General features: G+C 41.9%; 3 protein-coding genes, 1 long non-coding RNA gene and 1 pseudogene across 22 annotated transcripts; 4 read left to right on the top strand and 1 right to left on the bottom strand.

The window, feature by feature from the left end:
- Positions 1–11,247: 11,247 nt before the first annotated feature.
- Positions 11,248–16,137, bottom strand: LOC118355700 (uncharacterized). The gene is made up of 3 exons (XR_004818712.2): positions 15,838–16,137; positions 15,625–15,707; positions 11,248–12,850 (listed from the first exon to the last, which is right to left on the bottom strand). It is a non-coding gene; the product is annotated as an uncharacterized LOC118355700 (long non-coding RNA).
- ADAP2 (ArfGAP with dual PH domains 2) lies at positions 13,280–48,800 on the top strand. Of its 8 annotated transcripts, none has more exons than XM_025476492.3 (11): positions 13,280–13,484; positions 14,355–14,485; positions 16,132–16,223; positions 19,523–19,602; positions 20,548–20,660; positions 27,561–27,707; positions 32,579–32,662; positions 35,606–35,668; positions 37,171–37,248; positions 37,931–38,159; positions 39,102–45,262. In XM_025476492.3, the coding sequence occupies exons 1-11, from the start codon at positions 13,391–13,393 to the stop codon at positions 39,134–39,136; spliced, it is 1,146 nt and encodes a 381-aa protein (XP_025332277.1). In that variant the 5' UTR covers positions 13,280–13,390; the 3' UTR covers positions 39,137–45,262. The 8 variants fall into 8 exon arrangements, with proteins under 8 accessions (XP_025332277.1, XP_025332279.1, XP_035576642.1 ...); XM_035720749.2 differs by lacking the exon at positions 39,102–45,262 and adding an exon at positions 48,424–48,800 and having other exon boundaries at positions 13,282–13,484; XM_025476490.3 differs by having other exon boundaries at positions 13,282–13,484; positions 39,051–45,262.
- Positions 48,801–49,195: 395 nt separating this feature from the next.
- RNF135 (ring finger protein 135) lies at positions 49,196–63,582 on the top strand. Of its 2 annotated transcripts, none has more exons than XM_025476488.3 (5): positions 49,196–50,106; positions 57,314–57,463; positions 59,978–60,140; positions 61,894–61,983; positions 62,531–63,582. In XM_025476488.3, the coding sequence occupies exons 1-5, from the start codon at positions 49,831–49,833 to the stop codon at positions 63,058–63,060; spliced, it is 1,209 nt and encodes a 402-aa protein (XP_025332273.1). In that variant the 5' UTR covers positions 49,196–49,830; the 3' UTR covers positions 63,061–63,582. The 2 variants fall into 2 exon arrangements, with proteins under 2 accessions (XP_025332273.1, XP_048970757.1); XM_049114800.1 differs by lacking the exon at positions 49,196–50,106 and adding an exon at positions 52,869–52,975.
- Positions 63,583–68,295: 4,713 nt separating this feature from the next.
- Positions 68,296–73,314, top strand: LOC112677712 (probable mitochondrial glutathione transporter SLC25A39; annotated as a pseudogene).
- Positions 73,315–78,983: 5,669 nt separating this feature from the next.
- RHOT1 (ras homolog family member T1) lies at positions 78,984–142,762 on the top strand. 11 transcript variants are annotated; one of them, XM_025476498.3, is made up of 22 exons: positions 78,984–79,242; positions 97,321–97,379; positions 99,132–99,213; positions 101,875–101,918; positions 102,422–102,475; positions 102,633–102,685; positions 107,665–107,773; positions 108,069–108,170; positions 114,908–115,006; positions 115,523–115,631; positions 116,387–116,507; positions 118,901–118,985; positions 119,379–119,524; positions 120,475–120,575; positions 122,676–122,806; positions 123,704–123,787; positions 125,572–125,691; positions 127,718–127,920; positions 128,969–129,064; positions 130,725–130,847; positions 140,038–140,181; positions 141,653–142,762. In XM_025476498.3, exons 1-22 carry the CDS (start codon positions 79,167–79,169, stop codon positions 141,768–141,770), a joined length of 2,259 nt encoding a protein of 752 aa, XP_025332283.1. In that variant the 5' UTR covers positions 78,984–79,166; the 3' UTR covers positions 141,771–142,762. The 11 variants fall into 11 exon arrangements, 9 of the variants coding, with proteins under 9 accessions (XP_025332283.1, XP_025332284.1, XP_025332285.1 ...); XR_003147156.3 differs by lacking the exon at positions 140,038–140,181 and adding an exon at positions 132,274–132,387 and having other exon boundaries at positions 78,985–79,242; positions 141,653–141,863; XM_025476499.3 differs by lacking the exon at positions 128,969–129,064 and having other exon boundaries at positions 78,985–79,242.
- Positions 142,763–143,213: the final 451 nt, after the last annotated feature.

Raw genomic sequence — 143,213 nt, 5'->3', positions numbered from 1 at the left:
CCTGGGAGCTAATTATTAATGCCCTTCAGAGGAAACTCCCTCATTCCTCAGAGCATTCATTCAATATACGTTGACCTGAAGCTGGAAGTGGTAGGGAAAGAAGCAGCTCTGGTAGGTGCACGATTTACTGTAAACCAGACTCTGTTCAAAATGAAAGTTCTAACTTTCCGCAGAAACCAGCTCCTTCTCACTTCCCTGTCTGCATTGCAGAAATCCCTGGCTCCTCCCCCTCCCTTCATCATTATGTCTAGCTTGTTATCTGGTTTCTACGTGCGTTTTTTTTTTTTTTTCGATTTAATCTATTCATTTAAGAAAGAGGGAGAATAGGCAGAGAGGGGGAGGAAGAAGTAGACTCCCCAGTGAGCAGGGAGCCTGACATAGGGCTGATCCCAGGATCCTGAAATCATGACCCGGGCTGAAGGCAGATGCTTAACCAGTTGTGCCCCCATGTACCCCCTGGTTTCTGTTTTTAAAACTTTTTTGGCCATGACACAGGACACATAGATGTATGGTATGAAGCAAAAGCTTTATTAAAAAAATACTTGCATTATTCCGTATAATGCACCTTGATATTTTCTATTTTATTTCATTGAAAAAGAAACACTGATCCATTTTTAAGCCTGCAGGACATCAGGTGGAGATGTGTAGTAGACTGTTAGATATGTAAGTCTGCAGCTAAGGAAGAGGACTGTGTTGGGATATAGATTTAGAGGCTGTCAGCGTAGAGAGATGGCACTGTATCCACGAGAGTGCATGGGATGAGCCAGGGAGAGGGTAGTGTGAGAAACTGAGTCAAGGGAAAATGCTGGAAGCACCGGTACTGGGGGTGAGTATTCAGATTCCCACAAGGACTAAGAGGCAATGTTTAAAAAGATTTAAAAGGAAATAGGGACAAAGTCAAGTTAAAGAGGCTAAAAACATATAGGATTTTGAGGAGGTAATATTTTTTTTGAAAGCTGGGTTAGTTGGAACCACTAAGTCAATATTAATTGCATGACTCAGTACTGCATGGTAATGTGTAAATTTATAAAAACACAAATTCTATCAATGTGACCTGCAAAATGTCCTCTTTTACCTCTCCCTTGCTATGGCTACCCTAATGAGGGTCTCACTGTCTCTCATCTGGGCTCTTGCAATATCCTCCCCCCACCCCATCAATTTTCTGGCTGCCTATCAACCTAATCCCTTCCCTGTCCTTCAGACACACCCTACCTGTCCTGGCCAACAGCCCCAGGGCTGACCAAATCTCCCAATTCCTGCCCTGAGGCGGGGCCTCACCTAAATCTTCCAGCTCTTTCTCTGCTCGCCACCAGGCACATGCTGTGGCACCCAACACCCGCAGCATGGCCGCTCCTTTTGGAATCCCTGATTTTAGGTGGGAGGCAGTGTCTTCAGGGAAGGCGAACTGGTTATGGTAATCCCGTTTCCCTTTGCTAAAGATTAAGATTAAGAGTGGGTGTGGTTCAGTTTGGGAGCCTATCAGGGAAAGATTTTATATCCTGATAAAGAGTGGGAGGAGCAGTGGCCCCCTTCCCTTTCTTCCTGAAGATCCAATGGGAGGCTGAGCTGAGAAGAGCAGGACAGGCAGTGCTGACAAAAACCTTGATGACATTGATCAGCTGCTGGATCATCCCTAAAACCATCCATCTGCAGACTTTTGGTTCAGTAAGGGAAAAACTGCCCTAATTGTTTCCAGCCACTTGGAGATCAGTGCTTTGTTACTTGAAGCTGATAACTTTCTGCTTCACACACCCAGTCAGGAGACAAAAGGGATAACTCAAAGACACACATCTCATGTTGTCTCACCTTTGTGCCTGCCAGTCCCTTTTGCTGAGATTCCCACCCCCTCTACAAAAAATGGTCTGAATTCTCACCTCACAAGTGCCAAGAAGGGTGCCCCCTGCCCTGCGAAGCTTCCCTGTGTGCCAAGCCAGAGCATTGTCCCTTTTGCCAACCACTGGACTTTTCTCTATCAGAATTCAACCTGTGGGCTTTTTGTTTTGTTTCATTTCTGACCACACATCTTTGTCCCCTTCTTTGACTCTAGTCGGTTTCCCAAGGGGATCTGGACACTACCAACCAGAATATTTCAAAAATCCATTCCTCATGTCTCAGCATCCCTCCTGGAGACAGAGGAGCTCACTGGTTGTGCTCAGATTCTGGACTCAGTCAACCCCATGTTTTAATTCTGTGTTCCAATCCTAGCAGATCTAGCATGAACTAGGACAAGAGATGTCACCTCTCCAAGATCCTTCAAGAGTTCATGAGGAATAAAGGCCATAATTATATCTCCTGTAAAACCCAGTACATTGGCTGGCACGTATGAGGGTTCATTAATTCAGTGTTGGTTAAAAAAAAAATTAATGAATGTCACATACATAATATGTAAAAAGTTCATTTTGTTTTGGGGAAAAAAAACATAAAAAATTAATGCTCCATATAGCAATGGCCACAATTGCCAAACTATGGAAAGAGCCCAAATGTCCATCAACAGATAAATGGATAAAGATGTGATACACACACACACACACACACACACACACACACACAAATATTACTCAGCCAGGAAAAAGAATGAAATCTTGCCATTTGCAACAACATGGATGGAGCTAGAGGATATTATGTTAAGCAAAATAAGTCAGTCAGAGAAAGATAGTTATCATATGATTTCACTCATATGTGTAATCTAAGAAACAAAACAGATGAAAACAGGGGAAGTGGAGGAAAAATAAAATAAGAGGAAAACAGAAAGGGAGGCAAACCATAAGAGATTCTTAATTGTAGGAAACAAACTGAGGCTTGTTGGAGGGGAGGGAGGTTGTGGGGATGGGGTAACTGGGAAATGGGCAATAAGAAGGGCACATTAGGTGATGAGCACTGGGTATTATATGCAAGTGGTAAATCACTGAATTCTACTTCTGAAACTAATAATACAGTATATGTTAATTGAATTAAATTAAAGAATTTTTTTAAATTAGCACTTAATAATTTCATGAGCTCAGTATAGGCAAACATTTCTGGAATAGGACATAAAAAGCATTAACCAGGGGCACCTGGGTGCCTCAGTCAGTTAAGTGTCTGCTTTCAGCTCTGGTCATGATCTCAGGGTCCTGGGATGAAGCTTATGCCAAGTTTCCTGCTCAGTGAGGAGCCTGTCTTCTCCCTCTCCTCCCTGCTTGTGCTCTCTTGCTATCTCTGTCTCTCTCTCTCAAATAAATAAATAAAATCTTAAAAAACAAAACAAAACAAAAGTAAAAAATAAATTTAAAAACACAAAACATTAACCATAAAGGAAAAAAATAAATTGGACTTTGTTAAAGTTAAAAATATCTGTTCATTAAAAGATGCCAGGGAGAGGCTCCTGGGTAGCTCAGTAGGTTAAGCATCTGCCTTTGGCTCAAGTCGTGATCCCAGGGTCCTCGGGTTGAAGCCCCAAGTCCAGCTCCCTGCTCCACGGGGAGCCTGCTTCTGCAGCTCCATCTGCCGTTCCTCTGCTTGTGCTCTCTTTCTCTCTCTCTGTCAAATAAATAAATAAAATCTTAAAAAAAAAAAAAAAGACACCAGGGAAAAGGCAAGTCACAGAGTGAAAGCAGATATTTACAATACATATGACTAACAAAGAACTGGTATCCGGAATATATTTTAAAATCCCTACGGGGTGGCTGGGTGGCTCAGTTTGTTAAGTGGCCCACTCGATTTCATCTCAGGTCATGATCCCAGAGCCCTGAGATTGAGCCCCACATTGTGCTCTGTGCCCAGTGGGAAGTCTGCTTCTCCCTTTGTCTCTCCCCTTGCTTGCTCACTTTCTCTCTCTCTCAAATAAGTAAATTTTTAAATTCCTGCAAAATGAGAAAAAGGCAGGCAAACCACTGAAAAAATGGGCAGAAGACTTGAATAAGTACTTACCTAAAGAGGATGTTTAAATGACCAATTAGCAGAAAAAAGGTGTTCTTTTATTACTCATCAGGGAAATGAAAATTAAAACCCATGTTATGATACCACTACACATCCATGAGAATGGCTAAAGTGAAGAAGACAGATAATACTGATAGATCAGGGCAGCCCAGGTGGCTCAGCAGTTTAGCGCCGCCTTCAGCCCAGGGCATGATCCTGGAGACCTGGGATCAAGTCCCGCGTCAGGCTCCCTGTGTGGAGCCTGCCTCTCCCTCTACCTGTGTCTCTGCCTCTCTCTCTGTGTCTCTCATGAATAAATAAATAAAATCTTAAAAAAAATACTGATAGACCAGTAAGACCTGAGTGTTGGCAAGGGTGTGGACCTCTCAAACTTGCTGATGGAGCTGTGGATTGGTGGAATTACTTTGGAAAATCACTTGGCAGTATCTACAGAAGCTGAACATATGTATCTCTGATGAGCCAGTCATCCCACCCCTAGGTGTGTATTCAACAGAATACAGACATATGTGCACTAAAAGACATCGCATAGGTTGAGCTATAATATATTGCCAGTATCTGACAGTTGTTGATTTACAAAAATTGCAGTTTTCTATGGTTGAACCTAATACTGGAATGTGCTTTTTGTAGAAGCCCAAACCTGGGATACCTCAAGGGTCAAAAGATTATGTGTCTATTGAATACACTTCAACTATACCCAGCAACATGGAGGAATCTCACAAACATAATTTTTTTTTAGGATTTTATTTATTTATTCATGAGAGACACAAACATAATGTTGAGTGAAAGAAGCCACACGGTTTATATAAAGTGCAAAAACAGGCAAAAGAATATATGGTGATAAAAATCAGACTACCTTTAGGGGCTAGTCACTGAAGGGGAATGGGAGCCTTTTGAAATCCTGATTTCGATGTTTTTTGTTTTTGTTCTTGTTTTTGTTTGTTTGTTTTAGCCCTGAGTACTGGTTAAACATATGCATGCACTTACTAAAAACTCATCAAATAATGCATTTATTATTTGTGCTTTTCTGTATATTTGTTACACTTCAATGAAAGTTTACTTAAAAAGTGTAATTCTCGGGGATCCCTGGGTGGCTCAGCAGTTTAGCGTCTGCCTTCGGTCCAGGGTGTGATCCTGGAGTCCCGGGATCGAGCCCCACATCGGGCTCCCTGCATGGAGCCTGCTTCTCCCTCTGCCTGCGTCTCTGCCTCTCTCTCTCTCTCTCTCTCTCTCTCTCTGTGGTCTCTCATGAATAAATAAATAAAATATTAAAAAAAAAAAAGTGTAATTCTCTAGCAGCCCTGGTGGCTCAGCGGTATAGTGCCGCCTTCAGCCCAGGGCCTGACCCTGGAGACCTGGGATCGAGTTCCACGTCGGGCTCCCTGTGTGGAGCCTGCTTCTCCCTCTGCCTGTATCTCTGCCTCTCTTTGTATCTCTCATGAATAAATAAATAAAATCTTTTTAAAAAAATTTAATTCTCGGAGTGCCTGGGTGGCTCAGTCAATTAAGTGTCCAAGCCTTGATCTCAGCTCAGGTCTTGATCTCAGGGTGGTGAGTCCAAGCCCTGCATTGGGTTCTACTCTGGGTGTGGAGCCTACTTAAAAAACAAAAACAAAAATAGCAACAACAACAAAAAAAAAACCACAAAGTCTAATTCTCCAAGTCATTTGAAATAAGCATGCATCATATAAAGTTTATTTATTTAGTGATATGATCTACTTTATTTAGTCTTCAAAGTTGTTCCCCTCCTCAGACATAGCCAGGATTCCCATGAAAAGGCTGTTGATTCTTAGATAACTCTAGGCAAAGAGTACACAATATATCTCTTTGCTCCCCTTCCCCAGTGATATCTTATAGAGGAAAGATAATTGACCTTCCTAATCTTACTTTGGCAAAAGTTTTAGATTTCTTTTCTGCTTTTATGTTACACCGTCTTACTGTCTTTTATTTTTTTTAATTTTTATTTATTTATGATAGTCACAGAGAGAGAGAGAGAGAGAGGCAGAGGGAGAAGCAGGCTCCATGCACCGGGAGCCCGACGTGGGATTCGATCCTGGGTCTCCAGGATCACGCCCCGGGGCCAAAGGCAGGCGCTAAACCGCTGCGCCACCCAGGGATCCCCCCTTACTGTCTTTTAAAAAAGTATTACACACATGGGTGCCTGGGTCACTTAGTCAATTAACTGTCTGGTCAGGTCATGATCCCAGGGTCTTAGAATCTAGCAGGGAGCCTGCTTCTCCCTCTCATTCTCCCTCTGTGTTCTCCCTCCCTCTCTTTCAAAAAAGTAAATAAAATCTTTAAAAATTAAAAAAAATTAAAAGTATCACACACAATTAAAATAATAAGGCAAATGATCAAAATAAAAAAAAAACAGCATTCACAATTTGAAATCCAGAATCGGAATACTTGGGCTCATGTTCCAACACTGCCTCATATATATATGTGTATTTCAGTTTACTCCTGTAAGAACAGTTTCTCTTTTGCAAAATAAAGTTTATGTACCACTCTCACAAGGTTGTTATGAAAATGAAATTATATAAATCATTGGGAAAATATAAAATGTTATACATTGGAAGCTATTTTTTTCACAATAAAGATATTATTAATTGGACCATTGATTATATAGATTGAGATGAAAGATGTGATTGTCTAAGAAACCATCTCAAGAAGTACCTAGATGCTTTCCAAAGTAATCCTTGGGGACCCTGGCTGGCTCAGTCAGAAGAGCATGTGACTCCTGATCTTGGGATTGTGAGTTCAAACCCCATGTTTGGTGTAGAGATCTCTTAAAAAAATAAACTCTTTTTTAAAAAATTGTATTTATTTGTTCATGAGAGACACACAGAGAGAGGCGGAGACATAGGAGAGGGAGAAGCAGGTTCCTTGCGGGGAGACCGATGCAGGACTCGATCCCAGGACCCTGGGATCACTACCTGAACCAAAGGCAGATGCTCAACCACTGAGTCACCCAGGTACCCTAAAAAATAACCTTAAAAAATTGCCTATGTGATTAATTTAGGTATAACTAAAGGTAATTGAAGTTTTAGATTTTCGAGCCTAATTTTAAAACTCTAGTTCAACAGAGTAGCACCTCAACGTTCAAATCACATTTCCAACAGATGTCACCCTAATCCCTTCAATTATAGTTGTGAGTAAAGCTCTGTGACTAACTTCTCACTCAGTGCTCCAGGTCACATTATAAAATGTAAACAATTATTGTGTGTTAATTCAGGACTTATTTTCTGGCTCTTTAGAGTTCACAACTGAGGATGCCTGGGTAGCTCAGTTGGTTAAGTGTATGCCTTGGGCTCATGTCACGTTTCTGGAGTCCTGGGGATGAGGCCCCATCCCTAACCAATCGGGAGCCTGCTTCTCCCTCTCCCTCTGCTTCTCCCCATCCCCTGTCCTTCTCATGCTCTCTGTCTCAAATAAATAAATAAAATCTTAAAAAAAAAAAAAGCGGATTTCACAACTGGATGTTTCAACTTATTGTTGTATTTTATTCAGAATGCAAACCCACATGCTTGATTGCCTATAATAATAGGGCTCTCAACTTCACCCAATTCAACCAACATTTTTTAGGGTGTGTCTGGCAAAATTCACATAACATAAAATTCACCATTTTAACCATTTTTTTCCCTCGTAATCAAGACCTGAGCTGAGATTGAGTCAGACGCTTAACCCACTGAGCCACCCAGGCACCCCTCATTTTAACCATTTAAAGTGTACAATTCAGTGGTATTTAATACATTCACAGTGCTGTGCAGCCATCACCACTATCTAGCTCCAGAACATTTCCAACACCCTAAAAGGAAACCTTGTACATTTAGCAGTCACTCTCCTGCCTCCCTCCCCCAGTCCCTGGCAACCAGGAATCTGCTTCCTGTCTCTATGGATTCTCCTGTCCTGGACATTTCACATACATAGATCAACCAACATTTTTTGGGCCTGGTACTTGCTAGGCACCAAGAATATAAGATGAATAGGACAATCTGCTGTTAACAAGATCACTGACAACTGGGACAAGATAGATTTTAAAAAATCATAGTACAGTGTGATGATTATTATAACAGAAATATGAACATTGTGAGAAAATAGATGGAGACAGGGCAAACTGTAAGAGGTAAGATTTGAATTTGGGCAGAAGGGCAGGAGTTTGCTAGAACAGTGGGGGCTGGGTAAAAGAGGATGGGGTAGGGATCCCTGGGTGGCGCAGCAGTTTGGCGCCTGCCTTTGGCCCAGGGCGCGATCCTGGAGACCCAGGATCGAATCCCACATCGGGCTCCCGGTGCATGGAGCCTGCTTCTCCCTCTGCCTCTCTCTCTCTCTCTCTCTCTCTCTCTGTGGCTATCATAAATAAATAAAAATTAAAAAAAATTTAAAAAAAAGAGGATGGGGTAGAGGAGGAGGGGGCTGCAGTAATAGAGGGAAGCAGCTTGAGCAAGGCACAAGATCATAGAGTTGGGCAGCTGTGTGCTCAGAGGAGGTAGACAAAGCACATCGCAATCATGTTGTCACCCCAGGGCCTTTGTACTTGCTGGCCCCTTTTCCTGGGACACGCTTTTCTTAGGTGCTAACTTAGCTCAAACCCTTCCTTCAGATCTTTGCTCCAGTATCACTTACTCAGAGAGGGTTTCCTTGACCTTCCTATCAAAATAGGATCTTCCATCCTTCCCTATCCTCTTACTTATTGTTATTTTACAGCATTTATCACCCTGATAACATATTGTATATAGGTATATTTGTTTCTCTGTTCATGTTCTGTCTCTCCCACTTGAAGGTAAGCTGAACAAAGGCAGGAACTTTTGCTTGTTTATAGCTATATATTCCCAGTGCCCATAACAGTGCCTGGCACATAGTGTATGCCCCACAAATATTTAATGAGTGAAGGAGCAAACACTTTAGTAGCATTGCAGTGGGGAGTCCTTCTGGGCTCTTAGCTGCTTCCTATAGAAGATAAAGTAATATTGAATATACAAAGAAATAGGTTAACTTGGTCAGATTCTTTGGCTTGGTTGCTTGATTTTCTGCTGTTTCATATGCCTGCCTGTAATTTCTTTCAAAGGGAAAACATGTTCATGATCCCAAGACCTCTCACTTTACTGTTTATTATTTTTTACCCACATTCATTTCTTTATTTTGCAAATATTTTTCGAATCTCCACTACACAGCAGGCAGGTACTGGGATACAGCAGAGGATACAACTGACCTGACCCTGCCCTTATGAAGCTTAGGTGAGTAAGGGAGACCAGGAAATCAATGAGCAATTACAGGAGATTCGGGTGCTTGAAAATACTAGCGTTAAAGAGGGGAGAGGTTTTGGGCACAAAGATACTCATTACAGCTAAACAGCCAGATGAAAATTTAGGAAAAGTTTAATAAGGTCTTAAGGTCTGCTGGTAAAAAAAAAAAAAAAAAAAAAAGGGACTGCTGGTAGAGCCGCGCCTGGGTGGCTTAGTTGGTTAGGTGGTTGGTTCTTGATGTCTTGATTTTGGCTTAGGTCATGATCTCAGGATTCTAGGATCGAGCCCCATGTCAGGCTGCGCACTTTTGGTGGAGGATTCTTTCTCTCTCTTTCTCCTCTGCCCCTGCCTCTCCTTGCACATGTGCACTCTCTCTCTCAGAAATAAATAAAATAAATCTTTTTTAAAAAGACTGGTGGTAGAACAATTAAAAGATAATATTAGGTTGACCTGCATGACATTACTATTTTTGTAAGTCAGCTTCATACTATCAACCTAATATATTGATAAAAGGGGCCCAAAGCTCCAGATTATGTATCATCCAGTATACATCATATCAGTTGTGTAACCTGGGACAAATGTACTTAAATTCTCTTCCAGGGCCTCAGTTGCTTCATCTGTAAAATGGGCATAAAACTAGTTCTATGTAAGGATTGTATTTAAGATTAAATGGAATAATGCTTGACATACAACAATCCCTGAATATATGGTGGTCATAATTGTGGTATTTCTTCCTTCTTTATTGCATTTTCCAAATTTCTTGTAATTATAGTTTAAAAAAAAAATCTAGGGACGCCTGGATGGCTCAGCAGTTGAGCTCAGGGTGTGATCCTGGAGTTCCAGGATCGAGTCCCACATCAGGCTCCCTATGAGGACCCTGCTTCTCCCTCTGCCTATGTCTCTACCTCTCTCTGTGTGTCTCTCATGAATAAATAAATAAAATCTTTTTAAAAATCTAGTAAACATAATTATTTAAAATTTCAAAGGACTCGTGATCTATTCCCCAAGGATCTTGAGCCAAGTCCAGGGCTGGGAATGTGGTTGAAAGCTTTCTTCCAGCCCCATGGTGGCTGGGCTCGGTTCAACAGACAGTGACCCTGAGAGCAGGGCTGGATGTTTGTGCTCTGAGGGATCCTGGGAGCTTTATTTACAGAGGACTCTCTGTCTAGGGCCTGAATTGCCCCCTCACCCCTGCAGCTGTTGCACTGATGGAGCCCATGAGAAGCCTGTCTCGGCCCACCCTGCCCCTCATAGCCTGGACCCTGATCCTGGTCACCATAGCCTTTGACCCAGTGCTTCTGCATAGGAACAGCCTCTGGTTCCTGAACACAGATCTGAACTGAATGCTGATTGTGTCCATTACCTATAAGTGGGCTATAGAGTTTCTGTTAGCGGCAATGAAAAGTTGTGCAAACGGGGCAGCTGGGCAGCTCAGGGGGTTAGGCCTCTACCTTCAGATCAGGTCAGGATTCCAGAGTCCCAGGATTGAGCCCCACATTGGCCTCCGGGCTTGGGGGTGTCTGCTTCTCCCTCTGTCCCTCCCCCTGCTCTTGCTCTCTGTCTCTCTGTCTCTCTCTCATAAATAAATAAAATCTTTTAAAAAGAAAAGAAAAAGTTGTGGAAACAGGTAGTGGTGATAGTGGCACAACATCATGCATGTAATTAATGCCGCTGAATTGTACACTTAAAAATGGTTAAAAGTGCCAATTTCACATTACAGAGATTTTACCATAGTTTTTTTAAGAAGTGGGAAAAAAAAAAACCCAGGAATGGGAGAGGGTGAAAGAGAGGGCAGGCTTGTCCTATGGGATTTAGTGGCCACCAGGAGACCTGGATTTAGACCCTTGTTCTGCCCATTTGGCTCTTTGAACTTAGTGTAACTTAACTCCTCTGAGGATAACATGCTGCCCTCACAGAGCAGTCATGACACTCAAATGTGATCAAATGTTGTGAAACTCTCTGTAAAATAATCAATAATTGTTAATTAGCATTGTCACCCTCTCATTCCCCAGAGAAAGAAAGAAACTCATTACAAACAAAATACAATAGTATCTTTTATTTCTTAAATATTTATTTATTTAGTCTCTGAGAATGCCTGAAATTCCACCTTGAGGCTTGGAATTCAGTAAATGGAAACCTCCAGAAATAAAACAGGAGGAGGACAAACTAAAGGAATCTCTCCATCTCTGGCTCCTCACCATGAAGGAGATCTAGTTTTGCTGGGGTTGGCTTTTGTGGGATCTCACAAAATGGTGAGACTCCTTGTGTCAGAGGAGAGCGGGACAAAGGTACATGAACTAGGAAGGCTGAGGGTTTCGCCCAGGCATTGGGCAGCAGCGAAATGATGTCCTTGCCCTGTCCCCTCATTGCCCCCTACGTCCTCCCTTCTTGCCTTCCTATCTTAAGTTGCCTTTCCCATCTGTCTCCTGGGAGATTTATTTCTGTCTCCTTTTTCATCTAAAACAGCGGAAATGAATCATCTTTCAGCCTATTTGGTAAACAAGCCCCATGCCCTCTGACCCCTCTGGGGCTCTCTCTGGTTCCTCTAGAGCTGCCTCTGGGCTAGGTCTCACCCCCCACAGTTGAGACTCTCCTGACTGATTATTTTTGGGAATGTCCCCCTCCTCCCAGGCCCAGAGGCTTGACCTCCTCCACCCTGTGGAAGATGGGAAATGACACACAGCATTCCAAATGATGATCCCACGAGCTGACCAGACGGGCAGGGAAAGGAAGGCAGCCCTGTGTTCTGAGGACTTTGTGTGCCATGCACGTCCTGGCACATCTCAACAACCCCATTAAATGGATCGTCCCTAATTCTCATTTTACAGGCGAGGAATATAAGGCTCAGAGAAGTGAAAGAATTTGCCCAAGGCCACGTAGCTAGTAAGTGGTGGAGTCAAGATTCAAAATCTGTATTCTTGGACTCATTCCATTATATCATGCTGCCCTATGTATTCACATGTACCTATGCATGCATGTTGAGTTGGGATACTGGTAGGTCAGCTTGAACTTCAACTGTAATCATCGGGATGGAAATCTAACATCCTTGTGCATAAAGCTATATGCATATGACAGATGGGTGTTTACCTACAGAGGGGAAGGCAAGTGTGTGCCATCTGTGCCTTACCAGACACCCGGAGATCCCAGAGAAAGGGGTCAAGGAGAGACAAGGATGGTGGGGGGAGACCCTAGATTCAAGACTATCAAAGCCCTGGCCACACCTGACAGTGATGGAACTTAACAGATAAAAGTGCCTGGTGAAGTCCACATTGGTGAAACGACACTTCCCCGTGAACAGTCATGCAACTGTTTATTGGACTTCTAAAAATGGGCAGGTGCTGGGTTTCTAGGGTTGTGTGGGATACAGAAATAAAGCTACTGATGTGAACTATTCAGCGTGGCCCTGTGTGTGCTGGAGGTGGGAGAGGAGTTAACATAAATATATAAATAACTGTGATGCAATGTAGATAGAAAGTGCTCGGGGCCGAAGGGAGGGACGGATCCCATAACAGGGTTCCAGCAGGACCAGAAGCCGGAGAGATTGCTCGAGGCTGGGTATCAAGGAGCGTTTCCTCGGAGTTAGCACTGGAATCTCTCTAAGGAGATGCAAGCGATACATCAGTAGAACGCTTTCACGGGTTAGAGCGTGTCTAATCTTCCAAGGAGCCCAGAGACACAGACATGTCCTTCTTCGCCTGTTACAGAGGTGGAAACCGAGGCTAGAGAAGCTGACTGGGTGGCCCACAGTCCCGCAGCTGGCAGGTGCCTGGCAGGGGTCTGCTCCGGGCCCGGCGCTCGGCTCCCTCCCGGTGTGGCCGGCCTGGCCCGCCTGAGCCCGGGCGGAGAGGCTGGAGCCGCGGCACAGGGGCCGAGGGGGCGGGGCGGGAAGGCCGAGGGGGCGGGGCGGGAGGCCGAGGGGGCGGGGCGGGAGGCCGAGGGGGCGGGGCGGGAAGGCCGAGGGGGCGGGGCGGGAGGCCGAGGGGGCGGGGCGGGAAGGCCGAGGGGGCGGGGCGGGAGGCCGAGGGGCGGGGCGGGAAGGCCGAGGGGGCGGGGCGGGAGGCCGAGGGGGCGGGGCGGGAGGCCCGAGGCCCGAGGGGCGGGGCTGGCAGCGGCGCGGGCGCGCGGGAGGCCGCGGAGCTGCTTCCCTCTCCACCTGCCGAGCGAGCTCCGCGCCATGGGCCGCTGCAGGCTGGGGGGCGGCGGAGCCGAGCCCCGCTGAGCCCGCCGGGCCGGCCATGGGCGACCGCGAGCGCAACAAGAAGCGGCTGCTGGAACTGCTGCAGGCGGCGGGCACCGGCAACGCGCACTGCGCCGACTGCGGAGCGGCGGGTAAGGGTGCGGCGTCCGGGAGCAGGACCCTCTGCCGGCCAACCCCCTCTCCTTCTAGACTCGGTCCCGTCCCGGGTGGCCGCTGGCTCCGGGCATGACCCCTCTGACACCTTCGCACCCGGGCCCCAGCCCACCCAGTACCACGAATCTCCGCCCCGCGCGCTCGGCTGCCGCGCCCCCCGCACCCAGGCCCGCTGACCTCCGCACTCTGGACCCCGACAGGGGCCCCGGACCCGGGTGCCCTGGCCATCGCGTTCACCTTCCCCGCCGGACACCCCACGCACTCGGTCCTCGGTCTCTGACATCTTTGCTCCGGACCCAGCCACCTCTCACGCCCATGTACCCAAACATCCCGCACACCCAGGGGTCCCGGACCCCGGGCGTCTGAAGGTCCAGTGGCCCCTTTCCTGCCCCCGGCGCCCCGGGGTCCTCCCAGGTTCCCGCTCCGCAGCGCGCGGACCCTGCCGCCGCCGCCGCCGCCGCCCAGGGGCCCTACGGCCGACTTCTCCACCTGCCGCTCCCCGGCCCGGCCGCCCCAGTGTCGGCCCCTTCCTCCGCACTCTCCTCTCGGTTCCCCGGAGTCCTGTCACTTCGCTTCGCCCTCGCCGCAGCCTCTCGGCCCCATCCCTAGACTCCTTCCAGGATCATCCCGGTGGGCTGACCATGCTGGTATCTTAGTTCACCCAAGGTGGGGGCGCCGAGAGGAAAGGGTTCCTAGCGTGGGCAGCGCTGGGCATGGCCCAGGAATCCTAAGGCCAAGCCCTGCTTCTCCCAGCACCACCACCACCACCCCCGCCCCGCAGCCAGCCCAGCCCTGGTCCCGGTGCCTAGCTCTCCATCCAACTACCCTTGCGCCCTCTCGCCCCGCAGATCCCGACTGGGCCTCCTACAAGCTGGGTATTTTCATCTGTCTCAACTGCTCCGGCGTCCACCGCAACTTCCCAGACATCAGCAAAGTTAAATCCGTGAGACTTGACTTCTGGGACGACAGTACTGTGGAGGTAGGAAGGGAGCGGGGGGTGGCGGAGGGAGGCACTGGTAGCCTTGGAACAGCAGAGCGGGGGTGGGGGGTGGGGTGGGGTGGGGGTGGAGTTGGGGGGTGGGATGGAGGTGGGGGGTGGAGGCGGTGGGCAGGCCCTAGGGTACCGGCGTGGGGGGGATGGAGCATTCTCCAGGGGAAGAAACAGTGAAACGGTTCCAGAGAGAAGCAGTAACTAGCAAGAGAAAGCACTGCCTTTTAGACCCCCTGCTTAGCCAGAGACGGTGAGTGCAAGGCCCTGAGCCGGTTATTTCCCTGTTTAAATGTCTGTGTTCTAAGGATACCAGTACCCCTTGACAGGGCTGCTCTAAGGATTAAATGTAAGCTCCTGCTTCCGGGTCTATAGTCCCGGTTCCAGCCCACCCCCTAGCCAGGAAGGGCACAGTTTTTCTTTCCTGACCTATAGAGATGGAGGACACTTTCAGCTTGGATGGTAATACCATTTTGGCCACAAAACCTTCAGAGAGCAAGCTGTTCTAAATTGTGCTGGTTGGCTGAGGATTTCGAGGACTATTGGAGAAGTAGACCCGTGTTTACTGAGTGCCCACTCTGTGCCTGGCACTGTGCTAGATGCTTATTTGTTGGACGCATTACTGTAAGCCTACTGTGTGCTGGGTATTAGGAAAGCACAATGAATAAGATACAGTCTCTGCCCATGTGGAGCTTACATTCTAGTGCAGGAGAAAGACAAGAAACCAGTAAACCAGCACATAGACCTGAAGATTGTAACCTTCCTTGTAACCCTCCTGTTATTATACTTTTTTCATTTTTGCAGTTCTAATCCCTGAACCTCAGGGGGTTAAGTAGTGCCCAAGGGTCACTGAGTAAGTGGCACAGCTGGAATGTCAAACCTGCTCTGTTGGGATCCAGAGCCCATTCAAATCCTGTGTCACAGTCTGGAGTCCCTGGGGATTGGGGGAGAATGGGGTTCACTCTGCTCAAAGGATATATATTAAAAACCTGATGTTTCTTCCCACATGTGCCCTCACCCCAGATATGCCACCCGTTACTGAGTGCCAGCTGTTGGCCAAGGCCAACTTTGGCATATCTGCCTCTGGGTGTGTCAGGTGTCCCAGGGCCCCAGTGATCATCCTGACCTACCTACTCCATGGGGCCAGCTCCAACTTCTTCTGTCCTCCAGCTATGTCTATCTCCTGCACGTAGCTGCTGGTGGTCCTGGCCATCTGTGGAGAGAGAGGGTGGGAGAAAGAACATGAGCTTTGGAGTTAGGTCTGAGTTCAAGTCCCAGCTCCTCACTTGCTAGCTGTGTCACCTTGGGTAAGTCACCTAACCTCTCTGAGCCCATTTCCTTACCTCTAATATGGGGATGATAGTATTAAAATGGTCTAGGGAATCGAATGAATCCACTAGGGTAAAAACCATAGAGTGCTCTGCCCATGTGAGCCACGGTTGTAGTGCCTCATTGTTCCAGGCTGTGGCTTCCCAGCAGCATGTATGACCAAGCCCAATAGGATGCATCAAACTCCAGGAGCATTTCCTGACTCAGCCTAGGAGCCAATGGGAAGAGTGGCCTTCTGGGTAGACAGTGGTTTCATTTCACATTTTTTTCAAGTTCTAATATTACCCCAAGTTGCTCTTGTCTTACAGTTTATGAGCCACAATGGGAACCTCCGTGTGAAGGCCAAGTATGAAGCCAGAGTCCCTGCTTTCTACTATGTCCCCCAAGCCAACGACTGCCTGTGAGTGGGTGATTTCTTGGTCTCACTTCCCTGATCCCTGCTCCATCTCTAGTACCTTTGTGTGTGGTGGTCTTTTCCATGGACCTGGTGGATCCAGGAAAACATTTGGTACTATTGTGGAGAACACAGAGACCTGGCCTCATTCCCTCTCTACCTTTATTGGTTGGTTTATTACTTCCCCTCTCTGTGACTCAGTTTCCACAGCTGTGAAATGGGGCATTTTCTCTATGATGGGCCCTTTGTCTCTGATGTTCTCATAGCCTACTCATAGTGGCTAATTTGATAGAGAAGAGGAACACTGTTTTTTGGCGGGGAGGGGGTTTGGTAGAATGGGTGTGTTTCGGCTACTTCCTACAGGATGTCTTGAACTCAGCATAGCTCCAAAGCAGCTATCTGGCCTCAGATGCCTACATAATCACCATAAAAATAATAGTAACCAGGGATCCCTGGGTGGCGCAGCGGTTTGGCGCCTGCCTTTGGCCCAGGGCGCAATCCTGGAGACCCAGGATCGAATCCCACATCGGGCTCCCGGTCCATGGAGCCTGCTTCTCCCTCTGCCTGTGTCTCTGCCTCTCTCTCTCTCTCTGTGTGTGACTATCACAAATAAATAAAAATTAAAAAAAAATAATAGTAACCACTAATATTTATTGAACTTTACCTATACACCAGGCTCTGTGCTAAATGCTTGTGTGCGGTAATTTGTTTAATTCTCTCAACGATTCTGAGATAGCACTGCCATGGTCTCTATAGTATAGTGACATACCTGAGGTTCATAGAGACAGAACTGGGACTGACTAGCCCATCTGACACCAGGGCCTGGTGTTGGGTACCAGGGCACTGGGGAAATCTAATATAAGGAGGGAAGCTGGGAAGCAGCAGGAGGTTTCATGTCCCCTGGATATGAGGGGTCAGTGTGACCCTGGTACCTAGTGACCCCAACTTTCTTAGGACTGTCTGAGCCTTAACCTTCCTCCTGGGGACTCAGCCTCACGGCCAGGGCTGTTAGATAGCATTCTGCCTCCACCCATACAAATGGGAAGAAGGTACCCTCTGGGCAGACACAGCCTCATAGCGGGTATGGCTTGCAGGAAGCAGGCTGCATTTCAGCCACCATTGTCTGCTAGCCTCAGCAGGAAGCTTTTGGACAGTGCACGAAACTATACAACTCTACCTAGTACCCTGCCATTTCCCAGTAGTTAAACAACTGAGAGGCTACTGATACAGCATGGAGTAGCAGGGGAGCTGCAGCTTTCTACTCAGAAGACTCCAGTATTGTTTCCTGACTCTACCACTATTTACCTGTGAGAAGGTGGACAAGTTACCAAACTTCTCTGAATCGTGGCATCCTCATCTCTGGAAATGTAGGTAATGATGCCTATATCATGGCATGGTGGTAGAGATTAAATGAGATACTTTATGTAAAATGTCTTACAGGCCACCCAACAGGCTAGTTTTAAATCCATTTCTCAGTGTCACCTTCAGAATGCTGCCTGGTTCGTGGCCCAGGCGGAGGGATGTGCCAGGCTTAACTCGAGAGGGTCTGGCTCACCTTGCCTCACTGCTGCTACTCAGTGGTTGGCTGCAAGGAGAAAGGAATAGGAATTTGGTGAATATCTACTATGTGTTAGGCTTTCTGCCAGCACTACAGCCACTACTTGTCATGATTCCAACCACAGCCCTGCACCTTATCCCCTTTTAGTGGAACACCAATGGTCTTCTCCCTATAATTCTGGAAGTCCTCTAAATTCCCCACCTCCAGGACCAGGACTGGGGCCTCAGTCTCCACTCCTTCTCCCAGCTCTGATCCTGTGGCTCAGGGTTTCACAGAAGGCTTGGTGACTCTCCGCAGTGAGCTGGGAGTGAGGGCTGTGAGAGTGAGAATTGCCTTAGGTAGGACTCCTGATTGTAAGTAACAGAAAACCAGTTTAAACCAGCTTAGGCAGGAGTGGGATTTTATTGATTCTGGGGATCAAACCGTAGGAGGGACAGAGATAGAGCCACCCTCAGGAAGGACAAGCCAGGGACTCAAATGCTATTTGGCCTCTCTTACTCTCTGTCTGGTTCTCATTCCTGCCCCTTTCTGTCGGCCAGGCTTCTTTCATACAGCTGGGAGCAAGGCTACTTCCAGGTCCCTGGCTCCAGATCACCAGCTCCAGCTCCCAGCTTGATGGTGAGAGGGCTTCCAATCCTTTGCCCTCTCAGCTTTACTCCTTTTACTCCACACAGCCTGGGGCAGAGCTCTGATTAGCGAGTTCAGGCCCAGTGCCCACTTCTGGGTCTTTCCCTGTGGGTCTGAAGTAAGGTCACGGAAATTTTGGAGCATTTACCTGGAAAAGGCAAGAGGGAACCAAACAATTGAAATAAGTTTTCTGGGCAGCCCCAGTGGCCCAGCGGTTTAGCGCCACTTGCAGCCCGGTTGTGATCCTGGAGACCCGGGATCTAGTCCCACATCAGACTTCCTACATGGAGCCTGCTTCTCCCTCTGCCTGTGTCTCTCTCTCTCTCTCTCTGTGTGTGTGTGTGTGTGTGTGTGTGTCTATGAGTAAATAAATAAAATGTTTTAAAAAAAAGAAAAGTTTTCTACACGGGGTCACGGATGACAATATTTGCTTCGTCTAACATTAAACTCCTACTATATGCTGATCGTGGTACTAGGCCCTTTTGTATATATTTAAACTCCACAACAACCCTGAGGGGAAGGTAGGTATAGTATTATTGAACTATTCCCCCAAGGTCAGAGGAGTTAAGGAACTTGTGTTGGTCACACAGTGGATAAATAGTAGAAGAGGACCAGGTCTCAGGTGGTTGGACCCCAAGATCATGGCTCTGTCCAGTGTAGCATGCCCAGAATTTATGGGCAAGCCACAGGAAGAGGCTCATGGACTCCCTTAGCTTCAACTTATGATCATGCAGTGGGAGGGGGACTGTAGATAGTCCAGAGGAGCTGGTTGACTTAGAGGGCTGGGCTGGGGTTGGAGTAGCCCAGTGTTTTTTATATAGCCCCTTGGGGGGAATATTTTCCCCAAGGACACCCTGGCAATATCTGAAGACATTTTGGGGTGTCATAACTAGGGAGGGGGTACTACTGGCATCTAGAGGATAGAGGCCAGAGATGCTGCTAAACATTCTTCAGAACACAGGATTCTTCCCCTCACCACAACAAAGAATTAGCCCCAGATGTAAGGTACTGAGGCTGAGCAGCCCTGGGTGGTCTGAGCAGGCAGCTGCTGTGATGTGCCACTCTGTGTGAAGAGGATGCATCAGACAGCAGTTGACCAAAGGTTCTTTCTTTTTTTTAGAGTGTTAAAGGAACAGTGGATTCGAGCTAAGTATGAAAGACAGGAATTTATGGCCGATGGGAAAACCATGTCATCCCCAGGTAAAGTTATTTCCATCATCTTGTGAAGTCTGTGTTCTAATGAATTCTAGACAATGAAGTGCCTGGCTACTGGAACAGGGCCCAGTTCAGACAGTATCTGCCGACCTCGCTCTGGCCACAGAGGCCAAGATGTGGGTTCCTCTGTGTCTGAAACAGCAACACGTCAGCTGGTAGAGTTTTATGGTCTGAGTGGTCAAGAAGCATTTTTATCTCAGGTCCCTGCAGGGCCACACATGCATGTAGAGTCTTAGTATAGAATTGCAGAAAGACTCACCCGCCAGGCAGAACCTTTAGAAAAGAGGCACCCCTGCTCTTGTGAGTATGGCTCCTGGTGTGCATAAGACTTGGCAAGGTGCATGGGGAGGATTTCAGCCTCCCTTCACACCTTTGTGTGGGGCACAAGCTCATTGCTGGCCCTTGACCTGGGGTCGTTTCTGCCCAGCTGCTCTGAGTCCAAGCTGACATTGACCCAGAGAACAAAGCATACAAAACCACCATGAGGACCAGCGGCAGCCAGAGCTCAGCGTTCTGAGCTACCCGTAGCTCACAGTATTCTTCAGCTAGCAGGTACCTAGAGGTCACTCATTAGGTCCACCCTCTGGAGAGTTTCATTAGGCCAATGTTGACATGATGTTGGGCAGACCATATGGGCATCTTTCAGAATCATCCAGTTTCTCAGGACTTAGCCTCCTTAAGAGTTTACTCTATCTTATGAAACAGCCAAAGAAGGAAGTTAGGGAGGGCCCAACTGAAATCATGAGACATTGCAAATTTGGCCCCAGACAAAGTCCGAACGTGCTGCAGCTGACATGGCAAAGTTATATTTTAGATATTTTAGCCCTGGGCGGAGCGTGCATTCTACCCTCAAGACCCTATGAGGTTTGAGAACTGCTTGTTCATATTAAGGATGTGAGTGTTCCCTCTGTCTCGTTCTTGGTGGCTAAGGTAACCGAGAAGGGTTCCTGTGGAAGCGAGGGAGGGACAATGCTCAGTTCCTGAGGAGGAAGTTTGTCCTGCTGGCAAGAGAAGGCCTCCTGAAGTACTATACGAAAGAAGAGGTAAGAGCCCCAACCAGCAAGGGGTCCCTCCCTGAGCACTGGCTCTCACCCAACTCAGGTCACATTTGAATCAGTGGTGCTGTGTCTTCTGGATAATCTTGGCCACTGAGCGTTCAGCACTGCATTGTTACTTTTCCATGGCTATGTGATCAGTCCAGTCCACAGAAAACACACCTTCTCTTCACCTAGAATCAGCTTGGATGTGTCCACAATAAAGTCTTGGATGACTCCTTGGGTTTACCGCATTTATGAATGCACTCAAGAAATTTATTCAGCACCTGCTGTATACTAGATATTCCCATAGGCACTGGAGCTACAGCAATAAATAAAACGAAGCTCCCATTCTCATGGGGCTTTCATTCTAGAGGAAGGAGACAGATGGTAACCAAAATGTACATCAAAATATGATATATGAGGTAGTAGTAAGTTCTGTGAAGAGAAATAAAAGTGGGTGAAGAGTGAGAGGATGATGGGGCTGATATCATTCAGGGCTTAGGGAAGGCCCCTCTGATGACATTGGAGCAGAGAAATGAATAAAAGTGAGCAAGTCAGGGTCACCTGTGCAGCTCAGTCGGTTAAGTGCATCTGGCTCTAGGTTTCTGCTCAGGTCATGATCTCGGGGTCATGAGATTGAGCTCCGTGTCAGGGTCCGTGCTCAGGGTGGGAGTCTGCTTGGGTTTTTCTCTCTCTCTCCCTCTGCCCCTCTCCACTTTCTCTCTTTTTTTATTATTTTTAAAATATTTTATTTATTTATTCATGAGAGACACAGAGAGAGGAAGATATATATAGAGAAGCATCTCCCTGTGGGGAGTCCGATGTGGGACTCAATCTCAGGACCTCAGGATCACGACCTGAGCCAAAGGCAGCCACTCAACCATTGAGCCACCCAGGTGCCCTCTCTCTGTTTCTCAAATAAATAAATAAAATCTTAAAAAAAAAAAAAGTGAGCAAGTTATGTGCGTATGTGAGGGCAGAGTAGAAGCAGTAGAGGGAACATGATGTGCATAAACCCTGAACATGGTCTTGGCACACCTGTGTGCCAGTTAGAAAATGACCCCTCTGAGATGGTGTAGCCCCCTGGGGCCCAGGTCAGATAAGCGGAAGCCTAGATTGCAGTTCTTGTCTCAGCCAGGGACTTTTTGTTAGTGCACAAACTATTTGCCCATAAGCCACAGCCCTGGCCTGAACTGGTTGGTGGGTCAAGGAAGCCAAAGTGACCTGTACAGAGGGAGCAAAGAAAAGGATGGAAGGAGATGAACTCACATGGGTAAGGACTTTGTAGGGCCTAAGAAGACTCAAGATTGTTGTTTTTTTTTTTTAACAGTTTTATCAAGATATAAATTCACAGAGGTGCCTGGGTGGCTTAAGTGTGGGACTTGTGACCTCAGCTCAGGTCTTGATCTCAGGGTCATGGGACCAAGCCCTGTGTCCAGCCCATATTGCATCACATCAGGCTCCTCACACAATGGAAAGCCTGCTCCAGATTCTCTCCCCCTCTCTCCCTCTGTTCCTCTCCCACGTTTGCACTTTCTCTCTTTCTCTAAAATAAATAAATAAAAATTTTAAAAAAGATATAAATTCACATACCATACAATTCACCCATTTAAAGCATACAACTAATGGCTTTTAATATATTCACAGAATTGTGCAACTGTCAACACAATTTTAGAACATTTTCATAACCCCCAAAAGAAATCTCACACCCATTAGCCCTATCTTGGTGTACCCTATGGTGGGTACACCATAACCCCCAGCCCCAGGAGACCAATGATCTACTTTCTGTCTCTGTATTTATAGACACCTCAAGTATATATATGGACTATGTGGTGTTTAGTAACAGAACTCTTTCATTTCGCATGTGTGTTCAAGGTTCATTTATGTAGCATGTATTGTACTTATTTTTATTGCCAAGTATTGGTCCATTGTGTGGATATTTCATCTTTTCACTAGCTGATAGACATTTGAGTTATTTCCACTTTCTGGTAAGTATGAATAATGCTCCTATGAACATTGGTGCACAAGTTTTCATGTGGACATGTTTCCATTCTTCTTGGGGATATAGCTAGGAGTGGAATTGCTGGGTCGGGTGGTAACTGTCTTTACTCTGTCACACTTTTCCAAAGTCCCTGCACCATTTTATGTCTCCATCAGCAATGAGTGAAGGTTCCAATTGCTTCACATCTTCACCAACACTTGCTGTCATCTGTCTTTTTTTTTTAAGATTTTTATTTACTTTATTTGAGAGAGAGAGAGCGAGCATGAATGAGGAGAGGGGCAGAGGGAGAAGCAGACTTCCCACTGACCCCCCCCCCCCCCCCGCCCCGCCAACACAGGGGTCAATCCTAGGATCCCGGGATCATGACCTGAGCTGAAGGCAGATGCTCAACCGCTGAGCCACTCAGGCACCTCGTCATCTATCTTTTTGATTATAACCATTTTGGGGGATATGAGTTAATATCTGGTTGTGATTCTGGTTTGCATTTCCTTGATGGGTATTGATATTGAGCATTTTTTCATGTGCTTATTGGCCATTTATTTATCTTCTTTAGAAAAATGTCTGTTCAGATCCATTTCTAATATTTTAATTAGTTTAGTTGGCTTTTTATTACTGAGTTTTTATAGTTCTTTATGTATTGTAGGTATAAGGCCATATTGGATACATGATTTACAAAAAAATGTAGGCTTTTTGGATTTTACTCTGAGGTGAGAAGCCACAGGACAGTATTGAGCAGAAAAATAATACAATTTGATTTAAGCTCTTTACATTTTGGGAATATAAGTCTTGTGATGGATGAACATTTCATGGGGACAGTTTCTTCTGTACTCTTATTCCTACTTGCATCAGGGACCATTATGATATGGCTCTTTTATTTATTTTAAAAAGATTTTACTTTTAAGTAATCTGTACACCCAACATGGGGCTCAAACCCACAAATCCAAGATCATGAGTCATGCTTTAGCAAAGCCCCGGTGGCTCAGCGGTTTAGTGCCGCCTTTGGCCCAGGGTGTGATCCTGGAGACCCAGGATCGGGTCCTGCGTCGGGCTCCCTGCATGGAGCCTGCTTCTCCCTCTGCCTGTGTGTGTCTCTCATTCTCTCTCTCTCACATGAATAAATAAATAAAATATTTTAAAAAAGAGTCATTCTTTACTGACTGAACTGGCCAAGTGTCCAATTTAAATTTTTTTTAATTTTTTTATTTTATTATTTATGATAGTCACAGAGAGAGAGAGAGAGAGAGAGAGAGAGAGGCAGAGACATAGGCAGAGGGAGAAGCAGGCTCCATGCACCAGGAACCCGATGTGGGATTCGATCCTGGGTCTCCAGGATCGCGCCCTGGGCCAAAGGCAGGCGCCAAACCGCTGCGCCACCCAGGGATCCCTAAATTTTTTTTAAAGACGCACTCTGGCTGCTTCTGGGGTCAGGGTGGGGCAGAGAGGGAACAAGAGTGGAAGGAGAGAAAGCAGTTAGGAAGCCATTGCAATAATGTGAGGAATCAGGGTGCCTGAGTGGCTCAGTCAGTAGATCATATGACTCTTGATCTCAGTGTTGTGAGTTTGAACCCCACATTGGGCATAGAGTTACTTCAAAGAAATAAAAATAGTTAATTAAAAAAATAATCAATTGAGGAATAATGGTGGATTAGATGAAATGGTGGTGAAAGAGATAGTTAGAGGTGATCAGATTTTGGAAGTGGAACCCACAAGATTTACTGACAGATTGGCCATGGGATATGAGAGTAAGAAGCATCAAGGCTAGTTCCCAGCTTTTTGCCCTATGTAACTAGAAGGACAGATTTGCCATTTACTGAAAAGGCAAAAACTTAGCCCTCTGAAGGGATGATCAAGAGCCCTTTTTGGTTTGAGATGCTTATTAGTCATCTAGGTGGAGACACTGAGAAGGAAGTTGGATATATGAGCTTGGAGGTCTGGAGAGAGTTTGGAGGTGGAGTCCTCAGCATTGCAATGGGTTTAACGATGGGACTGGCTGGAATCGCCTGGGCAGGGAATGTGGGTAAATGAGAAAAGATTTTTTTGTTTTGTTTTGTTTGTATCCCACATGTGTTTATTGGTATAGTTTCCCACTCCTCTTTTTTCAGGGTGCTTTTAGTGATGCTTCTGTCAGAGGGAGCATCCTTCTATAAGCCTTGCCCTTCCTCCTGTAGACTGGCAAAGGACTGTGGTGCAGCCAACACACAAAACTACCTTTCGTGCATGGTTAAGGATGGTGGTGATTTTTTTGTAGCATCCTGGGCACTTCTCGGCCACGAAGTAGGGGTTGGGACTCTGCACCAGGTGCTGCTTCTTGTGCTTCCTCTTCTGAGGATGGTTGGATGAGGTCCTTCACAAGGAGCATGTTCTTGTGGGGAGGTGGTCACCCAAAAAGGAGCGAAAGCAGAAATCCTAGGACTGTGTACTTTAGTTGCTTCTTGCTGAATGAGAAACCATCATAAAGCTTAGTGGCTTAAAACATCAGTTTATTATTTCTCTCAATCTTGAGGGTCAGGAATTTGGGCAGGCCTTGGCTGTTGCAATGTACTCCATGGGGCATCAGTCAGGTCATTCACCCTGCTGCATTGAGCTGGTGGTTGGGCTGGGCGAGAAGGCCCAGGAAGCTTTCATGTATATGTCTGGTGCCTTGGTTACTCCAGGTAGTCGCTGTTTGTCCACGTGGTTGTTCCTTATTCAGGAGTCTGCGTTGAGCTTCTTTGCAGTGTGGCAGTTGGCCTCCCCTAAGTAAAGGGGTAGGCTACTCAGCCTCTTAAACCTGAGGCCAGGAACTAACTTCTGTTGATCAAAGCAACTCAAGCAGCCAGCGCTGATTCAAGAGGAGGGCATATAGATGACCCTCTCCTCCCTTTGTGGGGTACAATGGTGTGTGTATACCGGGAGGGCCAGAATCAGTGAGGGCCAGTCTTTGGAGATTATTTACCACACTGAGCTCCAAGACATTGCAGTATTTAGAAGGCAGAAAAATGAGAAGTCTCCAGCAGTGAATGTGAAGGAGTAGCCAAAAAATCAGAAAAGGACAAGCTTTGAGCACATCAGCTATCACCTGACTCCATTTCCTATATGTAGACCTTTTTTTTTTTTTTTTTTTTTTTTTTTTAATTTCCCCTGTTGGGCAATCTCCCTGACAGTCAGGAAAATGCAAATTAAAGCCATGTGAGATATACTACATACTCACCAGAATAACTGAAATGAAAAAGACTGACAATTCCACGTAAAGGGTGTGGAGAAACTGAAACTCTCATACGTTGCTGGTGGAATTGTAAAATGACACAACTACTTGGGAAAACCATTTTGCAGTTTTTAATAATGGTAGATATACACTTAACCATATAACCCAGCCATTCCACGCCTAGGTATTTACTGAAGAGGAACAAAGACAAATGTCCACAAAAATATTTGTATGCAAGTGTTCATATATGCTTTTTTAAAATTATTTATTTATTTATGATAGTCACACACAGAGAGAGAGAGGCAGAGACACAGGCAGAGGGAGAAGCAGGCTCCATGCACCGGGAGCCCGATGTGGGATTCGATCCCGGGTCTCCAGGATCAGCGCCCTGGGCCAAAGGCAGGCGCCAAACCGCTGAGCCACCCAGGGATCCCCCAAGCTGTACTTTTAAAATGAGTTTCATTTATTATTTATAAATTATACCTCAACAGGGATGCCTGGGTGGCTCAGCGGTTTGGCGCCTGCCTTTGGCCCAGGGCGCAATCCTGGAATCCCGGGATCCAGTCCCACGTTGGGCTCCCGGCATGGAGCCTGCTTCTCCCTCTGCCTGTATCTCTGCCTCTCTCTCTCTCTCTCTCTCTCTCATGAATAAATAAAATCTTTAAAAAAAATTATACCTCAACAAAGTTGATTGAATGAAAATTAATAATGATATCCAATTTCATACCCATCATATTGGCAAAAAATTTAAATCTGCCAGTCAGATGTTGGTGAGGACATAGGGGAAGCGGAACTCCTCTATGATTGTGTTATTCACTTATGTTGTTTAGTAGTTAGAATTGAAGTAAATATTGGTACAACCGATGTGGAGAGCCATAGAGCAGAATAATTTGCTGGCCCTCTATAGTTCTTTTTTAACCTAGGCCCCATGCCCACTGTGGGGCTTGAACTCATGACCCTAAGATTAAGAATCGCATGTTCTACCAACTGAGCCAGCCAGGCGTGCCCCAAGGAACTGAAGTTTTATTTTTATTTAATTTTAGTTTTAATTTAAAGAGCCACATGTGGTTAATGGCTGCCACAGGTCTAGAAGGTTTGTGCCATTTTTCTCTGTTATCAATTACAAAGAAAACACTCTTTTCCCTTCCTTGCTGAGTATTGGTTAGTGCTTAACCTGTGTTCCAGACCCCTGCCAACAGAAAAGAGTGCGGGAGGGAGCTCCCCAAGGGCCCCATACCTGCTTTTATCTGTTTTATTTTATTTGTTTGGCTTCCATAGATAATATACTTCAGAAAAAGTCCTGTGGCTTAAAGTTGGTTTTTTTTTTTTTTTTGAAGATTTTTCTATTTTCATTCACTCATGAGAGGCACAAAGAGAGAGGCAGAGACATAGGCAGAGGGAGAAGCAGGCTCTCTGTGGGGAGCCTGATGCAGGACTTCATCCCAGGACCTCAGGATCTCACCCTGAGCCGAAGGCAGATGCTCAACCACTGAGCTACCCAGGTGCCCCTGTGGCTTAAAGTTTTGAAAAGTTCTCAGTTAAGGCCTTTCTAGGCCCCATCCCAGCTCCAAGAAGCCAATCCGCAAGAGAGCAGAATATCTGTGCATCTCGATATTACAACAGGGACGTATAAAAGCCCTGAAGAGTTAGCAGTTGGTTATTGGTTTGTATTAAGGCCTTGGTGAAGGTGGCGAGAAGTCACCTGCCTCCTCTCTTTCAGGGTAAAGGCCCCAAAGCTGTCATCAGCATCAAGGACTTGAATGCTACCTTCGAAACAGAGAAGATAGGGAACCCCCATGGTCTGCAGATCACCTACAGGAGAGAGGGCCACATCAGAAACCTCTTCGTGTACCATGAGAGTGGGAAGGTGAGATGACCAGCATGGCCACCCTGGCCCCCAGCCTGCACTCCGAGATTCTGCAGGCCTGGCTTGCTAGCTCCCTGGTTCAGCTGCTGCTTGGGATTTGCTGCTGCTGTTTGCCTCATCTCTCATCATTTTCCAATCTGAGAGAGCCATACAACATAGCAGCAGGGAGTGAGAGCAGGGAGAGAAACCTGGCAGGCACCATGGATGTGTCTGGATAGTGAGCAGCCACTAAGGGGACTCCAGTTAGCAGGAAGGGCCGTGCCCAGGGGTGACAAACCCAGGTAGGGCAGAGATTCTGAACATGGGAGCAGGGGAGAAGGGAAGATCCTGCAGCCCTGAACTCCAGGGCCTTGCTTCTCACATGTGGTCTTGTACCCACAGTATTAGGATCACCTGGGAGCTTGCTAGGAACAGTCTCAGTCAGACCCACCTGAACCTACTGAATTAGAGACTCCATTTTCACAGGATCTCCAGGTGACCATTAAGCACATTAAAGTTTAAGAAATTGGCTCTGCCAGAGAAGAGCAAGCCAATAGTATATGTCCAGGAGAATAAGCTTGGTCAGAATGTGTGGAATCTCATGACTGGACAAGGGGCATGGATGCCATGTGGAGGTGCAGAGAGGTAGAGGTGAGGGCAGACATTTAGTGAGTGCCTATTGATTCTGTGCCAGGCATTGTTCTTGGCAATCACCACACATCTTTTTTTTTTTTTTTTTTTTTTTAAGATTTTATTTATTTGGGGGAGAGAGAGAGAACAAGTTGGGAAGAGGCAGAGGGAGAGGGACAAGCAGACTCCATGCTGAATGCAGAGCCCGATGTGGAGCTCAAACCCACAACCCTGGGATTATGACCTGAGCTGAAATCAGTAGTTAGATGCTTCATGGATTGAGCCACCCAGGAGCCCCATTCTATATAATTTCTTATTCCTCAAAACAGTCCAGGAGATGTTTTAACCCTATGTTACTGAGCCTTGGGCACATTACATAACTTGTTCAGGGTCACCCAGACTACAGTTCCTGAGTCCTACACCTATTTACCACCCCATGTGCCTCTGCTGGAGGGACAATCCTTGGCAGCAGGAGCCAGGAACCTGAGGCAGGGACTAGATCTTCCCAAGGGGTGCTAGCCCTGGGATGCTTTCCTCATAGTCTGGGCAGAGTTCCTGGTGGTGGAGTCTGAAGAATAGGGGTTTGGAGTCAGAAACTGGAGCCCTGGTTCTTCCACTCTGGGCTGAGTTACTTGACCAAGTCCCTTCCCCTCCTCCATCTGCTTGGTTATGGATTTGAACACCTACCCCCCAGAGGGGTTTTGAGGGTTGAATGACCATGAACCATGAATGTCAAAGAATTTCATTACTGTGAAGTACATTTCTTTTTTTTTTTTCTTTAAGATTTTATTTATTTGAGAGAAAGATGGTGAGAAAGAGCACCACTAGGGGGGCAGAGAAGGGAGAAGCAGTATCGCCACTGAGCAGGGAGCTCGAGGCTTGGCTTGATCCCAGCACCATGGGATCATGACCTGAACTGAAGGCAGATGCTTAACCGAATGAGCCACCCACATGCCCCTACAGTGAAGTGCATTTCAAACATTAACCTCTGCTAATTATTTGCTCATGATTGTAGCAGTTGTAAAGGGTAAAATCTTATGGGCAATTTCACATCTGTATCACTTACTCATTCACTCTATTTTTTTTTTTAAGATTTTATTTACTGGGGGGTGGGTGAGGGGCAGAGGGACAAACAGACCCACCTGTGGAATGCAGAGCCCGCCAGGGGCTGGATCACAGGACCCTGAGTTCGTGACCTGAGCTGAAATCAGACACTTAATCAACTGAGCCACGCAGGCACCCCATTCAGTGACTCTTTTGATTAATCCTTATTGTGCTTCTGCAATGTTCGAAGTACTGCCCTGAGTTCTAGAGAGTGTGATAATGAATAGTTAGAGCCATGGATGGGCCTCAAGCATCCCAGAGTCTGGGGAGGGAGTCAGAAATTGGGAAATGGGCATTGTTGATACTGTGTGATGGGGTGTCAGTCATGCTGGGGACACATAGGAGACATGTCAGTGGCCTAGTCTGGGCTGGCGTGGGTAGAGGGCAATCAGAGGAAAGACTTTCTATTTAAAAATTATGTGAATATGTTGAAAAAGTGGACACTCAAACCAGCTTAAAGGGGGTATGAATGGAAAATATACAAGTGTTTTTTTTTTTTTTTTTTTTTTTAAGAGCAACAGATATGACTGGGTCTCCTGAGAGATTAGTCAGGAACTCTGTGTGTCTGTGTGTGTGTGTATGTGAGAGAGAGAGAGAGAGAAGAGAGAGAGAGAGAGAGAGCAGGAAAGGACTCTCACAGGAATACATTATCCTATAGCACCAGAAGTACAAGTAAATGTCATATTTATTTCTCTAAATTCAAGGACCCCCATTCCCCAAAGTGGCAAGAAATCTAATATCCATCATCTTTCTTGACTTCCTCACTTAGTTCCACCATAATCTTGGGACTGGGAGACACAGAGGAGATTCCCGGTTCTTTGTCCATGGTCCTTGGTCTTCGAACCATGGTCCATGGGTTCTCTGCTGTTGCCCTATGTCCACGTTGGATGCCAGTGGCCCCCCCCCCTCCATGCCAGTCGCTATATGAAGGCTTTTACTGAAGTGCCCTAGGTCTCTGATACTTAGGGTAACTGCCCCCACTTCCAGGTACCCCCCCCCCCAGCTGTGGAGCATCTGACCACCTGGGTATGGCCATTCTCTTTCCCTCAATGCCCCAGCTTCTCTGTTAGATAGGCATAAACAGGGGCTGCAGACTCATGACTGCAGGGGCCAGGTAGGTCATTTGAACATGGAATGGGCAACTATAAGGCTATAAAGCAGGAAGACCTGTATGGAGGACTGAAACAAACAAAACTTTGGAACCAAACAAATGTGTATGCAGGTTGGATTTGGCCCTAGGGTTACCAGTTAGTGACCGAAGTCTGGGTGGGTATTTTCTGGGACCTGCATAGGTTATTAATGCCCAGGACAAGAGAGCTCACAATTCTGGAATACTGGGCCAGCCTGCTTGGCTGCTGAGAAAGGGTCATTATGTTGCATTCCTGGGAAACTGTATTTGAATGAATTTCTCAATCACTGTATTACATCGAGGTGGAGCAGACCAGCTATTTGAACAAATCTTTCAGCATCCCAATTCCAAATTATTTGGGAGAAAGGCCCTGATAAGCCCAGGCTAGCCTCTTTATTGGTCCAGGCCTGACCTAGTTCCTGTGGCCAAGAAGGGGAAGATCCTAGCAGCAAATGTGGCTGCAGTTGTGGGTGAGTGGTGTGTGAGAATGGGTGGGGCGTTTCTTACTAGAAGCAGGGCTTGGGATGAGCAAAAATCCACTCAAACAACTAAACTAAACTTCAGGATAAGAAGAATGTGGAGTGCCTGGGTGGCTCAGTCCGTTAAATGTCTGTCTGCATTTGGCTCAGGTCATGGTCCCAGGGTAGTGGGATCGAGCCCTGCATCAGCTCTCTGCTCAACGGGGAGCCTGCTTCTTCTGCCTGCTGCTCCCCCTGATTGCGTTCTCCCATTTTCTCACTAATAAATCAATAAAATCTTTCTTTTTATTTAAAAAAATTTTTTTAAAGATTTATTTTTATTTATTTATGATAGACATAGAGAGAGAGAGAGAGAGAGAGAGAGAGAGAGGCAGAGATACAGGCAGAGGGAGAAGCAGGCTCCATGTAGGGAGCCCGACGCAGGACTCAATCCCGGGACTCCAGGATCGCGTCCTGGGCCAAAGGCAGGCGCGAAACCGCTGAGCCACCCAGGGATCCTCTCCCTTTTTTTTTTTTTTTAAAGGATACGTAGAATATTCTAGGTAAAAGCTATGTGTGGGGTGAGGGAAGAGAGGTGGATTAAGTAGAGTGTACAACATGAAAGGATTGCAAATGCTTTTGTGTGGAGGGAGCTCAGAGGGCGAAGTGGTCATACTAGAGACTTAGACTTTTCACCTGAGGGTAGCAAAGAGGACTCTGGGGGGGCCCTGGGTGGCTCAGTGGTTGAGCATCTGCCTTTGGCTCAGGTCATGATCCCAGGATCCTGGGATTGAGTCCCTCATCAGGCTCCTTGCAAGGAGTCTGCTTCTCCCTCTGCCTGTGTCTCTGCCTCTCTCTCTGTCTCTCATGAATAAATAAATGCAATCTTAAAAAAAAAAAAATCACTCTGGCTGCTGTGGGGAGGATCTATTGCAGAGCAGCAGAGCCAAGGCAGAGCCAGCTAGACAAGTGGTTCACCAGGTCCTTATAAGGTAACTCACACTGCTAAGGGCACACTCCCCCAGAGTGACACTAGCAAGTCCAAGCCAGCTTTGGCCCAAGTTGCACCCCAGGTGATGAGCATCCCCATTGAAGGGAATCCCCAGGTGTACTTGCCCCCACATGAGATCCAGTCTTTGACATCTGAGGGCCCTTCCTCCTCCAATTATATCCCACTGACCAGCATTGCATCACCAGAGAGCCGGTTAGGGATTCAGGATCTGAGGCCTCACCTACCTCAAACCCACTAGACCCAAATCTGCATTTTAAAGAGATCCTCAGGTGATTCTTACACACTTTGGAAAGGGCCAAGCATGGCTCAAGACCATTACCTAACTCTAGCATAGTTCTCCTTGGTCTTTCTTCATGGCTCTGGACCTCTCTGTCAGTGGCTTCCCATCTGCTCAGGTGAGCTCCCCAGGCTCTGGCATCATTCTCCCACATGCCTGTGATCAGGTCTCTAAGCAGAATTGGGGGTGTTGACACTGAAGACCCAGCTAACTTCCTGCCACCAGACTCAGCTCCCCACTACTCCATCTCACAGGATATCTATCCTCATTTTTTCTCCACAGGAGATAGTGGACTGGTTCAATGCCCTCCGTGCAGCCCGTCTGCAATACCTAAAAACGGCCTTTCCTGAGCTCCCAGAGTCTGAGGTGAGCTAAATGTGGACCCCAACTTCCTTTTTTTTAAAAAAAGATTTATTTTGAGGGAGGGAGGGAGAGAGAGAGAGAGAGAGAGAGAGAGAGAGAAAGCAGACTCCCTGCTGAGTGTAGAGCCTGATGCGGGGCTTGATCTCATGACCTAGGCTGAAACCAAGAATCAGATGCTTAACTGACTGAGCCACCTAGGTGCCCCATGAACCCCAGCTTCTGAGTCTCCTCTCTGCCACCTCCACTCCTTGCCTGCTGACCTCAAAAATACTCAGAGGCCCAACTAGCTTTGTTTGTGAACAAGACTTTGAGAGAAATGAAAGGCTTTCTTTAGGGGATTATGGCCTCACACATGGCATGGCAGCCTCCAAAATGTAGGTTGCCTTTTGGATGCAGAGCCACCATCCCCAGTGTCAAGGGGCTTGGGATTTGGGCATCTCTTTCTGATGCCTTCTCCCATTGAAATGTGCAAATGATCCCTCATGGGCCTTCATGCGCTTTTGAGCCCATTTTATCTTGTATTGTCTTTTATCTAGTAATCCCTTATAGCAGACAGCTAGGTGGGGTGATTGTTCCTATTTTACTGATGAAAACTGAGTCCCAGGAAGGTCAAGTGAATACCAGAGAGTGCTCTTCCCACTCTAATGTCCTCCCTTTGCCCTTTTGTGTTCTGGCCTCGGGAAGGCAATGGGATCTTCTCCATTACAGTTCTAATAGGGGCAGTCTGCCTTCTGTAGCCAAGATCACGGTGCTCCTGAGAACTTCATTTTGGTTGTCCTCAGACATGTGGGGCATCCATCTACATCTCTCAAGTGTGTGGGGCAGAGGATGCTGCCTTGAACCAGGAGGCTTGAGCTCTCATGGATGCTCTGTTGCTAACTCACTGTTTGTCACTAACATCACTTCTCGGAACATCTGCTTCGATGTCTGAAAGATGGCTGTTGGTCTGGATCATCCTCAGGGTCCCTTCCACCTCAGAGGTGCTATGGTCTGGGGTCTGCTTTAGGCTCTACTCTAGGAGGATTTTGTAAATGATGGGGGTGGAGACACTGTATTAATCCCAGGACTTTCTTGTTCCAAACTGTTACACCTTCCTTGAAAGCCTAAATGCTCCTTAATTCCAGAGTTTGCAGGGAGCTAAGTTTTGGAAACAGGCTACCCCTCCAGGCCTAGCAATGCACTGAGATGGCAGTTCTCTGCAAGTGACTCCAGCCAGGCCTGCGTCAGGACCCTCTGGTTCTGTGGAGTCAGCACCCAGTATGAGCGAGTGCACAATCCGTGGGCAGGGCTTGTGCATGCTGAGTGCTGACTGGAGACTTCGGAGGACAAAGTGCAGACTCTCAGCTTTAGTCATCTAGGCTGGCTCTTCAACTTTGTTGACCCCTGCAGAGGATATTGGTTTTTGGCCAACCCCTCAATGTCCTCTTGCCTCCCCTCATCACCATGAGTCTTCTCCCCCCATCCCCCATCTCTCTGCTGCCTTTCCTCCCCCTGTCACTAGGTATGGCCTGAGATTCTGGACTACCGCCTGGACCTCAGTTCAGGCTGAGGGATCCGGGGGCCAGACACCTGGGAGTTCCAGTGTGGGGGGTGGTCCCATACTAAGAAATGTGTGGCCTCTGAGGTCAGAGAAGCTGATGTGTTACCTGAGGCATGTCACCTCACCATTCTGAGCTTCAGTTTGCTCATCTGTCACCATGGGGACAATGCCCAGTCTCCAGGGCTATTGTGAGAATCGAATGGGCCACAGCTTCTAGGGTCCTAAAAGCAGCACTCCATCCATGTGCTCTTCCTTCTTCTGGTATCTCCTCAGGGCTAGACTAGCATTGCCCAGGCTCAGGTTCAGACTCTTGAGCAGTTTAGGACTCTTCTTTCCAAATGAAGAAATTAAGGCCTCCAGAAGGTATTTTAGGGAAAGGGGAGTGCTATACTTTCATTTTTGGCTCACAATTTTCTTCCTTTCGACTTCCCAGACTTCACTTCCCCTTTGCCCCAGGTCCGGGGCTCTGGAGCTCCAGAGGACGCCCTCTGCTCTCAGAGGCCTGAGCTGTCATTGGAAGCTCTAGACTTGTCAGTTTGACTCCCTAGAGCATAGGAGGCCACCATTAATTCCTGGAAGCTTCTCTGAGTAAGGGATGGCAAGCTGGAAGGGATCCGAGAGATCACATAATCCAGTCTCCATATTACTCGGAGGGAAGTGGGCCCAGAGAGGGACAGGGTCTTAGCAAGGTAAAACAGCTAGGTGGAGGTCAGAACAGCACCTGGAATCCAGGTCTCCTGACTCCTAGTCCAGAGCTTTCTCTATTTGCCCACCCTGCCACCATCTCCTGTGGGCCTATGTCAGAAACCCCAGCAAAGACCAGGTCTTGGCCAGGTGCCTGATCAGAGGGCTCTGGAATGTTTACACTGTAGTGTCATGGTGATAGGAATACCACTAGTGTCTGTCAGCCATAGGTGTGAATCCCACCCAGCTTTATAGCCTCCCAGCAACACGGCATAGAGAAAATTGCCAGCCACTTCTCTGAGGCCTGGTTTCTTCAGAAGTCCAATGAAGATGATAATGTCCACCTCACAGGGTGATTGAGAATTGCATCCAGAGCCTGACACATGTAGATCCTCAAAACATGCCCTCCTGGCACCAGGAGGGTTTCCTCAGAGCCCTGCCTGTCTGCCTCCTAGGGCTACTGAAGGAATTCGTAGACTAAGTCCTTAAATCACGATTCGGCTCTGCTGGTGAGCTCTGCAAGGATCTGAGATGCTGTCGTCTGACTGTTGAAATGGTAATATTGCATCCCTGCCACATTCCAAATATAACCCTGTGAACTGTGAACACACATCCTTCCCCATTCCAGACTTCCCCTTTGCTGGGGAGCCAAGTTCAGGAAGGAAACTTGAACCCTTGGCGTGTGAGTTGGTGTATGTCAGTGTATGTCTCTCTTTCCCCAGCTCGTGCCCCTCATCACCAGGAACTACCTCAAACAAGGCTTCATGGAAAAGACTGGTCCAAAGGTACATTTGGCCGCTCTCTGGGGGGACTTACACGTGCCCCTGGTTCTAGTGGGCAGTAGGGCAGAATTTGGAAAGTGAGGAACCAGGGGTGAGAAGAGTGGGGGGAAGGGAAGTAACCCAATGTTTGTGCATTCCTGGGGCCAAAGACCAAGAGGAGACTGGTGAGCTGGTGTGTGGTCCAGCTGTGGGTGCTTCTCCTGATTCTCCTCCTCCTTTATCAACATCACCAGCAGCTTCTTTCCTCTTTTTTTTTTTTAAGATTATATTTGTTTATTAGAGAGAGAGAGAGAATGCATGTGCATGCCAGTGCTGGAGAGGGCGAGGGGCAGAGAGAGAGCAGGGAACATACACAGCTGATCCCAGGACCCTAGGATCATGACTTGAGCCAAGGCAGACGCTTCCCTGACTGAGTCGTCCAGTTGCCCCAGCTTCCTTCCTCTTAACTCCAATCTCATTGACCCCACTCCTGTGAAAGCAGAGCTGAAAAGGGACTCTGCGTAACAGCTTTTACACTTTCCAGAACCCTTGTGTGCTCTGTGCTGGGGGCCTACCAGCACTGTCCAAGTGAGATGGGCTGGTGACTGGTCTGTGAACACACAGCTATACACGCCTGCCCGCCCGCCCGTGGGCACACCCCTTCCCAGCACACACATCCTCCCTCCAGCTGAGCCTCTGCTCTCCTTTGCTAAACCCGCCCCAACTGCCAGTGCTGCCCATTTCTACTTATCAGTGACAGAAGGGAAGACTGGCTGCTCTTGGGCCTCCCTTGGAGGTCCAGAGGGGTGGCGGCTCCTGCTGTGAGGGCATCTTGGGGGGACCCCAGCCTGAATGCGAAGAGGGGCACAGCTCCAAGTCAGAAGTCTGGCTGGAGAGGATCCTGATGATTGTGAGGGGAGGAGGTGGGGAAGGGAGGGTGAGAAAAGAAAGCAGAGGGAGCCTCCTGAAAAAACCAAAGCAGCAGCAATCCAATGCTGGTTTTTTTTTTTTTTTTTTTTTTTTAACAGGATGGTTGTTAATTCTGCAGGGAAAGGTGTTAGGCAATCAGTGTGAAAGAAAGCCTCTGGGCAGCTTAAAAACTAGTCAAAGCCTTGCACATTTTTTCTGCAGATGGCACAGCCACTCCCCAGTGGTTTTTGCCAGGGGCTTTCTTTCCCCTGACCTTGGTTAGGGTTCCAGCCAGGCCAGCGCTTTCAGCATTGCTGAGCAGGAACTCTTTCTGATTTCCCCCACTTCCTTTTTCTGAGACTCCTTATCCCTAGCCTGAGAAAGAGGAGAGCCCCTCTTCCTACCCTACCCACAGCAGCACCCAGAGGCACAAGGTGCAGCTGGCAAGGTGTGAGCAGGTGGGCAGAGCCCCAGGGAGGAGCACTGAGGTGTGTGACGGCCAAGATACTGGCCAGCTCCCTCGACCCAGCCCAGCCCAGGCTGGCTCTCTGACCTCTGTGCCCCAACCCGCACCCCCGCACTCGAGTGACCCTAGTATGAGGTTCCCTCTTTTGCAGCAAAGAGAACCTTTCAAGAAAAGATGGTTTGCTCTGGATCCCCAGGAGCGGAGGCTGCTGTATTACAAGAACCCACTGGTAAGAGCCACTGCCGGCCCCTGTCCAGTGCACCCCCAGACAGATGGGGTCTGTGCCAGCTGGGGACTGCAGGGGAATCAACAGTATTGGAACAACTTGGTGAGGGAAATGCCTCCATCTTTGCTCATCTCTCTAAGTCATCTCCATGCACAGAGTTATTCTCTTCCACCGTCAGGACGTCCTCTGTGTATCCAAAATGCTGCCAATGTAGTTAAACGGGTGATTTTTCATCCTCCTGTCTCCAGGGCTCGCTTCTCATTTGGGAGACTAGCGGTTAGCACTGTAGGCTCTAGAGCTTTCAGTCCTGCCATTTAGAGGTATGCCTTGGCCAGAGCACTTAACCCTCTGTGCCTTAGTTTCCTTCTCCAGAAGATAGTTTTAATAACAGCACCTTCCTCAGAGGCTGCCGTGAGGATTATATGAGCTACTTAAGGTAAAGCTCCCAAACAGTAAGCTGTCCATAAATGTTAAGCATCATTTTAACAGATCACGTGTGTGATTTCTTTTATGGCTTTTGTAGCCTTTCAAATTCTGGGTCTCACCAAGCAGAAATTCCCCGCAGAGACTCTCACTGCACACATATGACACCTCTTTCTAAAAGAGAGCCTAGGGGATGTCAGGGCTGCCGGCGTCCCTCTGCCCCAGCCGTGGCCTCTGGTGACCTCGTGTCCTCTGTTTCCAGGATGCCTTTGAACAGGGCCAGGTCTTCTTGGGGAGCAACGAGCAGGGGTATGGAGTCTATGAAGACCTGCCCAAGGGCATCCGGGGGAACCGCTGGAAAGCCGGCCTCACCATCATCACCCCGGAGCGGAGATTCGTCTTCACCTGCCCCAGCGAGAAAGAGCAGCGGGAGTGGCTGGAGAGTTTTCGGGATGTCCTCTCTCGCCCCTTGACGCCCCTCAACCTCCTCCGTAAGATGCACGGCCTGGGGGGGCTTATTCTTTTGGCCAAGGGCAGAAGGGGGCCTCACAAGGGGTCTCTGTGAGCCCTGAAATGGAGGTCATGGCCCCCAACTGTCCTCTTTCCATTTTTTTCTCTTCCTGCCAAAGGAAAGTACAGGTGGTACACATTACTGCCAGAAAGCCCTTGCTGTTCACGCACAGTCCTTCTGTCGTTGAGAGCTCTACGCTGTTAGCTCCCCACCCTCCACCAGTCCGTCTCATGAGAAACCCTGGCCTGTTATTATTAGCTCCAGTCTCACCCACTGGGCAACTCCCAGGGTCTCAGGTTCCTCTGAGACCCACTCAGGTTCCCACAGAGGGAAGGCTATTTTTAATGCTCTTCTCCGGTCCTCCCTTCTGTCTGCTCTCCCCTGCTCCTCCCTTCTGTCTGCTTCTCCCCTGCTCCTCCCTTTTGCCCCCGATGTTACAAGTAGGTTTCTGTCTACTGACAGTCCTGTGAAAAATAGGAAGACATTCTGAACTGGAGCAGGAAACTTCTGGCCCGGGGCCTGGTTTGAGGGTACCAGGAAGATGTTCTGTGTTTGGAAAAGAACAGAGTAGGTCACTGCCCCCGGCCCCTTAGGAGAGATGCCTGTGCCCTTAAGAGTCAGCTGATGATAAACACACACCCTTTTCACTTTCCAAAATCTTACAGCCAAAGAGCCTGAGAAGCAGAAGTTGTTAGCGAAGCATATCAGCTGCTACTTTCTTTCCCTGTGGGCCTGTATGTCTGAGTCTCTGTTTCTCGCCATGTACTCTGGTGTGTGTCCTCTCTGTCTCTCACCCCGCTTTGGTTGGTTTTTTGATTCTGGTTGTTTGTTATCATGCCCTTGTCCCCTTACTTTCCCTTCTCTCCAGTAGGATTGCATTGGCATGGTTATCACCTCAGCTCTCTTCTTGCTCCCCTGGCAGCTGCATCATCAGAGAGTGGCCACAGCAGCAGGTGACTCGTTGGCTGAGGAGCTGGCCACTGGTCACCTGGAGCTCATGGGAAGAAGGACAAGCTGTCACCTAGGCCTTCGGTGCCCAGCAGAAGTGCCCCGAGGTCAGCAGACATGGCTGGCCATGAACTCTGCCAAGACTGAAGCTTTGGCCTTTACTTACTGGCTCCCTGGGCCTTCCCTCTGCCCTGAGGGTCTTGGGGATCTGGTACCTGTCATCAAGGCTCTGGAGATCTGAGATGAAGGCGCTGCAATGGAAAGCCACCCACCATGTCATGCAAGTGGCATGTTTGCTCAAAGAGAAAAAAAGGTTGATTCTGAATCTAACCATGAGGGAATAATCAGACAAATCCACATTAGGGACATTCTGTAAAACAGCTGGCCTGCACTCCTCAAGTGTCAGGATCATGAAAGATAAAGTCACGAGGAAACTTACCTAGATAAAAGAAGACGAAGGGAGGCAACAAGGTGCAATTCATGATTCTTGGTGGATCCTGGATTTTTACACTTTATTTTATTTTTTAAGATTTTTATTTTTAAGTAATCTCTACACCCAATGCAAGGCTTAAACTCATGACCCCAAGATCAAGGGTCACATGCTCCAGCAACTGAGCCAGCCAGGCAACCCTGGATTCTAGGTTTTTAAAAAACAGCTATAAAAGACCTAATTGAGATACCTGGGGCAGTTTGAATATGGATGTATATTAGCTAATCATGATGTGAGACTGATAATTATGTTATATTTGTGTAGGAGATTGCTCTTGTTCTTAATGAACACGTGCTAAAAAGTTCAGGGGTAAAATGTAATAATCTTTAGTCTACAACTGACTCTTACATGGGTCAGCAAAGAATAAGTGTGTTTGTACATGTATATATAGAAAATATATACATATATATAGTGTGTGTATGTGTATATATGGAAGACAGGAAGTGTATATATATATATATATATATATATATATATATATACACACACACACAGGGAGAGAGAGAAAGCAAGCCACAGTGCAAAATGTTAGCAACTGAAGAATCTACAGGAAGTATAGATGGGTCTTTATTGTCCTGTTGGTGCAAATTTTCTAGTGACTCAAAAGTGTTCAAACTAAAAAGCTGGAAGCTGGGGAAATTTTTAAAGAAACATCCACTCTCAGCCTTCAAAAGCAGTGTGTTTTCAATATGAATCAAGATAGTTCCTGACAGTTCATGTTAGAAGAAATGAAAACCTAGAGAATACAAAAAAAAAAACAATGTCTGAACTGATGATCGTCATACTCCGGAAAGAAAGAAGCAAGCCGAGGAGGTGGCTGTGCTGGACCCTAAGACACAGCTGTCCAATCTGCGTGTCAGCTGTGGCCCTGCCACTGACTTGAAATTGTTGAAAACCTCACTTTCCCACTGACATGCCTTGGCTTTTCTCTTTTACTTAAGGAAGTTGTGCTAACTATTGAAATCCAATGGAAGCAATAAGTATTTTTGAGCATCTCCTAGGTGCCAGGCTCTGGGCTAAGCCTTGGGAATAGGACAGGAATCACATGATCCCTGCTGTCACAGATCCCAGGCTGCTACAAGTCAACTCTTACACAGGGTGGGACGATGCCACGAGTGTTCAGAACAGGAAGTACAAGCTCCTTGGGGAGCATGCAACATAGGGTTTCCCCTAACTGAGGGTCGGGGGATAGGAAGGCCTCTGTCCTCTCCAGAAAGTGACGTTGAAATAGAAACCTTAAAGATATTTAGAGGTTACTCAAAGGGAAGAGGGTGAGGAAGACACTTGTCTCAGGGAAGTAAATGTTCAAAGGCCTTTGGATGGGAAAGAGGAACTGATAGAAATCGGGAAGGGCTGACGTGTTAGAGAAACAGATCACCGAGGTCTCTGCTCTGTGATTCTTTGTCTTTCATGTGATGTGCAGAGGAACATTTGGTGTTCTCTCTTCATTTTGGTGGAGACGGAAAGGGTTGGGAGGGTGTTTACTAGAGTTGCTGCTTTTTACAGTGTTTTCCTATGGATCCCCCCAGAGGACAAGCAGTGTTATTGGAGTGTCTTTTCGGAGGCTTCTTGACAGCCCAGAGGAAGATGTGGGTGCTTCCTCTTTTGGCTCCTGAAGCACCTTGAAAATGTCTGTTTCAATACCTGCTGGGTTCAATACCTAAGGGTCAGTTGACTCACCTGCCTTTTTTACTACCCATGAGCGATGCCTAGAGAGGAAGAAAGAAGTAAACAGGCAGTAAGAAAGCTACTTGGTATTAAGAAGGAAAGTCACATGATCAGATTCCAAACTTAGGAAAAGAAGGCAGCAATGTAGAGTATGAGAAGGAAGCAGAGAGATCAGTTGGGAGGCCATTGCATAAATCACAAGCACCATCGTAATGCCTAGTTGTGGGCTTGTGTCTGAGGGCGCACACCAGCTCTATTTCCCGTCTCTTCTTTCTTAAACATCCTCCTCTTGTTCAGACAGAAAAGCCATACCTCTTACCCACCTTCAACCTTACTAGAGTATATTGCTCCAAGGCATAAAAATCTTTATTTGGGATGCCAAATAAAGAGATCTTTTGAAATAAGAGTGACAAGCCTTCTTTTTAAATTTTATTTTTTATATCACTCTATAATTGACTTTTTTTTACTGTTCTGTAAGTCTTAATACAATAGGATTCATGTAATTATCACCACAATCAGAATAAAGAATGGTTACATCGCGTCAAACATTCCCTAGTGCTACCTCTTTATAGCCACACCCTTCCCCTGCTACCTGCCAATCACAAATCTGTTCTTCATCAGTCCAGATTTGTATTTTTGAAGATGTCTTATAAATGGAATCATTCAATATGTAATTTTTGAAACTGGCTTCTTTCAGTATAATGCCTTCGAGATTCATCCAAGCCACTGCATGTATCAATAATTCTTATTGCTGAGTAGTATTGCGTTATATGGATGTACCACAGTTTGTTTATCCCATGGAATAGTACTCAGCAATAAAAAGGAATGAATTATTAATACATGCAACAATATCCAGGAGTGGCACTGTTGAGTTATATGGTAGGTGTATGTTTAACTTTATAACAAACCATCAAACTGTTTTCCAGAGAGGCTGGACTATTTCGCATTTCCACTAATGATATATGAGAATCCTAGTTACTCTGCCCAGAAGTCCAGTGTACCATCCATTGTGCCACAGAGCCAGGAAGAGAGTTCCATTTACTCTGCATCATCACCAGCACTTGGTATTGTCAGTACTCTTAATTTTAACAGTCCTAATAAATGTGTAGTGGTTTTCCATGGTTTTCATTTGTATTTCTCTAGTGGCTGGTGATGCTGAACATTTTTTCATGTGCTTATCTTTGGAGAAGTGACTTTAGTTCCATGTCTCATTTTTTAAATTAATTTTTAAAAAAGATTTTATTTATTCATGTGAGAGAGAGAACACAAGCAGGAAGAAGAGCAGAGGAAAAGGGACAAGCAGACTTGCCACAATACGGGGAGCCCGACATGGGGCTCGATCCCAGGACTATGATATCTTGATGTGAGCTGAAGGCAGATGCTCAACTGACTAAGCCACTCAGGTGCCGGTCATTTTTTTAATTGCGTGGTTTCTTTTCTTTATTGTTGAGTTTTGACAATTCTTTATATATTCTTGATATTAGTCCTTTGACAGACATGGAATGTGCAAATATTTTACCCCAATCTGTAGCTTTTTATTCTCTTAACAGTGCCAGGGAAGTTTTCTTACGGCATTGAGGTCAGGGTTTATGGCTTCCTTTGTTTTTTGCAGATTTTTGTTGGTGATGAAGTTTGGCATGAAAAATAGGGTGTTTTGGCTTATGTTTGGATATTTTGAATTCATATAAAGTGGAGTAGGAATGAGGATGATGTTCATTTAATGTTCATTAATCATTTAATATTCATTTAATGATGTTCTTCCCCTGAAAAAAATATGCTTTGTCCCTGAAGGAATGCACTGGTAGATATTAATGGCAGTCATACCTTATTTCATCCCCCACACAAATTCAGGAATTTGTCCTTTCCCATCTAACATTAGAACCCAGTGTCACAGGGATGTGTATTGACACATTTTTAAAAAAGATTTTACTTACTTATTTTAGAGAAAGAGCATGCAAGGGGCAGGGAGGGAGGTAGAGGCAGAGGGAGAGAGAGAAACCAAAGCAGAATCCCCGCTGAGCAAGGAGCCCAAGGGAGGGCTTGCTCCCAGGACAGCAACATCATGACCTGAGCAGAAACTGAGCTGGACACTTAACCTGCTGAGCCACCCAGGTGCGCTTTAACACATCTATTTGAATTTAACAATGATGTCAGACTGACGGAAAATGAGTCTGATTTGCCTGACTGGTTTGATGTGAGAACTGGCCTTGCCAATTAGGTTATGTGGCAAGTATTTTGCATAAATTGGGTAAGCTAAATCTGCAGCCCCCAAATTTTAAAGAAAATATATTTCAAGCATATAAAAGTATCTTTCCAAAAAATATGAGATTGACAAAGGTGTATTGAAATGATTAATATTCCAATTTTTCTAGGCCTGAGTATATCAAGTTAAACAAAGTGACTCTTGGGATCCCTGGGTGGCGCAGCGGTTTGGCGCCTGCCTTTGGCCCAGGGCCCGATCCTGGAGACCCAGGATCGAGTCCCACGTCGGGCTCCCAGGTACATGGAGCCTGCTTCTCCCTCTGCCTGTGTCTCTGCCTCTCTCTCTCTCTCTGTGACTATCATAAATAGATAAAAAACAAACAAACAAACAAAAAACAAAGTGACTCTTAAGTAATAGAGTGATTGGTTTAATTGATAGTAATTTGATAAGCCGGGGCAAAGTCTTGTTACCATACCTCCCAGAAAATGAGAAAGTGAATACTTCTTTTTTCTCTAAGTTTTTATTTATTTAATCTCTACAATCAACATGGGGCTCAGACTCATGGCCCTGAGATTGAGAGTTGCTTGCTCTTTCAACTGAGCCAGCCAGGCACCCCAAGAAAGTAAATACTTTTGACTTTTGCAACACAGGTAGCCTCAAATTCTTTGTTCTAATAAAGATTAAAGGAAAATCTGATCAAATTGTCAGCTGAGAGATTACTAAGTAATTTCTGTTGATGGATCACTGATTTTTTTTATCTCAAAGTATTCAGTAAAGTATGTGACATGGTTGTCATATATGTGAACGAGGTTTTTCAGAACTAACATAAAAACAAAAAATAGGAATATAATTTATTCCCGAATCTTGTTTAATTCTATTGCTAAGTAATGTTCATCTCTCATATAACTCAATAGCAAAAAAAAAAAAAAAAAAAAAATTAAAAACAGGCAGAAGACCTGGATACATATTTTCCAAAGAAGATGTACAAATGACCAGCAGGTACATGAAAAGGTGCTCAACAGCATAATCATCAGGGAAAAGCAAATCAAAACACCAATAAGATATCACCTTGCTGTAAGAGTAGCTATCAAAAAGACAGGAAATAACAAGTATCGGCCAGGATGTGGAGAAAAGGGAACCCCTGTGCACTGCTGGTGGGAATGTAAATTGGCGCAGCCACTGTGGAAAAGTTATGGAGGTTCCTTAAAAAATAATAATAGACCTACCATATAACCCAGTAATCTCATTTCTGGGTATATATCTGAAGGAAACAAAATCACTGTCTCAAAGAGTTATCTGCACCCAATGCAGCATTATACACAATTGTCAAGTCATAGAAATAGCCTGTGTCTACATTAATAGATGAATGGATAAAGAAAATACACACACACCCCTTGAGGATATTATACTAAATGAAATAAATCAGAGAAAGACATTGTATGATCTCACATGTAGAATCTATAAAAGCTGAACTCAGAAACAGAGTAGAATAGTGGTTGCCAGGGACTGGGAAGTGGGAGGAAATGGGAAGATGTAGGGCAAAAAATACAAATTGCCATTTTTGGGATGAAGAAATTCTGGGAATCTATCATACAGCATGGTGACTATTGTTTACTATTTTGTATATTTTAAAGTTGCTAAGAGAGTAGATCTTAAATGTTCTCATCAGCCTCAAAAAAAGGTGAGATGATGGAGGCATTCACTAACCTTATTATGGTAATCATTTTGCAATATATATGTGCATTAAATAAATCATCTTATTGTTCATCTTAAACTTAGAGACAATGCTATGTGTCATTTGAGATAACTCAGTAAAGCTGGAGAAAAAAAGTAATATTCATCCACAGATAAATGCGTTTTTTAAATTAAAAAAATTTTTTAAAAAAGATTTATTTATTTATTCATGAGAGACACAGAGAGAGAGGCAGAGACAGGCAGAGGGAGAAGCAGGCTCCATACAGGGAGCCCCATGTGGGATTCTATCCTGGGACTCCAGGACCACGCCCTGGGCCAAAGGCAGTCGCTAAACCGCTGAGCCACCCAGGCGTCCCAATAAATGCATTTTTAAAAAGAAACCAGCCCATCCATCTCACTAAGAGCTGTAATTCCAATAAAATTTTGATTTTTTATTTAATACCTATTTATATAAATTTATATTTGTTTTGATTGACTGCTAATAATAATTTTTTAAAAATATTTGTTAGAGACAGAAGAGTATGAGCAGGGAGGGGTAAGGGAGAGGGAGAGAGAATCCCCAGCAGACTCCACACTGAGTGTGGAGCCTGACTCTGAGCTCAATCTCAGGACCTCGAGATCATGACCAGAGCAGAAATCAAGAGTCAGATGTTTAACTGACTGAGCCATCCAGGTGTCCTGACTGCTAATAATAACTTTTTTTATTAATTTTTTTTCTGATTTTATTTATTTATTCATGAGAGACACAGAGACATAGAGAGGCAGAGACATAAGCAGAGGGAGAAGCAGGCTCTATGCAGGGAGCCTGATGTGGGACTTGATCCCAGGACTCCAGGATCATGCCCTGAGCCGAAGGCAGAGGCTTAACTGCTGAGCCACCCAGGCATCCCTATAATTTTAATGATAAGTCAATCTAGCATAAAAATTTATTTATTTTTTTAAAGATTTAATTTATTTATTCATGAGAGACACGGAGAGAGCGAGAGGCAGAGACACAGGCAGAGGGAGAAGGAGGCTCCATGCAGGGAGCCTGATGTGGGACTCCATCTCAGGACTCCAGGATCACGCCCCAGGCCAAAGGCAGGCACTAAACCGCTGAACCACCTGGGGATCCCCCAGAAGAAAAATTTAATGAGCCTTTTTGTTATAGGAAGTAAAACAGACTTAAAATTTCAATAAATATGCATATTTCTATTGCAGAGAATTATTACAAGTTGATAAAAGTGATTACAAAGTGATAAAAGACTTTCATGCATAAAATAGATTGCTTTAGAATATCGTTCTGTGGAATTGGACAACTAAGAAGAAATGGATAAATTCCTAGAAACATATAAACTACCAAAACTGAAACAGGAAGAAATAGAAAATTTGAGCAGACATAACCAGCAAAGAAACTGAATCAGTACAAAAAAAAAAAAAAAAAAAAAAACCCTCCCAACAAATGAAACTCCAGTGATGTGGGAAGCAAAGACAAAAGAAAAATCAAACGTCTTTACTACTTATAGGCCATTGACAAGTCCTTGAAACAGGCAGAATGACAGTCCTATAGGAACTCAGCTGCCTCGATGTTAGAGCTTTGCTAAGGGCAAAAGGCAATCTTAGCCCAACTCCAGAATCCTGTAAGTCTACTTTAACATGTAAAAATTCCTTTGAGGGGCATCTGAGTGATGTAGTCAATTAAGCGTCCAATTCTTGGGTTCAGCTCAGGTTGTGATCTCACAGTTTTGGGATTGAGCGCCAAGTCACACTCCGTGCTCAGCATGGAGTCTGCTGAGATTCTCTCTCCCTCTCCCTCTGCCCCTCCTGCTCATGCTCACCCTCTGTCTAAAATAAATAAATCTTTTAAAAAAATAAATAATTACTTTGGAAACTTCCTTTATCTTTATCCTCCCAAGATATGTGTTGGCAATCATCCGCCAAGCATATGATCCGCCAATATACATCTGGAGGGTCTCATGACTAAGGTTTTATTAGACAGCAATAAAGATTTTATTTATTTATTTATTTGTTTATTTATTTATTTATTCATTCATTCATTCATTCATTCATGAGAGACAGAGAGAGAGAGGTAGAGTCACAGGCAGAGGGAGAAGCAGGCTTCCTGCAAGGAGCCCAATTCGGGCTCGATCCGGATTCTGGGATCACGCCCTGAGCCGAAGGCAGATGTTTAACTGCTGAGCCACCCAGGCGTCCCATCAGACAGTAATAAATGATCTTTTCCTAACAATAGCTAGCCCCCTCAAAGTCCTGGAAACCTTGCTTCCAAAATTCTTTGGAGACTTATGCTCTCCCTAACCCCCTCCCAACTTGGAGATATATAATGGGCCACTCCTCATGACCCCAGTGCAGCTCTTTCTGCCCACAGGTCCTGTCCCTGTGCTTTAATAAAAACACTTTTTTGGGCCCCTGGCTGGCTCAGTGGTTGGACATCTGCCTTTGGCTCAGGTTGTGATCCTGGCTCAGTGGTTGGACATCTGCCTTTGGCTCAAGTTGTGATCCTCTCTCTATGTATCTCATGAATAAATAAATAAAAATCTTTAAAAAATAAAAACACTTTTTTGCACTGAAGGCGTTTTAAGAATTCTTTCTTGGCTGTTGGCTCTGAACCCCAATATCTATCCTATATCACTAGGATCAAATGACTTCACAGGTGAATTTTACCAAATAGTTAAAGAAGAGTGAACATCTCTTCTTCTCAAACTATTCCAAAAAATAGAAATGGAAGAATATAGTTCTCTGGAGAAAATGGAATGGCAATACAAATTCAAAAAGATGAAACAAAGAGAAATTTTCCAATGTAAATGAAGAACTTGTTAATGTATTTTTACAGCTAGGGCTACTTCCACCCCTACCCTCTTTTTGGTAACCACTGCATGTTTTTGCATGAAACTTTCAGGAATTGTCCAAGAAAAAGTTTGCAGACCACTGGTTAATCCACTCCTTCAAGAAACTTGGGTGTCTAATAGAGAAGGGAAGGAGAGGTGGCTAGAGGGATGCTTCTATCAAAGGAAATTTTATTTTTCAAGATGGAAAGTTTGAGCATGTGTCTTTAGTATTGTGTCTATATTTCCAGAAAAGAGAGGTGTGAAGAAATAGGGTTTACCACCAATGAAGAGACTTCAGAACAAAATCCAGGTAACATATCAATCAGGATAGGCTAAATTATGCTGTAGCCACAAGCACCCATTAAGTCTCCATAAGCTTAACATGTCTTAAGTTTATTTTTCTCTTTTACTACAGGTTCCAGTGTGGGTCCCCAGGGGGTCTGCTCATCTTCACCACTCAGACACCAGGCCACCAGATGATGGCTTCATCTCCACAGTCAGGGCATTTGGCAGAAAGGGATACAATGACTTACTAGCTTTTTTAAGCTGGTGGAAAGGTGACAAGTATTCTGCATGTTTCAAGTGGGTCAGAGAAGTGCCAATCCTACCAGGTGCTGAAAAGAGCTGGAAACTTCACTGAGTAGCCTAATAGGTAGTTCTATTGACTACTACTTGTCATTTCCAGTATTGGAAATAGCCATAAATTTGTATTATCTGGTACTTACTTTGGGGCAAGGCAAGATGGGATGAAATAAAATATGAGATATTGTTAGTTCATTTCAACAGATCAGAGAGATGGGGGTTCTGGTCTCTGCCACTCAATGGATGCTGTGTAAACCTGAAAGTTCCTTTGCGTCTTTGGGGCCTTCCAGCCCCAACATTTTCCTGCTGTGATGAGTCTGGGACTGGAATAAGGAGAGAGGAGGAAGCGAGCGAGCCCAACCAAGGCCAGGCTTGCTACCTCAAGAAAACAGACCTAGTGTTTTTGTCCGGTTGCCTGTTGGGTAATGTGCTTTCAGCCAGCAGAGAGCAGTACGGAGACAGTGGCATAGTTCTGCTTCGTAGTGTCGGTTTGAAACGTCTAGGGGTCCTTCAACTTTGGCCGCATATTAGAATCATCTCGAGGAGGCTTTTAAGAATATCCGTGCGGGGATCCACCCCGGAGGATGAAATCAGACTCTTTGGGAGTGAAGCCCCAGCATCATTCTTTTAAAAGAGCTATGTGCACTGGGAATTTTTTTTTTTTTAAGATTTTATTTATTGATTCATGAGAGACACAGAGAGAGGCCGAGACATAGGCACAGGGGGAAGCAGGCTACCCCCGGGGAGCCTGATGAGGACTGGATCGCTGGACCCTGGGATGAGGACCTCACCCTCTGGCTGAGGCTCAACCACTGAGCCCCCCAAGTGCCCTGCGCCGGGTTTTCTTTAATCTTTTACTACTTGTTGGAGGGGATGGATGACAGCTAGTGGGCGCAGTCTCGTAGAAAAGTTCTGGAACCGGACCGTCTCTTTCTTCTCGAGGGCTGTCGGGACCGCGTTTTAATGGGCCGGGGTCTGTGTGCAGAGGGAGGGCATCAGGCTCGCGGGTCCTTGGGACATCGGGGTGCTCCCGGCGCTGGGGCGAGCTGAGATCCCGCGCAGCTGTGACTGCGGCCCGCTCCGCCCTGGGGCGCGGCGTGCGGGGAGGGGAAGCGCAAAGGCCGCTCTCCCCGACGCCGGAGACAGGAAGAAAGGCTGGGCCGAGGCGGGGAGAGGAAGGCCGAGGGAGGAGCTGGAGGCGCCGTCCGCGCCCAGGCGTCCCGTGGGGCGCCCCGTCACCATGGCGGGCCCGGACCCCGGCCCGGCCGTCCCCGTGTGGCTGGCCGAGGACGACCTGGGCTGCATCATCTGTCACGGGCTGCTCGCCTGGCCCGCCACGCTGCCCTGCGGCCACAGCTTCTGCCGCGACTGCCTCAAGGGCCTGTGGGCCGCCGGCTGCGCTGGGCCCCCGCGCTCCTGCCCCACCTGCCGCGCGAGCGCCGCGGAGCCGCGGCAGCTGCGCAAGAACACGATGCTGCAGGAGCTGGTGGACAAGTACAGCCGCGCGCTGCGCGAGGTAGGCGAGGGCCCGGCCGGCGCCGCGGGCACCTGCGCCCCCCGCCGCCCCGCGCCCCCAGCCGCCCCGCGCCCCGCCCGCGCCCCCCGCCGCCGACCGCGCTTCCCGGGTGCCCTGCCTCCGCGCTTGCGCCCTTCGCCCCGCCGCCTGCCTGCCTGGCGATCTGCTCTCGCTCCGAGCACTCCCGCTCCTGGGGAAGTGGGGATGAGTGTGAGCACGCGGGGGAAAACCCAGTCCCTGACTTCCAATCAGACTGGGTGCTCTATCTACTCCTTGGCACATTTCCACTCTTGGCCAGTCTGTCTGCAGACTGTGGGCTCTTTTAACATTCTTCTATTGGGGTAACATATAGCATAGAGTCATACCAACCTTTTTTTTTTTTTTTTCTTTTAAAGATTCTATTTATTTATCCATGAGACACACACAGAGAGAGGCAGAGACACAGGCAGAGGGAGAAGCAGGCTCCGTGCAGGGAGCCTGACGTGGGACTCGATCCCTGGACCCCGGGATCAGGACCTGAGCTGAAGGCAGAGGCTCAACCACTGAGCCGCCTAGGTGTCCCTCCATACTTTTTTAAGTGTATAATTTAGTGGCGTGAGTTATATTCACAGTGATGTGCAGCTATCACTAGTTTGTTTCCAAAAGGTCATCACCACAAAAACTCTGCACCCTTTAAGCAATAACTTCTCATTCCAACGCTCTGCAGCACCCCCCCCCCTTTTTTTTTTTTAAAGATTTTTATTTATTTATGAGAGACAGAAGGAGAAGGAGGCTCCATGCAGGGAGCCCGACGTGGGACCCAATCCCGGGGTCCAGGATCACGCCCTGGGCCAAAGGCAGGCGCTAAACCGCTGAGCCACCCAGGGATCCTATCTGCAGCCTCTTTTAACCTCTAATCTGTGTTCTGTCTTCATGACTTGCCTACTCTAGGTATTTCATCTCAGTGGAGTCGTGTAATATTTGTCTCTTTGTGTCTGGCTTCTTCCACCTACCATGTTTTCAGAGTTCATTCATGTTGTAGCATGCACCTGAATTTTATTCCTTTTTGTGGCTGAGTAATGTTCCATTGTATGTATGTACCAAATATCTGTTCATACACTAATGGAAGTTTGGATTGTTTCCACCTGCTGGTTACTGTGAGTAATGATGCAGTGAATATTGGTGTGCAAATAACCAAGTCCTTATTTTCAGTTCTTTTCAGTAAATTCTGCAGCAGCTACAACATTTTACATTCCACCAGCAAAGGAGGAGTTGCCGAATTTTCTTTTTTCTTTTTTTTTTTTTTTCCGAATTTTCCACATACTTGTCAGTACTTGTTATTCTCTCGTTTTATTTTCATTCCACCTTCTCACCACTTTGTTTTTAGTATAGCTTTCCCATTTAGGATTGAAGCGTTTTCTCACTGTGGGTTTGGTCTGCATTTCCCTGACGATTGATGATGGTGACTGAACATCTTCTCATGTGTATGTTTTTTTTAAAGATTTTGTTTGTTTGTTTGTTTGTTTGTTTATTTATTTATTTATTTATTTATTTATTTGAAAGAGAGAGAGATAGTAAGAGAGAGCACTAGCAGGGGGCAGAGGGAGAAGCAGGCTCCCCGCTGATCAGTGAGCCTCAATATGGGGCTCTATCCCAGGACTCTGGGATCATGACCTGAGCCAAAGGCAGACTCTTAAGGGACTGAGCCACCCAGGCACCCCTCTTTTCTTGTGCTTATTGCTCATGTATATATCTTCATTGGAGAAATGCTTATTCAGGTCCTTTGATTGTTTTAAAAGTTAGGTTCTTTTTTTTTTTAGAGATTTAATTTGTTTATTTATGAGAGACACGGAGGCAGAGACATAGGAAGAGAGAGAAGCGGGCTCCCTGCAAGGAGCCCGATGTGGGACTCAATCCCAGATCCCAGATCCCAGGATCATGCCCAGAGCTGAAGGCAGACGCTCAATCGCTGAGCCACCCAGGCGTCCCTAAAAGTTAGGTTCTTTGTTTTTGTTGAGTTTTAGGAAATCTTTATAAATTGTGGATATTAAGCCCTTATCAGATAATACCACTTTCAAATATATCCCCCCCATCTTATGGGTTGTCATTTTACTTTCTTGATGGTGTCCTTTGATACACAAAAGTTTTATCTATTTCTTCTTCTCATGTCATATCTAAATGCATTGCTGAATTCTGAGTTCATGAAGATTTACCCTCATATTTTCTCCTAAGATTTTTATGGTAATAGGTCATATATTTAGGTTGCTGATCTATTTTGAGTTAATGTTTCTATGTGCATGAGATAGGGGTCCAACTTTATTCTTTTACATGTGGAAATCTAGCTGTCCCAGCACTATCTGTCGAAGAGACTATTTTTCTCCATTGAGTGGAGTTAGCACCTTATAAAAAAATCAGCTAGGGGGTACCTTCACCTGAAACCATCTGTACAAGTATTACTCTTGGGGCGCCTGTGTGGCTCAGTGGTTGAGCATCTGCCTTCAGCTCGGGTCTTGATCCCAGGGTCCTGGGATCTAGTCCCATACTGTGCTCCCCATGGGGAGCCTGCCTATCTTTCTGTGTCTCTCATTAATAAATAAAATCTTTTAAAAAAATCAGTTGGCCTTAGATGAATGGATTTATCTCTGGACTCCTAATTCTATTCCACTGATTTTTTTTGGTCTATCCTTATGTCAGTACCACATTGTTTTGATTACTGTAGCTTTGTAGTAAAGTTTGAAATCAGAAAGCATAAGTCCATCCTACTCTGTTCTTCTTTTTCAAGATTGTTTTCGCTCTTCAGGGCCTCTGCAATTCCATATGAATTTGAAGATTGATGTTACCATTCTGCAAAGAAGGCTGTTGGAATTTTGAGAGGGAGTGGATTGAATCTGTAGGTTACCTTGGGTGTGACATCTTTAACAATATTATGTCTTCTTGGGGATCCCTGGGTGGCGCAGCGGTTTAGCACCCGCCTTTGGCCCAGGGCGTGATCCTGGACACCCGGGATCAAGTCCCACGTCGGGCTCCCTGCATGGAGCCTGCTTCTCCCTCTGCCTCTCTCTCTGTCTGTCTGTCTATCATGAATAAATAAAATCTTAAAAAAACAAAACAAAACAAAACAATATTATGTCTTCTTGGGGCAGCCCTGGTTACCTAGCGGTTTAGCGCTGCCTTCAGCCCAGGGCCTGATACTGGAGAACCCAGATCAAGTCCCACATCGGGCTCCCTGCATGGAGCCTGCTTCTCCCTCTGCCAGTCTCTCTCTCTCTCTCTCTCTCTCTCTCTCTGTCATGAAAAAATAAATAAAATCTTTAAAAAATATATTATGTCTTCTTCCCAGAAATGTGAAATGTCTTTCCATTTATTTATTATTTATTATTTCCATTTATTTATTCCATTTATTTAGGTCTTTTTAACTATCTTTCAGTGATGTTCTGTAGGTTCCAAAAATATAAGTCCTTTCATTTCCTTAGTTAAATTTATTCCTAGGTATTTTATTCCTTTAGATGCTACTATAAATGGAATTGCTTCCTTAATTTCATTTTTGGATCATTCCCTGCAGGTGTATAAAAACACACTTCTTTTTGGGAGATGATCTTGTGCCCTGTGATTTTGCTGAATTCATTTACTAGCTTTCTTGTGGATTCTTTTTTTTTTTTTTAAGAGAGTTTTAAAAATGTATTTGACAGAAAGAGAGCAAAAGTAGGCAGAGTGGCAGGCAGAGGGAGAGGGAGAAGTAGGCTCCTTGCTGAGCAGAGAGCCCAACATGGGGCTCCATCCCAGGACCCTGATATCATGACCTGAGCCACCCAGGCCATCCTCTCTTGTGGATTCTTTAGGATAATATTTATATGGTCATATCCTATGTGAGTACAGATCATCGTACTTCTTTTCCAATTGGGATGCTTTTTATTTCTTGTCTAATTGCTCTGCCTAAATTTCCTGTACAATGTTTGGTAGCAGAGTTGAAACCAGGCATGCTTGTTTTGTTCCTGACTAGAAGCTTTTAGTCTTCTACCATGGAGTATGATGTTAGTTGTGGGTTTTTCGTAAATTCCCTTTATCATGTTGAGGAAATTCTTTTCTATTCTTGGTTTTCTCAGTATATATATATTTTTTGATCATGAAAGGGTGTTAGATTTTGTCAAATGCTTTTTCTGCATCGATTGAGATGATTGTATATCGTGTGTGTGTGTGTTTCCTTCATTCTATTAATGTGATGTATTATATTGGTTGTTTTTCTTAAGTTGAACCACCTCACATTTCTAGGATAAATTCTGCTTGGTTGTGGTGTATTATCCTCTTAATATTCTGTTGGATTTAGTTTGCTAGTTTTTGTTAAGAATTTCTACATCGATGTTCATAATAGATAATGGTCTGTAATTTTCTTGTGATGTGTTTATCTAGCTTTGGCATTAGGGTAATGCTGGTCTTACTGAGGAGTTAGGAAGTGTTTCACCATCTTCAATATTTTGGAAGAGTTTGGGAACTATTGATGTTAACTCTTTAAGTATTTGGTAGAGGGACGCCTGGGTGGCTCAGGAATTGAGTGTCTGCCTTCAGCTCAGGTCGTGTTCCTGGGATCCTGGGATCGAGTCCTGCATCGGGCTCCCTGAAGGGAGCTGCTTCTCCCTCTGCCTGTGTCTCTGCCTCTCTCTCTCTCTGTGTCTCTCATGAATAATTAAATAAAATCTTAAAAAATTTAGTGATTGATTTGAGATCTTTTTTCTTTTTAATGCAGGTCTTTCCAGTTATAAATTTCCCTCTGAGTCTTTTACAGAGTTCTGACACAATTGTTTCTGTCAGTTTCTGCTGGTTCTGTGAAGGGAACATGAGATCTTGGAGTTGCCTACTGTGTGAAGGAAACATGAGATCTTGGAGTTGCCTACTCCACCCTTTTGCTGTTCTCAGATATACATATATATAAATATATATTTATGTAAGATATATATTTATACATATATATTTAAGATTTTATTCTCAATTAATCTTTATACCCAATGTGGATGTGGGACTCAGACTCACTCCAAGATCAAGAGTCATACAGTCTACTGACCGAGCCAGCCAGGTACCCCTGTTCTCTGTAATATATATTTTTAAAGATTTATTTATTTATTTGAGGAGGGGAGGGGCTGAAGGTGAGGGAGAGGGAGAATCTCAAGCTGATTCCCCACTGAGCACAGAGAATGAGGTGGGGCTCAATCTCAGGATCCATAAAATCATGACCTGAGCTGAAATAATGAGTTGGATGCTTAACCAACTGAGCCAACCAGGTGCCTCTGCAATATTTTTTAACAGAATTGAGGCCACATTGTATAACTAGGTTATATCCTCTTTTTTGAATTAATTAATAGCGTTTATTTTTTGAAGCAGTTCTATGTTTACAGAAAACTGAGCAGATATTGTGGCAAGTCCCCATATGTCCCTAATAATAGTTTGCCCTATTATTAACATCTTGCATTAGTGTGGTACATTTGTTGCAATTGATGAATCAATATTAATACATTATTTACTAAAATCCACAGTTGAGCTTGATGCAGTGGCAGTATTGTAGCCAATGAGGTTTATCCAAGGCATGATTTTGCCAATTGAAACTAAAATCCACAGTTGATATTAGGGTTCACTCTGTGTTGTACAGTTCTATTGGTTTTGACAAATGCATGATAATATGTAACTGCAGTTATGGTGTCATACAGTTTTACTGCTCTGAAAATCCCCTATGCTCCACCTCTTTGTACCTTGATCCCAAACCCTGGCACTTCCTAATCTTTTTACTGTTTCTTTTTCCCAGGATGTCATATAATTAGAACCATACAATTTATATCCTTTCCAGATTGGCTTCTTTCACTAAGCAAAATGATGGTATGTGGCTTGATAGCTCATTTCTTTTTATTCCTGAATAATATTCTATTACATAGATGTACCACAATCTATCCATTCACCTTCTGATGGGAATGGTTGCTTCCTTTTTTTTCTTTTTCTTTTGTGTGTGTGTGTGATTATGCTAATTTTTTTTTTTTTTTTTTTTAAGATTTTACTTATTTGGGCAGCCTGGGTGGCTCAGCGGTTTAACACTGCCTTTGGCCCTGGGCATGATCCTGGAGACCCGGGATTGAGTCCTACATCAAGCTCCATGCATGGAGCCTGCTTCTTCCTTTGCCTGTGTCTCTACCTCTTTCTCTCTGTGTCTCTCATGGATAAATAAAAATAAATAAATAAATAAATAAATAAATAAATAAATAAATAAATATGTAGGATGTCAATAATCAAATGAAAGGAGCTGGCATCTGTGCATCACTTTAAAGTTTCCAAGATTGGGGCACCTGGATGTCTCAGTTGAGTAAGCATTGAACTCTTGATTTCAGCTTAGGTCATGATCTCAGGGTCTTGAGATCAAGCCCCATGTTGAGCTCTGCATTCAATGCGGAGTTTGCTTGAGATTCTCTCTCTCCATTTGCCTCTCCCCCTGCTTGCACTCTCTCTCTCATTTTCTCTCTCTCTCAACTAAATAAATAAAATCTTAAAAAAAAAAAAAAAGTCGCTAAGATCCCTGCACAGTAAACAGGTAGAGTCTCTGCATTGTTGAAGAGGAGAAAGAGGGAGGGTCATTTTCACTTTGAAAGGAATGGTGAAGACACAAGATGACCCTGGTGAGAGTGGACCTTCAACCCCTCCAATTGAATGGCCTCCATAGTCCCACTCACCATGCCGGCTGCATGCACCCTGCCAGGCTCTCAGCATCTCTCTGACCTCCTCTGTTCACTTTCCTTTAGCCTCCCCTCTCATCTCTGCCCCCTGCCTGTGGATGGGCTCTGTTTCCCTGTATGGCTATAGGATGATCAGTAGGCATGCCAAGGTATATGGGCTGTCTGCCTCCTTGTCCTCTGGACATTTTTGTCACTCTGTTGCCTGCTTCCTTTATGCAGTATTTACAGCTCCCTCTGTCTAGAGCTGCTGGGTCCTGGGTCCAGCTTTGTGTTCCACTTTGTTATTTTATTTTATTTTTTTAAAGATTCCATTTATTTATTTGACAGAAAGAGAAAATGAGCACAAGCAGGGGGAGCAGCAGAGGCAGAGGGAGAAGCAGACTCCCCACCAAGCAAGAAGCCATGTGGGGCTTCATCCCAGGACCCTGGGATCATGACCTGAGCCAAAGGCAGATGCTTAACTGACTGAGCCACCCAGGTGCTCCCCACCACCACCACTTTGTTCTTTTGTTCTTTTAAAGGCAGCAGCCCAGAAGAGCATCAAAGAAGTTGGACGTGAGCTGACAGAGTTGGTGGAACAGCTTGTAGGAATTGTCAGGAATCTTCAGAGTCAGAAACACCTCCCCGAATCTGGACCAGAAAATGAAAGGAGCACCCTGAGCATGGGCATGGTAGGCTCAGCGGGGAGGGGAAAGCATGTGCTGGGAGTAGGACTAGGGACAGTTTCCAGCTAGAGCCACAGAAGTACGTGAAAGATGCAAGGTCTTCATCTTTTACCACTTTCTTTTTTTTTTTTTTAATTTTTTAAAAATTTATGATAGTCACACACAGAGAGAGAGAGAGGCAGAGACATAGGCAGAGGGAGAAGCAGGCTCCATGCACTGGGAGCCCGACGTGGGATTCAATCCCGGGTCTCCAGGATTGTGCCCTGGGCCAAAGGCAGGCGCTAAACCGCTGCGCCACCCAGGGATCCCCTTTTACCACTTTCTTACTGTCACACATGGATGACTGGAAGTGCAGAATACTTGAGGTGAGGTAGGGGAGCTTCAGGTGGGCTAGGTTCCATCCTTATCTCTACACCTAACCAGCTCTGAGATACCCAGGAACCTCTATGCAAATCGTGCAGACAGTCTAGTCCTCATCTTCATTGACCTCTCAGCACCGTTTGACCACACTTCATTCTTGAAGCTTTCTTTTCCCTTACCTTCTGGGACAGGGGTCTTCTGAACTTCCCATTTCTCTGTAGCTGCTCCTTCTTTGTCTGTCTTGTGGGCTCACTCTCTTTTTCCCTCCTCAGCAGCAAAGTGCCCAAATTCCTCAAGGCTGAGGGTACATCCCTATCTTCCCCACTGCGTGGTCTTCCCCACACCATGGCTTTAATGACCACTCTGTGCACAAACATAACTCCATCCTGGACCCTTCTCTTAGCTATGGTCTGATGTCTTCCTTCTCACCTTTTCCTCTTGGATGTCTTCTTGGACATCCCACTTAAAATGTCCCAAACTGTTTCTCCTTTGGGAGTCCCCATCTCAATGACTGGCTCTGTTTTCCTAAGTGCATAAACCTGGGAATCATGTCACTCCCTCCCTTGCTGGCCTAAACATCCCTGGAACCTATTTACTACTCTTTTTTAAAAAAATATTTTTTTTATTTATTCATGAGACACACACACAGAGGCAGAGACACAGGCAGAGGGAGAAGCAGGCTCTATGCAGGGAGCCTGATGTGGGACTTGATCCTGGGACTCTAGGATCACACCCTGGGCTGAAGCCAGGTGCTAAACCGCTGAGCCAGGGACTCCCGCTATTTAGTACTCTTGAGCTCCTTGGAGACAACTCTGATCCAAGCCTCTGATCATTTCTTGCCTAGATTACTGCAAGAATGAATTACTCCACTCTATTCCCACTGGTCTGCTCTCCTCAGAGTGACCCTGTCAGACACAAATCTGATTTAAAACATCTCCAGTGACATCTACTTTTGTGGAATTAATACCTCAATCTTGGCAGTCCTCACAGAATGAACAGGGCCCTCCAGAACGCATTTCCTGTCTGCCCCTCTTGTGGCCTGCCACTCGGCCCCCCTCCTCCGCCTCTCCCCAGGTCTTTATGCTGCAGCCACTCTGGCCACTTTTGGTTCCTGCAGGGTGTCACACTTCTTCCCACCACAGGATGCACTCCATGGAATGTTCTTTCACCCTGTCACCTAGGTAACGTCTGCTCATCCTTCAGACCACAGCTAGATCTTCACTTTCCTGGAGAAACCTTCACTGATTTCCTCAAACAAGTGCCCCTGTTAGATTAGAGGCCCTTACAATTTCATGTAGCAGTTACCATAAGTTGCAACTTGACAATGATGGGTGCCATAATTTATTCATATCCATTCTCCTTCTTCCCTTGCCCTGGACTTGAAGCTTCATTATGGTAGAGACTTTGATGGCCTTTGTTCTTTTGTTCATTCTTGTAGCCCCAGGCCTAGCAAGATGCTTGCTGCACAGCAGGTGCTCAGCAAACACTCACTGAATGAGTGGAGACAGGGTCTTCAGGGCTGCAAGGTGTTGAGGGGGAGGAAAGCCTGAGAATCTGACTTTCACACTTGATCATTGCATTGGTTTGATGTGAGGATGAAAAAAAGCTCTGGTCTAAAAAAGTGCTCAGAAAAAGAAAAGTGCTCAAGTGGTAGGCAATTGCAGGACAAAAAAATTTACTGTGGTGACTGAGTTCACCATGAGTTGCAACTTCTTTGGTAAAAGGGAATAACCAACCTATGGTGGAAGGTTGTTCTACAAATTAGAAGTAAGCCAAAGAAAGTACTCTCTTTGCCTGTGTCTCTGCCTCTTTCTCTTTGTCTCTTGTGAATAAATAAATAAAATCTTAAAAAAATAGCTTATATATATATAAAAGAAATCCATATTTATTGTACAAAATACTAGAAAATACATAGCAGTTTAAAGAAATCAAACATCATCCACAACTCCACCACCCGTAAATAACCACTCTTTAATACTTTTGGCTGCACTATGTGTTCTTCCATATTGCTTTCATGTAGTTTGAGGGCCTAATTATGTTTTTAAAAATTTGTGAGGAGGCAAGTAGAAAAGTATAGATGGCAGAATTAGAATATACTAACTTGATGCATACCTTAGGAGACTTCAATTAATTAATTTATTTTTAATGATTCATCAATAGTCTTCTTCTGATGGGGCGGACCTTGCCTTGGCTTCTTCAAAGCCAGTGACTTCTGACACACCCGAGAGAAAAATGAAAGACATTCTGCATGACCTAGAAGAAATCCAGAAAAAATTACAAGAAAACTTCACATGGAAAGGGGCCCTTGAAGAACATCTGCAGGGTGAATTGATTTTATTTTGGGAAAGAGGATTAACTATGGAAGTTGGGGGAAATGACAAAGTGTTCCATGGCTTTGTTTTGGGGGGATGAGGATCCCAGAGCCCAGCTGTGGTGTTGTAAATGAGGAAGGAGTGGGCTGAGGTGTTTTTGTGGCTAGCTATGTGTTTTGGATGTAGCTGGAGGTGTGATGTAACATAAGCCTTTAAAAGATAGAAACTCATTTTCTGAGACCTATACATCCAGAATCTAGACCTGATTTTGCTGCTTGCCTGTGTTATCTACCTGGAGATTCAAAAATAGGCTGCTTTTTATGTTTAATTATTAAATGTCTTTGTTAACAAAGCATGCAACTTTGTAAATCATCCTTGATAAGTTCTATTAAACTGTCATCCCTGGTGAGTATACTAATAGTAAACAGTAACAATGCAGGAAAGAACCTCTCTGTCCTGACTTTGTAGGTTCTCTATTATAACCCTTGTCATGACTGAAGAACAATTCACACCTGCCCCTTAGACATTAGCCTGGACTCCTGCTCTGCCTCCTGCTCCACTGCCAGCTTTCTATACTTTAGAGACATGTCTCTTATAACTCTTTCTATGTTTAAATGATCTTACTCTGCTTAAAAAGTTATTTTTTATTTAGGTGGAGAAACATGATCCCTTGGGAAAAGTTTCTCAAGGAAACAAGTTAGAACATACTTTATTAGCTGCTGCAAAAATTATCTGAGAAATAAGTGCCCTCTTGGCTCCTGTGTGCCCCTAAATTTAGATTGGGTTCCTTAGTGATCTTATTTACTGACACATATTTGAAATCAATATTTAGGGGCTCCTGGCTGGCTCAGTTGGTGGAGCATATGACTCTTGATCTTAGAGCTGTGAGTTCAAGCTCCATGTTGGGCCTAGGGATTACTAAAAAATAAAATCTAGAAAAAGGGAGAAAGAAATGTTTAGATTTTGAGGTTAAATTTAAAATTTTAAATTCAGAAATCAAAACAATATAACAGCATACAATGAAAATCTCTTTCCCACCCTTGTCCAATTTTCCTATTGCCCCTGTCTCAGTTAACCACTTGTATTAGTTTCTTGAGTTCCCATTCAGAATTTACTTGTGCGAGTGACAGTTTAAATCACAGACAGGGTGTCATGGGTATTCTGGGTGTTAGAATGCTGTGACCTGCTGGAACTGTAATTTATTTGATAGATATGCATCTGACACTTACTTCCTATGTAGCTGGCACTACGCTTGGTGCTTAGAACATAAAGGTGAACAAGGTCTCTACCAGCAAGAAGCTTCGAGGGAAGCTGTTACCAGGGAAACGGGCAGTAAAAAAAAAAGGTCCATGGTGAGAACATGGGGCTGAACATACCTGAGCTGGATGTTCTGCCTTGATCCAAGTCTGACACTAAAAAAATCCACTAAAGAAACGTGATGAAGCAGGGCAGCCCCGGTGGCGCAGCGGTTTAGTGCCGTCTGCAGCCTGGGGTGTGATCCTGGAGATCCAGGATCGAGTCCCACATTGAGCTTCCTGCATGGAGCCCGCTTCTCCCTCTGTCTGTGTCTCTGCCTCTCTCTTCACTCTCTCTGAATGAATAAATAAATAAATCTTAAAAAAAAAAAAAAAAAGAAATGTGATGAAGCAGACAAGCCATATGCCCTGATCATGATGTTTGGATACCTTCTATTTGCCTTTTTTTTTTTTTTTTTTTTTTTAATGAGACTTTCTTTTCTTCCTCCCAATTTTTTGAAATCCTTAGTGGAACTCCAGGAAGCTCCATCTTCTTCTTCACACCCATTGCCTGACCACAGCTGCCCAGCCCCCAGGAGGGCCTTCCAGTTTGCTCAGTGTAAGTATGTGGTCTCCTTAACACCTGGGTTTGGCCTGCCACGTCCACCTTCTGCTGCTGAGTCTGTTCCTGGGCTCACAAGGCCGTCTGATTACAAAGGCAAAAGGGAGAGGCACCTGGGTGGCTCAGCGGTTGAGCATCTGTCTGCTTTTAGCTCAGGTTGTAATCCTGGGGTCCTGGGATCCAGTTTCACATCAGGCTCCCCGCAGGGAGCCTGCTTCTCCCTCTGCCTGTCTCTGCCTCTCTCTGTGTGTCTCTCATGAATAAATACATAAAATCTTAAAAAAAAAAAAAACCCACAAAAGCAAAAGAGATTGAAGACTCTCAAATTCCAAGCTATGCTAGGTGGGATTCAGATACAGCTTCTGAAAGAGGCTTAATGGGGAAGTAAAAATTAAGATAGAAAAAGGGGTATTGTTATTAGAACAACACTGGGGATATGTACAGAAAACTGCAATTTGATAAACTAATTTTAATGCCAGTGTGAGTAAAACTTTATCACACCCAAAGACACAGAGATGCTTTCTGCTCTTACTTTTTTCCTCAGGGGCCATCAGCCCAACCTTTGACCTTCGCAGCCACTCCTGTAGCTTGGAGGTGTCCGAGGATTGCCGGGTGGTGACTGTATCTCACTGGCCACAGACCCATCTCTGGAATCATGAGAGGTTTGTGACCTGCCAGGTCTTATGTTCCCAGGCCTTCTCTTCTGGGCAGCAGTACTGGGAAGTGGACACTCAGCATTGCAGCCACTGGGCAGTTGGGGTAGCTTCCTGGGGGATGAGGCGTACCCAGATCCTGGGAAGGACCAAGGACTCTTACTGTGTAGAGTGGAAGGGGAATAGCCAACTCTCTGCATGGCACATGGTCCAGGAAACGGTCCTTGGCTCAGACAGACCTAAAGTGGTGGGCATCTGGCTGGACCTGGAGGAGGGAAAACTCGCCTTCTATTCAGTGGCTGACCAGGAGACGCTGCTGTATGAGTGCCCAGTCTCTGCCTCCTCTCCTCTGCACCCCGCCTTCTGGCTCTATGGCTTAAATCCTGGAAACTCTCTGACTATACGGCCAGTAAATGTGTAAAGGTTCCCTGGGTGTTAAAACATGGTGGTGGTGTCCTGGTCTCCCCCTCTGGTTCCAAGCCAGTGGCAACTTGACAAGAATCCTACTTCTTGAGTTAACGGGTGTGCAGTAAAGGGCTAACTGCAGGCTTGGGATGTTCAACGGCACATTCCGAGAGCATGGGTCCCTGACTGGCTCCTGGGAGGCAGCCTCTAAGTGCTTGGCATATCCTGCCTGATAAGAGTATTTTGGTTTACCTGAGGGCCTTGGGCCAGAAGGTATCAGCTTGACCTCTGGAGGGGCTGGAGACAAAGGCCTGCCTATGTGACCGACACCAGGGCACCAAGGCTTGGGTAAGCCACCCTGGTTGATAGTCCTCCTTGTATATTGTCACATGCTGTTGCATGGGGAATTAACATTGTCCTTGTGACTCTGTGGGGAAGGAGACTTGGGGTCTCTTAGCCTGTTTCCTATGTGCCTTTTTCTACTGCTGATTTTAATCTGTATCCTTCCACTGTTAATAAATTGTAACCAAGACTATAATCACTTCTTTGAGTTCTCTGAGTTCTTCTAGCGAATCACTGAATCTGAGAGTGGTTTTAGGGACTCCCAAGCACAGGGGCAGGTTATCAATTGCTGTGTAATAATTGTAATAATTGCTGTATAATAATAACTACCATGAATGCAATGGTTTCGAACAATGCACAGTTATTATCTCAGTTTCTGTACACCAGGCTTCAGGGCACAGTTTGACAACGCCTCTGCTTCGTAGCATCACCAGGTGCAGTCAAGGGGTGATATGGAGCCATGATGGCATCTGAAGCTCAACTGGAGAAGGATCTCCTTCCAAACTCATGTGATCTTCAGCGCATTCAGTTCCCTGTGGGTTGTCAGACTAAGGGCTTTAGTTTCTTGCTGGCTATTGGCTATGGGCCACCCTCAGTTCCTTACCCCACAGGCCTCTGCACTGTAGCTACTTACATCCTCAAAGCCAATGAGGAAGAGGAGTTCTTCTAGCCAAATGGACATTAGATCTTATATAATGTAATCACACTAACATAATCACATACATCCTGTTGCCTTTGCCTTATTCTATTGTTTAGAAACAAGCCACAGATCTTGCCCAGGCTCGATGGGAAGGGATTATGCAAGAGCAGGAATACCAGGAGGTGGAAGGTCATGGGGGCCACCTGACAGTCTGGCCAGCATTGGATGTCATTTCATATTTGATTTCCCCTGTTTTTAAAAACCATTTTATTACATAATAAGACAGAAAACTCTATACAACATATTGGAATATAATGAATTATTACAGAGTAAACACCCTTAGTAACTACCCTTCCAGTCAAGAAAGAGAAGTTTCCTAACTGCCCCCCCCACCCCCACCCCCTGCCAGAAACTCCTTCATGTGCCTTATCTCAATCACAGGACCCTGCTTCTACCTGAAAGGAATCTGACTTTTACAGTAATCATTTCGTTGAATCTCTTTAGAGTTTTAGCACCAAATATGCACACCTAGTCACAAGAGGCTTACCCATGTAAAAAAAAAAAAAAAAGGATATGTCTTTTTCTTAACTGCTTTGTTGAGATATAATTACATTTTATAAAATTCACCTATTTAAAGTATACAGATGGCGGGGTAGGGGGGCAGGGAGTGGGGTGCCTGGGTTGTTTAGTCATATGAGGGACTGACTCTTGGTTTTGGCACCAGGGTCCTGAGAGCCAGCCCCACATGGGGCTCCTTGCTCTGCAGAGAGTCTGCTTAAAGACCCTCTCTCCGAGAGGCACCTGGGTGGCTCAGTGGTTGAATGTCTGCCTTTGGTTCAGGTTGTGATCCCGGGGTCCTGGGATCGAGTGTTACATTGCGCTCCCGGAGTGAGCCTGCTTCTCCCTCTGCCTATGTCTCTGCCTCTCTCTGTGTCTCTCATGAATAAATAAATAAATAATCTTACAAAAAAAAAAAAAAAAGGGAAGCTTGGGTGGCCCAGCCGTTGAGCATCTGCCTTCGGCTCAGGGCATAATCCCAGAGTTCCAGGATCGAGTCCCAGGACCAAGTCCCAGATTGGGCTCCTTGTGTGGAGCCTGCTTCTCTCTCCGCCTGTGTCTCTGCCTCTCTGTGTCTGCCATGAATAAATATATCTTTTTAAAAAATAAAATAAAGTATACAGATTGGGCACCTGGCTGTCTCAATCTGTAGAACATGCAACTCGATCTTGGGGGGTCGTGGTTTGAGCTCCACAGTGGGTATAGAGATTACTTAAATAAATAAATTTTTAAAAAGATTTTATTTATTTATTCATGAGAGACACACACAGAGAGAGGCAGAGACACAGGCAGAGGGAGAAGCAGGCTCCCCTCAGGGAGCCCGATGTGGGACTCAATCCCTGAACTCCAGGATCACGCCCTGAGCGGAAAGCAGAGAGCAAACGCTGAGCCATCCAGGTGTCCCAATGAATAAATCTTTAAAAACATAAAAACTAAAGTATACAAATCAATGTTTAGTATGGAGTTATGAAACCGTCACAGTATTCTAATTTTAGAATATTTTCATCACCCCAGAAAGACCCTTCATACCTATTAGCTCCCAATGTGTCTTGTAGGTCACCCAGTCTACACATCTTCTTCTCCCTCTCCTTTCCTTGCAATTCAACTGTAGGACCCCAGGCTGTAGCACCCAGTTTGAAGATGTGGAAATTCACATTTGGGCTGTTGCATTGGTTTGAGCAGAAAGCCTTGCAACACAACCCAGCCAGGCAACCCTTGGCAGCACATTTCACCTCTTTGCCCTGTAAGATGGAAATAATTATTATTTGCCCTTCCTTACCTTCCTCAAGGGGTTGCTGAAAGAATTAAAGTAATAGGTCAGGAAACTGGGAAAATGCCATGGTGATTATAACCACAGCAACAATAACAGAGTTATGTCGGCCTCCAATGCACCTTGGCCTCTAACATCTTGAGATCCTGGATCTTGAGATCTTGAGATCCTTGAGATCTTGAGACTTGTGTCTCATTTACATATATATCCTTGAAAACAGGGCCAAGCCAATTCTTCCACATGTTCTACTAACTTGCTTTCTGGCCTCACAACCACTATATATGATGTTAACACACCAGAAAGTGGAGGCCCAGACAGCGTTGGTGGTTTGTCTGAGACTGGTTAGCTGATAGAGCAGTGACCAGGCCCAGTTCCTCTCTCTCAAGTCTCTAACTTTAATACCCTCTGTTAAGGTCCTGTGCTGAACCAGGACCTGGCCTTCCACTCTGATGGGACACAACTAGCCCTAGAGCCACAAGGTACTCTTTTTTTCTGGTTGTTGTTGGTGGTGGTGCTCAGTTAGTATAGTGGCCTTGGTTGAGCAAGGGCAGGCCCTCTCTTTGTGCTGGTTGACCGCTAAAGGGCTCTCTGTTTTCACTTCCTGCATTATGGAGCTTTTATCTTCTCACCCAGAGTCACCTTGATATTTGCCCTTTATTTTTTTTTTTTTTTTATTTTTTTTTTTAGATATTTGCCCTTTAAAAGTACCAAGATGGAGAATTCAGAGGCCAGGGTTTTTAGCATCTTGAGGTCCTTTGGTTAAATACCATCCTGCCTGGTGGTTTGGATAATGGGGCCTCTGTGAGCATGGATATTTTATTGCCTGGCCACATGATTTCCCCAAACTGAAGCTGAAGCATAAGAACCAAAAAGGTAGAGAATGGGGCACCTGGGTGGCTCAGTCAGTTAAGCGTCTACCTTCAGCTCAGGTCATGATCTCAGGGCCCAGGGGATCAAATCATTCATCAGGTTCCCTGCTACGTGGGGAGCCTGCTCTTCTCTCTCCCTTTGCCTGCTGCTCCCCCTGCTTGTGCTCTCTTTCTCCTTCTCTGTCAAATAAATAAAGAAAATCTTAAAAACAAAAACAAAAACAAAAACCTGAGACAATGAAGTTTAGCACTCTGCTTCTTTGCTTTTGTCTCAAGTTTTCTGTCAGCATCTGCTTTCCAGGACACTGTGAAAAGTGGTACCCTTTTCTGAAAACAAAACAAAACAAAACAAAACAAAAATCCTCCAGAACAGAAATAATGAAGCTGAAATGCCAGTGGCTGAAGGGCCTCTCACTGGGATCTACAGTGTGGGGGAAGGAATCATCCACCCACGCATCAAGCTGGAAAGACATCTCATGGGGGTGCAAAGGCTCATGGGGAGAGTGCCAGGGACTCCTGGGCTGCTTCTCACCCCCCACCCCCCGCAGATGTTTCTCTCAAAAATTTATATTTTCTTGTAGGCTTGTCTCTGTGAAATGCTTTTTTTCTAGGGGTCAGGAAAAAGGGAGTAATGTCAGTGACAATGGCCACTCCTCTCTCTCCCTCTCTCTTCCCCTCCGCCTCAGACACACTCTTCACCCGATGGGGAGGGTGCTCCCACTGGAAGGCATGGTTGTGCCATTATTGGGGCCCAGGGCTTTGTGTTCCTGGAAGAACCCTCTACCAAGCAGGAAGCCACCATCTTCTTAGGCTCACGACAGTTATATCTGATACAATTTTATCTGTCCTCCCTCAAATACATTTTTTTTTCTGGAAAAGTTAATTTGAAGACTTTATTTCCCAGCTGATTGCAGAAACAAGCCACAAAATGCAACAATGCTGCTCTTTGGAGATACCTCAGGCCCCTGTGCTGTGGTTGAAGGAAAAATCCCTTCCCTAGCAGCATTTGGGGCTTTTGACAGGAAGGGAGAATTTTCTTTGGTATATGCTCTGTTCCATCATCCCCCATTCCTGCCTGAGCCCTCAGCCCCAAACCCAAATTCATCCTCATTGTAATTGTTGAGAACCCTAATCACTGCAAGGGGCACCTGGCTGGCTCAGTCAGTGGAGCATGTGACTCGATCTCGGGTTTGTGGGTTCGAGCCCCACGTGGGGTGTAGACATTGCTTAAAAATAAAATATTAAAAAAAAAAAACAACCCCAAACCCTAGTCCCTGCATGACTTTTTGTCCTTCCAGAGGAGTGCAGTCTTCTTTTTTAATTACAGTTAGGCTTATGTCAAAGATTTGTTTTGATTTGGGGTTTACGGGATCCCTGGGTGGCGCAGCAGTTTGGCGCCTGCCTTTGGCCCAGGGCGCGATCCTGGAGACCTGGGATCGAATCCCACATCAGGCTCCCGGTGCATGGAGCCTGCTTCTCCCTCTGCCTGTGTCTCTGCCTCTCTCTCTCTCTCTCTCTCTCTGTGACTATCATAAATAAATAAAAATTAAAAAAAAAAAAAGAATCTTGGATTTGGGGTTTACCTTCCTAACTAGCCACAGGCTTTCTCAGGACATGGTTTCCCAAGCTTCAACCCTTTGTGTGCCACGATTCTTGTCACATTTGCACCATTTTTTACTTACCTAATATTTTTCCCTAAAAAAATAAAAAGTTTTTTCCTAAACCAACTCAATAACTCCCCGCAGGTATATTCATTTCAAAAGGAAACTTAGGGGACTTAAGGGAAACTTAAGGGTGGCTCAGTCAGTTGAGCATCTGCCTTGGCTAAGGTTGTGGTCCCAGGGTCCTGGGATTGAGCCCCACATCAGGCTTCCTGCTCAGTGGGGAGTCTGCTTTTCCTTCTCCCTTTACCCCTCCCCCTGCTCATACTCTCTGTCAAATAAATAGATAAAGTCCTTAAAAACTAATTTAGGGACGCCTGAGTGGCTCAGTGGTTGAACGCCTCCCTTCGGCCCAGGGTGTGATCCTGGAGTCCCCAGATAGACTCCCACATCGGGCTCCCTGCATGGAGCCTGCTTCTCCCTCTGCCTGTGTCTCTGCTTCTCTTTGTGTCTCTCATGAATAATAAATAAAATCTTAAAAAAATAACACTTAAAAAAGTAAAACTATGTAAATGGAAATCAGAATCATGTGTCTTAAATAACGAGGAAAACCCTAAATATGTTTCACGGAAAACACAATGTGACTAGCTTGGCTCTATCCTATAAGGCTCTGAACCCAAGGCTTGCTCTGGAGCTCGCTTGCTTGAGTTTTCTCTCTCTCAAAAGGAGATTATCAGGTGTTATAGATTTACTGAGGCTTTCACCTTGACTTAATTAGGATGGAAACATAATAGAAAAGGAAAGAACCTTCTGGCCACAGGGGTCACTATGTCCAATGTCCCCACACCATCTACAATTATCTTGTTCCATCACTTCCACTTAGGATAATTTGGCCTAAGATTTGGCCAAGATATAATTTGGCCAAGAGATTGGCCTGCTGCAGTATGGAAGACTGTGTCTTCCTTCTTGGCTCAGTGAAGTCTTTTCACCTTTATTTTTCAAAATTAATATGCCCTGGGAAGAAAGCCTTACACCTTTGCTCAGGACACAGTGTCTTGGAGTCACAGACAATCTTTTCTTCACCACTTTCTGCACAATTAGTTACCAAGTTGTGACACTGGATTTCTGCCTTCTCAAATCATCCCAACTACGGCTTCCCTCTGCACCTGTTCTGGTTTAGACTCTAATCACTTCTCTACTGGATTATTTTGACTTAAGCCCCTCTGTCTCTAGTCAGAACCCCCTTCCATCTGTTCCCGATTGCTCCTAGTATTAGTACGTCTTCTATTTTTTTTTTGGATTAAAAAAATGTTATTTATTTGAGAGAGAGAGAGAAAGAGTGACTGAGTGTGAGACAGAGCACACGAGCAGAGGGGAGGGGTCATAAAGGGAGGGGTCAAGGGAGAAGCAGACTCCCCACTGGGCAGGGAGCTGGATGGGAGACTCCATTCCAGGGCCCCAGGATCATGACCTGAGTGGAAGGCAGATTCTTAACCGACTGAGCCATTCAGTTTTCCCCCTTCCCATCTGTTCTCATTCTGTTAATGTGAGCTTCCCTGAACACAAATCAGGTATCACTCTTCCACTTAGAACTCCTCAATGTTCCTCAGTGCCTCCAGCAGAAGGTTCCACTTGCTACCTCTATCTTCCCTATCTCTAGCCCCATTTCCTGTCATCCTCCCACACATAGGTTCCACCCCAGCCACCTTGCTTTGTGTCACGTCATGTACTTTTGTGTATCCAGTCTACTTTGCCTGTAATATCCTCCCCCTTGTCTAGAGGGAAATCTCCGTTGAAAATGGTGCACAATGTGTTTAATGGGATCAAAGCAGATGTACTAATACTAGGAACATTCAGGAAGGCCACTCAGGCTAAAACCATGGCATTTTTCCTAAGAGTTCTCTGGAGATATTGGCATTTTTGCTGGGTTAAGGCATGGCGTTGCCTGAGGGTCATCTGTTAACACAGCCCAGTAGGAAGAGGGGACTACCAGAGGAATGGGACACAGCCACATAGGTCTTGCTGGTTTGGGCTAGGGAAGGTAAAGATTTAGATTATGAGGTGCCACTTTTTATGGAAGGTTTTTGAAAGGTTTGGGTACATGGAGAATGATTGGGAGGATTCTGGTGAGAAGAAAGATGAATTGTTTTGTCCACAGCTTGCTTCCCATAACAAATCTGTGTTGTTCATTTCTGTGTCCCTAGCACCTAGCACAGAGCCTCACACATGGTGGAGACAATAAATACTTGTTAAATGACTTAATAAACATGATATTCTACATTAGTATCTCAAAGCATTGAGATACTATTCTTCTAAATATATTTTTTTAAAGATTTTATTTATTTGAGAGAGCAAGAGAGTGAACAAGCATATGCAGGGGGAGGGGCAGAGGGAGAAACAAACTCCCTGCTGAGCAGGGAACCTGATGCGGGGGGCTTGATCCCAAGACCTTGAGATCACGACCTGAGCTGAAGGCAGACAGACGCTTAACCAAATGAGCCACCTAGGCACCCCTCTTCTAAATAGTTCTATTAATTTTATTTAAAAAATTAAGTTAACTTGACATGTTACAAAAGACAGTTGTACTAAAAATTCACAATCTTTAATACATTTTTCCTTTCTTTATACTCTCATCTAATATTTATGTACATCCGTTAGTTTTTAATTACCCGATGAACACATGTGCATACTTGTAAAGCTTCAAAGCTACAAAAGTATAGAGGGTAAATGTTGCATAAATGTATATCATACTTGATTTTTATATAACTGTAATTATGTGGTTTTATATTTCTATTTTTTCACTTATTTTGTAAATACTTTTCCATATCTATTAAGATTTTATTTATTTGAGAGAGAGAGAGAGAGTGGTGGGAAGGGCTGAGGGAGAGGGACAAACAGACTCTCCACTGAGCTGAGCCCCACACATGGGGCTCTATCATTGGATCCTGAGATCATGCTCCAAGTTGAAGGCAGATGCTTAACTGACTAAGCCACCCAGGTGCCCCCTCCATATCTTTAATAGTCGTTAGTTTTAATGACTGCAAAGATTCTCCAATTTATTTATTTATTTTTAAAGTAATCTCTGCACCCAATGTGGGGCTTGAACTCATGACCCTGAGATCAAGAGTCATGTGTTCTACTGACTGAGCCTGTCAGGTGCCCCATAATGACTGCAAAAGTTGGCAGAGGCGGCCTTGGTGCTGGGTGAGCGGCCCGGACTATACAGCTGCCGCCGAAGGGCCATGGGCCCGCTGGGCCCGGGGCGCCCGCCTAGAGCCAGAATTGAAGCTGCAAGATGCCTGACCAGGACCCTGGGGCTATTAGCCCCCTCCAACAAACGGTGGCCTCAGGAACTGGGGCTGTGGTCACCTCCCTCTTCATGACACCCCTGGACGTGGTGAAAGTACGCCTGCAGTCTCAGCGCCCCTCGACGGCCAGTGAGCTGATGCCTCCCTCCAGACTCTGGAGCCTCCCCTACGCCAAATCGCCCTCCTCTCCGATCCACAGGGAAGTGCCTCCTATACTGCAGTGGTGTTCTGGAACCCCTGTACTTGTGTCCAAATGGTGCCCGCTGTGCCACCTGGTTTCAGGACCCTACCCGCTTCACGGGCACCATGGACGCTTTTGTAAAGATCGTGAGGCACGAGGGACCAGGACCCTGTGGAGTGGCCTCCCAGCCACCTTGGTGATGACTGTGCCGGCCACTGATGACCAACCCAGGACCTTCCTTTGTGGTCGAGCCCTGACTTCTGACCTCTACGCACCCATGGTGGCTGCTGCCCTAGCCCGCTTGGGCACCGTGACTGTGATCGGCCCCTCGGAGCTGGTGCGGACAAAGCTGCAGGCCCAGCATGTGTCCTACCGGGAGCTGGGCTGCGCGCCTGTGTCCGAGCAGCGGTGGCTCAGGGTGGCCGGCGCTCGCTATGGCTGGGCTGGGGCCCCACTGCCCTTCGGGGTGTGCCCTTTTCAGCCCTGTACTGGTTCAACTATGAGCTGGTGAAGAGCTGGTTGAGTGGGCTCAGGCCAAAAGGCAAAAGACCAGACATCCGTGGGCATGAGCTTTGTGGCTGGCGGCATCTCAGGGACGGTGGCGACCATCCTGACTCTACCCTTCGGCGTGGTGAAGACTCAATGCCAGGTCGCGCTGGGGGCGGTGGAGGCTGTGAGAGGGACGCCCCCACGAGCCGAGTCCACCTGGCTGCTGCTGCGGAGGATCAGGGCTGAGTCAGGCACCAGGGGCTCCTTGCAGGCTTTCTCCCAAGGATCATCAAGGCCGTCCCTTCCTGTGCCATCATGATCAGCACGTATGAGTTCCGCAAAAGCTTCTTCCAGCGGCTCAACAGAGAACAGCCTCTGGGCCCTTAGAAGGAGATGGGACAAGGACTCCATCTTTTCCATGGATGGGACGGGTGGTGGGCGGAAGGAGACTGAGCCAAGTGCCTTGTCTTCAGCACTGAGGAAATGGGCCTCATTTCCCTTCCCCCTCAACTCTGAGCCCCAGGGGTAGGGGGCTCCCCCTCTAGGCCTGCTCAGGCCCCCCCAAAACAGCTTTCTTCCTGCCATTTTTCATTCCCAAGCCCCAAGGATAATCACTATTCCACCACCTCCCCCACCCCAAGTTGAAGACCAAATCTAACTGACCCCTCCCTTCCCACTGTTTTCCTGTGTGTTTGCTGTAGCTGGGTCTGCTCCCAGGAGCCACAAAGCCCTGGGCCTGGTGTAGTCTGCACCCATCCCAGTTAATTCCTGGAATCTAAATATGATGAACTTCTTTCCAGTAAAAAAAAAAAAAAAGACTGCAAAAGTTCTAATAATTTTATGTCATACTAATTTATTCCCTTATAATTGTATGCTTTTCCATTTTTAACTGTTGTGTAATGTTCCTCTAAATAGAATATGTATATGTATATATTTTTTCTTCTTTGAATTATTTTCTTGGACTATATTTAATTGTAATGACCTCTTTGCAGAAATAAACAGAAATTCTAAATTTACTGTTCTGTGGAATTTTTTGTTTTGCAGAAATAGCCTGTGGCCTAAAAATTTCTGAGAATAAGTGGTTGATATCTATAATAAGTCAGCAAAAGTTTAATGTCTTTACAGTGATTAAAAGTTATATTAAATGCATTTTTGCCTTTCAGAGTTTACAATTTGAGTGGGGAGGCTAATCAATTTGCCCTTGGAAAGATAATGTATGTCAGCAAAAGAATTCCAAATAAAAAAAATGCAGCAAAAGGTGATAAAATGTATACTGATTATACATTAAGCAATGTGATAAATGTTTTATCTTGATTTTATTTAATTTTCAAAAGGGTCCTATGAGAGCTCCATTTTGCAGATGAGGTTTATGTTTTCAGAGAGGTTCTGTAACTTGCCCAATGTTGTACAGGTAGCAGAGTGTTGGAGATAAACTGTAGGCTCCAGCGCCCATGGTCTTACCCATTCCCTACGGGAATTCAGACCACTTGTGGGGAGGATGGATCTGAGAGGCTTCTCAATGTCAAGCATCTCTTAATTGAGGGTTCTTGTTTTACAACCTATATTTGAAAGGAGCTTAAGAAAATTAAAAAGAAAACTGGATGCAACCTCATCAATGTGAGGGTTTTTCTTTTTTGTTTTTTTTGTGGGTTTTTTTTTTTGTTGTTTTGTTTTTTTCTTTTTTGGACAAAAATCATCCTTTACTGTCGTGTTGAGTGTTATGAAAAGTATCTAGTACTTCAAGACCTAAAATGCCCATGCTTTTTTCAAAAACTAAAGAGAATTCATAAAATAAAGCATTTGTACCCTGCTGAGTGCATTTTCTTTCTTTCTTCCTTCCTTCCTTCCTTCCTTCCTTCCTTCCTTCCTTCCTTCCTTCCTTTCTTTCTCTCTCTCTCTCTTCTTTCTTCTTTCTTTCTTTCTTTCTTTCTTTCTTTCTTTCTTTCTTTCTTTCTTTCTTTCTTTCTTTCTTTTTTGAGTATAGTTGAGACACAATGTTACAAAAGTTTCAGGAATAGTGATTCCACAACTCTGTAAATTATGCTGTGTTAACAGATGAGGATCCGATGTGGAAAAATTTCCTTTCAACATGGTTAGTTATCAAATGCCTTTTAATAAGTAGTGCTGAGTAACATACCTTCCAGCCTAATCACGCAAACAGAATCCGTGTCCTCTAGGGACCCATCCATGTGACTATGTAGAAGACATGGATATTTGAACAGTAAACCAAGAATAAGTGCATTAAAAGGCAAGATAAAATATTCACTCTGTATCAAAGCATTGGACTTTTCTGCTCCACCAGAGCAGGCTTGACAGGAAAAGGAAGACGTCTTCCAGGAAGGAATGGGAGACAAAAGTGAAGAATGAGTGGATGATGAATGATACTTCGGGTTTAACTTGAAGACCAAAGATGAGGGCGCCTGGGTGGCTCAGTGGTTGAGTGTCTGCCTTCTGCTCCAGTAATGATCCCGGGGTCCAGTCCCCGCATCAGGCTCCCCATGGGGAGCCTGCTTCTCCCTCTGCCGGTGTCTCTGCCTCTCTCTCTCTCTGTGTGTGTGTGTCTCTCATGAATAAATAAATACAATCTTACAAAAGAAAGAAAGAAAGAAAAAGAAAGAAGAAAGAAAGAAAGAAGGAAAGAAAGAAAGAAAGAAGGAAGGAAAGAAAGAAAGAAAGAAAGAAAGAAAGAAAGAAAGAAAGAAAGAAAGAAAGAAAGAAAGAAAGACCAAAGATAGAAGGATCTGAGGAGCAGGACCAATGCCAGCCCAAGTCTTACTTGGCCTCTTGCCCAGGACTGTGTCTAACTCACCAATCAGAGGCCACCTCTTGTTCCATTCAATGTCAGTCATCTTCTACCCACTGGCCCTGGGTGTTCCACTATCCTGGGATGCAAAGAGAGGCTGTGTGGCAAGCTCCTCCTTTGACAGACATAAAAGATGGATCCTGTTATCTCCTGGCAGAAGTACTTTGTTTAGACCTCCCCATGTCTCCTGCAGAGTTGAAGAGGGAAGAAGTTTGTCTTGTGATAGTAGAGCTTCTTCTTAGCAATATTTTGGAGGAATATTCCATCAGTGCCTTCTAGATTCCAATCTGTCCTCTTGGCTTTATCCAATATACTTAATATACAGTAATCAATCTGTAATACCTCAATAGTAAACTCTACTGCCAACAACTCCATTCCCTGGCTTATTTTTGCTGCAGTGTGTCATCATGTGGCTCTATGCTTAGGCACAGAGAGGTGTACAGAAGTCACTTTCTTCACAATTTATTTAACATTAGTAATCACTGACCACGTACCATGCACTATTCTGTTTTCCTGGTCTATCAACTCACTTAATCTTCATTACAATTCCATGAGGTGTACTTACCATTTAGCAGAAGGGACACAGAGAAGTTAAACAATTTCCTTGATGGTGCACAGCTAGTAACTGGCAAAGCTGAGGTTCAGACCTAGGTAGGCAGACTCCAGAGTCCCTACTCTTAACCCCTGAACTCTGCTGTCTCTAGAACTTCAGAGTGACCCTTGATGGGTGCCTGTTAAGATCATGAGAAGGGCATATCATGGGAGTGCGGGGGTCCGAAGCTCTAAAAGTATAGCTGACCAGGAGATGGAGAGGGGCTGTAAGAAGAAACTTACATTGTCCAGGAGGCCCAGACACTCTCTCCCACACTTTAACAACTGCTGGTCTCCATTAGTTGTTGCCTGTCGAAAGTGGTTGCTGGCTGTCCCTTTACTGCAGCCTTGAGTTTGGATTTTTAAGTAGGTTTTATTTACAAAGGAGTTCCCAGTATTAACTCTGTGATATTCCCCTACCAAATAAACTCTTCTGAGTCCCCTGCCTTCCAGATGTTTAAATTAATAGAAATGCCAAAGCTGTTGCCGAGCACACATGTACAACACTATGAAGATCTTATCTCTTCTCATGCTCCTGGAGAAGTCCCTCAGAATTAACACTGTCATCGGCTGACAGTGCTGTTGCAGGGCTCCTGGAGTCAAGATTCTTCACAAAGGGTTGCTTAGAACAGGCAGTGCCCTAAAGAATTTGCCCCCTCCCTCATAAAGGGCATTTGTTCTTTGTTTAATATTTGTGTAATTTATGTTTCTTTTTAAGAAAAGAGTTTTTTCACATATATTATTTCATGGGATCCTCCAAACAATTCCATGAGGTAGAGGAGTGGGAAGAGATGATAGTCTTCATCTGGTAGAGAGGAAACCGAGGCAACAGGTGATGTGACTTGTCCAGAGTCACATACTAAGGATGGCAGAGCCAGGCTCGGTCTCAGCTATATTGCCTTCGGCAAGTCATGGTACCTCTCTGGGTCTTGCTTTTTTTTACCTATAGAGTAATGAGATTGAAATAGGTGCTCTGTAGGGTCTTTTCAACTCAACCATTGTGTAATCCTAAAATTCAGAAGAATTCTTTTCCCTGAAAGATCTGGCTAGCAAGACTCCTGAATTTCACATTTCCATCCATCTTATTTGCATCCATCCTGGAATATGACTTCATTACGTTTCAGCAAGCAGGGAGTGTCTCTCACCTCTCTCCCTGCTTATATAATAGTGTTTTTTGGAAGCGCTTCCTCTCCTATGCTCTTTAGGGACATCTTTATTTTATTTTTTTATTTTTAAAAAATATTTTATTTTTTTATTCATGAGAGACACAGAGAGAGAGAGAGAGGAGACAGACAGAGACAGACAAACAGGCAGAGGAAGAAGCAGGCTCCATGCCGGGAGCCCGATGTGGGACTCGATTCCAGGTCTCCAGGATCAGGCCCTGGGCTGAAGGCGGCGCTAAACCAGAGCCACTCGGGCTGCTCCTAGGGACATCTTTATACTAAGAGGCAAAGATGATAGCTGAAATCAATAGAGTGGGATCCCTGGGTGGCGCAGTGGTTTAGCGCCTGCCTTTGGCCCAGGGCGCGATCCTGGAGACCTGGGATTGAATCCCACGTCGGGCTCCCAGTGCATGGAGCCTGCTTCTCTCTCGGCCTCCTCTCTCTCTCTCTCTCTGTGACTATCATAAATTAAAAAAAAAAAAAATGAAATCAATAGAGCAAGTACCACGAGTCTGGCACTATACCAAATGTTTAACCTGTATTATCTTACTTATTCTTCAAAACTACCTGAAGAGGTAAGTGTTATTATCACTATCGCTCTGTTACTGAATGGACAGGTTGGAGACGTAAAAGAACTTACTTGGGACACCTGGGTGGCTCAGTGGCCGAGGGCCTGCCTTTTTGCTCAGGGGGTGATCCTTGGATCCTGGAATCAAATCTTGCATCAGGCTCCCAACAGGGAGCCTGCTTCTCCCTCTGCCTGTGTCTCTGCCTCTCTCTCTGTATCCCTCATGAATAAATAAATAAAATCTTAAAAAAATATATAAAATAACTTACTCAGGGTTACATACTTAATTAGGTAATGGACTCTAGATTCAATCCCATGCAATTTGTCAGCAGCTCTTAACTAGTACACCAACACCCAGGGCTTCTCCTAGGAAAAAGGAGGGTTGTATTATGCCCACTTCATTTCTCTAAAAATGTATTATGTAATTTTTAAAAAAGATTTTATTTATTTATTCATGAGAGACACAGAGACAGGCAGAGACATAGGCAGAGGGAGAAACAGGCTCCCTGCGGGCAGCATGATGCGGGACTAGAGTCCAGGATCATGCCCTGAGGCTAAGGCAGACGCTCAACCACTCTGCCACCCAGGTGCCCTCTATTAAGTAATATTTAAGATGAAAAAAACCGCACATTATGTAGATTGTATTTCCTCATTAATTCTAAATATCCGTCTATTTACCTACTCTCTCTCCCACTGTGTGCCAAGCACTGTTCTAGCATTCGGGATGTAGCAACAAATTCCTCCAGATAGAGAGAGCCAGGAGGAAATAAGGCAATATTAGGAAAATCACTAATAGTTCACTATCGAGTGTCACCCATGTGTCCAGCGCTAGGCTCGGCAAGCTTAACTAAAGATAAGTATCAGAAGACCTAGCTCAAAGAAAACCGCAGAAAGTGACTTAATTTGGCTTAGAAACTAAGTTTGGCTTAGAGCAAAGTCATTTCGTTGGCTACAAAGAAATGAATCTGTTTACAAGGACAATGTTAAAAGAATGTCATTATTATTATTTTTTTGAATGTCATTATTTTGATTTTTTTGTTGTTTTTGTTTTTGAATGTCATTATTTTGAACTGCTTTTTGTAAGCCTCACCGGCCAAAAGCAGCTGATGGTGGCTCTGGGTAGTGGAAAAGGCTGTATCCTGGCCGCCAGGGACCCTTTCAACAATCAAGCATTTTCCGAGGGCTATGTCCAGTAAGGTATGGATGCTACTGAAAACCAGGTAGACTGGCTCCTGGAAACTACAGTCCGCTACGAATATTCCCGTCCTGAGTCACCGCCAACCTCTAGCTCTGTGACCTTGGATAAGTACCCTCGCCTGCCCCAATTCTGCAAAATGAACGGGGTCAGACTAGCGGATCTGCCCCTCCAAGTCGCAGGCGCATCCCGCCCGGAGAAGGGCATCCCGGAGAAGGGCGGGCGAGGCGTCCAGGCCCTGCGCTGCGGCTAGCCAGACGCGGGGGGCGCCGCTCGAGCCCGGGCAGCGTTCGCGTTCCGAACGCGCTTGTCCCTCGCGGCGCCCCGTCGGCCCCGCCGCCGCCGCCGCCGCCGCCGCCGCCGCCGCCGCCGCCGCCGCCGCGCCCGCGGAGCCGGAGGAGGCGGAGCTGGAGCTGTCCCGGCTCCCGAGCGGGGAAGCAGCCGAAGGGGCGGCGCGGCGGCGGGGGAGGCTAGCAGGCGGTGCCTGCAGCGCCGGGAGAGCGGCGCCGTGGGGTGGGCGCTCCCGGCGAGAGGTGTCCGCTCCATGCGTGCTGGCCCAGCCCGGCCCCTGCGAGCCGCAGACATGAAGAAAGACGTGCGGATCCTGCTGGTGGGAGAACGTGAGTCCGCGCGCCGCGGCCGCCGCAGCCCGTGCTTCCCGGGCCTGCACGCGCCTCTCCGCCCCCGCCAGCCGCAGGCGGGCCTCGGCCTCTCTCACCTGGGCCCCCCGCCCCTCCCGGCCCTGCCCCGGGCGTCCCCGTGAGCCTCTGGCCGCCGGCCTCAGCCCTCCCAAGGTCCTCTCTTCCTTTTCCGCCCGGAATCCTTCCTTTCTGGGCCTCAAAGCGTTTCCGAGGCCGCTTCCTTTTCAGACCCTCTTGTCTTGCGTGGAGATTCCCTTGTCACCGCCTGGCAGGTGCTTGGAACAGGCCGATTGACCAATTGGGATGGCGTGGACCGGCTCCTGGGGAAGCTAGGGGGAGGGGTGCAGAATTGTTCGACTTGCGGCAAGGTCAGGGTTCTGCTGCCTTTTTTTTTTTTTTTTTTTTTTTTCCCCTTTGGTGCTCGCAGTGCTCTCTAGACACTGATTTCAAGGTATGGAGCGTTTTTTTGGCGATACTTCGCTTTGCATTGGAATAACTGCTGGTAGACTCGGTATTTCCTCAAAAATTCATTTTCCACTTCACGTTAGACAAGTTAATACAGGTGCTCGATGAATGAATAACCATCTGGGGAGGGTCCTTTAGTTGAAAGAATTATTGTCAACCAAAAGGCCTAACCCCCCCCACACCCCCCCCCACATTATGTATTCCATAGCTACTTGGTAATTAATTTATAAATAACAGGCACACAGGAGATCCAAACAGACACATGCACCTAAGACCCCCTAGAAATTCTTAGATTTCACCCTTTGAAGATATAATGAAGGAGAAATGCCTTCTGATCACCGACTTGTTATCACAGGGACTTCTTGATATCATTTGACTAGTTACATGACTCATTTGGTAGGACTAAAATAAGAAAGTGGGCTGGGAGGACTGAATTGTTTGTTTGTACATTAGTTAATGCTCTGCCATTGATGTTTCGAAGCATTCTGTTTCAAACTCCATTTCATCCTACTAGAGTAGCCCCTTCAGGTCACTGTGATGCACTCTCAACGAGGAAAGCTAACACATTTTTACCCTCTTCTGTAGTGTTCTTTGATATTCATTGAAATCTCTGTTCATCTGCTCTTTGGAGAAGTCTTTAGCATCAGAATTTGGAAGTAAGCCTGCCCTGACACAGTTTACCTTTTGTTTGCAGTTGTGAATTTTAGGCTTTATTTACAACAATATCTTAATCTGTATTTTGCGTGGATTCCCTTGACAAAATTCAAGAAGGTGTTATTTAACATATATTTCATAGCTTATGCATCTGGAATCATGTAGAGAAAGTGAGTAGATAGCCATTTAAAAAGCTGATCCTGGGGCAGCCCGGGTGGTGGCTCAGCGGTTTAGTGCCGCCTTCAGCCCAGGGCATGATCCTGGGGTCTTGGGATGGAGTCCCATGTCAGGCTCCCTGCATGGAGCCTGCTTCTCCCTCCTGCCTGTGTCTCTGCCTCTCTGTGTCTCTCATAAATAAATAAATAAAGTCTTTAAAAAAAATAAAAAAATAAAAAGCTGATCCTTAACTGTCATAAAATAGTTTTATAGTACAGTAATTGTAATACTAATTTTCTAGAAGCAAAATTCCTATGTTTTGGTTTTGAATATAGGAAGCAATTACATATAATTAGTCTGTAAAACATCTAAATAGAAATGCTATACATATGTAAGATACGTTGTCAGCCTTAGGGCATTTAAATTAAAATGTTAACAGTGTTACTTAGAAGTACATAAAAGAACCCAAAATTTGTTAGAAAAATTGAAAGTCATTTTCTGCAGATACGAAAACAAATAGAGATGAGAAAAGTGTGCACGTATGAGTTTTTTGATCACAGGGAGAACCTGACATAAAAAAAGCCTTAATTTTTAAGGAAAACAGTTTTCTTGAAAAGGTTTGTACCAAAAGTTTTAGGCCAGTTACCATATATATCATTTTTTTTCACATTTAGAAATATTAGAATTATACTTAATGTGAAATATGTAATTTTATTTTATTATTTTTTAAAGATTTTTTTTTATTTATGAGAGACAGAAGGAGAGAGGCAGTGACACAGGCAGAAGGAGAAGCAGGCTTCCTATGGGTAGCCGGATGTGGTACTGGATCCTAGGACCCTGGGATCATGCCCTGAGCTGAAGGCAGGTGCTCAACCACTGAGCCACCCAGGCGTCCCAAAATATGTAATTTTAATTTGTTAAATTAAAAGCAGGTATTTTGGAGGGGAAATGTTTGAAGCATTATCTTTTGAGATTTAGTGTAAATATTTGACAGCTGTTAACCTAAGTGTACCATTTTACTTTTTTTTTTTTAAGATTTTATTTATTTATTTGACAGAGGGAGTGCGTACAAGTAGGGGGAACAGCAGGCAGAGGAAGAAGAGAAGCAGGCTCCCTGCTGAGCAGAGAGCCTTGTGGGTCTTGGTCCCAGGACTCTGGGATCACGACCTAAATGGAAGGCAGAAGCTTAATCCACTGACCCACCCAGGCATCCCTAGCTTTACCGCTTTAAATGCTGGGTAAACATAAATGTGACCAAACCTATTTTAATAAATAAAAAAATAAAAAACTGGCCTAACACATGGATTTATTAGGTAAACCACTTTTTTAGGTAAAAGTGGTGGTAATTTAGTTGTCATTTTAAGACAGTTAAGAGGAATGGGAAAAAAAAAAGCATCATCTTTGGTATTTTTTAAAAATATTTTAATTTATTCATGAGACTTCATTTAGCCTATATTTAGTATACTATATTTTATAAAAGATTTTATTTATTTATTCATGAGATACACAGAAAGAGAGAGAGAGAGAGGGGCAGAGACACAGGCAGAGGGAGAAGCAGGCCCCATGCCGGGAGCCCGATGTGGGACTCGATCCCAGGTCTCCAGGATCAGGCCCTGGGCTGAAGGCGGTGCTAAACCGCTAAGCCACCCAGGCTGCACTCATCTCTGGTATTGTTGTAAAGTCTGTTCCTTCTCTATCACTTCAGTACAGTTTACTGCTGTTAGTGTCTGGCCCTGAACCACAGAGCAGCAGCTTCATTCACTGAAGCTCCCAAATAGTTGTGAATGGTTTCAACATTCTGTTGGCTAAACCTATGCTGTACTCTGGAGGTGGAATGGATCTTTTCTTGGCCCATCCAGAATCTGGATTCTGATCCATCCAGGCTTAAATGCTAACCAGTTGCTTATTGTCTATTAACTTCTGAGATCGAAGAAGTTAGATTGTCTATAAATTTTAAAATATTTATTTGCAGAGAAAGCCAAAGTGTTTTAAGTATCATCTGCTCCTTAATAATATTGAACATAATGAGGACCATTCAGACCACGGTAAAAGTCAGTTGCCATTCTTTAAACGGAACATATTTTTTTAGATTATTAAGAATGCAGCCACATAAAACTTAGTTCTTCAGGTTATTGTTTTTCATGGTCAGATTCTTTGGCCAGAATTTATATTTAAGTAGATTTGCATTACTATGCTTAACAAATGTCCTTGTTGCAATAAAATTAGCATGAACCTTACTGGCCTTTTATCTAAATCATGTAGCCATCGTTAATAGTACACAAGATTTAGTGAAGTCTTGTTTTTAAGTTGAGATATGTTTGTCCTTACTGGTCAAAATCATTAAGAAAGTGGAACTGCTAACCTCTTTTTATTTTTATTTTTTTAAGATTTTATTTATTTATTCATGAGAGACAGAGAGAGAAAGGCACAGGCACAGGCAGAGGGAGAAGCAGGCTCCATGCAGGGAGCCTGGTCTCCAGGATCACACCCTGGGCTGAAGGCAGTGCTAAACCGCTGAGCCACCCCGGCCACCCAGCTTCTTTTTAAATGAATCTGGTCGTTCTTACTCAATATGTCTGATTAGTTTTTCATTAAAAAAAAATATTTTATTTATTTATTCATGAGAGACACAGAAAGAGAGAGGCAGAGACACAGGCAGAGGGAGAAGCAGGCTCCATGCTGGGAGCCCAATGCAGGACTCCATCCCGGGACCCCAGGATCACGCCCTGAGCCAAAGGCAGACACCCAACCGCCCAGCCACCCAGGCGTCCCTGATTAGTTTATCACTGAAACTCATTCAAGCCAAACTAGTTCAGGCTTCGATTGGCTCTGGCCTAGGCTTTTGTAATATCTCTCCTTAACTGGTCTTCCGGCTTCTAATTTTGTCTATTCTCTACGTAGCAGGTAGAGTCATCTTTAAAAAATATCTCAGATCCTGTTACCCATTTTTGAAATTCTTTCATGATTTCTCTTTTCATTTAGGATAAAGTCCAAACTTTTTAATGCAGACGTGTGAAGTCTATTAGAAGACTGGTCCCTGCTTCGCTCTTATCCTGTTCTCTACTGCTTTCTCAACAAGAGGGCCCTGACTCAGGCAATTCTTCCATGTGTATTTGTTCACTTGTTTTTTGGGCTAGAAAGTAAGCTTCATGAGGGCAGAGGATTTATCTTGTTCATTGTTATATCCCCAGTGCCTGGAGTAGGCCTGGCACAAAGTAGGTGCTCAAATACAGTTGAGCTTTGAGCAACATGGGTCTGAACTATGTGGGTCCATTTATATGGGGATATTTTACAGTACAGTACTGTAAATGTATTTTCCTTATGATTTTTCTTAATATTGTCTTTTCTTTAGCTTACTTTATTGTAGAATATATATATAACATACAAAAATATGTGTTAATAGACTGCTTATGTTATTAGTAAGGCTTCCGGTCAACAATAATTATTAGCAGTAATGTTTTTGGGGAGTCAGAAGTTACCAGGGGATTTTGGACTGCTGGGGGTATGGGGAGTAGGTTGATGCCTCTATCCTCTGCATTGTTCAAAGATCATCTGTAGTTTTTGGTTTTTTTAGAGAGTATGCAAGCTAGCTGGGGGGAGGGGTGCAGAGGGAGAAGGAGAGAGAGAATCACAAGCAGTCTCCATGCTCAGCACAGAGCTGGACTTGGGGCTTGATCTCAAAACCCTGAGATCTTGACCTGAGACGAAATCCAGAGTGAGATGCTTAACCCACTGAGCCACTGGGGGTGGAGGGGGCAGGTCATCCGTAGTTTTTGAAAGAATGAATGAGTTCAAGTTCCATTTATTTAGCCTTTCTTTGTTTTCCAAACTAAACATAAACATTTATGTCTTAGTCATAAACATTTGACCATTGTCCTTTCTTAAATCCAGTCTGCTGTGTGGTTATTAGCATTTGAAGGCAACATTCCTCCAGTCTCCTGCTCCAGGTCCTTAGCTTTATTTTGCCTTGGAGATTCCTGTGTTCTGACAGTAAAACAGACCAGTGACTTTTAATGACAGTGTCATGTCTTGGCTGCCAACAGTTACTACATTCCTTGCCAAAAGAGGTCAGCTTCTCCTTGAAACACCAGAGGTCATTTTAGTAGGATTGGGGAAAAGACTCTTCAGGCATAAGATAGTTATAAGAATCAAAGAAACTTTAGTAATAAGCTAGCATTTATGTTAAGAAAAAAGCTTTCTACAATCCCTTTAAGCCATATTGCTTTCCATTCTGGTCTTTGTTAAATGATATTTGAAGATTAAACTGCTCCAGTTTCAATTATACTGTGTTTAGTACTTTGGGTGATAGGCTGTAGTCAGGTGTGATAGTCTGTGTTCAAGCATAGTCTAGTCTCTTCTGTTCATATAAGGTCTTTTCTCTGTCATTCTCATGTATATATTAAGATCTGTCTTTTTGTTCCTCTGGCACCAGTTGGGCACTACTGTTGATCTAGTTCAAAGGAGAGGGATAGACCATAACATTTGTTCTTCTGCAGTCCAAATAGTCTGCATATGGTCACTGAAATTTCCCTTTAGAACAGTACTCAGCTGTTGCCCCAGGTGCTAAAGCTTCCCAGTTAAAAATGAACACAGTCATCCTCCTCATCCCTGTATAATTACATAATTTAGTAAGAGCCAACAAGTCTTCGTAAGAAGAAGCAGATAAAAATGAGTAGATCCCTTTACTACTTGAAGCACAGGGTGTTTGTTGTCAAGAAAAATAGCCAATATGGCTGGTAGGATGGTAATTGGAACCAGAAAATGTTATTGCCACTTCATGAATATTAGGAATTTGCTGTCATTTAGAACTAGATGTTCAAAAGATGTGATGAAAAGACAAAGAAATTTTTAGCCTGGATAAATCTAGATAATTTGTTCTATAGTGATGAATTATGTTTCCCATGAATGACCTACTTAGAAGCATGGAGTCTCAGACAGCATTGTGGCATGTTGTGTTGAACTGATCAGAAAGCTTTCTGTCTTTGGGAATAATTGTGACCGTGCCTTTTGTTTTTATACATCACTTCAGGGTTTCTCAGGCAAAATAGAGGAAGCAGAGACCATTAGATGACTGTCTAACAATAATGTTTTGTCCTCCATATTAATATTTTAAGTATTTTTTATGTATTTTATTTTTAAGTACTTAATTGTATTTTTACATATTCTATTTTATTAAATTCATTTATACTTATTTGTTATAGAATTATGTAATATTATATATTGTATTTTGTATTAAATATAAAATTTAATTGGTACAATAATTAGAGAAGTTTGTTCCTTTATGGAAATTATTTTTTGGAGCAGTTAAAAATATATTCCTGCCTGCCATTGTCGAGGGGCCTTTTGGATTGTAGGCTTATTTAAATAGTTTTTAAATTTAATATTTTAAAATGTTTTGTTTTTAAGATACTCATTTCTCAATTAAAAGGCTAAAATTAGTGACCTATTGTAATTTTAAACCTGCTGCTTCCCTATTTTGATAGTCTCACTCAGGGTTAGGTGAGTAGGCCTTAAGGGAAGCAAAAGCTCTAGTTTAGATTCACTGAAGCATTTCTTAACTAAATCCCCTTTGTCTAATCTTTTATTAAAGTAACTATCATCTTACTATTCTTCCAAAAGGAAACCCAAAATGATACCAATGAAAATGTACTCATTCTTTCCCAATAATAATCTGTATAATCTGTCTCTCTTGGTCTGATTTTGAACCTTTTTTTTTAAGACTTTATCCACTTATTTGAGAGAGAGCACCAGTAGACTGGGTAGGGGGAGGAACAGAAGGAGAGGCAGAAGCAGACTCCCCATCGAGTGGGAGCTTTTCTTGGGGTGATGTGGGGCTCTCCCCGGATCATGACCTGAGCCAAAGGCAAATGCTTAACTGACTGAGCCACCAAGGCACCCTGAACTTTTTAAAAGACAAAATCAGGAACGCCTGGGTGGCTCAGCGGTTAAGTGTCCGCCTTCAGCCTAGGGTGTGATCCTGGAGTCCCGGGATCGAGTCCCACGTGGGGCTCCCTGCATGGAGCCTGCTTCTCTCTCTCTCTCATGAGTAAATAAATAAAATCTTTAAAAAAAAAAAGACAAAATCACTCTTGAAATTTTGCACGGAAGAGGTTCATTTTCTTTGATTTTTAAAAAGCCTACTATACTGATTACTTCAAAAACTAGATGGAATTGTTTTTATTGCAGTGAGTACTAAGCCACCTCAGCTTCTATAACAGCTGAGGCAGAATATGAGTGAATAAATAAATAGAAGTGCCACACTGTAAGTGATAGTATCCATATATATATAATTTAAATTGAATGCTTCCCACTTTTTGGTATCACTGTCTTTCTGTCTTGTATGATCAAGCATAAGTAAAACTCTTAAATTGTTGTGGTGCTTTCAGTGCCCTTTCTCCTGCTAAGGAGTTTCCTTCTGGGTCACCGAGGCCTGCCCTGTTGGAATAGACTTGGTGGCAAGTTTGTGCTTTGACAGGAGCCTGCTGCTGCAGCGGTGGCCAGAACTGCCATGTTGAGCTGAGTTGTGAAGAAATCTGGATTTCCTCAGAATGTTGGTCTTTCCCTTCGGAAAATATCACTGGGAACGTAGTAGAGGGTCCATGGGTCCATGGAAAAAGCAGAAAGGGACAATGGCCAGTAAAGGGGTGTTCTCATGAGGTTTTTTTTTTTTTTCCCCATGAGTTTTAAGCAGAGAGATAAGGAAGAATGGATGACGTTTAAGGGTTATGGTGAGGGAGGGGACTTTAGTGGTAACATGGAACACCTACCTGTTGAAGGCCTGAGTGGTTGTGATTAAGGAGCAGTAAGTCTTAACTAACTTACTTTCTTTCTTTCTTTCTTTCTTTCTTTCTTTCTTTCTTTCTTTCTTTCTTTCTTTCTTTCTTTTTTTCTTCTTTCTTTCTCTCTTTTTTCTTTTCTTTTCTTTTCTTTTCTTTTCTTTTCTTTTCTTTTCTTTTCTTTTCTTTTCTCTTTTCTTTTCTTTTCTTTCAAGATTTTATTTATTTATTCATGAGAGACACAGGCAGAGGGAGAAGCAGGCTCCATGCAGGGAGCCCAATGCGGGACTCAATCCCAGGTCTCCAGGATCATGCCCTGGGCTGAAGGCGGCGCTAACCTGCTGAGCCACCCAGGCTGCTCGAAACTAATAAGTCTTTTAATGTTGGTGTTTGACTTAATTTTGATCATTTTTGTATGTTTCAAGGTGTGAACTAAAAGGTAGGTTTCTTCTGAAACTGGTGAGGGCTTTGGAGTGGTGGGATTCAAGAAAAATTTTAAAAAGGTAATCCTAAAAAGGGGTTATGAGAGAAATCAAGGTCTTAAGGGTATTAAGGCAGGCAAATTTCTCCAGGACCAAGCAAGAGTGAGACTTGTTTTCCTTTTGGGTACCAGGAGCATTTGAGTTATTGAACATCTGATTCATTTTTCCCATTCTTAACATAGTTGGTCAAGGATAAGAATGTAGAGATGTGTAAGACATCCAGGAGAATTCTGCAGAAGTGAAACAGTTTCTGGGAACATATCTGCTGGTGGTAGTTGTGGAATTTTGGAGACACTAGGGGAAAAAAGACATGTCTAGTTGGGTGAGAAAGACCCAGAAGTTCAAAGGTCACAGGACTTGTACAAGCTTTGGATCTTCTCAAAGGTTTGTTGTTTTAAGCACCTGGGAGTCTTATTTAATTTTTTTTTTTTTTAGAGTTGACTTTTGTACTTCTTTTTTTTTTTAAAAAGATTTTATTTATTTATTCATGAGAGACGCAGAGAGAGAGAGAGAGAGAGAGGCAGAGACACAGGAAGAGGGAGAAGCAGGCTCCATGCAGGGAGCCCAGTGTGGGACACTATCCCAGGATTTCAGGATTCCAGAATCACACCCTGAGCTGAAGGCAAACGCTTAACCACTGAGCCACCCAAGCACCTGGGGGTTTTACTGCTTACTAAAATAATGTATAGGGCAGCCCAGATGGCTCAGCGGTTTAGTGCCTGCCTTTGGCCCAGGGTGTGATCCTGGAGACCCGGGATCGAGTCCCATGTCAGGCTCCCTGCATGGAGCCTGCTTCTCCTTCTGCCTGTGTCTCTGCCTCTCTGTGTGTGTGTGTCTCTCATGAACAAATAAATAATAAAAATCTTAAAATACAATAATGTGTAGGAAAAGCCTATACAAGTCCTAGTGGACTTGGTTGGACTTCACAGCAGAGGCATCCTCCTGTCAGGTGACCCACAGGTAGCTCTGCTTTGTGTTGTCTTTAATCAGATACCACTCTTTGCAAGGAACTTTATTTGGGCTCTTTCCCAAATGCATTTTTCTTGATCTGCTGCAGCCTCAGTTGCCAAGAGTAAAAAATGGGCAGGAGGTCCAAGTTCTAGGTTTTCTGATGCTGAACTAAGAGAGCAGTGGCTTAATTTATTTTAAAATAACTATTTTGCCTCCATTTTGCGTAATCAGGTGGAATTAGAGTGGACTGCTGTGAATTTCGATATGAATACTACCTTGAGCTAGCTACCTTTGGGATTTCTGGGACCTTAAATAAGGCCATGATGGAAGGAATTATTTAAGGAAAAAAGTTATGAAATGCTCACTATAAGCCCACAAGTTCTAGAAATTTCTGGACCCCATATTGCCATGGTGAGACCCATTTTGTTCTTATAGATAGATGAATGTTCCTGACAAGTCACTTTCCCATACACATTTTAACATGTGTTAAAATAGTTAACACATCCAGTTTGGGGATCTGTCTACCATTGCTAGGGTGCTGTAAGGGACGTTACTGTACATTACATGTAATATGCACCTTTTCATCTGTTACAGGCCAATCTTTTAGGTGTACTACATGATAGTGTGCTTTAATCAGAGAGTATAAGCATTGATAACATCTAGCCCTTTTTTTTTTTTTTTTTTTTAACTGATGAGAAAATTGAGGCCCAGGGAGTCAGTGACAACTCAAGATTATACTGCTAATTAGAAAGCTGATTCCCAAATCCAAATTTTCTGGCCCATTTTAGTGCTCAATCAACTCCTTTATTTTTTTTTTAAGATTTTATTTATTTATTCATAGACACACACACACAGAGAGGCAGAGAGAGAAGCAGGCTCCACGCAGAGAGTCTGATGTGGGACTCCATCCAGGGTCTCCGTGGGCTGCAGGCAGCGCTAAACCGCTGTGCCATCAGGGCTGCCCTCAATCAACTCCTTTATTTTTTAAATTTTTATTTATTTATGATAGTCACACACAGAAAAAGAGAGAGAGAGAGGCAGAGACACAGGTGGAGGGAGAAGCAGGCTCCATGCACCGGGAGCCCGACGTGGGATTCGATCCCAGGTCTCCAGGATCGCGCCCTGGGCCAAAGGCAGGCGCCAAACCGCTGCGCCACCCAGGGATCCCTCAACTCCTTTAATTTAAACTGTGAGCATCATCATTACGACAACTACCATACGTGTACTTATTGTTTGCCAGGTATTGTGCTAGGCATTATGTATCTGCCATCTTAATTAATCCTCTTACTGATTTAATTTAGCTGCAGCTGTTCAGCATTCTGTAGATGAATAAACTGAGGCTTCATGACTTGCCTGAGGAAACACAGCTAGTAAGCACTGGGATTAAGATTTCAGTTCAGGGATCCCTGGGTGGCTCAGTGGTTGAGTGTCTGCCTTCAGCCCAGGGCATGATCCTGGAGCCCTGGGATGGAGTCCCACATCGGGCTCCCTGCATGGAGCCTGCTTCTCCCTCTGCCTATGTCTCTGCTTCTCTCTCTTTCTTTCTCTGTCTCTCATGAATAAACAAATAAAATCTAAAAAAAAATAAAATAAAAAAAAAAAAGATTTCAGTCCAATCTTAGTCTTGGCTTATTCCAAAGCCTGTATTATGCCCCTCGCTTTTTGGGAAATATTTATATCAAAGCTATAAAGAATAATATAACAAATACCCATCACCTAGGTTAATAAAACATTACTATCAGTTGAATGGTAATCACTTCCTTTTTTTTCCCTCAAAAGTAACCAACCACTTTCCTAAATTTCAAATGTATACTCTTAACCACTAAACCATAAGCTGCATTTACCAAGAGTATTTGCTAGGAACTCAATATTTCTAAAACTAGTATTTGCTAGGAATTCAATAGTGAGCAAGAAAGACACATTCTCTGCCCTTATGGAATTTCCTGTGGGTGATAATGAAATTCTTATTCCTTAGTGTTTCCAGAGACAATCAGTAGCTGGCAGGAAAAGTAAAGTTTTCATCGAGGAGGGGTAGGAAGTCCTTTAGGAGACCATTGGTAGTATGCTACATGTTTCCCTAGGTGTTACATATGCACAGTACTCTTTTTTTTTTAATTTATTTATGATAGTCACAGAGAGAGAGAGAGAGAGAGGCAGAGACATAGGCAGAGGGAGAAGCAGGCTCCATGCACCAGGAGCCCGACATGGGATTCGATCAGGGGTCTCCAGGATCGCGCCCTCGGCCAAAGGCAGGTGCTACACCACTGCGCCACCCAGGGATCCCTGCACAGTACTCTTAAGAGTTTTCTTGTCTTAACTGATTATTCAGTTTTTCTTCCTTGAAACCAAACTATAAGCTGCTTTTATGAACTTTTCAATTTTCTGCTATGTTTAGAGACTTCTGGGAAAAGTAAATGTCCCCTTCTTTTCCCATCCTTCCTTGCCCCCTTTCCCTTTTTTGCAAGAGTGATTGAGCATAGCACTTAAGCCATACTTCTTTTGTAGCAATTTTATCTATTTTGTTTAATACATTTTCCATAGTATCCCCACAGAGTATGTAAGATAAAACTTTGTGCTTGGAAGACAATCAGGTAAATACTTAGCAAATGAATTAATAGTAGGAGTCTACACAAGAAAGATGAGTCATGTAAAAGCATACGTTAATACTCTCTGTGTGCTCTTCTAGTGTTTTCTCTATGTTGGTCTAGGCATGGGCAAATATGCCACAATGGAACTTATACTCTTGGATAGAAGGTCAGTTACAATGTTTCTCAGTTTTTTGAGCCATCATTACTTTTTTTTTTTTTTTTAAGATTTTGTTTATTTATTTGAGAGAGAGATAGTGAGAGAGAGCACAAGCTGTGGAGAGGGAAAAGCAGGCTCCCTGCTGAGCAGGGAGCCCAACGCAGGGCTCCATTCCAGATGACCTGAGCCATAGACAGACACCTTAACCGACCAAGCCACCCAGGCACCCCATCACTACTTTTTATAAATACAAAACTGTTGTGCCCTCTTCATTCTGACAGTTTTCTGACACTGGGTGTTCTACAGTTCAGTTCAGTTTTGACACTAACAACCCTGAGTTAGCATCAGATCCTTCAAGTTAAAGTGCAAGGTCCCCAACAAGATTGCCCTTACTTTACACACCAACTGCAAATGGGGTCCCAGACTATCCATACTTCCTCCTGGCTAACTACAAGTTTGGGGCTTCCCACCACCCCCTTAGGTTTGATAATTTGCTAGAACAATTCACAGAACTCAGGAAAATGCTATACTTACGGATACACAAATGAACAACCAGATTAAGAGGTACTTAGGGCAAAGTCTTGAAGGGTCCTGAGCCTTGGAGTCAGGAGTGCCACATTCCTGGTTCATCATTATGTTCATCAGCCAGGAAGCTCCCCTGAGTTTTGATGTCCAGAGTTTTGCTGTGGAGCTTCATTATGTAGGCCCGATTGATTAAATCATTAACCATATGATTGAACTCAATCTGTGTGCTTGCTGTGGCCTTCTGCCTGCCAGCCACTAGGTTTTGAGGTGGGGGCTGAAAATTCCAATCTGCCAATACATGGTTAGTTTTTCTAGCAACCAGTCCCCATCCTGAAGCTATCTAGGCCCTCCCTTCTCCCTAATAGGTCATCTCATTAGGATAAACTCAAGTATGATTGAAAGAGACTATAACAAAAGACACTCCTAATCATACAGAACTTCTGAGGGATTTTTTTTTTTTTTAAAGATTTTATTCATTTGAGAGAGAGTGCTCACAAGCAAAGGCTGAAGGAGAGGGAGAAGCAGGCTCCCTACTGAGCAGGGGGCCTGATGCAGGGCTCCATCCTAGGACATGATCTAAGCTGAAGGCAGAAACTTGCCCAACTGAGCCACTCATGCACTCTAATTCCAAGGGATTTTTAAACTCTGTGCTAGGAACTGGGTGGGGATGAAGACCAGATGGATTCTTTATTATATCACACCCTCCTTTAATATTATTGGAAATTCCAGCATTAATTATTTTCTATTAAAGACAAATTGAACGAGTAATTTTAGGATTTATTTTCCCCCTTAGAAGTTACCTACTGTTCACAGCTTTTCAGATGCCGTTAAGAAAAGCTTTGAATGGGATAGTTCCAGAAACTCTATGAGGTGGAACTTAATTTCCTAAGTGGCAGTGTGTGTGCATGGGAAAGGTGAAAGCAGTTCAGTCTGTCTGATGTACTAGAGGTCTTTTTCCCACTCATAAAATTAGAAGATTCAGTTTATTAAATATTTGATTATTATGTTAATGTAGACGCATACATGTTAAGTATGCACCTTATATTCATAATAGTTTGATGTAAGTTATGTGGCACAGAGTAGTTCAAAGAAGGAAGGGGGGGAGCTGCAGTAGCCCTGGGCTATCTATAGGGATGAGGTAGATTTTGAGCTGTCCTTGAGAGATGGTTAACATTTGAAAAAGCAGAGGAGAGAGAATGAATGATGTTTCAGGTGAAGAAAACTATGTGAGGAGGCAAAATTCATCATAACTTGTTTGTGCTTACACAGAGCAGAACTGCCTTATTTGAGCAAATTGTGTATGTGGGTGTAGTGGGAAATGAGATTAGGTAGATGAGGTGGGGTCAAATTATGCATGGTTTTCAAAGGCCAGCAGAATGTTTCACCTTGATGTGGTAGGTAATTGAGAGTCAAGGCTTTTGATCAGATGAGTTAGAAAATGAAAAGATGTCTTAGAGAGATGGGTTGACATTTGTATTGCTGATGGATTTTAATAAGAGGAGAGATTAGAGGAGGGGGTAGAAAGTTGGGAGTGGGAAGTGTTTCAGTAAAAGTAATTACAGGAGTGCCTGGGTGGCTCAGTCAGTTTAGCGTCTGTCTTTGGCTCAGGTCCTGGGATCCAGCCCTGCATCTGACTCCCTGCTCAGCAGGGAGTCTGCCTCTCTCTCTCTCTCTCTCTCTCTCTCTTTCTCTCTCTGCTGCTACCCTTGCTTGTACTCTGGGGGAGTCTCTCTCTGTATTTCAAATCAATAAATAAAATCTTTTTAAAAAAGTACCATAATTACAGAAAGGTGGGAACATAAAGGAAGGAATGAATATTAAAAATTTCAAAGGAAGGGACACCTGGGTGGCTCGGTGATTGAGTGTCTGCCCCCGGATCAGGACATGATCCCACGGTCTGGGGATCGAATCCCACATTGGGCTCCCTGCATGGGGCCTGCTTCTCCCTCTGACTATGTCTCTGCCTCTCTCTCTTTTTGTGTCTCTCATGAATAAGTAAATAAAATCTTTAAAAAAATTTTTTTCAAAGGAAAATTTGGCAGAGCTTGAATGGTCATTTACAGAGAAAGGGTAAATCAAGGATGGCCAGTTTTTGAATTTTTCCTTTTTGTCCTGATGTGTAGAGTGTTCTTTATTGGTGAAAACCTCATAAATCTGTTGGAATATAATCTCTCTGAATGTAAAAATAGGGAAGACCAAGTGCCTTGATCAGCACATGGAATAGTGCCTGGTATATAGAAGTGCTCAAGAAATATTTGTTGAAAGGATGAAAGAATGCATTTAACATGTCAACCTTTAGGTAAATTTTAGTTGTCACCTGTAAAAAAATTTTTTTTTTAAGTAAGCTCCATGCCCATTGTGGAACCCAGTGTGGGCCTTGAACTTACCACTGTGAAATTAAGACCTGAACTGAGATCAAGAGTTGGACACTTATCCAGCTGAGCTACCCAGATACCCTTGCCATCTGTAAATTTAGAATATACCAATTTTTACTACCAAAACGTGACTTTTAAAATAATACTTGTTGGGATCCCTGGGTGGCTCAGCGGTTTAGCACCTGCCTTTGGCCCAGGGCACAATCCTGGAGACCCAGGATCGAGTGCCACGTTGGGCTCCCAGCATGGAGCCTGCTTCTCCCTCTGCCTGTGTCTCTGCCTCTCTCTCTCTCTAGGTCTATGATGAATAAATAAAATCTTTAAAAAAATGCTTGTTAACATTTTCCAGTAGCAAAAATTGTATATATTTGTTGTAGAAAATTGGGGAAATGTGCAAAAGTACAAAAGCATAAATAAAGTTACAGTTACATTTGCTTCAGAGATGACTGCTGTTGGTGTATAGATCCTTCTGGGGTTTTTTTTTTCGCAGTTGAATACATATGTATTTATAAAATGGGATCATATAAGTAATGCTGATTTTTACCTACATAAATGTCATTTTTCAAGTAAAATGGAACAATTTGAGCTTCCAAGTAATGATAATAATGGGTTTAACATGTAGAATAATGTAGGAATCCGTGAGATCATGTTGATATGAATCAGAAATGAGTTTTTCCTTAAAGTAGAATGCAAAGTAATGTAGAAGGAGTGATAGAAATAGAAATATCATCATCACCATCTAGCAGCCAACTATAGCAACACAAGACAAATCATGAATGACTGCGAAAACCGGGAGGCAAAGGTTTGGTGAGAAACAGAGTGTTTGCATGGTCTGAACTTACTTTCTCACAAGATACTTACCAATTACAAAGGGAAAGAGAATAACTTGCAGATACCACCTTCCAGCTGATGATAGTTAACTTCACCAATAATGGGACAAATTGACATCATCTCCCTTCAGTTGTGATACACTGAGGGATACAGTATCATTTCTGGGGCATTCCTCTCAGAGTGCAAAACCTGAAATTAATCATGAGGTGATATCATACAAACCCAATTGAGAGAGAGTCTACAAATTAAATGACTTGTATTTTTTTTCAAAAATGTTGAAGCTATGAAAGATAAAAACCACTAAGGAATTCTTCCAGACTAGAGACTAAAGAGATGTGATGACCAAATGCAATATTTGATCCTGGCGAGAAAGATTTTTCTTTTCTATGAAAGATGGTAATGGGACAAATGATGAGATGTGAAGTCAGGTCAACAGTAGATAATAGCATTGTGTTAATTTCCTGATCTTGACACTACACCATGGTTATAGAAGAGAATGATCTTGTTTTTAGGAAATACATACAAGGCGCTTAAGGGTAAAGGGGCATCAGGTCTATAAGTTACTCTTAAGTGGTTTAAAAATACATGGAGTCGGGGGAGGGAGAGGAAAGGAATGATAATGCAAATATGGTATAATGTTAACATTTGAGGATTTTGGTTAAAGAATAGACATGACTCCTTTGTACTAGTTTTGCAATTTTTCTGTAAGTCTGATACTTTCTCACAGTGAGTTAAAAAACAAAAACAAAAAACTGGACCCAGAGCTCCTGGATTAGTCACTAGTGAATCATTGAATATTTCAATTAATTTATATAGAATTTGTGTATGTAGTGTTTGCTGACCATAGGGGCCATCATTCCCTCTCTGTATTATTGTTTTAACAATATTTTCTTAAAGTGTGTCATAAGAAAGAGAACACTGGCTTAGAAGATGGGTTTTCATCTTAAATCTGCAGCTAATCTTTAGTGAGATCTTGAGAAAATCACTGTTTCTGGATCCCAGGTTCTCCATCTGAAAATTTTTGCTGGATAAGCTGACATTGATAACCAGAGTCCAGCAGTTCTGTGATGATGGGCTCTGATTCACTGACATGGTCAGAATTCAGGGAAATGTTATCTTATAGTCAGCTACTTGAAAAGTAAGCTGAAAAGATCCCCAGAAACTGGAGCCAGAATCAGGTCATGATCTCAGGGTCCCAAGATCGAGTCCTGCAGGAAGCCTGCTTCTCCCTCAGTCTATGTCTCTGCCTCTCTCTGTGTCTTTCATGAATAATTAAATAAAATCTTTAAAAAAAACTGGAACCAGGAGATACCTGTCAAACCATCCACTCTGTCCTTTTACTAGTGGCATCCTACTTGTTTGCAGCATACCCTCTAAGTTGTTTTGACCAGTACTCTTTTTTCCAGCCATTTGTTGTTTTTCCAGAGACTGACTTGTGTTTTTAGTCACTGCTTTCTTTCAGTCATTTAAAAAAGAAATGGATTTCTCTTTGCTATTTTTTAAATTGTGATAAAATATATAAGACATACGATTTGACATTTTAATCATTTTTAAGAGTATGGTTAAGGGACATTAAATACATTCACAGTGTTGTGTAATCAACAGCACTTTTTCTATCTAAAACTCTTTCATCATCCCCAATAAAAGGTTTGTGTCCATTACATAATAACTGTCCCTTTACCCTTCCCAGGAGATTTTTACATACAGACATGGAATACTGCCCAAGGACATAATTAAATGATAATGGAAGATTGTAAAGTAATATGAATACCAGGATTCTATTATTGAACTATGTGGTGAATTATTATAATATGTTAATATAAGTAAAAAAAATCTGGGTGACTACATGTATTAAACTGGTAAAGAGGAATTTGGGGGAAGATTTTTACTTTTATTTATTTTGGTAATTTTTTTTTGTTTTCAACAAGGAGCTTTAAGCAGAAAAGGATATACTTTAAGCATTGTGCTAAAACTTGGTGATTTGGATGCCTCTGATTGTGGCTAATGGGTGACAGACTCTGCTGTGTTGTTGCTGAATTTGAGCTTATGTAGTACCCAAACATTTTATTATTAAAATAATGATGTTTGTTTTCACAGCTAGAGTTGGGAAGACATCACTGATTATGTCTCTGGTCAGTGAAGAATTCCCAGAAGAGGTAAATATTTTTATTTCTTTTCTGTATCTAAAGTCTTTTAAATTTATCAAAAATGAGCCTAAAGTGAAATAAATTCTGCTTTTTTTTTTTTTTTTTTAATTGGCATGTGTTTCCTTTCTGACAGTTGTGACTTTAAAAGGGCTCATACTAGTTTATACAAAACATCCCTGCAATGTACTGCAGGAGCTAGAATCAAACTAGATCTGAGTTTACCTAATTGTTTGCTCTTCCTCCTTTTGATCTTAGCTAGGACATTTGTCATCTCTGTGCCTTAGTTATCTCATTTGTAAAATGGGAGCTGGAAGGGATATTAGAGATCATGTAAGCTATTAATCCTTTCTTAAAAATAATATGTTATTCATAAGCCCAAAATATAAAACAGGTGAATATTCCTTTAGTTGAAATAAAGATGAAATATTTGGCTGGCTGCCCACCTGCCTTCCATCTGACACTCCCCAGTCTTTGAGACATCAGAACCTCTAGGATTTTAACTCACATATTTGAGAACCTTTAATTTTTGCATCATTTTGCAGTCATTTTACATTTTATAAATGAAGAAACTAATTCACCCCACCTCTGTCTACCTCAAATGATTATAATGTGTCTCAAATGAGATAAGCTTCATAATAGTAGAGTAACACCAAAAGCAAGGTGGTTTTATGATTACTGGCAATCTATTTGTGTTCAAAATGAGGGAGCATTGGCTAAGGCCCTATGTAAAGTTAGAATTTTGTTTGGGGAATAGGATGGGTGCAAATGGGATGAACGTTGTTTCTCTTTATCCTATTCATAAAACTGGTATTATAGCCTCACAGTTTGCATTTCCCCTGTCTTTACTCTTGTTTAGTTAGAGTATCTGTATAATTTCATTGTGCAGACAGGAATTTGATATATTATATGGTAGTGTTTTCAACAATTACAAGTGCCACATGAACCATTCATTGTTTCTTTTGCTTTTTTTTTCCTCTTAAATAAGTAATTACTTAATTTGGGAAATGAAGTGTATCATCATGTGATCACTTGGAGTATAATACTTAAAAGTTTTCTGTGATAGTTTGAGTTTAGATTTGTCATTTTAGCATAGACTTCTTGGGTGTGGATAAGAGGTTTTTAATTGGTTAAAAAAAATCATATAGTCTTTCTAGAAAATGCAGTCATTAAGCAAGGCTTATGTAGCCAATCAGTTATCTTCTAGAAGATAATAATTTTGATAATTTATTGTTTTATTTGAAGATTGCTTTGGATTAACTTCATTTGTCATTTGTAGAATATCTTTAGCATTCAACAAAATAGAATGAAAACAGCAGTTCAAAAATCAAATATTTGAAATACCAATTAATTTAAATATTATGGTAGGCTGTGTTAGATCTGAAGTATTCTTAATATATCCTATGCCCACGCAGGTAGAAATATGCATGCTTTTTAATTTTTTTATTTTTTTTATTTTTTATTTTTTATTTTATTTATTTATTTTTTTGTGCATGCTTTTTTAAAAGAAGTGTTTATTGGGACACCTGCGTGGTTCAGTCGGTTGAGCTTTCAACTCTTGAGCTCAGCTCAGGTCTTGATCTCAGGCTCATGGGTTCAAGCACAAAAATAAGCATTGGCAAAAGTGTAATAAATCTTGTAAGGACAGGTATGGGTGGAAGGGGCTAATATATAGACAAATTTACATGATCTGTTAACAAGTTTGATTCATAATATCCAAAGGTTTTTTTTTTTTTTTTTTTCTATATTTGTTTGCAAATGAAGGTTCCTCCCCGGGCAGAAGAAATTACCATTCCAGCTGATGTCACCCCTGAGAGAGTTCCAACACACATCGTAGATTACTCAGGTAATGAATATTCTCTTGTGGGTGAAGCTGTAGGATTAATTTAATAGTCCTCAAGAAAGGTATATATACTGAGCTTTAAAAAATATTCTAGGATAGGTGTTTTTTTCTTTGGCAGTAAATAATCATTTACTATTCTTGTTTCATTTATATCTCCCTGCCAACCCCTACCCGATACCCCCTATAAAGCCTCCATCTTGCAGTTCTCAGTCCCATATTTGCTAAGTTGGGTTCCATAATACTGAAAAGGAAAGAGAGATGATAAAAAACTAGTAGGGCAGCCCTGGTGGCATAGCGGTTTAGTGCTGCCTGCAGCCCAGGGTGTGATCCTGGAGTCCCGGGATTGAGTCCCACGTCAGGCTCCCTGCATGGAGCCTGCTTCTCCCTCTGCCTGTGTCTCTGCCTCTCTCTCTCTCTCTCTCTCTCTGTATGTCTCTCATGAATAAATAAATAAAATCTTAAAAAAAAAAAAAAAGACAAGTAGTAGATAAATCATTACCCTCCTTGACTTGGCATATTTGCAGAGATAAGTTTTGGATTAATTTTGTTACCAGGCATTCAGGAATGCTCTGATGATGCAGAAAGAGTTCTGAATTTCAGAATTTGTTGAGTTCTAAATTTGTTTTTTAATTTATCAGCCTTTGTCTCCTACCCAAATAATAGTTAAAACAGTTGTAAGCTTGCTTACATTATATGGTAACAGAAGCACATTTGTATTGCTTTTAATAATTTAAAATTTTTCTACCCACTAGTACTGACTTTTTAATCATTAAAGTATTTTGCTTTGTTCTGGGACTTCTTTTTTTTTTTTTTTTTTAAAGGAATGTCTGGCTGGATCATGCAACTCTTGATCTTGGGGTTGTGAGTTCGAGCCTCATGTTGGGAGTCAGTTGTAACAGATATTCCACTCTGATGAGGGATGTTCATAATGCAGGAGGCTATGTGGGGCAGGAATTATATGGGAAATCTCTGTACTTTCTACTCAGTTTTGCTGTGCATTTACAACTGCTTTAGAAAATAAAATCTGTAAGAAAGGTATAACTATATTGGTAATACTTTGTTTTCCTAAGTTGGTATTCCACATGTTCTAAAAGTGAAATTCCTACCTAGGACTGTAGGACTGCCCAGTCCAATACATTATGACTATTGAATGCTTAAAATGCTTAAAACTAGCTAGGCTAGTCTAAATTGAAATGTGCTGTAAGTATAAAATGCAGGTGGAATTAGAAGACTTGGTATGAGAAAAAGAATGTAAATCTCAATAATTCTTTCATTGAGTATATGTTGAAATTTTAATATTTTTGATATCTTAGGTAAAATAAAAATGTACTTTTACCTGTTCCTTTTTAATTTTTTAAAGGAGGAGGGGCAGAGGGAGAGGTGGAGAGATGGTCTTAAGCAGGCTCTATGCCCAGGTGGAACCCAACATGGGGCTCAGTCTCACAACCCTGAGATCATGACCTGAGCCGAAATCAAGAGTCAGATGCTTGAGCCACCCAGGCACCCCATCCTGTTAGTTTTTTTTTTTTAATGTGACTAATAGAACATTAAAAATGACATACGTGGCTTGCATGTCTGGCTACTAGATTGCACTATACCCAAAGCTGAGGGGGTTGGATGCTCTCTGCTGCAGTTAGCCTTATAACCTGCTTCATTTACAGAATTATTCTTTTTCAGCATTGGAATTGGAGCCATAACCCATTGATTACTCAACATATGAAAAGATATTTAAGATATGGCCAGTTATTTAGCATAAATTAAAATTCTGTTGCATTCATTTATGGTATTAGTTTGTATGTCAGAAATAACAGGCATTTTTTGGGGAAAATATTTAACATAAGGTAATCCAAATTAATGTCAGTTATTGCTTTCCTCTTCATTTGTATGCTTTTTTCTTTTTTTTAAAGATTGATTGATTGATTGATTGATTAGAGAGAGTGCAAGCACAAGCTGGAGAGGCAGAGGGAAAGGGAGAGAATCTCAAGCAGACTCTCCACTGAGTGCAGAGCCCGATGCAGGGCTTGATCTCCTGACCCTGAGATCATGACCTGAGCCAAAATCAAGACTATTCATTTGTATGCTTTTTCATCATAGCTGTGATCATGCATATCTCCTGCACTGTAGGGTTATATGCACATCTACCATTTGAGACCCATTCCAGCCAGAGATAAGCGCTAGCAAGGGAATTCTTGACTCTTCACTATCATGCTTTGGTTTTGCTTCTGGGGCTTGCTCTCTCAAGATACAAGCTCTTAGCTTGTATTGTCCAGATTCTCACCTGGCCTTCTGACCCTGTGTGTATGGACTCTTTGTCTGGGCTTCTGACTGCAGCACCTAGTCCTCTAGCTTGGGTTTCTGATCCCTTTGGCCTGACCCTTCTCAATTTTGGATCAGATGCTGGCCTAGATTTATCACACAATGCCTTCTGCTCTTCTGTGCCTGAGTTATCCTTGTCTTCCAGGGCCAGTCAGCTTCCTTATCATAGTCCAGCTCTTTCTTTTTGCTGGCTTGCCCTTGTCTTTGCCACCTCATCTGGCACTACACTATATAAATGACATAAGAGATGAGGGATGTTGGATGTATGCCATGTAGAAGTTAGCTTGGCCATTAGTTTTTATGAAAATTTTTAAAATAATGGACTTTTTTTGACTTTGTCATTTGTAGAAGCAGAACAGAGTGATGAACAGCTTCATCAAGAGATATCACAGGTGAGTTAAAGAAAATAGCTGTTGGGTTTTTTTTGTGGGAAAATTGTGATGATTTTGTGAGACTACCTTTTTCATTCTCTGACTTAGGTCTTTTCAATTCTTTGTTGTTACTGCTGACTTTGAGTATGTATTTCTGCAATAAGTCCTTAGGAACTTTTTCCTCTTTGAGGCATGCAAAGTTTGGGGGTTTTTTTAGGTTTCAAATTTTATTCTTTCTTTGGCCCAAATATATTAACTAGTTGGCAATTAAATGCTAATGTTTACATTTATTTTGTTTAAAAATACCATTAGGGCAGCCCGGGTGGCTCAGCGGTTTAGCGCCATCTTCAACCCAGGGCATGATCCTGGAGACCCGGGATCGAGTCCCATGTTGGGCTTCCTGCATGGAGCTTGGTTCTCCCTCTGTCTGTGTCTCTACCTCATTGTCTCTGTTTCTCATGAGTAAAAAAATAAAATCTTAAAAAAAAACCCAAAAACATTAATTTCTTATTTTTTTCTTGTAGGCTAATGTCATCTGCATAGTTTATGCAGTTAACAACAAACATTCTATTGATAAGGTATGGACGTGTGACTTTTTTTTACTATATTTAGTTAAATTTCAATGGGGGCACTTTTAAAATTGATCCTCAGTTTAGAATTTTAGCGGTCCCAGGGCAGAGTATTTTTCAGAGAAGATCCTCATTGTGGCTTAGCTCTTACTAATTTTCTTTTTAGGTAACAAGTCGATGGATTCCTCTCATAAATGAAAGAACGGACAAAGACAGCAGGTATTTTTTTTTTCCTTCTGAACTTTGTATAATGAAAAATTTCAAACTTAGAGAAAAGTTGCAAGAAATAGTACAATGAATACCTGTAAACCCTTCACTTAAATACACTAGTTAACATTTTACCACATTTACTTTACCTATAGATCTTTATTTATACACACACACTGATTTCAGGAGGAATTATTTGAGGCAGCACATATATTTGGAAGCAAAGCATAAAATAGAGTTCTGGTACTATAATGATTTACAACTTCAGACATTAACTATTCTGGTAATTATATTATTTCTCTTTCTCAAACCCACTGCTTAAGAAGTTTCCACTTTAGAATTCCTCTTCACTTGTATAGGTTGTACCTTCTCTGTGGAAATGCCACTTGGGTGAGGAATGGCTTCACCTTGTCACTGATTGCTCACAAGGTGGTGTGTATGATGTCATGGGACTGGGAGGAAAACAAGTGCTCTTTGAGATCTGACATATCCATTTGACTTGACTGAGCCTTACTTCCTCGTCTGTAGTGGAGAAGACACTAATGCCTGTCTTGGCTGCATGTGGTAAATTTGAGAAGGCAGTGAAATAACACACGTGTACGTGCTTTATAAGTTCTCTAGAGATCACTAGAGATCTTTAGGAATGCAGAGAGGGAAATTTCTTTGAAATTCTTTGGAAGGTATATATGTGATGGGAAGAAGTAAGAGAACACATCTTCTATGTTTTTCTGAGCAGGGTGATAGTTCTGGATATAAACGTTTCAAGTTTTAAGTCAAAATGTAAACTAAAAATTTTTCTTGCAATATTATTTAATGGAACGTGTTATTAGGCATTTTTAAACATTAGGGAAGTCAGATTAATAACTGTGTATTGTACACATTTGGTCCTTTATTTAATTTTTTAGATTTCTCTCTCTCTCTTTTTTTTTTTTTAAAGATTTTATTTATTTATTCATGAGACACACACACACACACACAGAGGCAGAGACACAGGCAGAGGGAGAAGCAGACTCCATGCAGGGAGCCTGATGGCAGCACTCGATCTGGGACTCCAGGATCACACCCTGGGCTGAAGGTGGCGCTAAACTGCTGAACCACCCAGGCTGCCCTAGATTTCTCTTTTGATTGGACATTTTTGTGCCTTGAAACTGTAAAGATCTGGTGCTTAACAGTTGAACATGGTCATTGGCCCTGCCTCATGTATTTATGGAGGGAGACTTTGTGACTGAGATGGCATTTTATATGCTATGTCTCAAGCTCTTAAGGCTCTTCTTTGTCATAGTTTTAAACTTTGATGTGACTTCCTGACAAGGTAAAAAGGAGACAGTGACCTGAGAAGTTGTGCTGTCCACTGTAGTAGACTCTAATTAGTTGTGGCGATTTAACTTCAAATTAAGTAAAATTAAATCCAACTAAAATTTCAATTCCTAGGAATAGCCACGTTTCAGGCGCTCACTAGCTACTTGTGGCTAATGGTTACAGTCATGGGCAGTACAGATAGAGATCATTTCCATCACACAGAAGGGAGTATCAGATAGGCTGCCTTGGAGGAGTTCACAGCTATATGCTCCTGACACTTGCTCTTCTTGCTGAACACTGGAGCTGTTTTCAGAAGGGACTTTTCAGAGAAGGCAGTTTTTCTGGGATCTATCAAGCATCAGATTGGACTCCTGAATTAAATAAGTTTCACTATGATAGCTTCCTAAAATTCTGTGGTGAATTCTGTGGCCCTTTTGGTATCATCTGAAGGTAGCTTTTGACATTCAAAGATCAAGTTGAGCTTTCTTAGGTGTAGCTGTTTTTTTTCCCTCTTTGAATCATATAAACATAATTATTTTTCTTGTGGGTTGACTTGTCCCAAGAGGGGCTGTTTCTTTCTTTTTTTTTAATCTTTTTTTAAGGATTTGAATTTATTTGAGAGAGAGTGAGTGAGAGAGAGAGAGCACGAGTGGGAGGAGGGAGAAGCATACTTAACTGCTGAGCAGGGAGCCTGATGTGGGGCTTGGTCCCAGGACCCTGGGATCATGACCTGAGCTGAAGGCAGATGCTTAACTGACTGAGCCACCCAGGCACCCTGTTTCTTTACTATATGGACCTTACACTTTCCCAATAACTTCTTTCCTGAGCCTCATAAGTTTATATTTGTTGCACAAATATTTTTCCTTAGGACTTCCTTGGACTGGTAGCATAGTGGTTCTTATTCAGGTGTGCCCATTAGTGTCACCTCAGGTATTTTCAAAGAATGTAGATGCCTTTGCCCCACCCCACCCCTGGAGTTTTAGAATCTGTACGTTTGGAGTAGGGCTTGGACATGTGTATTTTTTTAAGCTCTGTTAATTATTTTGTGCACACCTTTAGTTGCAAACCACTACATTTTTGGAGAGACCCTCCTGGCTTTTTTAGGAATCTATATTTGGGTTATATAGATGTGGATTATATAGATACAGACTATATATATAGTCCCTTTATGCATAATCATTGTAAGGGGTAAATAAATGCTTGCAAGAATTTCTTTTGCTATCTGGAGTTTCAGCAAGATGATTTGCTTTCTCTCCAAGCTCTCTGTAGGTCATACAAATAACAGTTCCCTACTAGACTAGCTCTCTTTGATAATCCCCATTTAGATTTCTCATAGGACTGTCAGATTTAATCTGTTTAAAACAAAATCTTTAATTCGCTGCCTGCTCCCCACTACTCCTCCCCCCCCCAATGAATCTTTTCTATCTCAGGAGGCCTACTCATTTTGTCCAGCCAGAAACCTATGTGTTTTTCTTGATTTCTGCCTTGCCCTCAACCTCCATATGTAATCTACCAGTTGTTCCTATTAGTTCTACTTCTTTTTTTTTTTTTTAAGATTTTATTTATTTATTCATAGAGACACACAGAGAGAGAGAGGCAGAGACACAAGCAGAGGGAGAAACAGGCTCCACGCAGGGAGCCCGACGTGGGACTCGATTCTGGGTCTCGAGGATCATGCCCTGGATTGAAGGCGGCGCTAAACTGTTGAGCCACCCAGGCTGCCCTATTAGTTCTACTTCTAAAATATATCTCAAATTTGAATACTTTCTCTCCATCTTTACTGCTATAATCCAGGCCAGCACATTTTTTTTTAAGATTTTGTTTATTTATTCATGAGAGAGAGAGAGAAAGGCAGAGACCCAGGCAGAGGGAGAAGCAGGCTCCATGCAGGGAGCCCAATGTGGGACTCGATCCCAGGTCTCCAGGATCACGCCTTGGGCCAAAGGCAGGCACTAAACCGCTGAGCCACCCAGGGATCCCCCAGGCCAGCACATTTTAAAAAGCTTTTTATTATTGAAAAAAAATCAGACACATTCAGAAGTAAAGAGGATCATCTTTCTCTATCATCTGTATATCTTTCACCAGCCTCAATTCATGGCCAGTATTTGTTTTGTTTTGTTTTGTTTTGAGTATGTGTTAAAATATTTCTTGATCATTGCCCATTTTTCTACTTGATAATTTTACTTTTATTACTTGTATTTTTTTCTTTTTAGTATCTATTTAGTATGTTTTATACATTTTTAATACAAGAATTGAGAAAATGGGAAATAATATACTGAAACACAAATTTAGAGATATTTCTCTAGGTGGATATCCACACGTTAATCAAAAATGTCTGTCACTATCATGGCCAGTCTTATTTCATTTATTACCCCTCCCATTGGATCATTCTGAACAAATCATACTGTAAATATTTCAATATGTATCTCTGAAAGACACCATATGACTCATTTTAAAATGTTGATCCTAGCTCAGTGGTTGAGTGTCTGCCTTTGGCTCAGGGCATGATCCTGGGGTCCTGAGATTGAGTCCCACATCTGGCTCCCTGCATGGAGCCTGCTTCTCCCTCTGCCTATGCCTCTGCCTTTCTCTCTTTGTGTGTCTCTCATGAGTAAATAAATAAAATCTTAAAAAATATTGACCCAGTCATGTTGTACCCCTCTCTTAATTCTTCAGTGGCTTCCTGTTTTATACTTATAATAAAATGCATACTCCTTACCACAGCTTATGTGTCTGACCTTTGCTCCTCCTTCCAACCCCTTTACACACCTCTTCCCCTTTATTTAGTACTCCAGCCACTCTGACATTTTTCTGTTCTTTGGACTCACCAGAATGTTTTTTCAGTTTGAGCCCTTTGTACACACTGTCCCTTCTTCCTCCACAGCTCTTTTCTGGCTCTTCACAGTGCATATTCCGTTTCAGCCTTCACTCTTTGACCCAAATGCCACCTTGTCAGGGAGATTTCCCTCTGATTCCTGTATAATTAGCCCTCCCATTACTCTGCTGCATATCCCCTTATTTACTTTCTTTATTGCACTTACAGAATTGGAAAGTGTATTGTTTATTTACTTTTGTTCATTTTCTGATTTTCAGTTTAGCATGAGTAGGGACCTTGTCTGTCTTGTATCCTTAATGCTTAGAACAGTACCTGGCTTATAAGAAGTAGTAGTAGGGATGTCTGACTGGCTCAATCAGAAGAGCATGCAACTCTTAACCTCAGGATCTTGAGTTCAAGTCCCATGTTGGGCATAGAGATTACTGAAGAACATAAATTAACTTTAAAAAAATTTTTAAGGGACACCTGGGTGGCTCAGTGGTTGAGCGTCTGCCTTCACTCACAACGTGATCCTGGGGTCTGGGATTGAGTCCTGCATTGGGCTTCTTGCATGAAGCCTGCTTCTCCTCCCTCTGCCTATGTCTCTGCCTCATTCTCTGTCTCTGTCTCTCATGAATAAATAATAAAATCTTTCAAAAATAAAAAATAATTTAAAAAAATTTAAAAATTTAAGAAGTACTCAGTAAATATTTGTTGAATATGAACATACCATCTAGGAGACTAGAACTGACTACAGTAGAGGGTTCATGTTGGGGGGATTAAGTAAAGCTAATTAGAATGGGTTATTGTGTACTTTAAAATATTTAAGATCTTCTGCAAACTTCCTTATTATTGCAATGTATCCTTTTTATTTCAGGTTGCCTTTGATACTGGTTGGGAACAAATCTGATCTAGTGGAATATAGTAGTATGGAGACCATCCTTCCCATTATGAACCAGTACACAGAAATAGAAACCTGTGTGGAGGTATGACCATGTGATTGCTGCTGGTGAATTCTCACTAAACCAAGGTTTGAAATAGGATGTGGGAAGGAGTGGGATGGAGTAAATTTCCTGCTGTTTGTGAAGTCATGTAAACCAAATACAGCAAAGGACTTGGAATTGCCTCTGAGTTCTTTGTAGACATTGTGATAGCAACAAAGAAAAATGTATTTTTCAGTTTCTTTAAGCAACCTTATTACCTTATATTGATAGTTTAAAATTTGTTTTTAGTGCCCATAATTGCTTTCAGAATATAAAATTTTGAACTTTTTTTTTCCAGTGTTCAGCAAAAAACCTGAAGAACATATCAGAGCTCTTTTATTATGCACAGAAAGCTGTTCTTCATCCTACTGGGCCCCTGTACTGCCCAGAGGAGAAGGAGGTAATCCCTGGCCCCCCAGGGTGTGTTAGTAGGGGCTGGAATATGTAGGGAGTAACCTTAGTATTGATTTTTAGTAACTCTTGAGTACTCTTCTAAACTGCTGAAATTTAAATTTATTGTTTATTAAATAATTACATTTTCTAGGCACTTCAAAGACATTCATGTTAATACTATGAATAGTATTCCAGATCAAATAATTTTTCAGGAAATGTCATTAAACAAACAGAAGAATTGGCAAAAATAAGTTTGAAGACTTACCTAGTGGTCTACTTACTCTCTTAGTATAGAGTTCACAAACTTAAAAACACATTACAAATGAAAACCTTGTGTAATGATTGGACACAGGAACAACATGTAACACAATTCGAATACTCTTTTTTGTTTCATAGTTAAACACAATAATATCTAAATTTAACAATATTTGCCATAGACTTTTTTCTTTTTTTAAAAAAGAATATGTATTTGTTTTTTAATTCCAGTATAATTAACATACAGTGATGTGTTAATTTCAGATATACAATATAGTGATTCAGCAGTTCTCTATATTACTCAGTGCTCATTGTGATAAATGTACCCTTAATCCCCTTCACCTGTTTGCCATAGACCTTTTTTTAAGATTTATTATTTTATTTGAGAAGGAAGGAGAGAGAGGGAGAGACTGAAAGAGCGAGTGATTGAGAGAGAGAGAGAGACAGTGTGCATGCACTGGAGAAGGGGCAGAGGGAGAGAGAAGGAGAATCCTCAACCAGACTCCATGCTGAGCTCAGAGCCTGATGCAGGACTCGATTCCAGAACCCTGAGATCATGACCTGAGCTGAAACCAAGAGTCGGCCGCTCAACTGACTGGGCCACCCAGGCTCCCCTACCATAGAGTTTAAAAGTTAACTTTTACTGAGATATAACACATATCGCAAAATTCATCCTTTTAAAGTATACAGTTTAGTGATTGCTAGCTAGTATATTCACAAACTTACACATCTGCCACCACCCCAAATGTCTAATTGCAGGACATTTTACCACCCCAGGAAAGAAACCTTGAACCCATTAGCAGTCACTTCATTCTCCTTTCCCCAGCCCTTGGCAACCACTAATCTACTTTCTGTCTATGAATTTGCCAATTCTGAACATTTCATATAAATGCAATCATTCAATAGGCAGTCTTTTCTTTTTCTGTCTGGCTTCTTTCACTGCACATAATGTTTTCATCATACATCTGTGTTGTAGCATGGATCAGCATTTCATGTCTTTTTATGGATAAATAATACTTCCTTGTATGGATATACCACATGTCATATTTTTATTCATTCATCTGTTGATTGACATGTGGATTGTTTCCATTTTTTTAATTGTGAATAGAGCTGCTTTTAACATTCATATGAAAGTTTGAATACCTGTTTTCATTTCTTTTGAGTGTATATTGAGGAGTGGAATTGCTAAGTCACATGATAGTTCTGTTTAATTTATTGAGGAACCACCAAACTAAACGGCAGGTTCTGATTTCTGCATATATTTGCTGTGCCAATACTTGTTATTTTCCTGTATGTGTGTGTGTGTGTGGTTTATTATAGCCATCCTGGTGGTGACAGTGGTTTTGATTTGGATTTCCCTGATGCCTAATGATGTTGAACATCTTTTTCACGTGCTTATTGGCTATTTGTATATAGAGAAATGTTTATTTAAGTCATTGTTCACGTCTTAATTGAGTTACCTTTTTATTGTTGAGTTTTTTTTAATGGAATTTTTTTAACTTTATTTTTTTTAATTTTTATTTATTTATGATAGTCACACAGAGAGAGAGAGAGAGGCAGAGACACAGGCAGAGGGAGAAGCAGGCTCCATGCACCGGGAGCCCGATGTGGGATTCGATCCCGGGTCTCCAAGATCACGCCCTGGGCCAAAGGCAGGCGCTAAACCGCTGCGCCACCCAGGGATCCCATATTGTTGAGTTTTTAAGAAATAAAAAGTTGCAGATTTTTCCAGGAAAAGTTTATAGTATCAGTGGTTGGCAGACTTTGACCTGTGGGCCAAATTGGCCTGTCACCTGTTCTTGTATAGCCTGTGAGCTAAGAATTAATATATTATACATTTTTCAATGATTGAAAAAAAATCCAAAGAAATAACATTTTGTTATACAGGAAAATTATATGACTTTCAAATATCATCATTTATAAATAAAATTTTATTGCAACACAGCCACACTTGTTCATTTATTTTTATCTGTGACTGCTTTCATGCTGCAAAGGCAGAGTTGAGTAGCTGCAATAGCCTGTGTGTGCTACTCTCACTTCTCACTGCTGCTCGAGGCACTGCTGATTGCACTGACACAGTTATAACTTAATAGTGTGAGTACTGGTGCCACAGCGCCATAGAATTTTATCATTTTATTATCATGCTATTACATAGCATGTCAAAACAAGAAAAGAAATCTGTGACAAAGCAGATATATCTTCTGAGCTCAAACTCCAGTTCCAGCATTGTTTTTGGGAGGACTTTGGTGCAAATGCAAAGTAAATTTCCATATTTCATAATCCACTTAACTGTGCACTTGAGGAGCTTCCACCTAACCTTCAATTGGGAGTTGATCAATCTGTAGTATAATGACATGCTAATGGGAAAATATCAAGAATCTGATTTTATAAATGTCTTCCAAGCAGTTAATATGCTCAATTAAAATTACATATTTATGGATATGTGTCGGTATTGGCCATATGTATCTACAGAATGATTTTCAGAAATGAAATATGTAACATCTCATTGCAGACCAGCATTAACAGGTGAACATTTTCAGTCTTCATGATAGAGAACACTAATGTTGAACCCTAACTAAACCAAATGGTATTCCTCCCAAAAGAATCCCATTTTTCTTATTAGTAAACCTGTATAGCAAATTTATATTATTACTATAATAATATCACATTTTGAATTCTGTCAATAAAAACTTTATGGAATTTTGACTCTCTCTTGCTATATAAGTACCTTCATAATACTCTTGATTTTGCTTGTTGGCCCCCAAAGTCTAAAATATTTGCTGGGTGGCTCTTCACAGAAAAAGTGCTGACCACTGGTATATGTAATTAATCTAAATTATCCCTTAATCTGACCCTGATATACTCTTCCTTAATCTTGGTTTACTGTTCCATAATTGGAACAGCTTCTTTTTAATTTATTCTTAGTCCACTATTTCCCTAATTTGCCTCATAATAGTTACTAGGCACACTTATTAAAAACACCAGTTCCATTCTGATTCACTCAGGTACCATATTTTATGATCAAGGAAATTTGGGAAAGTTGTACTGTAGAGATTTACCTGAGGCCTTGGCCTAGTGGTGCATTAAATCCCCTCTATTATAATAGACTATGCAGTGCTTTAATTGCTACTTTTTTCCTAGGCTTATTATTAGTCCTAATCTGCTTATCACCTCTGCCCCTCCCCCAGTCCCAGAGAGTAAAACATCTACCACCATCTGTTACTTATTTCTTAGGGGGACTTGTCTGAGATAAAGTGTGTAACTTTTTAAAGATTAAACCTTGCTTTAGACAAGTATAAGCTTTGAGTCTAAGCTTATACCAGAACCGTTTATTTAGACAATAATAAACTTTTTTTCTAAGTAAGCTCTACACCCAGCATGGGGCTGGAAATCAGGACCCCGAGATCAAGAACTGTACCCTCTACCAACTGAGCCAGCCAGGTGCCCCAACAATAATGAACTTTTAACAGAGAGGGGGTGCCTGGGTGACTCAGTACATTGAACTCTTGATTTCAGATCAGGTCATGATCTCAGGGTTGTGAGATCCAGCCCTGGTCCGGCTCCAGGCTCAGTGCAGAGCCTTAAGATTCTCTCCTTCTGCCCCTCCACCCCAGGTAATGGGCACATGCACGCACGCGCTCTACGCGCTCTCTCTCTCTCTCTCTTCCCTCCCTCAAAAATAAATAAGCTTACAAAAAATAAACTTTTACCATAGATTTGAGGTGTAATCATAAAAAAAAGTAATATTTGAGATTGAAGGCTGATGACTAATTCAAAATTAATTTGTGATGATGGACTCTGTATGGCCCATGGAGTCCTCTGCTTACCCAATAATGAAAAAGATGTGACTTGTATAATGTTTATTCTGTGAGGATTTCAATTACTCATATGCAAAATGAATTTTTTATTACTGTAAAAATTTTTTACAGCTTTATTGAAATATATTTTTAATACCTTTTAAACATAGTCATATTTTGGTGTTATATTTTAAGGTAGTTACTATTTAGATACTGTATTGAGGCAGTACCTTAGACCACTTTAGCTTCTGATGCATTTCAAGCTTTAATGAAAAATGCATCATTTTATTTTTCTCCAAATTACCTGTTGTTTAATGTAGCTTTTTATGATATGAGGAAAACCACTTGTACAAAATAAAGTTATTTTTAGATTCTGTTTTTTACATCATTCAGCTCTTGCTACTTTTTGAAACATTTAGGTTATATAACAGGTTTTTAAAGAGAATCAAAACAATCTCATCTTTATTAATTTTGAATATCTAATGTTAGGATCACATTTATAGAAGTTATATCTTACCATTCTTTAAGAAATCACCCATGATTGTAGACTTTCTAGCTTCTAACCTATTTAATAACTCTTTTTACAGAGAAAGCCATATCAAATGGTTTCTTTTTTACTTAACTTTTTTCAATTCTTTACAATCTCTTTATATCATAGGTTTTATCTTTGTCTCATTAGATCAAATTGCTCTCCTAGAGACCTTATTTAAAACAAAATAAGAGATTGTGTGTATGTGTTTGAGAAGATAAGTGTTCCCAATTTTTAGGGAATTTCTGGGTGGCTCAGTCAGTTAGATGTCTGCCTTCGGCTCAGGTCATAATCCCAGGGTCCTGGGTTCGGGCCCTGCCTTGGGTTCCCTGCTCAGTGGAGAGTTTGCTTCTCCCTCTCCTCTTCCCCTCTCCACCTCCTACTTGTGCTCTCTCTAGCTTGCTCTTTCTCAAGTAAATAAATAAAATCTAAAAAAAAAAAGAATTTCTGAATTTAGTTTGATAGCATGATAAAAACTCATCATTGCTATTTACTCTAGATAGTGGTACAGTTCACAGGTACACATTTCCTTACTTTGCCATCTTTATTTCTCTGATTCAGAATGTCCATAAGAGATCTCCTCCTAGATTTATACTGTTTAGAGACCTTCCTGAAAGTTTTATTTTCTCAAAATAGTTGACAGTGGTTATCCTATAGTAATTATATAAATCAGAAGCATGTAGGCCTTATTTTTAAATAGTAAAATATGCATTCTGTTACATATCCTAAGACAAAATTAAGGAAGTTGACAAAATATATTTCCAGCAGCATTACTTAGAAAAGTTTTAGAGTCACAAAAAAGCAAGATTCTTTTTTAAATGCAAGTAATTCTTAAAGTAAGTTAATAAAAGGCTTTTTTATACTTTTGCCACATGTTTGTGAATAAACACATTTAATTCCTGACTTTGACACACACACACACAAGACCAAAACATTTAGTCTCATTCTTCTACCAGAAGGTTGGTCAAAAATCAGAAGTTGGTTATACATCAGTAAAGTTGGGGGCAGGGGGGTTCAGAAATTGGGAAGGAAAAAGCCCTTAGTAGTTTTATAGACAGTTCAAATTCTTTATAGGATGAAGGAGAACATAAATACTTTCTGGAATGCCTGGGTGGCTCAGCGGTTGGGCATCTGCCTTTGGTTAAGGGTGTGATCCCAGAATCCCTGGATTGAATCCCGCATCAGGCTCCCTACATGGAGCCTGCTTCTCCCTCCTGCCTGTGTCTCTGCCTCTTTCTCTCTGTGTCTCTCATGAATAAATAAAATCTTTAAAAAAATACTTATTTTCTATATGACTGGAAGAACAGATCTTCTCTCTAATGATGAACTTCTTTTTTGCTTGTTCTCAGGGAATTTATGATCACCAGGGGCAGAATTTGACCGTTTTATATATTGGTCCAAGTAAATAGTACCTCTTTACTTAAAAAGACTTTGAGTATAAAAGTAAATGGCTTTACTTTAGTTCATTTTTCATGCTGTATTTGATGTTATGTACTTAATAGTGGAAAACAATCAGCATTCTTCTTTTTAAGATTTTGAGAGTGAGAGAAAGTATAAGCTCTGGGGGGAGGGGCAGAGGGAGGGGGAGAAGCAGGGTCTCAGGAAGCCTGACTTGGGGCTCCATTTTAGGACCCGAGGACCATGACCTGCGCCGAAGGCAGGTTCATGACCAATTGAGACACGCAGACACCCCTGATCAGAATTATTCTTAACATTACTTATGAAAGGGACCCCTGGGTGGCGCAGCAGTTTAGCGCCTGCCTTTGGCCCAGGGCGCGATCCTGGAGACCTGGGATCGAATCCCACGTCGGGCTCCCGGTGCATGGAGCCTGCTTCTCCATCTGCCTATGTCTCTGCCTCTCTCTCTCTCTCTTTCTCTGTGACTATCATAAATAAATAAAAATTTTAAAAAATTACTTATGAAAGTCACATTTTGGGGCACCTGGGTGGCTCAAGCAGTTGAGCGTCTGCCTTTGGCTCAGGTCGTGATCCTGGGGTCTGCATCAGGCTCCCTAAAGTGAGCTTGCTTCTTTCTCCCTCTGCCTATATCTTTGCCTCTCTCTCTGTCTCTCATGAATAAATAAATAAAATCATAAAAAGTTATATTTTGAAATTCCAATTGTCTTAATTAACATAATTGTTTCTTTTCTTGATGATGTATAGATGAAACCAGCCTGTATAAAAGCCCTCACTCGTATATTTAAAATATCTGATCAAGATAATGATGGCACTCTCAATGATGCTGAACTCAACTTCTTTCAGGTAGCCCTCTTCTTTAGGCATTTCTGTGTCTTGGGGAGTTTCTTGCCGAGAAAAGCTATAAAAATATTATTAGCTTAAACAGTGTTATGTTGATAAGCATGTCTCTTTCATAGAAAAATGTTTCCCATCTAGCTATTTAAGTCTTCACCTGGGGTATAAAAAACTCTCCTATGGATAGGAATTGAGGAGACGGTGTCATTTCATGGTAAACAATGTGTGTATTAAATATGACTTGAAGGTGAATTCTGAATTATTTTTTTTCTTGGTTTTGTATAACATGGGTACACAAAGAGAGCTATGGTTTTACAAATGCAATGGAGAGAGTAGAGAAAGATTCTTTCTTTTGACCTATGACGTGTTTTAAATAAATAATGCAAAGCAGAAATTATCCTAATTTAGAATTTGGGTTTTTTTTTAGTTACAACTGATTTAATGTTGTTTTATAGATTAATGTTTTATATTATTTGTGGTTTTAATGCTATTTTGTTTTTAAATTTATTTTTATGTTTTTGCTAGAGAATTTGTTTCAATACTCCATTAGCTCCCCAAGCTCTGGAAGATGTCAAGAATGTAGTCCGGAAACATATAAGTGATGGTGTGGCTGACAGTGGATTGACATTGAAAGGTGAGTGAATGGTGTCTTACCCCGTTTTAAACTTCATATTTTCAAACATTGGCAGAAGGTGAAGGTCTTTATAGCATTATGTATACTTTAAGGAAATGTTAATATTTACTGATAGGCCTAAGATCTAACTTCGTTATTAAGAGACAGGCCATTGATGGAGATAATTTACCTTACTGTCAGCATAAATTAGAGGTGGGGAAATTGCTCAGATGTTAGGAATGCAGAGGTCCATCTGAGGGGCAGAGATTTCTGGGACAAATTTATCTTAAAATTCTTACTACTTAAAAGCATCCTTTAAAGAGAAATTATTTTTAGGACAGACATTTTGCCTACCAGTCACATTTACCAAGTACAAAATGTTTCTTGTAGAATATATTATTGAGCCACAGTGAAATGAGAAATGAAATTGAAAACCACAGTTTTCCATTATAGAAATAAGTTCAAAGATCTATAAAATGATTTCATTTATTTTTATCATATAACTTTGTGAATGTTGGTGTTTTCCTTGGGATGCATTTTTGGCCCTTTTATCCATTGCCATCTCTCCTGACCTGGGTGTATATGTGAAATGATTCTGAAGTCAGCTCTTTTTCATTGAGAAACTTGTGAACCTTGTTTTGATTTGACCTTGGACATGCGAAATCATATGCACATGTTCATGATTCTAGCTCTTACCATTACATGTTATGTTTTTCTCCCTTGTTACGTAGTACCCTACTCACATCAACTGTACTTACTGATTTATTTTATTTCAGGTTTTCTATTTTTACACACACTTTTTATCCAGAGAGGGAGACACGAAACTACTTGGACTGTGCTTCGACGATTTGGTTATGATGATGATCTGGATTTGACACCCGAGTATTTATTCCCTTTGTATGTACCTTTGGCTTTCTAATTGATTTTGCTTGCCAAGTATTTTAAAGTGTTCTTTAAATGCATAGTTTAGGTAGGCTTTGAGCTATTCAGAACTAATTTAGATTTCTAGAGAAGTTTATAGCAGAGTTTATCAACCCTGGCACCATTGACATTTTAGACCAGACAATTCTTTGTTGTAGAGTCTGACCTATGTATTATAGGATGTTTAGCACTTCCTTAGTTGCCAGTAATACCTCCTCCCCCCAGCTGTGACAACTGAAAATGTCCAATGTCTCTAGAAAGTGTCAAATATTCCTTCAGGAGTGAAATCATCCCCATTTGAGAGCCCCTGATTTATACATGGCATAAATTTTTCCTCCTCATGGAGAGTAAGAGTATCTTTTTTTATTCATCTTACTGAGGAAGGAGATCTAGATGCTGGACAAACTTGCATTTGGAACCAAGAAGTCAGAGTATATTGGTTCACTTCTTTTCATTAGTTTTTCTCTATAAGTTTTATGGCCTTTTCTTAGCTCAGGATAAAATAAGTATTTTTCCTAAAAAGCCAGTCTGTTTGTAGTTATTTTCCTCTGATACTACTATATGTAAGTTGTGTTTGTTTAAAACGGACCCAATGTCACCTGAAACAGGAGACTGCCTTGCTATGTGTTGCCCCTCCTGTAACCCAGGGAGGTAGGATTTTCAGGCAAGTGACATCCCAAGATCTGGCCTTTTGGGTCTTCAGCCTTTCTTCTTTACTTTTTCCTTGGTGCATTGTCTTCATATTGTCCCTTTTTATTTTAGCATAGCACCCCTGGCTATCTGTGTAGGGGTTCAGAAAGACTCCTGGTTTTTTCATTTATCATCATCAAGAAAGCAGTTTTTTCAGGCTGGATTCCTGGCCTATTAATCAGGTCTAAGTTGGAATTGTTCTTGTCAAAGTTACTAAGTCTTGGCTCAAGTAATTTCCCAGATTTTTCAGTAAAACTATAGTGGATGAATGAATTTGTCCCAAGACCTTTGTCAAGTTTTCTTTTCTGTGCCATTAACATGGGTAGGTAAATTCTACAGGAAATGGCTTATTACTTTCTTAAGCAGGACAGTAAGAAAACTCCGTTGCTTGTGGATTTGTGGGTCACACTGATATCTCTCAATATCCTTATGCTGTCTACCTTTCGTTTTCTATAGAATAGCTTCATAGAGCTACCATTTGAATCTTGCTAGCCTTCTTATTAACTGTCTCCTTCTGTCCTTCATACTACTACTAGATTAGTAGATGTATAAATATAGATTTGCCCATGTCACTTCCCTTCGAGCCAGGATAAAGCTCAGGCTTCTTAACATGTTATACAAGGTCGTTCATGATCTGCTCTGCTCATGCTTCACTCCCTGCCTTCATTCTAGAAGTAAGTACTAATACTAAACTATTTATAGTCTACCAGTCATCTGTTGTTTTGCGCTCTAGGCTTTTGCGTAGGGATTCTCACTTTCTCCCTCTCTCTCCCCCACCCTAATTACTGCCTCTTATCCTTCAAGTCTCCAAGTCAGTGTTAGTGTCTCTTAACAGGGCTAATACCTTCCCACTCTCAGGCCAGAGATGTCCCCTTTTGCGTGGGCTCCCGTAGCATCATTGGTTCACTCATATCCACCATTCACCTCATTCTGCTGCAATAATGAGATTGTTTGTAGTCTGTCTCCCATTTGAATAGCACATTCCCTAGAGGTAGGGAGCCTGTCTTGGGTTTGTGTGCCTAGTACCTAGCTCGGTGCCTTTGATTGAACTGAGCTTAGGGTGCATCAAAAAGTCAAATCAGGGGCAGCTCGGGTGGCTCAGCGGTTTAGCGCCACCTTCAGCCCAGGGCTTGAGCCTGGAGACCCAGGATCGAGTCCCACGTCGGGCTCCCTGCATGGAGCCTGCTTCTCCCTCTGCCTGTGTTTCTGCCTTTCTCTCTCTCTCTCTCTTTCTCTCTCTCTCTCTTCTCTGTGTCTCTCATTAATAAATAAAATCTTTTTTAAAAAAAAGGTCAAATCAGGCAGAAATAACCTCTTCACATCATTTTCAACTCATTATAATGTTGACATAAGCAATAATTGCAACTTATAATTTGTTTAGAAGAATAACAAACCCATTACAGTATAATTGGTGTTACTTGTAAAATTTTTATTTCAACCTGCCCTTCAGAAATTTAAGAAAACTTCATATGTCAGCTCACAATGAATGTTAGCTATAGCTCTTCTGAGGATTGCCATTCCACTCTATTGACTTTCCCTGGGAAAGTCTAAATGGCTTCAAAGATACTTTATAAATGGCATCATCCCCAAAAAAAGACTTGTTGCGGTTTTATATTCATTCTTAAATTTTAATATTTGGTTAATGATTTATTTTACTCTTAAATTTTTTTTGTCAATAGGTTAAAAATACCTCCTGATTGCACTACTGAATTAAATCATCATGCGTATTTGTTTCTCCAGAGCACCTTTGACAAACATGATTTGGTAAGCTTCTAGCTGCACTTTTTGGTGATATGTAATAAAATATTTTTCTGTAAATGATTCAACCTTGCTTCCTTACCTATGGGAGGTTCATGTCACATAGCCAAAAATTGCTTAAACTTAAGTTACACTAGCAAAAATACTTTCTTTAATTTATTTACTTCTATTATTTTCTCAAGTTGAAAAAGTCTACTTTCTGATAGATTCTTACATAGGTTTTCTTATATACATGAGAGAATTTTCTTGATAAAATGTAAAACTTTATTTATTTATTTATTTATTTATTTATTTTAAACTTTGTTTTTAGAAGCATAGCTTTACTAGACTGGGGGCTCTTATGTTTGGGAATTATTATCTTAGATATCTAAACATTTTGTATACTTTGTGTGTCCTCAGGATAGAGACTGTGCTTTGTCACCTGATGAGCTTAAAGATTTGTTTAAAGTTTTTCCTTACATACCTTGGGGACCAGATGTGAATAACACAGTTTGTACAAATGAAAGAGGCTGGATAACTTACCAGGGATTTCTTTCCCAGTGGACGTGAGTACAGAGCTCACCTGTTTCCTTTAGAGTCACAGCTAGTTTAAAATTATGATACATCACATTCATCATTTTATAAGTTTGTCAGGTCTTATAAAAATACTTAAATCATAACTGCCTATGAGCAGGATTTATAGTGCTGCTGCTATATCTAAGATGAACTTTAGATATTCTATTAATTTATCAGGAAGGTTGTGTTTGCTTTTGGATGATGTATAAAGTAACAGTGATAAGTCTTACATCAAAACTGAACTAGATTTTAGTACTTTTTTTATTATGGGAATTGAAAACCTCATTGCTGTTACAGTTCTTATACTTCCAGAATATGGGGAGAGTGTGTTTTACTTGACACTGAAGACTTATTTTGGTTTTTTGTTGTTGTTTGTTTTTAGTGCAGGTTTTAGTGATGGTTTTACTACAGTCTACTTGCAGTGCAGTTGACATTGTATCTAGGGCGCTTAGGACATCCTGTGGTCTACACATGATGACATTATTACTTTAGCCTTGGTGAGACTAACTTTCTCAACACCAAGACCTGTTCTGTTTTTAGACAAGAAGGGCTAATTCCAAGTACTTTTCAGTTATTTTTGCACCTCTTGGAAACCTTTTCAAATTTAATTATCAAGTCCTCAACCAGCCGATATATGCAGTCAACTGTGTGTAACTTGGGAAGCAGATACTGTAAGATATCCTTACCCTGGATTTTATCAGCATCTCGCTGCTCATCTGCGTGTAGGTTTAGGAATCCTACTCTACCCCTGCCAGTCTTGCATCCCCTCCCTGTCTTCTCTTCCTTAAGAATGGCGATGTAGGGAAACCTCTGGTTGGGCACATGGGAACTTAAAGCAGTCTGACAGAAATTATCTGGGTCTGGTGGTAAGGTTATTTGAGCTGTTGGGATTTTTTTTCTATAAATGTTCATTTAGGGACTTTTCCACCTCTTCTCCTAGGCTCACGACCTACTTAGACGTCCAGCGATGCCTAGAGTATTTGGGCTATCTAGGCTATTCTATATTGACTGAGCAAGAGTCTCAAGCTTCAGCCATTACAGGTGAGTATCTAAATAGTACTCAGTTCATGCTCAGAAACATTTTTATTTTTTCAAAAACATTTTTTAATATTCCAGTTTCAGGTGTAAAAAGAGCGAAAATAAATTCCTCTTCATTAGTCTTCCACATCTACACTCTATTTCTTCTCCTGGCCACTTGGTAATTTCTTTTGAGTATCAGAGGCTTGATTTTATTGTTTATCAAAAAATAAAGAGTAGTAGAAGTTTTACTTCTAGCCTACCCCTGTGGACGCTCCACTGATGAAATCAGGGAGAGCTGTGGGCATTAAATGTATTGTAATGTGCCAGATTATCTTCTTTTCATTTTCTTTAGACATTGGAAACAATACCTATCAGCATATGATGTCAATACTGAACTAATTGTGTATCTCTTGGTTTTGTTACCATTTTCTACATTAGAAAATCTTTCCCAGACTTTGTAATTCTTACTAAGCAGTGTGCTCCATTTAAAGAATACCATAGGTAAAGGCATGCCTCAGTGGGTCAGTGGATTAAGCATCCAACTTCGGCTCAGGTCATGATCTCAGGGCGCTAGGATCGAGCCGCACGTTGGGCTCCCAGCTGAGCCGAGATTGTTCCTCTGCCCCTTCCTCTGCTTGTATTCTTTCTTTCTCTCCCTCTCTCTGTCCCTCCACTAAATAAAATAAAGTCTTTAAAAAAAAAATACCATAGGTATGGAAATAACAAATTAGGGAACTGATTGTTTCAAGATTTTCTTATATCCTCATCAGTAGAGGGTAATGCCGTATCTTACAGGACGTCCTGACACAAGAAGACAACCAATCTTAAATTGACAGGGCAAGTACCCTTTAAAGTAGTTAACCAAGTAGACAGTATTGAATTCAGCACCAAAGAGCAAGGAATGAATTGTTAGCTAACATGAGGTTCTTTCACTCAGCAAAATACTGTGGACGTCTTGCTATATCAATAAGTTAGTGTGTCGGGCAGCCTGGGTGGCTCAGCAGTTTAGCGCTGCCTTCAGCCCAGGGTGTGATCCTTGAGACCCGGAGTCTAGTCCCACGTCGGGCTCCCTGCATGGAGCCTGCTTCTCCCTCTGCCTGTGTTTGTGTCTCTGCCCCCTCCCCCTCCGTATCTCTCATGAATATATAAATAAAATCTTAAAAACAAAATAAAGTTAGTGTGTCATCATATAGATGTTGTATAACTTATTTAACTATCCTATGATTGCTGTGTGTGTGTGTGTGTGTGTGTGTGTGTGTGTTTTATCATTTTCAGCTTTTGGCTACTATAAATAGTGCCTCTGGTGAACTTTTTGTAGTTGAATTTGGGGATTACAGCTTAAAGAGTTCTCTTTACCTCTGGGAGAGATGTACCATTGCTCTGCTTTTCTGGCCTGCTTCTTTTTTTTTTTTTTTTTCTGGCCTGCTTCTTTTACAGATTTACATTTGAAAGCCAGTTAACCCCAGCTTGCATATCCCTTTCCCATTTATAAATTCAAGAGTGTGCAGATTGGAGATAGCATCCTTTAATTTGTAATTTGTTATGGCAATTATTTAATACAGAAGAAAATAGATGGGATATAATGGTGGCTATATTCATTATAATTGTCATTTTTAGGATGTAATTTTCCTTATGAAAATGTGCTACTTATTTTTTTGATGAAATAAATGTCATTTGGTTACCAGAAGTTAACTTACAGCCAGCTTTCAGAAATGTGACTTTTCCGGGGCACCTGGGTGACTCAGTCAGTTAAGCGTCTTCTTCGGCTCAGGTCATGATCCCCAGGTCCTGGGACTGAGCCCTGCATTGGGCTCCCGTGCTCGATGGGGAGCCTGCTTCTCCCTCTCCCTCTGCTGCTCCTATTGCTTGTGCTCACTCTCTTTTTCTGTCAAAAAAAAAACTTAAAAAAAAAAGAAAGAAAGAAAACAAATGCATCTTTTTCCACTAATGAAGCCCTGTGGTATATTTAGTGCTTGGTTATACATACAGCTTGGCTGTATTACAGTATGTCTGTTTATTAATCACATACTTCATAAAAATGAAAAATCACGATACCCTGTTTTGCAGAAGATGAAATGGAGGCTCAATGAGTCTAAATGGTACATTTTTTTTTCTTTTTAGTAACAAGAGATAAAAAGATAGACCTTCAGAAAAAACAGACTCAAAGAAATGTATTCAGATGTAATGTGATTGGAATGAAAAACTCTGGGAAAAGTGGAGTCCTTCAGGCTCTTCTTGGAAGAAACTTAATGGTGAGAGTTCTCAAATAATAGAGTTTTATCTAACAAATTTTTGTAGTTATGAGTTTATATGATTTTTTCACAGCCATTAACTTTTTTAGGTGATAACTAGAGCTCAGTGGCCTGTGTATATTAGTAAAGGACAATCTAAGAGTAACAACAATCCTGTTGAACTGTCTTTATCTTTGTTTCATTGGTGTTAGCTATCATTTGTCTTCTTTTTCCTCAATAGTATTTAGGTCGGAATTAAATGAATACATATGTGAAAGCACCTGACATAGGTGCTTGGCATGAAATAAATGTATAGTGGGGATCCCTGGGTGGCTCAGCGGTTCGGCGCCTGCCTTTGGCCCAGGGCACGATCCTGGAGTCCCAAAATTGAGTCCCGCATCGGGCTCCCAGCATGGAGCCTGCTTCTCCCTCTGCCTGTGTCTCTGCCTCTCTCTCTCTATCTGTGTCTATCATAAATAAATAAATCTTAAAAAAAAAAAGAAAGAAAGAAAGAAATGTATAGTAAATATTTAAAATTGAATACTTTATCTAATTCTGGCTACAGCCTTGTGAAAGGAGATGGATGTGTTTCCAGATGAGTCTCGTGTCAGACCAAATTATAATACAAGGAAAATTGCTGGCAAGTAGCTCTGCAGTACTTTCAGTAATTAGTTTATTTACTTTTCAGCTGCTGCTTTTCTTTATGCAGAACACATGCATCTTTTGTCTTAGACCTTAACTTGAGAACAAAGAAACATAAAATCAATGTCCCCTTTATACTGATAAATAACACATAGTGAAGGGAAGAATGCCCTTTTATTTATGACGTACCCATACATACATGCAGAGTGTGTGTTGATGAAAACTAGGTACTGTAATTTCTTAACTGTAAATATTGAGACTTTTGGTTGTTTTCAGAGACAGAAGAAAATTCGTGATGATCATAAATCCTACTATGCGATTAACACTGTTTATGTATATGGACAAGAGAAATACTTGTTGGTAAGAAATTCTCTGGCATATAAAGATTACTGATTATTGGGCATATTTTTATATGATTCTTTGAAAACATAATCGGATTTAATTTAATGGCTATGTGTAGAACTTTTGTAATTTTTTTTTCCTTTCACCTGGTTTAGTCATTGGAATTAATTTTAATTCCCTTGATGTATGTGGTGATTACATGAGTGTAGATATAAGTGAAAATTAATCTATTCATGTGCTTAATTGTATGTTATACACAATAGAAAGTAAAAACAACAATAAAAAATAACTTCTCTTTCTTCTTTCTCCCACTTTTCTTTAAAAAATTTTGTTTTCCCCTTCTGTTGACCAGAAATTAATAGGAAAACCTTAACGCAGGTGATTGGTAGTTTGTCTATACTCTGCATCGAGTTTTATCTATTTAGCAGAGAGGTGTATGGTTACCAAATGTGTTAGTCTAAAAGAATGAATTAAAGAATTGTATGGCTGGGATCCCTGGGTGGCGCAGCGGTTTGGCGCCTGCCTTTGGCCCAGGGCACGATCCTGGAGACCCGGGATCGAATCCCACGTCGGGCTCCTGGTACATGGAGCCTGCTTCTCCCTCTGCCTATGTCTCTGCCTCTCTCTCTGTGTGACTATCATAAATAAAAAATAAAAATAAAAAAAAATAAAAAGAATTGTATGGCTAAAAAGATAATATGAAGTCCAGTAGAAAGAGATTATTACATGTTCTTCTTGGATCCATTCACAGTTTGGTTTGAACCCTGATCCCCCATTGATTAACTGTGTGACCTCAGGCAAGTGTCTTATTCCCTCTAAGCCTGACTTCCTTAAATTAGCTAACATGAGGAGCTCCTAACAAATAATAGGTACCAGAAATGCTCATTTCCTTTCCTTTTCTTTTTGGGAATAGTTTATTCTGCTACACAGATGATCACATTGAATTTTATACAGTTTTTCCTCCTTGTGATAAAAGTTTTTTTGTCAACTTCTTATTAAACCTTGTTTAACTCCCAATCTTCTCTTGTAAGTATAGTTCTATTTACTGGGTACTCAGTAAATATAGCTGACTGTTAATTTTCCTGTTTTTATTTTTATACTATTCTTTGCAAATTGATGTCTTTCATGTCTCCAAATATCCATGCTGGAATAGTGTTTTATTTGGAATATACTGAATCACTTCTGACTCTGTACTTCCCCTTTCTTCTCAGCATAGGTACACTATCTTACATAACTTTGTAGTACTGAGTTTTACTGTTGTTGGGTCATTGTTATATTATAGGTGGGCTATTTCTTTGGAGGTCTTATAGTCAACATTGGAAAAAAGTAGGCAGTGAAGCAGAACAAAATGACCTTAGTGTAAATAGTCTTTTTCTCTGTTTTGTTTTTTTAATTGATGAGAAGACAAGGTGGTCTGATAGAAAGAAAACAGACTTGAAATCATATTTGAGTTCAAATTTTGGTCTGTTGACTTGCTAGATATGTGTTATCTTAGGCAGTTGACTTAATCTCTTTAGCCTGTCATCTTATCTATGTAGAGAATGCATGTAGAGGGCCTGCCCTGGGCACACGTTAGTCACTGACTAAATGTTTGCTCCTGTAAAACCTTAATTACCAAATTTTCAGTCCACAGAATCAGAAGCTACTGGTTTAGCTACACTTCCCACCTCTAAAAATAGCCTGAAAAGTTATGCTTAACTAGTACTTTATTTGGAAGTCAAGCAGTAATAACACATCATGACTTTAATTAAACATCAATATTATGATATTAATGTTTCTTATTATCTTTTTCTTTTTACAAGTTGCATGATATCTCAGAGTCGGAATTTCTAACTGAGGCTGAGATCATTTGTGATGTTGTGTGCCTGGTATATGACGTCAGTAATTCCAAATCCTTTGAATACTGTGCTAGGATTTTTAAGGTTTGTTGTTCTTTTGGTCTGTAACTTTATATGGAATTAAATGGAATTGTATAATGTGATGTTTTCTAACCAAAGGGATTCAAGAAAATCACTTGCAAAAAAAAAAAAAAAAGAAAGAAAATCACTTGCAGAGCTTTTAAAAAATACATATGTTTGTTCCCATCCCTAAAGGTTACAGTTTCATTCTGAGGTGGTAAAGTCCAATTAAAATTAAAGTGAAGTTCGATTTAAACATTTTAAAAACACTTTTTCCAAAAATAAATAAATACATACATACATACAAAAAAAACCCACATTTTTTTTACACATGTGACTCTGATGTATGCATTTAGAGATAAGAACCTCTACATTAATGGAAGGTCTTCTTGGCCATTAGTAATGTTTGTGGAGAGGTGCCTGATGGGCTCAGTTAGTGGAGCGCACGACTCTTAATCTTGGAGTTGTGAATTCAGGCCCCACATTGGGTGAGAAATTACTTAAAATCTTAAAAAAAAAAAAAAAAGAAAGAAAGATGTGCACATGGATTATATATTGCCATTTACACAAATAATAATAATAATAATAGAGCAAGGGGAAAAACCAGAGGCTTGAAAAGCCCTCATTTGCTTTGAGATTATCACCAAGACCCAATAGGAGTAAAAAACTTTACAAAAACTTTACAAAACTTTACAAAATTTGTTGCAAAGGAATTTATTCTAGCATTATTTTTAATTAAAGAACTAGAAATAAAAAAAAAAAAAATAAAGAACTAGAAATAATTTGGATATCTAACAATAGGAAGATGATTTACTAAATTAAGTTAAAAACAATAACAGTGGAATATTAAGCAGCCATTAAAAGTAATGATTTTGGGGGCACCTGGATGGCTCAGTTGGTTAAGCATCTGCCTTCGGCTCAGGTCTTGATCCCTGAATCCTCAGATCCTGAGATCGAGCCCTTGATCGAACCCTCGAGAGGGAGTCTGCTTCTCCCTCTCCCACTGCCCTCACCCTGCTCTTGCTCTCTATCAAATGAATTTAAAAATCTTTTTAAAAATAATGATTTTAGGGCAGTCCCGGTGGTGCAGCGGTTTAGCACTGCCTGCAGCCCAAGGTGTGATCCTGGAGACCTGGGATCGAGTCCCACATCAGGCTCCCTGCATGGGGACTGCTTCTCCCTCTGCCTGTGTCTCTACATCTGTGTGTGTGTGTGTGTGTGTCTCTCATGAATTTAAAAAAAAAAGTTAAAAAGTAAAAATAATGATTTTAAATTCTGAAAACATGGTAAATTGAGTACTCTATTTTTGAATGGCTATGTCCAGGGATCCCTGGGTGGCGCAGCGGTTTAGCGCCTGCCTTTGGCCCAGGGCACGATCCTGGAGACCCGGGATCGAATCCCACGTCGGGCTCCCGGTGCATGGAGCCTGCTTCTCCCTCTGCCTGTGTCTCTGCCTCTCTCTCTCTCTCTCACTGTGTGCCTATCATAAAATAAATAAATAAATTAATTAATTAATTAATTAATAAAATAATAAAATAATAAAATAAATGGCTATGTCCAGCATGACTGCAACTATAGAAATATATATAATTGCATATATATATGATTTTTATATATACATATATATACATAAATATATAATGATTTTTATCATTATATAAAGACTAACGATAAGAAAAATGAAAATAGTGAAAAAATAATATAATTGTGAAACAGGTTTTAAAAATAAAATAATGTGCTTTAGGATAGAGGAATTTAGATGGATTTCTTTTTACTACAAAATATGGTATTTTTTTAATAAAAAAAGATGTATTTTTTTCAAATTGTAGTGAATCTGAAGAGTTGTAGGTTTGTATGGTTGAGAGCGTTAGAAAATTGGCCCCGGTCTTATGAGACTTCCCTGGTCCACTGTCAATCATTGTTTCTTAGTTTACTTTTGCCTTGAAGCTATGTTTTGCCCTGCAAGAGATAATTTTTAGTACACATGTAATTAAATTTAATAATTTTTTTAACTTGTCTTCAGATTTTGATTTTAGTTTTTATTCCATAGCAACACTTCATGGACAGCAGAATACCTTGCTTAATCATAGCTGCAAAATCAGACCTACATGAAGTTAAACAAGACTATAGTATTTCACCTGCTGATTTCTGCAGGAAACACAAAATGCCTCCACCACAAGCCTTCACTTGCAATACTGCTGATGCACCCAGTAAAGATATCTTTGTTAAATTGACAACAATGGCCATGTACCCGTAAGTACTTGCTCTGCCATCATTTTCATGTTGCATGGTTCATAATATCGTTGCATGCCATCAGTCACAAGGGTGGAACCTTTGTCACGTAGAAGTTGTTCAGCAACAGAAAGAGACTTTGTAACGAGAAGGAACAAATTTGACTAAATGCGAGTTTGGTTTGGGTGCCATAATAAAATTACATAAACAGTGCTTCTGACAGTATTTGTATATTTGTAAGCAGGCTGTAACTATCTTCATAGGATAGTACAATAAAACTCAACCCCCGACACAGCATTTAAAAAAATTGTCTTATTTCAATAAAACGGGGTTGGCATCATGTTACTCTATACTTTTAAGACATTTCCATATGAACAAAAAATTCATCTTAGTATTTTTCTGTTTATTGACCTTGAGTATGTGGAAGATTCTAAAATACTTTATGAATTTATGTTTAAATTATAGGTATGTTTGAGTTGAGAATATAATGTCTTTTTTAAGTGCTGTAAACAGTAGTTGTAATTGGAATTCCTACTATATAAATGTTTTACATTAAGTGTTGTGAGCCATGAATTTTATGTACATTTATTGTATATCTATACATGCATATACATAAGCACATAACTGTGGACATTTTCATAGCTTACTAACTGCTTTAGAATTGCATGGTTCTTAATGGCATTCTCCTCAAGTACTGTGTGTATATAACTCTGTTTTGTAACAAGATAGTTTTTCAGGCAGTGCGTTTCTCAGGACTTTAGCTTAATCTCTTTATTATTAATTAAGTCTCTAAATTATTTTTCTTCTTATGAAAACTGGTATAAAATAGAGTAATAACCAAACATGGCTACAAACTGAAGTCTTTCAGAAAGGTGTTAATTTGCGCAGATTCTTTAAATCAGAGTTAACTTTACTGCTATTCTGTTAACTAATACTTTTTTTAAAAAGGCAGCAAACCCTTGAAATTCTATTTGTATTGGAAGACAAGTCATTCCTATTACTATAAGATAAACAAAACCTTATTTGTGTTTTACCTTTGCTTTAAAAGTCTCATGTATGTTATCTACAGAGAGGATCATTACAGAGACAGACTCTCCCGAGACATGGGCAACACTGATAGAATAGAGAATTTGAGAAAAATCTGGGTCTTTCTAAAAACTGCTTTGTAAGTTACTTTTTCTTTATGGCTTCTGTGGGATTTTGTTGGCATTTTCTTATAGATGACCAGATCTCCTTTCTTGCCATAATTAACATTTAGTAATTATCCAGAAACGCACTGCTTGGTCAGGCTTACTGCCTAACTGTATATTACAGTGGTTTTTTGTTTTTGTGTTTTTAGGTTTTTTAATTTTTTATTTTTTACTGTGTAAATGCACTATTTTAATCTTATAGATAATCGTAACTGTGTTTTCAGATCTGCATCTTTAAGACATTTTACTGCAATTTGTGTGTGTATGTGTGTGTATATGATAAATGTACATACAGGGACCCTTGCTTATATGGTTAATCCCAAACTACTTCTCATGAAGCATCTCCCTGTTGCTAAGCATACTTTGCATCTCTCCTTTTTGGTGGGTGGAGCCTGTGTATGTTGAAGAGTCAGGTTGAATTGATAAAATAACAGATGGATTCCAGTATGACAGCTGGCAGCAACTTAGTAGCATTGGTATGTTCATCATCACAAATCAAGTTTTAAAAAGGAATGTCTTGAGTCTATGAGAGTTTAAAAAATTAATTCTCATTTTTCTTCATGTTGAGAATTAGGCATTATTGGGATGCTGCTAATCTCCACAACCATGCCACCGTGTGATGTGGTCTCATCAGATCTCACAAGCTAAGCTAAGTCAGATTGGGCCAGTCCTTTGACTGAGAAGCCTTTAAAAAATGTTCAGGTGTTACAAGAAGTGATGGCATTGATTCATCAGGTGGCGCTCTTCTGAATGGGTTCTGCGCCAGTACTTCTTCAGGGTGGTGTGATGGCTTTGTATGTCTGAGTGGCTCTGACCACTGACCAGTCACTGGAGACCTCCCTATTTTGGTTGTTAGGATGGAGGTGAAATAGATTGCCCCATGTGCCTGTACCAACTAGTACAACTCCACTCAACCAGAAAGGAGTCAGAAAGCCTCCTAAATTTCATATCTAATATTAATTGGACCCATTGTTGATTTTTATATCCTTACCCAGAGTTTCATACTGTCGTACTTAGCTGCTGTGTTTTAGTAGCAGATGAAATCAACCCTATATTTCGTTCAAGTGGAAATTTATGAAGCACTTTGATTTCCTTTGGGAGCCTGGGTGCTTGATGAATTAAAGACGATGTTGTTCATATCTCCTCAGGGTTGAATATACTCGTCTTTTGGCTCTTTTGTGTATTTGTCACTCTTCTCCTTCCTGGTTTTCAGGCATGTGTGTATGCTGAGGGAGGAGGGAATGGTTATTTAAATGCTAGCAAACTTTGTCCTTTGGTGGGTGCTCTGGCTTACTCAGTTTTTCTTTTTATTAATTTACATGAGGGTGCCATCTATTGCTGTGCATACTTATTCCACTAAAGCTCTTGTAATAATAATTCCATCCCCCCTCCAAAAAAAGCAAGAGTATTAGTTAATTTTCCTTAGGTTTTCTATAGGGAGGGAGGAGGGAGCTATTACTGTTTATTATATTTTTGGTAAATGTGGAATTCTGCACAACTTTAGCATGCCCCACACTGTCCTTTTTTCCTTAGTGTTGCTTATGCCTAAATCTTTTTTTTTAAGTTGGCACACCCTAACTTGTGCCATATTTGCAAGTAAGAACTCAACTCCTGTCCTTCTGTGTGTTTTCGCAGCCATGCCCGGTTACGCTGTATGTGCACCTGCAACAGGTGTACATTTTGCATCTGTCAGAACTTCCTCAACTCAGACTTGCTGCAATCTGTAAAGAACAAAATCTTCACTGCAGTTCTTAACAGGTTCTTAACTTTATTTACTGGGTACCAGGCATTCTGTTAAAATACCAAAGAAAAAAGTGGATAACTATTTATTATACAGATACTACAAAGACCACAAACCAACTGATGCCCAACTAACTTCTACTAAAATTCTCACCATGGTGACGATGTTTTTAGGGGACTATAAAATAAGATTTTGGATTTCTTTTTCATGAAGGAAGCTAAAGTATTGTTCATATTACAGGATAGTTTGTGTAGGGAGATTAACATCTTTTGGTTGAGAGTTATAGAAATAGACTAGGACTTTTGTAGTAAGGAAAAGGCACATTGATCCCAAATGTTAAACTGTACTCAGCTTACATTCAACTAATATACTTAACTAAAACCATACTAATGCCAGCAGTATCTTAGGTTTGAAAAATTTCTGTATTGTCAGTACAGAAATTTGAAGAGCATGACTTCTGGAAATGAGAATCACAGCCAACTTTGAGGATTCAAAGGAATGTGGGAAAGAAAAGATCTGTAGTACTAATTTTTGAGGTCTTTATAATCAAGCCCAAAACATGAAATATGCTTAGAAAGTAATACGGTTTTTAGAAAGGGAAGAAAAATAAACAAAAAGTAGGATATTTACATTCCCTCAAAGCAAAGAACTTGGAAGGTTATATTCTTATTCTGGTCATGCTTACATTATTCAGATTTACATTTTGTGAGCATTTAAGAGCCTATGTACTATTAATTTGTATCTACTGTAAATTGTGTCTAAAGATGAATGAGTGTTTTGAAATTAACATTCAGATGTCATTGGGAGCTGGGCTTGATTAAGACAGATCTTCAAGCTTAATCAATTTTGGTTAGAAATGGGTCCATTTTTGCTTACCATTGGACTCTCACTGAAGGCAAGGCTCCAACGGTACCAAATAAAAGGATAGTTTGTGTCCACCAGGAAGAGTAGTAGTTGTGGCTATGAAACAGTGAGACTTTATTTAATGTGGGTCAAAAACTGATTTTGAAGGCATTCTAAAAAGAGATTTGATGACGTTTTGAGCACTAGCAGCTCTGGAATAAGAATGCAGCCATCTCAGGTGACTGCTTTGAAGGGACTGCCACACTAATTTGGTGGTAAAGTTCTGCCTCTGTCCTTTGAACGGCACCTTACAAGGTAGTAACACAGATTTGCTCATGATGACTATCTGGGAAAATGCAAGGCTAGTTCAAACCAAACAACATTCAAGAGCTCCAGTGTTAGAAATGGTAGAGTTGGAAGAGATTCCAGAATGCATCTGGCCTAACCTCCCATTAGAATGCCTTCCTAAAAGCCTTCCTGTGGAGAGTACTGTTTACCTGCTGATGGCTTTCCTCATTGGAGAGGGTTTTTGCTTTTACCTTTGCTCTTTATTTTTATTTTTTAACTAAAATGATTTCCCTATAACTTTCTCTCCTTTAGTTTTAGTTCTGCCCTTTAGAACAACATACGACTATTCTACTCCCTCTTCAACATAGCAATCCATCAGACATTTGAAGACGGCCATCATGTCTCCCCTAATTTTCTCTTCTCCAGGTAGAACATCCCCATTTCTTTCAGCCTTTTCTTAAATTAGATGGTTTAGTGACCTCACCAGTCCTGATTGTCCGCACCTGTGAAAGCCCTTTTGGTTTTCAGAGTTCCTCTTAAAAGAGGTGCCACTGAGAATGGAGAGCAGTGCTCTAGGTGTGATGGGGCTAGTCCAGAACAGTGGGTAGTCATGTTCCACAGTTAGGACAGCACCTGTCTGCTGCATGAATTAACTTTTTTAGCAGCCCATCCCACTGTTGATGCATATGAATCTTGGGGCTCATTGAAATCAGATCTTTTTTCATATGAAGTACTATTAAGGCAGTGTCCCCTCCTCTCTAATTGTGTACTTGACATTTTTAGTTGACTCTTTGAATATAAACACAGATACATATGTATCTCTATTAAATGTCATATTCTTCTTTTTGATCCATTTGTTCTAGCTCAGTCATTTCAAACATTATTTCTGTCATTTGTCCCATTATATATCTCTCTTGGCATTGTGTTACTTGCAAACTTGGTAGATATGTCTTCTTTATCTTTCAAGATATTGATAAAAAATAATGTTGAATACCCAAAGATTGGAGAGAGAGGGGGAGCCAAAGCCAGCAAGCCCTAAAGTATTCCATTGGAGAACTCTTTTCCCAATGACACATGTTTAAAATTCTTGGGGAAAGATTATTCTGTAAATTAAGAATATTATTATCCAGTCCATATTTTATATCTTATTATCTTACAAGATATTTCATAGAGGGCTTTTTTGAAATCAATATGTATTTTCTAACACAGTCCTCTGATCTACCAATGCAGTAATTTTATCTAAATAGGAAGTGACATCTATTTGGTGTCTTATTCTTGGTGAACCCACCTTGGTTCCTAATAATTGCTAATCAAAAAACATCTATTTTATTTGTTCTCGAAGATCTTCAGTGTCCGTAATTGCAGACTGAATTCATTGTCTGGATCTTAGTGACAATTTTATTCTTAGGTTGATTTAATCTGCTTCCAAATGAAAAAGGTTGGGTGTGTATTAATGGATGAGCTTGCTCATAATAAAGTACTCTACAATGATCTTTGAAGGGAAATCAGTATATTTTGTCATATCTATTTATAAACTAGAACTAATTTGATGGTAATGTTAGCATACATCCCTGACATCTAGTAATCAAGAATGGGATGAATAAAAAAGAGAAGGAGGGAAACCAACATACCTTTCAAAGAATTCCTTCTTGATTTCTTGTAGTGTTTCAAAATTTTATAGAAGCACAGTGGAAATTTAGGAGTTCTGTATTGAAGTTTCTCCTTGTTTATAAAAGGTTGTTGGTAAGGTAGGTGGGGGTAGAGCCCCAAATCTTAAGTACCTAAGGGTCCGAGTAGTTAATGTAAATGAAGAAGGTGGCCCAAGTATGAGAAGTAAGAGACTGTCGGGACTATGATAGGCCATATCCAAAAGATGCAGCCACAACTCAGCCCTGGCCTTTTGTTGTTGTCCAGGCTGAGTGTTGCCAGGTCTTCTGATTCTATGAGGACACTAGAAATCAAGATTTTTTTTTTTTTAAATCTGGATTTTTATGTGAAATTTCCTGCTATTCAAATAATGGCAAGTAAATTTAAATCTTTAAAAGTACTCTTCAGAACAAAACATGTTTACAGACCACCAGGTTGCAACCTCAGTCTTAAGATATGGCCTAGAGTTGTGAAATTGCAGGCAAAAAAAAGAAAAACATACACCTAAGGAATGAAAATGTCTTTTTTCCCCCTCCTACCAACCAAATTCTACTCCCTTTTTCATGAAGAATCTGAAAAGGTTGTGGGGTGATGGGGTCACCTCCTTTCTCTACTATCTCTCAGGTTGTGGCAGCCTTTGGTGGTGGGTCACTCTTGGTTCGCCACGCCAGAGATATCTTAATGTTATAAAGCAGAAAAAGGACTGATTAATTGGGTAAAAGTCATTTAGGAATTTTTCACTGTAATTCACTAGGGAGGAGTCTCCCACTCAACAGTAAGCCTTAAGTCTTTGGTTTTAGAAGCTTGCCACGTCTCGTGTTTGACTTAGAACTGTAAAAGAGTAGTTTTAAAATTTTTATTTAAGCAAAATGTTCATTAAACACCTGCAAAGAAATTAATAGGCAGATATTGGTGCATACATCTTGGTCTCAAATTTAGTGCCTTCTTTAGTGTGCTTGTAATAAACATGTTGGTTGTTGAAGCAAATCACTTCCAGAGATAGTACATGTTTGAGACAATGGTCTCCCTATACCTCCCCCTGCCCCTGTGATTTATTCATTTGAATCCTTAAGTTCCTGCTTTAGATAGGATCTTCTGTGACCTGGGGCAGAATCTGAAGATGAAGAAGATTTGAACCTGCCTTTAAATACTATGTTTTCAGTAACCTTAGTCCCTCAGGCTACAAAAGGAAGTGTAATAACCTGATCATGAGAGGATTTAAGCCTAATTATATTTAGGCAGTTCCCACAGATTCATTTCTGAAATTAACCGTTTTTTCCCTAGCTGTCTGTCTTTGACCAGTAAACATTGCCCCCCCCTTTTTGAGCTTATTTACTGACACTACATATTTTAAGTAGAGAGTAGTAATAAAGTTTTTTCTTTTTAATGTAATTGAATATATATTTCAAGATGTGAAATCAGTGTTAAATTATGTATCTGATATGGAACTTTAGTAATTATGATCTCACCCTTGTGATCTGGACAGATTTATGTTTTTCTTTAGAATAATTTATGAATAACGAATTATTGGAATTTAAATACATTTGGAAGATGATTAATGTGGTCAGAATGATTTTAATCTGTGGCAATGCTTTCATTTCAAATAGTGTAAATTATGGTACTGGGAAAATATGCCTTCTGATTTTATTTTAATTTTAATTACCTTTTGAATCTGAAAGTTAAAATGATTATGTAAGAGTGAGCTGGATTGTTGGTTTGAACTACCCAGGATTTTAGTTATCAAGTATTTATTATTCCAACTTCAGAAGACTCCTACTTTGCATGAGGATGTTACTGTACTGCAATGTGCTGTGGACTTTAATTTGTCCTTTCCTTTAGGTGTTCATTTTAATTTGTATGTCTGTGTCACTTAGTCATTATTTTTTAACTTCTCTCAGTCCCTATCCCAGCTAATTTCTGTGTGTAATCCTCCCACTTTTCCTAACCTATAATTTAATCAGAATTACTTTATAATTTCTTATTTTGGTGTGATTTTCTTTGGTACGTATTTTGGTTTTAGGATTTCTCTCATCCCATTTTATTATTTGTATCGGCCATATAAATTATTTGTTCTTAAGTTTAGTAGCAGCATTTTACTTTAGCGACCAACTGCATAGTTCACAGTGAGTATTTACAGTGACCCAGAGGTATGATGGACAGTCATTATTCTCAGTGAATTCTTTAATTTTTTAATGCATTTTTTAAATTGCATGTATGTAGCATTTATTTTAAGCCATTTATTAGTGACATTTGCCCATATTGCTTTAATAATTACCTAAGTTGCTCCTTCATGGACTTTAAAACTGTGTTACTTAATAAGAACCCGTTTTTTGAAGAAAGATTTTATTGTCACTCTGAAATGAACTGCCTTTTCATAGGTTTGCCTTAAGAAGAGGATAAGTACCTAGAAATCTTAATGTAACACAGTCTTCTGGCAATGTTAAGAGTTCTTAGAATATTATGGTAAACTGTTGTATCCAAAAAAGTCTGTCCTGTGTTTTAGTTTCATATGAAACTTCTCTGTTCCCTTGTATCAAAGTCCTTACAAGGTTTTTCTTTTAATTAGGATACATAGTCTTATGTTTAAAATTATACAAGAGTTTATATTATAGATTCTCCTTAAGTAAGCTGCTGCTTGCTTATACATTTTAAATTTTTGCCATTTGTTAGAGTATTAAAGGTTGCCACAAGGTGGAGTTTACCTGCTCTGATCTTTAAGTATCAGTAGGTTACATATAAATATTATGTGTTTCCCATATATCTAGGATCATTTATAATTTTGGTTCTTCTAATGCTTGGTGAAACATTTCTTGACATTGATGTACACTTACACCCTTTTCCAAAGTATGTTACTATTTAGGCATGCTCAGTTAACATGATTTCATATGATTTGTGTTGTAATTTATCTTTGTTGAATACTATATTTTGACTTCTTAATCTATTTTGAGAACTATCTTATTAAGAGATTTCATGCCTGCTAGTTCAATTAGAACTGTCATTATTAAAATTATTATTAAGAATAGTGGCATCATTATTAGAAATGAATGTATAAGATACTTCACCAGGCAAAAACAAACCACCAAGAAAACATTGAGAGGAATAACAGCAGGGAGGCCCAGAAGACTTTTAAAAAGCAAGTGAAATACTTAAAAACAGAACACTTAACTATAGTTTTGGTGACCTCGGTATAATTTTCCACTTGAGCTATGAAATTTCAACGAGGAAAAAGCTGTGTGTGCTATCTATGAGCCCTAGTAAGTAGGTTACACGCATTATAGTTACATAGGCAGTTGCAAAGTATTAACTTAAAAATTCATACTTGAAATACATATGTGGATAGAAAGAACATTCATGTTCCTACTTTTGTGTACCTCTGATTTGGGTTTGGTAAGATGAGAAGAATGCAATCTAAGAAATTCACATTTATTTCTGAAAAGTTGTACAGGACGGCTGGTAAAAGTGCCTGGGTGGAACTGCTCTTTCTGCTCTTGAGTCTGCTCCACTGAACTTTTCTTTCTTCCTCATCATAGTCTGCAACTGATATCTGGACCTTTCTGAATGTTCCCCCCTCCTTAAATTGTAATTTTTGCAGATATTTAGGTCTCTGCAATATAGTTTTTATACCCCAGACCTAAAGTCCTGGGACACGTTATAAAAAACAATATTAAAAATGCTCTATTTGGGAATAGCTTAATTCCACTGAGCCCTTTAGAATTTGATTATTTTGTTTCTAAATATTGCAACTGATACCATTCCTCCTATTATTGCTCAAATACATTGAACCAACAAAAATTTTAACTCCTATTTTTATATATATCATAAATAACAGAGTGAATCAAAAGTATCTTGTATGCCTTCTTTAAGGCATTCTGTGTAAAGGTACATAGGAATTATGGTCACTCTGTTATATGCCTTGTGTGATTGTTTACACAAACACTTCTTAATTTAGGTCTTTATTGCCTGAAGTTTGAAACCTTTCCTTCCCTCTGCCGTATTAAGTAGCAGCATAGCAGCCGACTGGCTGGCTGAATTGGTAGAGCATGTGCCTGTTGATCTCCAGGTTGTGAGTTCAAGCCCCACATTGGGCATGGAGCCTACTTTAAAAAAAAAAAAAAAAAAAGGTGCTTGTTATCTGATAGATGTATGGGTCCTTAGCACTTCTAAGCAGAAAAGCTAGCTTGAATGATATTTCCGATATGGAAGAATTTTCCACCTAAGAGCTCAGAAGCTCTGCAAAGCTTTACATCATTAATTAAGGAATATATTCCAGTATGTAGGCATTATTTCTTATGTTCTAAAAAGAGATACTGCTGAACTAAATTATTGTACATAGAGAAGGAAAATGTGATTCTGGTATATCAATAGATTTTTTTTAAAAGAATTTCTATACACACATGCACACACATTTTTGACCTTTAATACTCAGTTTTCAGGAAGTCTTTTAAGGAAACTATACTAAATACAGAGAGAAATCTTCTGTAGAAGGATATTCACCACTTATAGTCACCAGTAAATGGAGACAGTCACCTACAGAGGAATGAGATATAATAAAGCTGTTTAAAATGATGTTTCTGGGGGTGCCTGGGTGGCTCAGCCACTTAAGCATCTGCCTTTGGTCCAGGTCATAATCCAGGGTCCTGAGATCAAGCCCCACATTGGGCTCCCTGCTCAGTGGGGAGTCTGCTTCTCCCACTGCCCCTCTACCTGCTCGTGCTTGCTCTCTCTCTCAAATAAATCTTTTAATAAAATAAAATGATGTTTCTGTAATTTATGAAAAAATCCTTACATAATAGTAAATTTTTTAAAGGATATAAAATTATATAAATTATACATATTGTGTTTGCAGCTATGTAAGAAACACATAGAAAAAGTCTAAAAAGAAATACCCAAAGTTTTAATTAGTTGCCTTAGGTGATAGGACTCTAGGTGATTTTTCTTCTTCCCACTTTTATTTTCCTTGTATCTTATAATGAGCCTATATTACCTTTCTGACAGTAAAAAATAATAATAATAATAAACTAAAAAAATATGCCATAAGATAATTTATTCTAAGAAGATATGTTAGTCATTTTTAAAGAATTATACTTTTGAATTGCAGAATTTCTTTTTGCTTGAGTTTAGAAATGAACTAGAAAGCAGCTTTATGAAAAGCTCTGTTTGAGCTTGAGACTTGAAATGACAAACATGACTCAGTTCTTATAGTTATGGAATACAATTAAGATCATCACGTTGTTCTCTATTCAGGTGTTGTCAGTCAGCTAAGCAGTGACAAATGTGCCATCCATTTGCTTTCTCATATAGAGAGAGCCTGATTAGTGCAGCTTGTAAATGCACGCGCTAACGGTATGAAATAGGTCTCTAAGTCGCTTTCCGTGTCTACCAGTGTCTTAAATAACCATTATATCATTGATGGAGTCATTGAAGTATATCTTAGGAGTTAAAGTTGCCTTAAGATTTAAACTAGCTGTATCTTGACTATGTATCTATATTGTTTCTCATATATGAATATGAACTGCTGTTCTGCCTATTGAAGGCTGTACTGTAGCTTGGGGAAAACCGTAATCACTATCTTGAAATGTAAAGGTAAACTAAGCAATAAAGTCAGAATATATTCATGAATGGTAATACTTTCTTAAAATACAACAAAGGGAGCTGTGTGAAACTGATTCCCATACTTGAAAAATATTTATGAGAAATCATTTTGACTGATTTTAATGTGATGACAGCTAGTTTTAATCATAACCCCTTCCCTAAATTAAAGCATAAATGTAAAAAAATCTTTTAAAAGTCCTTCACCAGTAAAGATGCATAAAAATCAGAGAGACCAAAGCTGAAGCAAAAGCTCTAATGCCCTTTTAGCCTATGTTCTCACTTTAAATTCTATGCATCTTTATTGATGTGGAGTTATAAACTTTGAAACTCTCATCATAGATCTATGATAGTCCCTGAGTTTGGGGCATTGGGCTCAATTTTTTTATAGATATATGTTTGCAGTTATTGGTAGTCTGCAATTAGAAGCATCAATAAATGTCATAACTAATAGTTGTTAGCTTCATTTTTAATGAATATTTGTGGTCACCACATACTGTGAGGTACTGCTTAGGTACTGGTTTCAAGGGCTTCATTTAGTGTTTCAGATCCACCAGGACTAGCCTCTAAGGGATATATAGAGAATGTATATAACAGCCGTAGGTTTTCTTGTCTGGTATGGGAGTGTTTTTAAAAAGTACACATAGATTTTTTTTTTTTTTGAAGTTTGGCAGTTTGTTACAGAATACATTTATTTTAAATATAGAAAGCATGAGATGCATCATATTAGGGTGGCAACTCAATTTATGTGTGGGATGTTTAATTGAGAGATGTTATTTTCAGTCCCCTTCTTTTGTGAGCTCTGCTGTGAACTGCAAACTGTGTGCATGTGTATAAAAGGTTAAGAGCCCGGGTAGCTGAGTGGGGTGCCATGCTGTTAGCAGACGACGAAAGCAGTATTACCCACCAGGTGCACGCCGTCAGCTGTGTAGAAGATTCCATCTTCATGGAGTCATCTCACGGTCCACTTTTTCTTGAAGCCAGGTAACATTTCCCACAACCAGTGGGTTGGCCTTTGAGTTTTTCCAGCTGGAAAAACCGAAACCTAAGAATTTTCTTCCCTAACTTTAAATAAATAAATAATAAAACATTGCCTGTTGGAGGAACTAACTCACAAGGTGGAATGGACCTGTGTTTTTATCACTTCGCTTTATAAAATAATACTTACGTCAGGAGTGATTTTTTTATTTTTTATTTTTTTTAGGAACTGGGGAGAATAAGATATTGGAGCGCTGTGTGTTGTTTTGCCATGGTGATAAGCATGGAGCACTCTGGCTTGTATTATAGACTTGTTTCTAGGATGTGCAGATTGCATTTTGTGATAACTAATCTGATCATCACTCTTAGACTATTACTGAGGCAAAGTCATTGCTTACAATTGATGTTCTTGGCTCTTAACTCTTGCATATGTCAGCATCTTGGTCTTTTAATGATGTCTGACTTTTGCTTCAGATCTGTGTGTTTTTTAGCTGCAAAATAACCTGAACTAGAAAGTCTCCTTAAGCTCTTAATTCTATAAGTTTTCTACATTTCCTCAATTATGTTCCTTTAACTAAAACTTCAGGGACACTTGAATAAAATATTCCAACTTTTGCTTTAAAGTGTTATCCTCTCTATGGTAAGCTGTCATACTTGAGACTCTTGAGGGTGCTTAGCAGTGTCATTAACTGAGCATGCTCACAAACTCAGTTTGTGGTACAGGCTGTCCCTGTTCTTGTCATACATTGTATGGCTTCTTTTCTGTCATTTACCTTTCGGTCCATCATGTTACATTATGTCCTTTAGTTGGTACCATTGTCACTGCCTGTCTGACTAATACCAGGGTTGGTTTTTGTTTTGTTTGTTTTTAATATTATTTCTTTAATCATCAGTAACCCAATTAATGCAAACTGGTAAATTTTCCCCATCCTCTTTGGGATTTAAAAAAATATTTTTGGTAAATTTTTAAGGGGGTCAGTGTTTCCAAAGTTGACTTTAAGCATTGCTCTTAGAAAAGTATGGTCACTTGTCACTTAACTGCTTACAAGATAGCTTTCAATCCCTGGGGACAAGAAATTGCATATTAAGTTCCATGAAATTAACTCTCAGAATTGTGAGATCTCAGTTTCACCTCTCATGTTGAAGACTGTGGTGGGATTAAAAAGTAGTAGGTTGATTTGTCTACATTCTCTACATTCCATGTGAAGAAAATGTCTAAAATTTTAGAGCTGTTATCTCCCAAGTAGTAGCTAATTGTAAAGACATTCATCTTTATTAATGCCTACATTATGTCTTAAGATAATGATTATCTAAGCAATGTACATGTGGCTATATTGATAAATGTTTTTGGTAAGCGTTATTGTATGCAATTAGCTTGACAAGTGTGCTAATACTTCCCTAAAAGTAGACTATTAATGTAATTGGCATTTTTCATACTAATCATGTTTCAAACATTAATTATATTTTCTGACTACAGGCACGTGACACAAGCTGACCTCAAGAGCTCCACGTTTTGGCTTCGAGCAAGTTTTGGTGCTACTGTTTTTGCAGTTTTGGGTTTTGCTATGTACAAAGCATTGTTGAAACAGCGATGATTAAAAAAAAAAAATACTGGCCCTACCAAAAACAAATACTTTTATGTATTTATGTATGCTTTAAATTCTGCTAGAAATATTGAGATATTTATACATGCAGAGTTACTTTATTAATATTTGTAATTCATGCATAAGAGTATTTTAATGATAGTTATAACTGCAGTATTGGCTAGCATATGGAAAGAAAGAGCTTATCAGCCAAACTAAAATGGCTAAATCTCAGAGGCCAAAAGGGAATATTTTGTAAATAATGTACATATTCAGGCAAGATATGGTCTCCCAAACTGAATTCTAGAAATGATGTTTCTAGATGTTTCTACATGGTATTGTTAGTGTTCGGTTGGCTCACTCTCCTGGGTCTAAGTCAGCTCAGAGATTGTATTTACTCATGAATCAGTTATTTATTTCACATTTTACTCAGAATGATCCTTTGGGTTCTTTAAAGAACATGAGACCCAATTTGCCATTTTCTCTCCAGTTTTTTAGAAACCGATGAGTCATGGTCAGCTCACACCTCTCTTTCAGTCACTCGTGGTAGGCCAGCCTTGAAGCTGTTGTGCAATCTAGGAAGTTGCATAGCTGAGTGAAGTGCTTCTTTAAGGAAGGAGTGAGTTAAAGGCAGGTAGCTGGGGCGTTACCTAAATGATTATGTTGCTTCCTTTGTCTGTATGTGGATTTTATAGCCCTTTCAATCAAATGAGAAAAAAGATTTGTATATTATCAATGTTTTTAGTTTAAATAAACAGTCACCATTACTACTATTGAATTTCCTCCCCCAGTGTACATCATTCTATAACGGCCGTGTCTATTATAGTGTGTTACCGTAGCTGCATGTGTCATAAAGTGTTCTATATCTGGCTAGGATAACCCGGAGGCAGCACTTTTTTAAATAGTAAAATAAATCAAATGACTATAAACTCTCATGATAAACCTATTTTTTTCCATCATCAACCTTTTCGAGTATTTAAATAAATAACTGCTGTGTACCGTGATCTTGAGTTTTTTGTCTTACTGAAGTAAATATTTCTGTACGAATGTGAATGAAATCCTCTGGTTTCTATCTTTCTTACCTCAAAAATTATTTTTTGTTCAAGATAATACTCATTAGGAAAGAAGATAGTATGATTTGTATATATAAGAGGGAAGTCTTTTTTTTGTTTTTTGTTTTTTAAAGATTTTATTTATTTATTCATGAGAGGTAGAGAGAGAGGCAGAGACACAGGCAGAGGAAGAAGTAGGCTCCATGCAGAGAGCCCGATATGGTACTCGATCCCAGGACTTCAGGATCACGCCCTGAGCTGAAGGCAGGCACTAAACTGCTGAGCCACCCAGGGATCCCTGGAAGTCTGTTTTTTAAAGTTGTGGGCAAACCTGTTCTTCAAGAAGGCCAGTTGTTTTCTCCTGCATGTACCTAACACGTGTGGTTTCTGCTGGGACTTACAT

This window comes from Canis lupus, chromosome 9 (genome assembly GCF_003254725.2).
Source record: "Canis lupus dingo isolate Sandy chromosome 9, ASM325472v2, whole genome shotgun sequence".
NCBI classification, from domain to species: Eukaryota; Metazoa; Chordata; class Mammalia; order Carnivora; family Canidae; genus Canis; species Canis lupus.
Note: the sequence above shows the minus strand (reverse complement) of the source record. Positions and strands in the feature narration are given on the sequence as shown.

Excerpts from the sequence above, each read along its gene's own strand:
- ADAP2 (XM_025476490.3), top strand. The coding sequence starts at position 13,391 with ATGGGCGACCGCGAGCGCAACAAGAAGCGGCTGCTGGAACTGCTGCAG. Across the intron at positions 13,485-14,354 it reads CGCCGACTGCGGAGCGGCGG|ATCCCGACTGGGCCTCCTAC; the intron begins GTAAGGGTGCGG and ends CTCGCCCCGCAG. Across the intron at positions 32,663-35,605 it reads CTGAGCTCCCAGAGTCTGAG|CTCGTGCCCCTCATCACCAG; the intron begins GTGAGCTAAATG and ends CTCTTTCCCCAG.
- RNF135 (XM_025476488.3), top strand. The coding sequence starts at position 49,831 with ATGGCGGGCCCGGACCCCGGCCCGGCCGTCCCCGTGTGGCTGGCCGAG. Across the intron at positions 50,107-57,313 it reads ACAGCCGCGCGCTGCGCGAG|GCAGCAGCCCAGAAGAGCAT; the intron begins GTAGGCGAGGGC and ends GTTCTTTTAAAG. Across the intron at positions 57,464-59,977 it reads GCACCCTGAGCATGGGCATG|TCTTCTTCTGATGGGGCGGA; the intron begins GTAGGCTCAGCG and ends ATTCATCAATAG.
- RHOT1 (XM_025476498.3), top strand. The coding sequence starts at position 79,167 with ATGCGTGCTGGCCCAGCCCGGCCCCTGCGAGCCGCAGACATGAAGAAA. Across the intron at positions 79,243-97,320 it reads GATCCTGCTGGTGGGAGAAC|CTAGAGTTGGGAAGACATCA; the intron begins GTGAGTCCGCGC and ends TTGTTTTCACAG. Across the intron at positions 108,171-114,907 it reads ACTGCCCAGAGGAGAAGGAG|ATGAAACCAGCCTGTATAAA; the intron begins GTAATCCCTGGC and ends GATGATGTATAG.